Source organism: Diplotaxodon limnothrissa, linkage group LG2 (genome assembly GCF_057381915.1).
Source record: "Diplotaxodon limnothrissa isolate DT_005_m linkage group LG2, D_limnothrissa_male_GT1.1, whole genome shotgun sequence".
NCBI lineage: Eukaryota > Metazoa > Chordata > Actinopteri > Cichliformes > Cichlidae > Diplotaxodon > Diplotaxodon limnothrissa.
This window is the reverse complement of record NC_140597.1, coordinates 24062061-24171549: the sequence shown is the minus strand read 5'-3', so window position 1 is coordinate 24171549 and position 109489 is coordinate 24062061. Positions and strand designations below refer to the sequence as shown.

General features: G+C 41.1%; 6 protein-coding genes across 6 annotated transcripts; 2 read left to right on the top strand and 4 right to left on the bottom strand.

Moving 5' to 3' along the window:
- Positions 1-5522: 5522 nt before the first annotated feature.
- Positions 5523-12445, top strand: LOC146638464 (integral membrane protein 2A-like). The gene is made up of 6 exons (XM_085361514.1): positions 5523-5723; positions 6054-6191; positions 8594-8773; positions 8872-8982; positions 9693-9837; positions 11208-12445. Exons 1-6 carry the CDS (start codon positions 5652-5654, stop codon positions 11300-11302), a joined length of 741 nt encoding a protein of 246 aa, XP_085217640.1. The 5' UTR covers positions 5523-5651; the 3' UTR covers positions 11303-12445.
- Positions 12446-12791: 346 nt separating this feature from the next.
- On the bottom strand, positions 12792-17475 carry gpr174 (G protein-coupled receptor 174). Its single transcript, XM_085368730.1, has 3 exons — positions 17434-17475; positions 14212-14661; positions 12792-13633 (listed from the first exon to the last, which is right to left on the bottom strand). The coding sequence occupies exons 2-3, from the start codon at positions 14509-14511 to the stop codon at positions 12833-12835; spliced, it is 1101 nt and encodes a 366-aa protein (XP_085224856.1). The 5' UTR covers positions 14512-14661; positions 17434-17475; the 3' UTR covers positions 12792-12832.
- Positions 17476-19027: 1552 nt separating this feature from the next.
- p2ry10 (P2Y receptor family member 10) lies at positions 19028-23025 on the bottom strand. Its single transcript, XM_085368727.1, has 4 exons — positions 22809-23025; positions 20417-20656; positions 20158-20338; positions 19028-19876 (listed from the first exon to the last, which is right to left on the bottom strand). Exons 2-4 carry the CDS (start codon positions 20563-20565, stop codon positions 19028-19030), a joined length of 1179 nt encoding a protein of 392 aa, XP_085224853.1. The 5' UTR covers positions 20566-20656; positions 22809-23025.
- Positions 23026-25779: 2754 nt separating this feature from the next.
- lpar4 (lysophosphatidic acid receptor 4) lies at positions 25780-32423 on the bottom strand. The gene is made up of 3 exons (XM_085368716.1): positions 32181-32423; positions 26909-27655; positions 25780-26798 (listed from the first exon to the last, which is right to left on the bottom strand). Exons 2-3 carry the CDS (start codon positions 27482-27484, stop codon positions 26310-26312), a joined length of 1065 nt encoding a protein of 354 aa, XP_085224842.1. The 5' UTR covers positions 27485-27655; positions 32181-32423; the 3' UTR covers positions 25780-26309.
- A 12287-nt stretch (positions 32424-44710) lies between these two features.
- On the bottom strand, positions 44711-46311 carry LOC146638460 (uncharacterized). The gene is made up of 2 exons (XM_085368705.1): positions 46277-46311; positions 44711-45488 (listed from the first exon to the last, which is right to left on the bottom strand). Exons 1-2 carry the CDS (start codon positions 46309-46311, stop codon positions 44711-44713), a joined length of 813 nt encoding a protein of 270 aa, XP_085224831.1.
- Positions 46312-63397: 17086 nt separating this feature from the next.
- Positions 63398-64432, top strand: cysltr1 (cysteinyl leukotriene receptor 1). Its single transcript, XM_085368694.1, has one exon. It carries the CDS (start codon positions 63398-63400, stop codon positions 64430-64432), a length of 1035 nt encoding a protein of 344 aa, XP_085224820.1.
- Positions 64433-109489: the final 45057 nt, after the last annotated feature.

Here is a 109489-nt window from a genome sequence, read left to right as displayed (position 1 = left end):
GTATTTTTACTGACATATAGTGCACATATGTTTTGGGCAAAAACATTTTTGAAAATTAAAATACGAACATTTGTAACAAACAATTGACAAATTAGCCAATGCCAATGCAAAACTTTATCTGCCTGTTAAAAAAAGAAGATAATCTTCTCACAAACTGGTGTTTGATTTTGAAACAGGAAAAAAGTGGGGAAACAACTGAAAAGACTAACATTTGAATGAAACCTGAAAGCAAGTAAATACTTTCTATGCTGCCTTATCGTAAACTTTGGTAATATTGATAAAGAACAACACTGGCTGATGATAAAATACAGTCAGCTGGCATGGTGACACTGCCAGTATTAACCTGCAGGGCTGGACTGGGACAAAAAAATTGGGCATTTTTACTACAGACCGACCCACCAGGTAGTAAAGCCATAAAGACTTTGACTGAAAACAAACCCTGTTGTGACAGTGATGTACAGTCTTGTTGGTATATGTATGATTTCTATACATTTTACGTCAGATAAAAACTTTGGTTGTAAGATTTAGATAATTATTTAATAAAAACTAGGTATTTTAAATGAGAATAAGAAAGAAAAGTATTTCTTTGTGCCCACCTTTCCCTGTTAATGCCCTACCTGGCCCCCTGGCAAAACTTTGCTAGACCCGCCCCTGCACAGTTACCAGCTGTCTGCTACATAAAAAAGGATCCTGGTGTTATTTGTCTCTCAGAAACAGTTCATAACTTCCCTTCAACTCATTCATGTCACCTAAAAGGTAAACCTGTTTCTCCATCACCTGTTCAGCTCTGATGATTCAGTAAGGACATCTCCTGGTTTCATCTTCATGTTTCCCTCTCACCACATATCTAAACAGACATCATGACCAGCAGCTTTACAGCTGTGGCTCCAGCAAACATCAGCTGATACTAGAAATTAATATTAAATACATTCTAACAACAGCCGATCAAGCTTAAACGTGCTGCTGTTGTTTAGCGCTGGTTTCCTCTTTCTGGCGCAAAGTGGGCGATAAACAAACAAGAGAGAAAAGCCGATCAGCTGATCATTGATCAGTTTCATGATTGAAGTAGCAACAGGAGAGGGAGGGGGAGAGAATGAGAGAAGAGGCAGCTGTGCAGCATAAAGACAGAATAAATCCAGCTTTGTGTCTTTTTTCCATTCTAGCTAAAGTTCGGGACAAACTGCGTCTCTTCTCAGCTCAATACGAAACGTGTAATATTTTCTCTGAATGAGGGACCATTCCATTTTTTTAAGGAGCCGTTGGCAACTCTACTAACTAACCTTATGAATAAAATAAAGTTCACTATCAGTAACATCATAGCACCCACCCAGCTGTATATAAACTCCGTCAAGCTGGCTAGAACGCAGTATGAGTTATTGCAACTGACAGTAAAAAGTCAGCAACATGAAAATAAACTCCACCTAAACTTGGTTTATATCTGACCCAGATAGACTGCAGGTCATAACTTCTTACCTGAAGTTCAGTTCACCTGACACTCGGACTGGTGGCTGCTTCGGGTCTCTCCTCCTGCCTCCCCTTCCCTCATCCACCTGTTGCCTCTGTGGAAGCCCCGTCATAGCCACCACCAAACAACGGAGTTATTTCTACACATCGACCTGCATCTGGCCAATCCACCACCTCTCATTGTTCATGCCATTACAAAAAAAATAAAAAATAAGTCACTGGGGATATGCCCGGTATGCCCGATGGCCAGTCCAGCTATGTTAACCTGCAACCAAATCTGCAGCTCCATACAGCAATGTTACGACTTAGATTATATCTTATAACGCATAACTCTTATGTTAGCTGCCCTCAGTAGCATACTGTCTGAAATATTCCACAGCTGCAATAATTCTTTAAGTGTTATTTTTTTCCTTGGTATTCTAATTTCACCGAAGTTTACTAAACTCAACAAACTTGATATTACTTACCGGGACATTTATTCTGTCCTCATTTTCTTTCACCGAAAAATTGTTTCCTGCAGTGACGTCTTTCGCGCTTGGCTCTCCTACCTTTGCTAACGTGATGCGCATAGCGCAGAAGCGATGCTGCATTCACTTACACTCGGATATCTGAGCGTCACCGTGAAAACATAATCGGACATTTGATATTTGATTGAATTTTATTGTTTTGCCTTTGGGGTGGCACCTGGGGTGGCCAGTCTGGTTTGGGGGGTGGCCTGTGCCCCCCCAGGCCACCCCGCTGGACACGCCATTGGGAAGCACTAATGCTTAGCAGTTGATAAAATTAATTTAGTAACATTAAATGTATAATAGCATACGTATTTCACGATAATCCTTCAAAAACAATATACAAGACCTACCTTAAACTGCAAAAAGTTTCGCTAATTTTACATGATTTTAGTTAAATTAGCATATTAGGAATTTAGCTACAAAAAATTGTGAAAAATAAATCGCACAATATTTCCTTGTGTATCCACATAAATATAGCAAAGTTATACCTTTTGTGAAAAGTCAGAAAACCCATGATCCAGTAGTTTTCAAAACCACCTTTAGCAACAGTAACTTCAAGTAACTGTTTTTCAGTAATTGTCTTTTTCTAATTGTACTGCCATGAACTTTAACATTTAACATGCTAACTGACGCCTGTGGAGTTTTTTTTTTGTTTTTTTTTTTGTTGTTTGCTGTTTTTTTGTTTTTTTGCAGTTTCTCTGCACACTGCATGGTCTGACCAAGCAATTGCTTTTATAGAGGGGCTCACTCTTGCTGATGGTCAGTGCATTTGATTAGCAGGTACTTTCTCTGTTGCTATGGAAGCAGTAAGTGTGTACGTAGTTACAGGCATGCAGAGAGTCCTATGAACAGACATGACTGTGTGTTCACACACTTTATTTAGCTCTAAAATGTCTGTAGCTTGTAGCATTACTTCCTCTTTACAGGTTTATGTTTAGCATGGAAGTTGCTACAAATATTTTCTACCTCTCTGTAGCCAGACTATATATAAAGAGTTATTTACATACTGTCTATGGTTTAGAGTGAATGTATATATTTTTTAAAAACTAGTTAAAAGTGCTTAGGAACTTCATAAGGGAGTCACATATAAAACTTAAGAATAGCCAGTGCAACCCAATCCTACCCTATTATCCCCCAACCACCCCAAAAGAACTCCTTCAGCATGAAATTATTACATTTCCCAGAGGTGAGCCAAGCTGAGAGGATGAAGAGCACAAGACAGGCAGTGCTGTGAGGGAGCAAACGCAGCTTTAGAAGCTGATACTCATAGGAAAGACTCATTTGTCACCCTTGTCTCAGATCCACATGTGATTGCGAGAAGTGTGTGTGTGTGTGTGTGTGTGTGTGTGTGTGTGTGTGCGCGCGTGTGTGTGCGTGCGTGCGTGTGTGTGTGTGTGTGTGTGTGGTGGGGCAAGGATCACTCAAAATTTTGGATGCTGTGAAGCAGCATCGCTGCTCATTCCCCGAGAGATCCGCCGCTCTGTTTCTCCATCTTCTTTTGCTCTCCCGTTCTCTTTGACCACTAAATGTTCTCTCACTGGAGGCACATGGTGATTATGGTGGATCCACATGAAGACATGTCAGTCACGTTATGAAGCACCGAGCAGTGTCTAACGTTTTGGGCTCAACAAAACCCTGTGGCCAGCTGTTACCATAGCAGTATTTTAGGGCTGTGTGTTTCTGTCTGCGCCGTGTGTGTGTGTGTGGTGTGTGAACACCGAAAGGGACAAAGTCATTTGTCACTTGTGGTTTCACATGTCTGGTATTGAAATCGATGACAAATCTATGAGGTGTGTGTCTGTATGTGGGTTCATATTTACTGGCACGAGAGCCGGTGATGTCATGCATGAGAATGTCTTTGTGAAACCAGCTATGCCCCTGCAGACTCCCACACTGTGCTGACTTTGCAGGCGCAGGGTGTGCGTGTTGTGTACACATGTGCACGAGTGTAGCCTTATTGCTTTTGTTGGACGCTTGCTGCAGACCACAGGGGAACACTGGCGCTCAGACTCCCATCATACATGCCTGCCATCCAGCATTATGACACTCTCCCACCTATGTGTGCTTGTGCACCAAAAACACGGCTGTCCGATTGTGTTCAGCTGTGTTCAGTTCCAACTAGGAGGCGTGTTAGAAAGTTTGAGATCTAAACTGGATGGACTGCAACCTTAATCCGCCGCTAATCAGCTCCTCGGAAAACTCACTCAAGCATCAGACTCTGTAGATTGCTCTGCCTCTCCCGGCAACTCCTTCTCAGTGTTTTCCCCCCCAGTCATCACTTTACGTTCTACCCGAATCACTCTATTTCACCCCCCACCTGCTTCCATGCCTCTCCCACCCCACCTCACCCCCAGTCATCCTTTGTTTCCCTCCTGGAATGAGAATCCTGCTCTCTCCTCTGTTTTTTCCCCTCTCCTGCTGTTGTGTGTGATGCCGAGAAGCCCTCAGGATTACATATAAGTCTTTTGTTTATCATCTCAGCTATTACTGCTAATGCTGTCTCTCCCTCTCTCTTTTGCAGCGTGTGTGTGGCGTGTCCGTGCTACGCATGTGTGGGCAAGCTCTCAGATCAAACACAGCGTAAGACGAGCCCATAAACAAGCCTTCAGGACCACTTAGGATTTTCAGGCAGAGCCAGTGTTGAGGGGGCGCGCGGAGGGGGAGTAAGGTACAGAAATCAGCTGCTCTGTTTATGTACCTTTCAGTGGTGATTACCGGTCCAATCTGTCTGTTTAACAGAGCAAATATCAGAGCCTTGCAGAGTGTGTGTGTGTGTGTGTGTGATGCATACAGTTGCAGTGCAGAGGGTTGGAGAGATGCCACCGAGTTGCGTGGAGTTAAAGCAGCAGTAGGCTACAGCAGTTAAGTGTTTATTTACTCATACGTACAAACCTAACTGAGAGAGAGGAAGCAGAGGGACCACCGCCGGACTGAGGATATGTGTCAGACATACTGTACGGCCTTGGCAGCGGCCCGTGTTTTGCACGCAGCGCAGTAAAAGCTGTGTACTGTGTGTGCTAATGCGAGTGGGCAGACACGCTGGCAGGTAGTGCCCAGCATGCAGGAGGGAATGTGTTTGCAGAGTGGAACATTCGCAGAGATGAATGAGCTGCATTATACACTCAGATATTATTTTTCATTGCATTACAGTGCAGTTGGTCGCGAGATCGAGTCGTTTGTCATGCAAGAAGTGAATGTAGGCAATGTAGCTGACTGAAAGTGTAAACAGTTGTGTCTTTGGGTGTCAGGTTCAATCTGATGAATGAATGGAAGATCTTACATGGGGAATTGTTTAGGTTCCACCTGCGGCCACTGGATGGCACCAAAACTACACAAACACACCAAGAAACAAATAAAGGCTGTGGAGAGAAACTGCTAATAAATAAATTATGAAAGCGGTAAATGTTAAACCGCTACCTGTAGTTAAACTAAGGTAGGTCATGGCTGCCTGCGTATTCTCAGACTGAAGCATATTCTCCAGCCTGTTGTTTGTTTGTTTTTTTTGATTCCGCCCCCCTGCAGCCACCGGAAACGCTAGATAAAGCCGAGGCTGGAAAGTGCGTCACACAGCTGAGCTGCGGAGAATAAACGGAACCTGCAGTCTAGCGCCGCAAGTCCCCCTCCCCTGTTATTTTTGTTTGCACAAGAAAAACCCAAGCTGACGTCTGTTCTTCCAGCATGGTGAAGATCGCCTTTAACTCGGCTCTGGCGCAGAAGGCGCTGGGCAAAGAGGTGCCAGCCGCTGTTAAGGTGAGCTAACGGGGCACAGCGCTGCGCCTGAGCCCGGTGTCCGACTTTAGCCTGGTAGCAGGCCTGCTGTGCCGGATCGGCCAGCAAAGCGTGTGGACTTCATCCATGTGAGCATTCACAGGGTTGTCGCGCATTGTTGTGCTAAGTGTGATTTGACACGCGGTGATTTTTGCATAGCGCATAGCGCAGGACACGATGGGACCGCCCATCTCCTGCACAGCTGTTTTTGTGCGGAGGACAAAGATGGGGTGGGATTAAGGGATTGTTTAATCAAAGCTGAATGTGAATGTCATGCTAATATGATATGTGCGTGTGTGTGTGTGTGTGTAGGACCCTGAAGTGGCCTCTGCTCCAGTGGGCGCCGAGGGCTCCACAGGTCGCTGCCTGCTCACCTTGTTAGGCATCGCCTTCATCCTCAGTGGGCTCATCGTAGGGGGGGCCTGTCTCTACCGATATTTCACCCCAAAGGTGTGTGCGCGTGCGCTGCAGCTCATTCTTCGTGAATATTCTCTTACACATGTTACCATCTTTTAAAAAGGGGTTGCAAAGAGTGGGAGGGGGTCTTATGAAATCAGAATATTTGATTTTAAAAAAAGCATTTAAAATCTAAAGTCCTCTCAAAGTAAGTACCTGTATATGTATGTGTGTGTGTGTGTATGTATGTATGTGTGTATATATATATATATATATATATATATATATATATATATATATATATATATATATATATATATATATACACACATATATATATACACACATATATATATACACACACACACACACACACACATTAGGCCATGATTGTGGTTTCATAACTGTGCATAACACTTTAATGTTGCAGATCCTTATAGTAGATTCATTTTCTGTCCATCCTTATGCACGTGAGGCACATGCCACCAGCTCTGCAAGCAAGTCACTGAAACGCGTAGAAAGTTAAACTACAACCCAAGACTATTTTACGTTATAACCTTTTCCAAATTGTTTCATTTTCACGTTGCAAATACAGGTCAGTGAAATCACCATGCACATATTGTAAAGGTTGGGGGAGGGGGGGGGGGCATCTGTGGGGCAGACTTTGCAGACTGCCTCTGGGAAATTAAGCAGCTGTATGAATTAATTTGGTTATCCACTGACGTTATCAGATATGTTTTCTTCCTCTCATAAACTGTCACTGTCTAGAAGTGATGAAGAATTATTAACACTGGTTTGTACCGTTAGAAAACAGAGTGCTATTGTTCACTCCTTTTCATGTTTAGAGAAAGTGCAGACTTCACCTTTTTCCCCCCAGTTGTTGTGTTGCCAGCAGGAGGGTCTTAGAGTCAATGAGATGAGGCAACCCCACACCCATGCAAATGAAGCAAAGCGAGGTGGGGGGGAGAGCAGTGTGTGAAACTGTAACTGTCAGTATGTTGCTTGAGAAATTCTGATAAAATTGAGATTTCATCACAAGAATCTGTTGCTCTGAATTTTGTCGTGCTTTTGATCTCAGCTGTTTCCTCACTTCTAAGCTTTGAAACTGTAGTGACACATGATACACAGAAAAAGATAACAATGCAGCAAAACTCAATGGTCCAGTTTGTGGATTTGCACAGCATTGAAGTGAATCTTGGACTAAAGTGGAGAAACCCTTGCAAAAAGAATCCATATCAATAATAGGTGCTGCCCCCTGTTTTGGAGGAAGGAAGGTTCAGGGTTTCAGTAGTCGTCATCATGGGCTCATCCGATTAGAATGAAAATAAGCAGTCATCAATCATGTGCAGGTTTTGTTGTTTTATTGTATATTGTATAACGGGTAAAGGAAAGAAAGACACACATGGACTGCTCTCTTCAGGGCTTAAGCAATCAGCATCATGGGCTCATCCGGTTAGAATAAGAATAAGCAGTCATCTAATTATTCTCAGGGTTTTCCTTTTATTCTCCAAATCAATAAGGCAAAGAAGGAAGGAAGGAAAGAAAGAAAGAAAGAAAGAAAGACACTCATGGACTGCTCTCTCTCAGCTGCCGCCCCATGTGGGAGTGAAGAAAGAGTGAGGGGTAGGTGAGTGCAGTCCTTATATAACGAGTGACAGGTGAGTGCAATTAAGGCCAAGCACCACACCCAATCAAAGGTGAGGAAAAGAAACAAGGTGCATCTGGTGAAGTGAATGTGCTGAAAGGTGAGCCTTTACAACAGCCCCCTCTGTTCATTTCATTCTGTTTGAAAGTATGATTCTTTTGATTGGATGCTCTTTGCAAACAAAAGGTAAGAGCACTGGGTGGGCGGGGCTTCTGACATCTCAGCCAGAGCCAGTGTGCCATAATTATCAGCATAATTATCACAATTTGATTTGCAAGAAAATAAATGCCTCACATATGCCAAAAATGTTACTGGAAATCTTTATTATCAGTGCCATGTGGAGAGTGAGTGTGTAAACATAAGCTTAAAACCTGATATTAAAAGAAACTATGAACAATAGTCATGGAAAAACTGTAGGCTTGTTTGTGTAAACGTAGTCCTGCTATATGCCGTGATGTAACTGTGCTGGAACCAAGCAGAACATGCGTGCTTTGGCTCCCCCTGGCAGCCTGAGCGTCCTCGACAGCTGCGTGATTGTTTTTCAGTAGTTGGTGCAGTGTGTGAAACGTGAACTTTAGACAGGAACAGAACACACAGGTTCACAGCTGATATTGCAGATTCACAGTAATACCAGATGATGCGTCTGTGGTTGTAGAGGCAAATCCCAGCTGCACTGCTGGTTGAAAATAAAATAACTCTATTACGGTGCGTTTTCTTTCTTTTTTTTGTAAAATGTACATAAGCAAAGGTTCCAGTGCCCCCACCTCACTTTACATGTTCTTAAGACTAAATGAGATGCATTCTTCATCAGAGGATGTATCATGGCGCGATGGAGTTCAGAGACGTGTCGTCCGGAGCAGAGAGCCAGCCTTACTACTTGCCGCGAGTGGAGGAGGAGGTGGAGATCTCTGACAACATCGCCGTCATCAGCGTCCCTCCTCCCCGCTTCAGGCCCGGAGACCCCGCTTACATCCTGCACGACTTCAACAGGGTGAGGATTGTGGACTCTGTCACACTTGGCGCAGCTCGGTGGATGATTTCTGCTGCTCTAAATTCTTTCCCGATGATTTCATGTGTGTGTGTGAGCAGAAGCTGACGGCCTATCTGGACCTGACTCTGAGGACCTGCTTTGTGATTCCCCTGAACACCTCAGTAGTTCTCCCCCCTCAGGACCTCATTGACCTGTTCTCACAGCTGATGGTGAGTACGGTCCCTCCTAGCAGCACCTGAAGACACAGATGAAAGTCCAGACTTGGATGACGGACAAACCGAACACATAAGTCTTGTTAAAGCTCATGCACACATAAGAAATTCAGGGATGTGTTGTCATTCCACAAACTGTCTGCTCTTTAATCCTTCTCAAATCTGTAATATCTTTAATTTGTACATATGAAGGTAGGTTTTAAATATTGGCTAAACTGTAAAGTTCCTGTAATTCAGTTTTCTATTATTCACTGGCAGAGACTATGCAATAATATCATCTTAAGTGAAACGTAGGTTCTTGACAGGAAACTAAAGATGATAAATGAGCGACTTCCACCCACAGGCTTGTCCCCTTCTTCCTTTATTCATGCAGTAAACTAGAAGTACGCTGCATTTATACTGCATACTTGTATTCAAAAAGTCTCCATATTCAAATAGGGACTTTTTAAAAATCATTGATGTAGTGTTGGGTAGTTTTAGCATGTGAAGGTGGAAAAAGCTTGGCGGAGTTTAGTTTGCTTAGTGAGGAAATCAGGAAATTTCAACACTTGGTGTAGAGTTGTTTCACAAATCTATGTTTCATCACCTTTTTAAAAAAAATTTTTATTCAGTTTTCACTGATCTGTTTTATCTGGTGGAAGATCAAAAGTATTTTTTTTAATTTAAAAAGGTGCCCTGACAGTCTCATGCTCTGGTCTTTGTTCCAGTCTGACTCTTACCGCAGCTACCTGGTGCACGAGGACCTGGTGGTGACGGAGCGCATTGATGATGTCAAACCCCTGGGCTTTTATATCCGCCGTCTTTGTGATGGAAAAGAAACGTACAGAATGCAGCGCCGTGCCAGCCTGCCAGGTATAGATGTGATGGAAATGTAAAACCTCTGATTAACGTGCAGCTCTGTGGCAACCCCTCGGAAATAGGGTGCAGACCAGAGGAACTTGTGTATATAACATGCATGTCTTTAACTGTATTAAGCTGTAATATATAATCCTCTTTAATCTTTATATTACTTAATTATATTATTTAATCTTTAATTACGACATCACTGCTGTTATGCAAGATTTTTTTTGCTTTACTCAGCAAGTGCAAACTAAAAAGTTTGAGTTTGCAACTTTTCCATCCTGTACTTGTCTCGTATTTTAGAAAGGAAGCTACTTGGCTGACATTAGCTCTTTCATAAATAACCAGAACGTCAAAATCAATGTCTGTATATAAAATATATCTGAAACTGGACTTTGTCTTACAGTTTCAGGATCATTTGCATTCATAGCTATGTGTAGAGCTGTTAAGTCATAAGCTAACATTAGCGGTAGCTAATGGTAATAAATAACCACACAGTCAAAATTAGGTCTTGTATTTAAAAGACGGATGCCCCCAACATGACTGTGCTCCTTAGTTTCAGGACTACAGGTTTGTAGTCATGAGTTAAGCTTTTTGGTAATACCGTGGTGCTGCTTAGTCATAAACTAACATTAGCGGTAGCTAATAGTAAGCCACACGATGAAAATTAGTGCTAGTATTTAAAAGACAGACCCCACCGACATGACTGTGCTCTTTAGTTTCAGGACTATAGATTTGTAGTCATGAGTTAAGCTTTTCAGTAATATTGATGTAGTAGTGTTGTAAAGTAATCAGCTAACATTATCGCTAGCTAAAAAATAGCCAGACCATAAAAATTACTGTACTGTATTTCACACTGGTTATGTATAAAACTGTATGAGCTAGCTTGTTTAGCAGAGTGTTAGTGTAATTTATTATGATTTTATCTTTTGGCTAACAGAAACAGCTTTCAAACAAAATACGCTGACCACAACATAAAGGAAGCAAGCTGTCACATAATGCAGTTACAACTTTAGGCCTTCATACATTTCTGATGGTTGAGTTATATAAACATGTATCCCTGTATAGTTCTTATCAAGGATGAAGTTAGCTGCTGACATTGATAACTTTTTATTTACTAGGTACACATTAATATTGATTTTGGAGTCACTAATCACTATGGCTCAAACAGAAACTGCTGACTTATCAAGTAGATGCAGAAATTATACAGTGTCAAACACACTTTGGTTAGAAACCGAATAAGAAGACGAGTGTAAACAGGCACCAACCATGCTTGACACATCTTCCTAAATGTAGTTGTGTTTGAAATGTGTCAAACGCCCACGGCTGAATATTGAGATGAATACTTAGCACTGCTGCTTATTTGTCTTTTTGTTTGTCAGGTGGAGGCATCCAGAAGCGCTCTGCGGACGAATGTTTCACCATCCATCACTTTGAGAACAAGTTTGTGACTGAGACCCGCATCTGCAAGGCTTAAGCATGAATATAGGTCATAGAGAGCGAGAGAGGGTAGGTGGGAGTGGGCGGTGAAGGGAACAGCAGAAAGTTACTTCTGTACAAAACTCTTTCCAGTTTTTGCCTCCCCTGCTTTTAATCTAGTGTTGAGTGAATTTAAGTTGCAGCATTAGAGCCTAGCCCCCTTCTCCTCTGATGTACTCCCTCGAACCCGTGATAGGTCACAAGTGCGTAAGTATTCATTAGCTAGTCTTGTACTGGTTATTACTTTAAGTCAGTAAGCTAAAGTTAGATATACAAGTTTCATTTATTACGTTGCTTTCTGTTTTGTTGCTGTAGTTTCCTGCAGACAGATCTTATTGATGTTACTATATAACGACACATCCGCCTCATCCAGAGCAGAGCTATTAGTCATCCTACTGAATATTCTAGTGAGATCATATTAGGCGTGTGTTGCGTCAACCTCCTGTCGCCGCTCTGACCCGGGTGCACGGTGCAGGTTCGACCAGGTATTTGTATTCTGTTACAGCGTGATATAGCACAAGTCAGCATGGAGATGTCTGGTACAGTATACGTGTAACATGCTTGTCCATGGATGGTAACGCAACGCTCTCAAGTCACCACTGTTTGTAGATATCCCCCACAGTGCTGCTGTGTGATAACTTTAGTGTTTCTGATGGTCTCATACCTGATGGGAAACAGTCCAGCACCCTTACAATATATGACCAGTTTTTGTGTTTGTGTTTCAAGCTTCATGCGTGATCCTTAACCAGAGTCATGAGCTAACGATGAATTAGCTAAAGGGAAATTTCACTTAATTTGACTTGAAAACAGTCGGTTATCTAATTTGACTATTATGTATCCGTAGTGTTATAACACGAGATGGCTCCCTGTGATCTTTACACACATCGTGTGCTTAAATGGAAAACAGTCGTCCTTGATTTCTGAAGTCTGTCGAGCACATTTTAAGTCATTTTTTAGTAATTTCCTACTTGATGCCTGCACACAGAGACAATCAACAGGAAGTGTGTTTGTAAAGATGGGGTTTCTGTCTCTGCTTTTTAATTGAATACTAGAAGATATTAGGGGGGGAAACGCCCAATGTTGTGTGCAACTACTGAACTGAACTCCACTTTGTTGTTTGAATAAAGTTGCATTTGTTTACCTACTGAACGTCGCAGTGGCTTTGTTATTATAATGGCGGTGAAAGCGGCACCAACACTAACCCTTTTATCATCCTGCGAAGGACATCGGGTTATCAAAACACTGGATCTGGAGGAAAACTGTCGCTGCATTTCGGGGTTTTCCTCTCTTTCACTTGCTGACACTACTCGCCCTTCATCGAGGAAATGCAAATTGAGAGGGGGAAGGGGAAAAAAACATTTATTGAGAAATAAATAGGTTTAAAAAAATAACATTTTAAAACTCTACTTCCATATTTTCACATTCCCGTTTCAGCATAAATGTTATTTCCATAGTTTGCAGGAAGTTGAAGTTTGCATAGTCTTCAGTCTCAGTTAGTGGTTGCGGGGAGGCTGTCGCCACCAGAAGTTTAGTCCTCCTCTTCGTCCTGTTCTCCGGTTATACAGGACAGACGCCGGCTGAGATGTATGCTCTCCGGTATCTCTGGCTTGCTCAGTCGCCTCCAGAATTCATCAGTAGTGAAATAGTACATGATAGGGTCCAGGCTGCAGTTCAGGCTGGCCAGGCAGAGTGTGACTGGGTGACTTCGAAGAACCAGTTTCTGAAAGTCACAGCTGGTAACTTTCTTAGCTTTGACCATAAGGTCGAGAGGCATCGTGGCGTGGTAAGGTACAAAGCACACTAAGAAGACTACAGCACAGCTTAGTATCATCCTCAGCGCTCTCTTTTTCTCCCCTCTGTCAGAAATAGCATTTGCTGTATTTTCCCGAAGGCTCCAAATAGTCATGCACGTGCAGCCTAGCACCAAAACGAGAGGGACGAAGAAGCCGAACAGCTCTAGTAAAATCAAGAGGGCCCACATTGCCAAAGGACCGATATCCTTCCGCAGAGGCAGCTCCGTGAAACACTTATTTGTGTCGTTCCTTTCGGGCAAGGAAGGATCGTGTCTGAGCAGAGGGAATCCGAGGCAGACGGTACAGATGATCAGCCAGATGATCCCACATATTAACACGTCTCCTTTTTGTCGACCCGAGTTGTACAACAGCGGACGCATGATGAGCTCACAGCGACGTATGCTGACGAAAACCAGGAAGTAGATGGAGGCATACATGTTGACGTACTTGAGATAGAAGCAGAACATGCAGAAGAAATACCCAAAGGGCCAGGAGTTATTCAGGTAGTAGTAGATCCGCAGAGGCAGAGAGAGCACCTGAGGAGAGGCCAGAGTGACAAAATTGAAGGCAGAGAACAGCAGGCAAACGCTGATGTACATATTTGCTCTTTGGCGATGATGGTAAGGAGCTCGCTTGGTTATCTAGTAAACAGAAACATTTCTAAATAGATTTTTAAAATAAAATCCTCCCCGTTAGGCAGTTCATTGGAATAAAGAGATGAACTTCTGTAGTTGTTGTGTTCTATAATGGAAGTTTTTTCTTGTGGTTGGAATTCTCCCACAACTCTGCCAACATCTAAGAGTCATTTTGTTTTTTTGACTTCCTAATTTAGTACATGAAAGCAGAACAAAAACTAAAGAGGTCATTACACTAATTTGCTTTATTGCAGTTTTAAAACCGTATTGTAGGATCAGCATTACAACACTAAATGTAACTATTAGAGGCACGAGTAGTGTAACAAGTACTTCTTGCATGCAAACTTCTTCCCTGATTAAAGCTTGACCCCTGAGGACGGCTATGTGGTCACTTAACCACACAACCACATCATGTGATTTCACAGTAATGGTTTAAACTAGAAAGTAAGTGCGAAATACGACTGAAGAGGATTTTTTACCTGCAGTAGGTCGGCCACAGCCAGGTTCATCATGAACACCACGGCCTTCTTGGTCTCTCTGATGTAGGCCCTGAACACCCACAGCGCCAGCACGTTACCCAGCAGGCCCGGTGCTAAGATCACACTGTACACCACGGCATACAAATGGTGCTGGTAGTCTATTATCTCACTGGTATTGGAGCAGTTCATATTAGGAGAACTGACATTCATGTCAGTGTTAAGATGAGCTGCCTTGCAAACCAGCAGGAAGCTTGTATCAGCAGAGCTGCTTGTAGTCCGGTGACGGGTTGGTTTGAGCATCCATGCCGCTGGTTACATCATGCTGCAGCCCGTGCAGCTGGTACTCTCTGCGGCATGTCAGACAGAGGAAGAGTGTCTTTTGTTTTAAGTTTTTGTCCAGCGCTGATGTGTCCTCCAGGCTTCTCTGCGATCCCCAAAGAGTCTGGTGGTCTGGTAGAGGAAAGAAAAGTAAGTTAAGTTAGTGTAGTCGGAGGTGGAAAGCGTTACCAGAAAGAGGAAGAAAAACAACTACAGGTTTCTGTGCTGTCACCTCACACCAAGAGGTTCTGTCTCTGCCTGTGTTTTCTCACACACTGTAGTACAAATCAGCTCTTGACAGCGACGCAGTTGAGTTTTAACTGCTTTATCTTTCGCCTAGTGCAGCCTGGGGATATTAAAGTTACTGTTTTGCATGTTGCATAGATAGCCATCAGAATTGGAGAAGGAACCTTTTTAGATGAGACACAGATGACATTGTGCTCGGCGGCAGCACCTGCCAGCTATAATCTCCCATGTGTTTTTATGAATAACGTAATTAATCAATGATCCTTGATAGCTGTGTTTTTGCAGTGCCCTTTACAGCAAGCGTGCAAACCCGCAGAGAAGTCGGTAAAATCCCCCACGTGCTGCTTCACTGCCGAGCATTATGGTGCCTGCACTGAGTCTGTGTGAAATAACTACGGCGCAAGGCATCAAAGTGAAACTAGCGTGGTTAGCGCAGGCAGACCAGGCAACTGGTTAACAGCCCAGATCAAGGAAAAACCTGTCACTAAAGAGCACTTTGAGATGAGGAGCAGCACCGCGGGTGGTTTTTCGATGTAGGTGACGCCTGTAACGCGCTTCTTTTTTTCCCTCCTTCTTTGTGACACACACACAGAGCAGAAAATGAAAGTAACAGAGATGAAATTTTAAAGCTTTTAGATGACCTTCAACTTAGATTATCTTCAAATGCTTTCGGTTCAAATGGAAATAGTAATGTTAGGGACTGAACAGCCTATAGGTGCACACACCCACAGCTATAAACTTTAGTGCGTATAAACCAGTTTAAAATTATGTTTTTTTACTTACTGTTGTCATCCTCTTTTTGATCAGCTTTTGTTTCTTGTTATCTTATTTCTAATGAGACTTATTAGACCCTAGCAAACCCAGGAACGATGTGGTGTTGTGATCTTCCACATACCTAGTACCCAGACACCTGCTATGCTCAAATAAACACCTCCATGTGTTTATTTCTGGCCTCCATTAGTACATTAATCCTCTATCAGTTTAAAAGGGACAATGTTTATCATGTGGACCCTTAAATCATACACTGTCTTCCTCCCTTCCCCCTCTCTTTAAGCTAGCTTTCTTCTGATTGGCTGCTCCTTGCAACCAAAAGGTTTGAATAGCTGGTGGGTGGAGCTGCTGTGCTAACCGCATTGGGATATTTTTAAGTGACATCATCCAGAGCAAAAAGCAGTGAAAAAAAGAACAGAAACTGTGTTTAGAGTATTCTGAAGCCTGAACTTTGACTCACAGGGATTAGTAATGCATACTCTGATGTCATTATTTGGAACTTTGGCCTTGTTTAGCACTATGAGAACACTATATATGTCTGGCAGAATGTTAGCAAAGCATATTAGACCTACTTTAACCAGTTTCAGGACATCTCAGGATCATTTATGAACCATTTTATCGATGTGAAAATGCAAATCAGCCAGTAAAATATTGTTCATATTTGACAAGAAACTTACTGCCACGTAAACTGTTCAGAAAAGCATTTTTTGTTTTGTTTTTTACACCTACTATACTCAAAACACGCAGCAAAAATTGTGTAGCTATTTTCGTGCGTGAGGGGGAAATGGCACTTGCCAAACACAAGACAAACAGTGGTTAACTAACTGCTCTTAGTTCTCTTTATGGGCTCCCTCAGCAGGTTTTTATACACGATATTCGCGTTCCTGTTGCTTAACTAAAAGAACGCCACATTTCTTTACAGGGAAATGACTAAATATAGTGGCACATTTGACTACATTTGAATGCATACATTTGGCTGCTAGCATTGCACTGCTGTTTCAGCTGCAACAGTAAAAAGATGACACGGTTTGAGTATTGCCTTCTCACCCGTGTGTCTGCCCTCCCCTAAAGAGTCACGAGATAAATTCTGCGTTGGAGTAAAATGATTAATAGGGTGGACCTTTTTAGAAAAAAACAAAAAACCTTTATTTGGGAATATATTTTTACTTTCTTCAATGTTAAAGCTATTTATCTAAGACATTTACACTTTTTTTTGTTAGTTTGTACTCCTTGTTTTTGTAAGCGGTTACAAGCCAAAGAAGTTTAGGCAGCAGTCTTTTGATAATGACCTGTTTAGTAACTTGTACCTTTAGCAGTGTGTAAGTAAATGTAGCGGAGTGTAAACAGCGATCCCTGCCTGGGATGTACCAGTGTAAATGTATAAAGTAGTATTTGGGCCTGAACTTAACTCCTCACAATCATACACAAACAAACAGTAGAATTTTATTTGTAAAAAGGGGGGGTATGCTAAGCTTGGACTGCTTCTCAGCTCCCTGACTGCCTTTTATGCTCAGGCCGAGGCCCCAGTAGACCGTCAGCCCTCGGACTGCCTTTTAACTCAGTGACCGCTGACCTGTGTGTTACTGTTTGAAAAGGATTCTCCACTTATTACTCTCACTTATGCACGTACCATGTGCTTCCTTCCAAGGCTGTGTGTTGATTTGTATGATGTGCAAAAGGCCAATCTGTGACAAGCTCTCGTTTCCTTCTCGCAGTAGAGGCTTTAACATGTATGTACAGGAGTCAAACCGAGACCATCTGTTGTGAAAGTAACATGTTTACGGTAACGAGCGTCGAGATCAAGCTGAAATTTCCATCTAACCGAGAGAAGTGAGCTGTTTTTAAAAAGATAAAGCTAAAAAGAAAAGGCAAGTGCTGCTCCCCTACCTTAGGACTCAGTAGTTTTCATCAGGTCTTGCCAGTGGAAACACATAATCTCATCTGCTGTGATTCACCTCCGTCTGTGGGCTGCTGGCATGTAAGCAGCTTTCTGAAGATCTGACCTCGTGTTTCAGAACCAAAAACGCTGCCGGTGAGCATCGGGGTCCCTCCACGTGTGTGTGCCCTGTTCAGATACACAAGAAAATATGCCGTGATCTCCAGGAAGTCCACTGACACATAAAGACCAGACACCCCAATACTGGCCCTCACACACACACACGCACTTCAACATAACAGGCATTCCACACACTGGAGAAACAGACAAGGTCCCCCATGAGCCATGACTCCACATAGAAAGCATCCACACACAAACCCCCACACACTCGCTACTTTCTCCGAACACTTCTGAACATTATTAGCAATTAATAATCAACCTCTCACCTCTGTCTTTAAAGATGCTGGAGAAACGAAAAGCTGATAAGACCGAGGCGTCAGATGAAAAACTCCATCCTCCTTTCTCCTCCTCTAACACTCTTTAATTTCAGTGTCCCGCCTCTTTCTCTCTCTCTGCCTCTCTCTTTCATTCTACCTCTCTATCTATCTTTCATATCCATTAACTTTTGTCTTCACTCGTACTCTTTCCTGTTTTGATTTCTTATCTATCACTCGTTGCATGTGTGTCGCCCGTCTGTGTGTCTGCTGTTCTGGGGATTTTAGCGCGCACAGACACACACACAGAGGGCTTCCTGTGAGCATAGGGGTGTGGTTTACAAGAATTTTCTTTTGACACTTCTGCTATTACACTCTTAGTTGCCATTTCCTTGTGGACAAAGTCAACACGTCAACACGCACTTTTTTTGTTTTATTGACAGGACATCAAAAAAAATCAATCAAAAATAAATATTTACACCAAAGCCACGACGCAAACTTTCACAAGTTACAATGTGACACTGTCAGAAAGCAAACGCTACACTTTGATGCGTGTGAGAACAGAGAAACAAGAGGCAGGTGCATTTTGGTGGATGATTCATTCTTGGTAGATTTCCTTAGGTGGGCTGCATTTGTGCGTCTGGGGGCTGATGTAGACTCAGAGTTGGCTCAGGCTTGGCCTGTACAGATGGGTGGGTGGGGGGGCGCCTGACAGTTACTGGTTTCAGAGCTGCTGTAACTGCTGCCAACTGCCTTCACCACTTTGCATTCTGAGAGGAAGTGAAGCAAAAATAAGCTGGCACCTGTTTTCACATTTTACCTGAAAGAAAAAAAGTCCAACTCGCAGTGAAGAAACAAACATCAGAGCCAGAGATGAGACTTAAAGCTTTTAATGGGAGTGCATTTCACATACAGCTTTTATTACATAGCTTATATCAAGTTTTATACACACAAACTGAAACATTGGGCAGCGTTTACGATACTGCATGTTGGAGGGTGTTTTCTGCTTGCTTTAGAGGAGGCGGGCTTCACACAACTCAGGTCAATGTCTTTTGGGTTGTTTGTGTTCAGACAGCTGCAACATGTCAGCTGATCATATCCAGCTTGGACCCGGTGTCAGTCGGCTTTAAAGTTCAACAGAATCCTTCATGGACTTTTCCTCTGAGCAATGCTACTCCCTGTATGAGGAGGTGCTCATGAGTCTGCTCTGCAAAGGACACTGGGTCGGTGATGTGGTCGGGGAGGAGATGGAGGACGAGAAGGAGGAGGTGCGCCTTTTGAGGTGCATCCTAAACTCGGCTGTAAGAAAGTAATAAAGGATGGGGTTGAAGCAGCAGCTCAGGCCCGCCATGCACAGAGACACTGGGTGAAACTGGAGCACCACCCTTCTGACGGTGCAGCTGGACACGATACTCTGCTTCACCATCAGGTAGAGCGCGAAGTTGAGGTGGTACGGAGCGAAGCAGAACAAAAAGAGAATGAAGCAGCCCACCACCATCCGCAGAGCACGCCGCTTCTCGCCATTTGTGTGCTTTTCATTCGGTTTCTCCGCCTGGCAGTTGGAGGTGACTGAGTGGAGGCGGCTGCGTGCTGAGGAGTTGAAGGAGTTGTGCTGATCCTGGATCTGCTTCTCCTTGAGTGACCAGAAGATGCGGACGGTGCTGTATGACATGCATGCTAGAGGGATTAGGAAACCACACGCCTCAAGAAAGACCAGCATGGTGATCGTCAACGAGAGAGGAGGTTGGCGCATGGGCAAGTCTTTAAAACAGCCCGCCGAAGTGGCGTTGGAGTCTAAACTCTGTTTGGTGACACCTAAGGGAAACTGGGCATGGGTGCTGTTTAATGCCACTTCATTTTTGCTACTGTTGTTGCTACTCCGCATCAGGATAAAGGGAGAGCAGCTCAGACCAACCACAACCCACACTACAAAGCTGATCAGCAGGTCATAGCGACGCCGCCACCTTCGAGCCGTGAACGGCTTCTGCAGGAACAGACACCTCTGCATGCTGATGCACACCTGAAATCAGAGAGAAATGAAAAGAAGCTACTTTGTTATTTATTCTGAGGCACAGGAAGCAAAGCAGTTCCAAGAAGGAAGACAGAGGCTTTCATTCAAATCACTTTCTGCTTTGGAGTTTAATTTTTAAAACAAAAACAACAACAAAAGTGCTTTGTACTGACATTTGACTGATTTTAAATGTAATGAAAACTAGAAAGATCTCATTTGATTATCCTTGTTCCCTGTGATGAGCATTATCAGGAAATTCAAGGCTTGCTTTCCCTAAACTGCCTGCTTACCAGGAACATTATAGCGGCGTACATGTTGAGATATTTCAGGTAGAAGCAGAACAAGCAGAGACCGCGTCCAAAGGGCCAGGTGTGCGTGAAATAATAATAGATCCTGAGGGGCAGAGAGAGGATGTGGGCCAGGTCTGCGATCGCCAGGTTTATCATGAAGATCACCGCCTTGGTCTTCTTGCTGTTAAACGGCACATACAGAGAGAGTTAGTGAAAACATACCTGAAAATCTAAAGGTGTGAACTTGTATGAGTGTTACCTGATGTATCTGAGGAGGACCCAGAGTGCAGTGGTGTTGAGCAGCAGCCCGGGTATGAAGAGTATCAGGTAGAAGTAGGTGTATATCACGTCCATTTTCTGATTCCAGACCGTTTCGTTGTAGTTGCATTCAGTCATATTGGTGACCATATTTCTTTTTCCCTCACAGTGACACCGATGATATAACCAAGCGTGCCTTTCCTTTGATCATAATTTTTTTTTGCTGAAGTACCTTTGACAGCTGAAAGGCAGAGGAGAACTTGTGAAACATCCGATGCACATACACGTTGCGCTTTATCTTTATTTTCATAATTTGCCCTTAATAAAAATCTTGTAGCCTGCGCGTGGAAAGAAAAAAGCTGAACAGTGCTTCATGTTTCCCGTTATGTTGTTGCGAAAGTTGAAACTAAAAGTTTGCTTTGAAAACTGGAATCAGCAGCTGCCAGAGCAACAGTCAACGGTGAACCTACATTTTCACTTTGGCAGGTGTGAAGCCTCCTGCAGTGTGACACATACTTTGTAGCTTTAAACCCAGTTTAACACAGAAATGCTCCAAAAAACAAGAGCAACTGCAAAAAAACTGCATACTGGTTTAATTCAAATCCAATTCAATTCGATTTTATTTATATAGCGCCAAATCACAACAGCAGTCGCCTCAAGACGCTTTATATTGTACAGTAGATCGTACAATAATAGATACAGAGAAAAACCCAACAATCATATGACCCCTTTAGAGCAAGCACATTGGTGACAGTGGGAAGGAAAAACTCCCTTTTAACAGGAAGAAACCTCCAACAGAACCAGGCTCAGGGAGGGGCGGGGCCATCTGCGGTGACCGGTTGGGGTGAGAGAACTGAATGACTGCAAACGTCTATATGTAAAAAAGTATCAAGTGTATTTAGATGAGATGATGTAATCATTGAGTCTAAAAGTGAATGTTAACAACTCATTAAAGGGGCATTCCATGAATTCAGTTCATCCACTTTCATTCGTTGCTGTTGCTCCTGACATCATCATCCCGATGATGTCATTAGCACTACAGGAAAAAAATTTAAGAGTTTGGCTTTTGCTTGAAAATCAACCGGGGCATTCATTTCATGCTATTTGAATCTGTTAGCCACTTTGCAACCCACCTCAGCGATCCCTTTCATGCTGCAACATCAACACCTGCTCTATCCTATGTGCTACTCCTCGTTTCACCTCAGTGTGCACATGGAAAGGCAGAGGGAGGTGTGTCCTCTTAGATCAGCTAAAAATAAATTGCTACAAGTAGAAATATCAGTCTTCCTTCACTATATTTGTTCCTTACTGATCAGTCAGGATATCCCCACCTTTCTTCTTTGGGGCTTGTTTGTGGGAATTTCTAAACAGATTTTGAAGCAGATGTAGCTGCTCTCTGGAGATAAGTGCCATAAAGTCTATTGGACTGGTAAGCTGCAGACCCAGATAAAAACAAGGTGTCATAAAGCAGCAGCCAGCAAAACACAGAAAAGGCTTGCACTAATGGCATATAGGAAAATTACAACAATTTTCTATATGAAGTAATTTTGGTAATCACAGCCAAGCTAATATGAAAAAAAAAAGATTCAGTTAGATTTTTCTCCCCATTCTTGTGTGATGGTTAATTGTTTAAATTATGTGTTTTTATATGAGAACGCCATGAAAAAGCTGTTAAAGTGAAAATAAATCAAAAACTGCTTAGGACGGCAGCAGGAAGTGACCGGAAGAAAGATCGGGGACTGGCTCTGCTTATCACGGGAGGATCATCCTTCCTCTAACATCATTATAAGTCCGCACCCTTTCCTACACTAGGCCCACGAGGGGAACACAGTAATAGTGGTCGTTTTTTAAACTGCTTCACCAGATTCAGGCCTGTTTAGACTTGTCTGACAGCTGCTGAGACTCTCAGTTTAAAAAAGCTCCCTGATGATGCCTGTACGATAAAGAGTTGTGTGATACTATCTGAGGAGTTGTGCTTAAGGAAATTACAGAAACCGAGAATTCATTTTCATGACACACCATGAAACACGTGTAAAGAGTTTCTTATAGCTGTTAAACGTGCTAACATAAAATATCAAGTTGATATGATTAAATATTGGTGATACAGTAACTGGTGATTCGCTTTAGCCAACATCGAAACAAAAACAACAATAACGATAACTTTTTTTTTTCAGCGTATCAGAAATTTCAAAGTCTTTATATCTTGTGACACAAAAGCTTTCGTATGCACACGGCGACACATGTACATTTCCAGATTTAAGATTAAATCAAAGTGAAAGCACTAATAACAGTCCGTTAACATCAGCAATATTCAAAGCATGACTCTGACCGCAGGGCACAGCAGCATGACGCCCTCACAGACATGTCTACACAAACAAACACTGTGTCAATACCTCGTTTCTTGTGCCTCTAAATCACCCGTATAGGCAGAAGGTAGAGGTCAGAGCCAGGAGCGACCGCGTGGAGCATCGCGCACACCTTCTACAAAGTCCTCGCGCTGTGCAGCAGAAAAAGGAGTCAACAGATGCCGAAAGAAGAATCTGTCAGCGCACTGCAGGTGAAGACAGCATGAAGCTGATGGTGATGTGATATGAGAGTGTTTGCTGGAGGTGGCGGGATCTGGTGTCACTTGTTCTCTGACTCAACTAGCTGCCAGTTTTGAAGGGAAGGGGAAGCTCTGCCCTATTGCGTTTGAGTGTTTTTCTGCAGTTTGCAACGTCGTCACTAGTGCTTAGCAACGCACGTAAGAGCTAAGACGAGCAGAGTTGGACACACATGTGGTTAAACCAAATGGCAGCAGGAAAAGAGGTTACGCTGAAAGAGCACAGGCAGATGCAGACACATGCTTGTTTTTCTTACCTCAGAAATTTCTGAAGATTTTCAAAAGATCTTTTCAAAGGGGATCTGGTCCGCAGACGCAGCAGATCCCGAGGAAATCAGCCCTCTTCTTTAGCTTCTCTTCTTTGCAGTCTGTATTTAAATACATCTACAGTGCAACACTGACGGTGTAAAAGTTGTCTCAGTTCACTGACAGCCGTTGTGACCAAAATAACTGCACTCATCTGCTTCCCCGTTCAGATTCCGTACTTCCGTTTTTAAATCATAGTATTTATTCAGCAAAATGTAGGTTACCTGGCTCCTAGTCCTCTAAAAATTAAAAAGAAAAATTAAATAAAAAAGCTGCATTTGTGTGTCCTCTGACAATGAGCAGTAGCTTTTAGGCTTTGTTCTTGTGGTTATGGTTTTCGTTCACGAGGCCTAGAGAAAAAAAAAGAAGGAAAGCCTTCACGTGCTGTAGAAATGTTTAACCACGCTTCAGCTTTATGACATACACTCGCCATCCTGTTACTTTCACAGCATGAGGCCACACCCAGAGAAAATAACTTGATAACACTTCCCATGCTTGCCCCAGCTGCTTTATGGCTTCTCTGAGACTTCTACAGGGCTGACAAACAGGTGACTATAAAGCCCAAAACAGGAAAATAATCAGCAAACGTGGAACGTGGTCTGTGGTCAGTCTGTCTCAAATTAAAAATTGCTGTTCTTCCAACTTGTTGCCACTAGATGTCAGGACAAGCCACTGGTCATAAATGACTGAGCCATGTGCATTTTTCTCTTCTAGATTTAGGGCAGACTGTTTCTTTAACAGACGTGCTCGAACGGTAAACATCTGACTGTTATCTGTTCAAAAAAATGGAAAAAAAGTGACGCAACACTCTTGGAATGAACCACTCGGGGGTTGAAGCTCATGCATACCTCTACACTCCCACTGTTCTTATTTCCTGGTTTTCTTCTCTCCTCCTGCTACCCTTGACCCCAAATCTGAGAATCCAAAGACTGCTGCCCCTCTGTCGTTCTGCTGCTAAATGCTCCCATCATTCACACAACCAGACGCACCCCCCCCCCAACACCCTTATTTCTCACTGTGCATACCAATGAAGCAGGTATACTCTGTTACACTGCCAACTAAGGCAATGGAAAGCAAAAGTTGTAGTGCTTAGTAAAGGAATAGAAAAAACTAAACTTGTACCTACATTGAGTGTAATGACCCCAAGAGAATTTATTGAGCTTCTCCAGCAGGGGGCTGTAAGTACACAGAGAGAAGCTGCGAGCCTGCTGTCATCCTCGGCTCTACAGTTTATGCTTTAATGACCAAACACGAGGTGGTGCTTCAAGCATGGTGGCATAGGGACTACTTGTTGAACTACTGAAACTCGCTGGGTTGGAAGACGGTAGAGTTCAGCAACACAGCTGGTTGCTCTACACTGTGTTGTTTACTCTCTGGACCGTTTACAATTCCAAGGTTTGAAGATTAAATAAAGCCCTCCAAACAATCCAGCAATCCAACCCAAACTTGTAGCTCGGTTGATAACAGGAAATTTCACCGTTAATTCTGCATCTGCTTGTGTTATTGATTCCTGCCTCACAGCTGACCTCAACTCATGTGTCCTACACGTGTATGAATACTTCTGCGTCAGATCTACATTGTAACTTATGCAACAACCGAAACTTCATTTTAACCTTATGCCGAAATCTTCTAAATAACCTGCTGTGTACATCCAGAGAAATGTAACTAAACGTCAGGTTGATGCATACCACATAAGGCTGAGGTGTGGGGATAAAAGGAGTTTACTGTTACTATGTAGATTTCCCACAGAAGTATAAATCAAGTTTAATGTAGAGCAGTTAAGCTACAGGTGGTTCCTCCATCTTCAGATGCCAAATTTGACCAAAGTTTAACTTGATTCAGAAGCTTCTTCACAGATTCAGCTGCAAAATCGATTTATTTTGCTGTTGCAGATGCTGCTCTGACCGGATTGTGCATCCTCTTCGGACTTTATGATAAAGATTGGACAAATTCTGCACGTTTCTGCATTTTATACATGCAAATTCAGCAACACTCAAACATCCAAATCTGCTGACACACAAGTGTTTTGTGCTCCATGCAGTTTAAATCCATGATTTTGGGTAAACAGCTAAAGGCGTTCATCTGTACTTGGAGTGTTTGCACATTGCTGTGTGTAAGAGACTTTGAGCAGATCTGCAGTCTAAGGCCGGATTAAGACAGAGAGACCTCATTCAGAGGCAAACAATGGACCATTGCTCCAGTCATAATAAGCATTTGGCCTGTGACACAGCACACAGGCCAAGGTCCTCAACTAAATCAGAGCGCTGAGGACAAGCTCACACTGGCTGCTTGGTGAAAAACCAAGAAGCTGGAGTAGAAAAACTCCCGCACAAGTTCAAATGTACAGGCTCGCTGACAAAGAGCAGCTCAGAGCAGGTTTGACTGTGAGGACAATCACAAGACCGGAGCAAAGAAATAATGAATGCAATTCAAAAACAGACATTTACTGGCCTCAGTCTTCAACATGATGAGATACATTTGACTCAGCAGGTCAACACAATGCTGTGTTACACAGTAGCATTACTAGTAACACACCACAGTGATATAATGCACTGTGAAAGCTTGAGCTTTATAACAATAATACTTAAGGAACTGTTGTGTTACACAAGTACTAAACAGCATGTGGATGGACATCATCTTCTTCAGAGTCCAGTGGAAGTGTGCATGTCTTATGTTTGATCAATGACATGTCAGAATCTCTTATAGACCCACTTTGAGTCTCTGGATTATTGCAATAGTCCCAGTGTAGTTGGATCTCTGGTCCCTGTAGCGATCGCTCATAAAAACCACAGATACATTCCTCTGATCCCTGGTGCCGGGTTAATCCATAAAGCCCAGGCCATGCCTCAGGACTTACCTCAGGACTTAACTAATCTGGTGAGTTATGTGTTTTCCATTTTCAGGACCAAACAAGTGATTGTTATATTTGTTAAATTCAGGAGTTGCAGTCAAATCCACCCTGTCCTTCTTCTCCTTCTTTCTTGAGTCACAATTGAATTTCAGTGATCTTTGTCTCTTTTCCGTTGCTGGTCAGAGTGTGGGTGTCGCTTGGGACAGCGGTCGCTGTGTCCTTAGTCTCCGTGTCACTGCGGGGCATGCTCTCAGGTCGAGAACCAGACCCTTTGCCTCCCTTGGTCAGGCTCTTCTGGAAGCTCTCCGAGGTGAAGTAGTACACCACAGGATCCAGGCAGCAGTTGAGACTGGCCAGACATAGAGTGATGGGGTAAAGTGTTCGGACAAAGCGCTCCACAGTGCAGTTAGCCAGGGCCTGGGTTCGCACCAGGGCATACAGGAAGAGGATAGAGTTGTACGGGACGAAGCAGATGATGAAGATGCCAAGATGGACAAGGATCATCCGCAGGACGCGTTTCTTACTGTCACAGCCGTGACCAGCAGTCACGGGGCGACGCAGCGTCCGCAGAACCAGCGAGGAGCATATTAAATTGGCCAAGAGCGGGAGGAGGAAACCAACAATCTGGAAAAATAATAATAATAAAAACATTATGAAAATTACACCTTAATTCTACGTCTTGGTTATCGTAATAAAAAAACAAAGTCATCTGTATGTTGTGCGTCTCGATTCACCTCGATAAAAATGGTGATTTTAGACAGGTAGGTCTTCCAGGTGTTCTTGGAAAAGCCCTCGAAGCATGTGGTGGCTTTGTGTCGGCTGTTGATGGTAGAGAAGAAGGTCACCGAAATGCCTCCTCCCACGATGGTGAGCCACACGGCGGCGCACATCAGTGCCGCGTTCCTCCGCGTCCGGATGCCGCGTGAACGGAACGGATAGACTATCGCCAGGAAGCGGTCCACGCTGATGCAGGTGAGGAAGAGCATGCTGCCATAGATGTTAGTGATGAAGGCTGTTCCCGAAACCTTACACAGTCCATCTCCAAAAGGCCAGTTGCGGTTCACGTTGTAGAAGACCTTGAACGGCAACGTGAAAACAAACACTAAATCAGATAATGCTAAGTTGGTCATAAACATCGTGGTCTCGTTCTGCATCTTCATCCGGAAACAGAACACAAAGAGTGCGGCACAGTTGGTTATCAGGCCCGACACAAAGACCACGCTGTAAACCGCAGAGTACAAGTTGTACTTGAAGGAGTCGTCAATCCCACAGTCCACCATTCCGGTCTCGTTGATCACCAGGCTAGCCATGTTGAGAGCTCAGCCGCAGAGGGGGGGGCTCCAAAAAATATATAATAAAAGGGTGCACAACAGCTCAAAAGCTGTCGGGAAACGGGGGTGTTTTAGAGCGGAAATCTGGGGATCAAAGATGTCAGCAGGGGATCCACCAGTCAAGCCCCCTCGGAGTCATCGTCAGTCCTCCTGTGGAGAAAGAAGGAAAAAGCACTTAGTCACTTCCTCATTACAAAACCACTCTAGTTCTCCAGAAAATGTGGTACAACTGAACATGATGCAGATTTCATTTTAGGAATATGGCTGGTTGAAATGTATTACTCTGTGTTTCTACAACTGAATCTCAAGTGTACAATTCTGAAGAAACTACCAGATAGAGCCAAGTATTTAAAAGAAACAAGATACAAACAAAACTACATGGATTATCCATCCAAAACCATCTATATGTACGTATTGATACAGTCCTAAGATTTGGTCATGTTTGTATGTGACAGGATCGGGAATCATGGAGTCGCTCGTGATCAGGTATCACAATATTTTATATTTTAATTCTGAAAGGCACTTATCCGTGAAACATGCCAAAAAGAAAATAGTAAACCTGAATCTTGAACTGCATGATTATTATATATTGTTATCTGGCACTACTACATTTGTAGCTGATCGAGTAGAGTTAGTAAGGTAGGTTGTGAATTAGGGCTGCCACGATTTGTCGACTAGTCACGATTACGTCGACTATCAAAATCGTCGACGACTGATTTAATAGTCGACGCGTCGTTTGAAGCTTTGTAAGATCACAAAAGACGCAGGAATAAGTGGCAGGATTTAAGAGTGTAATAACGGACTGAAACAGAAGATGGCAGCATTGCATGTACAAGGATGTCAGCTACCGTTAAACCCCGAAGAAGAAGAAGAAGAAGCAGCTGTGTCCCAGAATTCATAGCGCGGCCCAGCGCAGTTTCCAACAATGGCGGCAGCTAGTTAGTTTTAATGTTACTCTTATTATTCTTTCTGGGTCACAAAATAAACGTTTAACATATTTTCAGGCGAGAATGTAGCTGTGTAAACCTCAAATATCTGCTCAGTTTATCAGGACACCACATATTTTCAAAAGCGCTCCAACGTTTTCGGAGACATCTGTTACCCACTAGCTCGTTAGCGAGCCGGGGGCTAGGCTCACTAGCGCTGTGAGAACACCGGACTCCCCGCAAATCGTTTTCAAACCCACCGCCGTCTTTCGCTACTCAGGTTAAATATATATGAGTCACTTAGATAACTTAAAATGTTATTGTTTGGCTTTTTTTTTTAGTATTTTATTTGTTCCTGAGTAAATCAGTTTGTCTGAGATTAAAGTTCTAGTTTTTACACAGCTGAATAAACGTCAAGCAGACAACTGATTATCAGAAGTGTGAGATGCTCCAGAATATACTCCAGTGTCCTGTTATATTTTAGATAGCAAGGAGTTTATTAAACTTCACCAAAACAATCTGCAAATTTCATTAAAATTTAATAAACTATCTTGTCTTTATTTTTAGTTAGCACAGACCTTAAACACTTAAAGCTGTAAGCTAATGATAGTTATATAAGAGCAGATGCTGCTGGTGCAATAAGCTGTAGTTTTACGTCCAATGGATGATGATCTGATTAGTCGACTAATCGCAAAAATAATCGGTGACTAGTCGACTATCAAAATAATCGTTTGTGGCAGCCCTATTGTGAATGTTTCTCTCTAGTTGCTGGTCGACTTTTCTCTGCTTCAGTCAGTTTAGGAGGAAAATAACCTTTTAGACACAAATAACTGTGACGTCTTGTTAAATTCACACTATTGGCTAGCTGATAACATAAAGACATCAATGCTGCTGAAGTGGAACCTCTGCAGAAATTCTTCTCCAGTGCTGTTAATGTCAACTGCAGGTCACAAGTTCAGCCTCTGCCTCCCTGCTGCAGTGCTGTGCGGAGTTGTTTCCACAGGAAGAGGTGAACACGGCACGGTTAGCGTAGTGTCAATAGTGTCAATCGGATGGTAAGTTTCAGTATCGATTAGCATCCGAGTATCAATTTCTCTCATAAATGTAACGCTAATAATGGGTCAATTCAATTAATTCACGGGATTTATATGTAATTATTTGCTATAACAGTTACAAAATTGGGATATACCATTTAAAAGTGCACATATACAGACTGGGAAACTTTACGCCCATAAAAAGAGAGAATATTGAATGAATAACCACGCTACTTTTCATGAAGTCTTGTATGTAATCCCAGTAATCTTTCATATCAAAGATAAGATAAAACAAAAACTGAGGGTGCAGACACATTATGTCAGTATGCTGTGAAACTGCTTCTATCTGAACAGATATTGGCCTTTCACAGCAGTGTCTAATCAGAGGAAGTGAAACAAAATTACTGAATATATAACTATTTCACCATTCTAGCTGCTTTCAGGACTGTGTGAGATAACATAGCTAGAGACCGGAATATGTACTGTAGTGGGATATCTACATATTTCCTTTAAATTCCATTTATGTCCATGAACCAGAGTCAAAGAGTGCAACGTAAAATGAATGTATGGCTGAACTCCAGCTGGAAGAAGTAAATAACCCAGCGTGGTGGAAAGAGCAGCTGAGAGCGGCTCCCACCATCACAGAGCACTGCTGTGGGGTGAAATACAATAGTTTTGTCAAACATTAACAATTACACTGATCTGATATTGTTCCAGACAATGTGTTCCCAAGTTGTTTACTCGATGCTAAATCTGAATGTGTGAGGTCAGAACAGGAAGTAGGCAGATGGAAATGTGTTGGAGAGTGGTAACTATCTTATCTCTGCCACATCCACAACAAATTCATTATTTGGATTGGGGTAATGATTTCCAGTGAATCACAGTGTTCGAGTGGAAGTAAGTTAGAGGAAAGAAGCATTTCCATGTAAAAGAACATGGGCATGAAATTGCTACACAAAATAAGAGTAACTTTCCTTACAAAGTATTACAAATGTGGCAAACTAAACAACGCTTTACACTGAGAAAGAGGTGACGTCACCGAGCAGAACTACAAACCTTTAACTGCTGAGTGATTCAGTTCACGTTAACACATTATTTTAAGTTTCATAAGCAGTGCAGCTGTATGATGTTGGTTTCTAAGGTTTCTAAAGTCAGTTAAAAGCAAACCTCTGTGATGTCATCACACTTTGTGTCCAATTAAAAACAGAAAATTTGGCATTTTAAAGCGATTCCTGCATCCATCATTTTTCAAGCTTCACCTAAAACTCTAATTCTAACTTTCTTTTTTTGGTCTTCCATGGAAATGTACCCATGCTTTCCCACCCAGTTAAATAACCCGACAAGAGCTAAATCTGGGTTATGCAATTACACTAAACAAGCAGTGAGGTGCTCTCAACAGACTCTCCAACGCACGTACAAAGTGATGAGAGTTCAGGCTGTGTTGATAAATAAAGACGAACATATCAAATATGGATTTTCAAGTTCGATGGAGTAAAGCGTACACTAGTCCATCAGCACTGTCCTGTGCCTCCATCAGCCTTTACAATACCCCTACTGTACCCGTCTGCACCAGACGCACGCTTACATATGCACAAGGCTCCACATGTGAACGCACAAACAGGCAAACACTTTAAATGTGCCAGTCCTCCCTCTCTCTCTCCCACACAAACACACTAACACTATGCTTTTCTGTGTGCCGTGGCTCAGGCCCAGGACCCCTGACAGCGTCCCTGATTCACCGTCAGCTGTTGTTGCCTTTAAATGCAGCAGAGCCTATAGAACCGGGAATCTGGCAGCTGAACAGCTTGTTTAAAAGTCAGGAGAACTTCCAAGGTTTGAGCATGTTGTGGATTGCCAGTGGTCCAGCTGAGGGTTCTCAGCCTGGAGTGTGTGATTTCTCGCACAGGTCGTGGACAGCTGCACGGTTACGGGGTCTCCCCCCGTAGCAGCGACAGAAACAGGCCTCTGGAGACTCGCTGATACCAACAGATCGAGTTCAGAGCTCAGCACATATCCAGCTGTTCCTTTCTCTCACATGCTAGAAAGAATGAAAGCACACAGGGCTGAAGGTGGAGGACGAGGAGACGCACAGCGCGGTGTAATAAACGGACATCTTGACTACTTCACAACAGTACATGAAGTCCTCTGGGTGTTACTTAGATCAAAGCAGAAACAGTCAAAAAAAGTCAATATTAGAACTTTTTTATTATTATTAATAAATGTGAACATTTGCTAGTTTTCTTCTTCTATGATCCCAATTCGAGTATTGATTGAGACCTGAGAAAATGTATTGGACCTGTTTATTATTTAACTATTTTATGATAATATATACACAAAATTATTAATCAAATGTTTTAAAAATAAAGAAAACTAAAAGAACAAATATGGTGCTGGACGTAGTGTAATTTAACCAGGCTGTTACATGCACAACAAATACACAAAAATCTACTCATACTATCCATACTGCAAAAAATCTGTAGTAATGAGCATTACAGACAGATGCTAATGGTATTTCTTTCAGCTGCATCACTCCATCCACAGCTTAGGTTTTCTTTGTTAAAGCTGTTAGACATGTTGCTGGTTTCAGAAGCTTCAAACAACCAGAACCCGATAAAAAGGTGTTTTGTTTTTTTCTCCATTAGAGACAAAATCATCGGTTATCATCAGCTATAAAGGGAACTATTGCAGCTTAAAGACAAAGCAGAGCAAACTTACTGACAGCTGAATGGACGGTGACAGCTCACCTCCCGGTCACTGATGTTTGTCGGTGCAGCGGCGCAGCTGTCAAAGGGGGCGAAAAAACCCTCCAGACCTTCTTTTATTTCCCAACTTAAAGGTTTTGCTGCTGCTCCGACTGCAAACTACTTTCCTTAGAGTCTCTCACGAGTTAAACTGTAACCCACCAGCGCAAACCACTGGTTTTTAAGCGAGCCGCAAATCCTGACGACTCGCTCCGTCCGTCCGCTACAAATGTGACCGCATCACAACCCGCCACGCCTGCTGTGCGCGTGCGGAGAGCCGCCCGCACGGTGACAGGAAACGAGACAATAGTACCTCGGCCAGTGAGAAGGAGAGGAGGGGAGGAGGGAGAGAGTGAATAGAGATTTGTGAAGAAGGAGAGGACAAGGAGAGAGGGCCACACAAGAGTGATCCATCACAAAAGTCTTTCTTTTTTATTTTGCTTGGATGAGATAAAGATGGAGAGATTTTATTGGAGGATGTGCGGGTATAAACAGAAGTGCACTAACAAAAAGTTTGTATAACTTCATTGTTCAAGTCAATATTTGGTATGATCATCTATATTCTTCAGTACAGCTTCCTTTTAATTTGCTCAAGTAGTTTTCAGGAATAGTTTTCCAGGTTTGCCAGGGACATTCAAAGCTCATTTTTTTGATGTTGGCTGCCTCTTGTTTTTTGCTCTCTGTCAATATTTTTAATTCCATTTTTTTTATATAACTCCAAATAACAACAACAGTCACCTCATATTTATAGCCCCCTTTATATTGTAAGATGAGAACCCAACAATAATGCAGAGAAAACCACAACAACGATTAACTGGGTCTGGGTCCACATTTGCCTACTCGTTAGAGTTGGACAGATGGCACGGCAAGGTCGGATTCACCGGAAGGAAAAGTTGGAGGCTGGTACCCTAGAGATTGTTCAAAGGGCAAAAAACCAGTAGCAGAGGAGGTAAGTGAGTTATGTGCATACCCAACCCACACCAGTTGAGAGGACCAGGAGGAGGGGTTTGGGGGGGGTTACACAGCAGAGAGCTGTTTTTAGTTCTGGGTTTAGCCTCTCTGATTGACCAACATGTTGAGAATGAAAACCTGAGCTGAACTCCGAGGCTCTGAGTGCTGAACATTAGGTCTTTCATGCCTGGGAGATGAACTGAGTTCCTGGGTTGCTGACTATTTCTGAGGGAATTACATGCTGCCTGAAAACATCATCAGTCAATAATTAGTTTCAAAACAGTGCAAGTTACAGTGCAGAATTATTTCTAATAAGGTAGCACCAATCTATGGTGAAGAAATGTCAAACGGTCTGAAATATTGTTGAAGATGCAGCAATTCATAAACATTCACTAGGAGTAAGTGCTGCCTCATAATAACATCGCAGTTATATTGAAGTAAAAATTTCAACCACAAGATAACTGCTGTAATAATGGAGATAGATATCCCATCTGCCACAGGATGAAAGGCGGGGTGCACCTTGGACTGTTCAATTGTCTGTCACAGGGCTAACACAGAGAGACAAACAAGCACTCACATCCACACCTACGAGCAATTTAGAAACACCAGTTAACCTGATCACACTAACTGTTTGGGAGGAACCCAGAGTACCCAGAGAGAACCAACACAGGCTCAGGGAGAACATGAAAACTCCTCACACTCCCCAGCCTATCTATTTCTTTAGCAGGTCTGTTCCTGCACATCAATCTAGGATGGATTACAAGCCCATTTCAAAACAATCTGAAGTCTATCAGCGATCAAAAAAGAGTTGGCAGTTCGTCCTGTAACCGGAAGGTTGCCGGTTCAAGCCCCGGCTTGGACAGTCTCGGTCGTTGTGTCCTTGGGCAAGACACTTCACCTACGGCCTACTGGTGATGGCCAGAGGGGCCAATGGCGCGATATGGCAGCCTCGCTTCTGTCAGTCCGCCCCGGGGCAGCTGTGGCTACGATCTCCACCAGTGTGTGAATGTGCGAGTGAATGAATAGTGGAATTGTAAAGCGCTTTGAGGGGTCCGAAAAGCGCAATATAAATGCAATCCATTATTATTATCATTCTACTGTGAGAAACATTAGTACATTAAGATGGAACGGCTTGTTTGCAAGGAAAAAGACTCTTCTCTAAAAGGAACATGGTTGCAGCCATTAGGTTTGCTAAAATGCATCTGAACAAACCACAAGACATCTGGAAAAATGCTCTTTGGATAAACAAGACCAAAGTGGAGATGTTTGGCCATAATGCAAAGCGCCGCTATTGGCAAAAACCAAACATAGCATATCAACACAAACACCTCATACCAACTGTCAAGCATGGTGGCAGAGGGGTGATGATTTGTGGTTGTTTTGCAGCTCTGTACCTTGGAGGCAAAGACCCCAGTCACCCATCACATGGACTCTTCACCCTCGTGCCCTCTGGGAGGCGCTACAGGAGCCTCCGGACTAAAATCCCAAGGTACCGGAACAGCTTCTTCCCCACAGCTGTCAGACTCCTGAACTCTGCCTCCTGACATCTGACCCATGTTAACACATGGACTGGACATACACACACACACAACCACCTACACACACAATGGACAACTGTACCCTCATACACACAATAATAACATGGACTGAACCACCACTCACAACCACTAGCACTTTATGTAGCCTCTGTAGAAATTATCCACATATCTTACTTATCTTAACTGCACTACTGTATAGTTCTGTGTAAATAATCATTCTGTACAATACCATAATTTTTAAATCTACAACTGTTTATAACCTGCATAGTTCACATTTCTGTATAGCTGTATATCTCATATTTCTGTATAGTTTTTCATATTTATATCCTGTTCATAGCCTGTACATAGCTTGTACTCACTACAGCCTGTACATACTTATAGTTATAGCATATTCATAACATACTTCATACCGTGTACATTATAACATACCATAATAGACCCATTTCATATACTTACATATCTATATTATTGCTAATATATATTTGTAATATATCTATATCATGGCTAAAGCACTTCTGGATGGATGCAAACTGCATTTCGTTGCCCTGTACCTGTGCATGTGCAATGACAATAAAGTTGAATTCTATTCTATTCTATTTAGTCAACCACAAAGTATTCTAGGGTCAAATGTGTCCAACAGCTGAAGCTTGGCTGAATCTGGGTCACGTAAGTGGACGATGAGCCCAGCAAATCAACAACAGAACGGCTGAAGAAGAAAAAAAAGAGTCCAAATGTTGCAACAGCCCAGTCAAAGTCCATACATCGCCATGATTGAAATGCTGCGGTGGGACCTGAAGAGATCTGTGCATAAACAAACGACCGCAGACCTCGATGAACTGAAGTGTGCCAAAATTCCTCCACAACACTGTGAGAAAACTTCATGTTTTTCTGCTAAAAGTGGTTCTACAAGCTGTTGAATCATGCGGCGTAATTCGTTCTTCACACACTTCTTCTGCTTTACCGCAGCTAACTGTTAAATAACGATCTGAGGTAGTATTTCAATCATTTTGAGACCTGGATTTTAAAAATTATCTCCTGATATGTAAAACCTCAGATCTGACAGAGAGAGTACAGTCTTCCGCCCCCCCCCCCCCCCCCCCCCCCCCCCCCCCCCCTTATTATATATAGTATAAATACAGCACAATAAAAAAAAATGGATGTGACATCTTCGGGGTGCCTGGCAACTTTACGGAGCCAAAACATAACAGTCAGCTCTGGTGAGTGATACCTCAAAATAACAGCGTAGTGCTATTTTGGCTGATCAAAGTCCTGCTATTGTTAAAACACAGCCATAATCTGTTGCAAAAAGAGTTATTTTTAACCAGGTGACAGGGCGGTGTTGGCCAGGTTTTCATTGTGTTCAGGCTGGCATGGGGCGCTACAGTATGTGAGCATGTGTGTGCTTGTGTGTCCGTGTGAACAATGTGTTTTTGTGTGACAGAGACACAGAGAGTGAGGTGCTTGACAGAGGGGAAGTGGTCTTTAGGAGTAGCGTCTGGCAGGCTGACCGCTCCACAATAGCAGCAGGGAGGACAGGACATCCTGCTTAAAGCCTAAACTGAGCTGAGACGCACACACACACACAGACACACAATGCTTTACACACCACCAGATGTCTTTAACCGTCTTAATTGCTGATGTTGAAGAACAAGCACTTAAAGAAGTGTGAGTCACACCGTGTGATAAGAGCATATTTCCTGAATGGTGTTTCACATCTTGACTACTGTAATTGAATCCAGATAGTGAGCCTAAACAAGCTACAGCTTCATGTAATCATCCAGAGGGTATCCCATTAATTTGGCAAGGCCTAATATAAGCCACAGTGGCATGTAAAACAGTGCAAACAATGCCATTTTCACATATATCCTTACAGTGACTTTCATCTGCCACCACCAAATCCACTTTAATTTATTCAGCCATCATCAGAGGGGCTGGATGCTAAAGCAGTATTAATAAAATTAAATGTGTAAATAATCAGAGTATTGGACCTATATTACCTCGACCTAGAGCCCCAAAACGTACCCCAATCACACAAACCCATATGCACTCCTCCCTCCTGCTTCTCTGTGTTTGGTAAGGGTAACTAAGCTGTGCGGCCCTGGCCAGGGCTTTGTGAGTCACACCAACCAGAACAAAGACCCCATTACTGCCACCACCGCCTCCTTCCCTCCCTCCCTGGCCTCTTCTTCTTGGACCCTTCTGTCCAACGCTCCTTTAATGCAATGATGAGTGTATTTCCTTTGCTTTTCTTCCCTTGCTTCTGCCCATCCTCTCATTCACGGGCTCCAGGAGGGTTTAGGGGTAGCCCCGTCATGCCGTACATGCCTCTCCCCTGACAACAAGGCTGGACAAAGGCAGCAAGGCAGTATAACACAGGAGTCTTGAGCTTTGTAGGCTCTTTTTGGACTGATGTTAACAGGAGTACAGTGGGCTTTACTCCTTTACTCCTGTGTGCATGTGTGACCTTAGTCCCTGAGACGGCATTAATCTCTGACCTGATTAGACACTCGATTGGGCAGAGCCCAGATCAATGCCGCTGGCTTTAACTGAGGCCTCCGAGAGCTACTACAGCTTGAGATCGAGGAGGAGTTGTTTACCCCACAGCACTGATAGGTGCAGCATGAGCAGCCATGGGTGAGTGCCCGTTTCTCCAGACTGAGAGGCGAGGCAGACAGGCTGACCAGACTGACCTCAACCTGCTCAGACTGAGCTGTTTGTCTTTGTGATATAATGGGCTGATGTTCCTCATTTCAAGGGAGTAAAAAGTCAGCTCTCAAAGACTGTATCAGCTCTTTTCCAAACATGGTCTTCTTGAAGGGGAAAATTGGCATTGCTCCAGGAGATAATTGAATTTAGTTTAATTTTAACCCTCTTTACTGTGTGATACAATAGATAAAAGCACTGTGTTACCATAGCTGTGTTGAGTGCTGAGCTTAGAAACAGTAAAAATCCATAAATACCTCTAATGATACATGAAAAAAGGACGTCCTTCATCCTAATAGCATAAACAATATAACCAAAGCTTTGTATTTAAAGTTCGGTTGTATATACTGTATATACAGCTGTTCATTAAGCAACCTACATGCATAGCTGTCTCTTAGTTAAAATTATCTCAGTGCAATAAACAGCTTTTTAGGGCCGGAAGGGGTGCCATTAAGAGGGGGCAATGGGGGCACTGGCCACCACCCAAGATTTGCTGCCCCCTCCAGTGGCCCCCCACTGGCAAGCGGAGATGGGCGTCCGATTACTTTTTTCAAGTAACGAGTAGTGTAAGAGATTACTATTGCAAAAAAGTAATTAGATTACTGTTACTTTCCCGTAAGCACGCTGTGTTACTCCGTTACTGCGTTACTGCGTTACTAAACCTTCATGATTTTGTTTGTGAGAGTGTCTCATGACAGTGACGTAAGCATGTGCGACGCTCGTGGCAGCAACAGACGTGTGCAGATCAACAATGGATAATATGGAGTGATGGAGAGAGTACGACCGTGCAGTTTAAAGCATGGCCGTACTTACATTACTTTAAGTTTTAGTCCGTAAAAAGTGACAAATAACATTAGCGTACACTGTACACTCTGCATGGGAAGAAAACTTCTGTCTACAGCGAAAAATCAAACTTCAAATCTGAGCGAGCGCCTAGCACGCCGCCACGGGAACGTGACATTCACAGAGAAACCCCCGGATCCCCCTGCGGACATGACTGCGACACCAGGCAAACCTCCACCTGCTCCACTCCTGCTAAACAGGTGAACATAGATTTAAGAGCGACAGGACTTAGTGCCGCTGAATCTTTGATTTTATTTATTTTCTGCTGTGTTTTACTTGCATCTATTTGAAAGAGTGTAAACAGAATATGCAGAATGTGCAGAAAATAAGTTTAAATGTTAAACAATTTCTTCAAGTCAAAAACTGTTTCATATAGTTAAATCTTTGCTTAATGCGTAAAATTAAAAGATTAAAACTCATAAAACGTTTTCTATTTGATTCAATTTCATATGATGGATTATGAATAAAAAATAGAATTGGGCTGAAAGGTCTGTTGCTTTATTACGTATTCACGTTGTGTATCATGTTTTTTAAAAAATTACTAAGTAACTAATTACTTTTGAAAATGAGTAATCAGTAAAGTAGCGGGATTACTTTTTAAAGAAGTAATCAGTAATTAGTTACTAATTAGTTTTTTCAAGTAACTTTACCAACACTGCTGTCAAGACTGTCCTATGCTGGTATTAATTCTAATAAACGTGAGCAAACGAGAGCGACACCCTACAATGAGTTGAAACATTAACTTCTTATTTATTCCTGCTTAAAACTGATTATTATGAATTTCAAAATCTTATTTGGTTTTCAGTGTTATCATCTTTAACAGCAGGAAATTAACTAGGCATATATTTCTTGTCTCTCTTTTTGACATATTTGTCAAGTAACCTGTATTTGACAACACTATAATAAAACTGGAAATTCTGTATTTGGTGCGACACTCCACATGACCACTGCTATGAAAACATTCTGGAGACGCAACTGCAGCAGAAACTTGAGAAATCTCTGCTGGAAACATGTAACAGTTTATAAATATTTTATTTATACATCAGAATTAAGGAGGAAAAAATACTTTTCCTGTATATTGTGAGTACGTTTGCAGGTAAAAAAAAAAATCAGTTAAATACAGTGAAATGAACGTGTGTCACAGCTCAAGGGATGGACATGCTAACCTGTCTAGAACAGGTCTGCAACCTTTACTATCCTAAAAGCCTTTATGTGCGTTATCTTTCTGATTTCTCATCCACAGGAAGAGATCCATGCCATCACACAGATTCACCAGAATAAATGAGAACAAGGCGTCAGGTGGTAGAAGTAGGCTATGATGAACTTTTTTTGCTGTTGTTTTTTTTTTAATATACATTTATATTCACACTCAGTCTGAGTGTGGTTTTTTTTTCTCCTCCTCTTACCTCATGTTATGTATTTTGTTGTTTTTTTTCCTATCAGCCTACCTTTCTGACATGTCTCCCCAATGTGATGTTTGTGTAAAGTTGGTCAGAAGGTTCCTTTGTGAGTGCGCATGCGCCATTAGCGCGCTGCCTGCTGTAACCCTAATTTCCTTCGGGATTAATAAAGTATTCTGATTCTGATTCTGATTAACAACATGTAAAACTGTAACTTACTGTCAGTTTAATCAGTTGGCGAAAATCTGCACATTAATTGATAGATTTCTTTACAGACATCATAGCTGCAACAGTGTGACAAAGCATGTGGCTTAATGATCTGGACTGATGGATTTTTCTTTCTTTGACACTGGAAAAATGAAACAGCCCAAATGAGGGCGCTGTTGAACTACATGTCAAAACAAGAGGCCATTCTGTACTGTTATATGTTACTGACTGTTTCATTGGTAACAAATGACATGTTTTTGATGAACGTATCACAACCTCATCTTCAAGAAATGTTAGGACAAATAAATCAGGTCCTATCAGGACTGTTGGCAATGAGTGGATACAGGTTTGGTCCATTTGCTAATTAGGAAAAGTCAAACACAGAAAGAGTTTTAAAGTGGCCGACAGGCAGGTTGTTGGTGACTTTCACATGATAGAGTTTTAAGCATAAAAAAAAGAGTAGATAAACTCGAGGAGCATGGCAGCCTTCCTGAGAATCATGGTTAGCAGGATCAGAGAAGAAGTGAAACCCAGGCCACAAGCACGGAGGCAAAACAGCAGACGCATTATTATTACAGATAAAGGCAGTGGGAGAAAACAGGAACAGGAGAAGGAAAATACCCAAGGTATGAAAAATTTCAACTTCAGCCTTATATTTAAAATTGAAAGACAACACATCAAAGATCAAAGCTGAGAGAAGATGAAGTCTAAATGTCAGAGGGCTCATTACAGACATACAAACTTCGGTCCGTAAACCTTTGATGCAAAGGCCCATGTTGATTTGAGGTGAAATGACCCAGTTACCACGGTCTCTCCTTTACAGCCTGTAGTGCAGATGAACCTTGACTCGTTCGAGAGAACAAACAGGACATGTTGTTATTTTTAAAAGTGTAACCTCCCACATTGTTCCCCTGTGAGTGACAGCTGCGATGCCAAAGTAGTCTGCGTAGGGCCACCACTGCCAAACATCACGGGAAGGAAGCGGCCACCGAGGCCCCTCTTTCTTAAGCTGTTCCTCGCTTTTCAGCTTTAATTGATTTCTTCCAGGAACACTTGAGTTTGCAGCTACACACTGATACACACAAACACAGTAGTAAATAGGTTAGCATAGAAGCAGAGTTCCTCGATCCTCTTCAGTCTTTTACACTGTGTCAGGAGCTCCTTGGAGTGGATTATGTAAAGAAGCAGAGCAAGCAGCTCTGTGCTTCCTTCTGCTGGACACACCGCACACTGCAAGAACAAACTCTGGATTCAGTCACAAGTACGTGGAAGCTGCTGCTCACATTAACTTTGAACCATGTAATGTGTTCACCCCTCTCTGTGGTTGGAACTTCCTTAATTTCATCATGTATGGCAGCGACAGAGCACATATTTCTCGGCACTGACTGCTGTGTGTGACGTGGTTATGTCGCAGATTCTATCCAGATGTAAGCACCTGTCGTTATCTTGAATCTCTCATGTGCTTTGTGACAAATGTGAGGAGTTCAGGTATGACTGTGGTGGTTGGTTAGATCATGTCTTGATACAGCCCTGCCTGCCAAGCTGAGTGTTTGTGGCTTTGGTCCTGCCCAAAGTTACCCACATTTCACTAACCATCCATCAAATCGTTTAGGAAAATTATTTTCCAATCAGCGTGTGCGCATTTGTACTATCCACATAGTAACAAATTAAATCAATAGAAGACATTACGGAAATTACACTGAGGCCATTTCCATTCATTAGAGCTTCCTTGTGACCCATCCCAGTTTGTTGTTTTTGTTGTTGTTGTTTTCCGTTTTGCCGCACAAAAGAAATGATGAAAAGCTGCAGTGAACTGGAAACCTTTTAGAAAAGACTGTTATGAGCTCTAGTGTGCGGTTTTACCACGGCAAACCTTTTATTGTGTTGCACTCTGGTATTAACACCATTTCCTGGGCTGGCTGCCAGTTTAAATAAGGGAGAGACAACAAGTGAGCGCGCATTTGCACGTAAAGCTGATCATGTCATATAAGCCTCTCAAAAATCAAGTGTGAAAGCCGTGTGTGTTCAGATTCCCATTTAAAGGATGTTTTGTCCTGTTGCAACACATTTTGTTGTACCAAAAGTATTTGTTTTTTTAGTAATATATGTCAATACATCATTTTAAACTCCAAGCAAATTTCAGGTGTTACTCCAAGTAATGTTAAAAAAAACTAAACTTGCTTTTAGTTTGTGTTTACACATGAAAAGTTGCATTTAAAAGAATTAAACAGTCTTTTTATGTCTGACAGTCAGACGTTCCTCTGCTCAGTTCATAAAACACTGTACATAAAAGATGGGCATTAAATGTGGTTACTGAAAAGTGAAACGGCTTAAATGTGAACTCTTTTTGAATCGTCGTGCCGAGCAGGGTGTGACGACTTTGAATACAAAGAAAAGAAGAATTGTTTAGAAGTTTATGAGAAAATTACACTAATTCATATTTGATATGTGACCTCAGTAAAGAGCTTCCTAATGAGTTAATGGTTATAGTCACATGTTTTAACTCTTACTGAATATAACATTACATTAATTTTGTCAATTATAGTCCCATTAAGACTCAAACAGATGCAGATAAAGCATGTTTTAGTGCATGGCTCCGCCTGTACACAGCAAATTCAAAAGTGTTAAATTTTTTGGTGTTAATAGTCTCCTTGCAAAAGTAGAGTTAATTTTACTCTAAGCAGAGTCACATTCTTTTAATGTAACTCTGAGGTGTAAAATGATAGTAGTTAAAATCGAGTGTTAAAAATGAGTGTTTCTATTTCAAATCTGGAGGTGTTACAATGGAAACATTAACTCCTGACCTCTTAACTCTGAACTCCTACAGGGGCTATGACACCAACAGAGTAAATTCACAGACTCCGCCCCCAGCACGGCTCCAATCGAAGCTGAAGTGAAGCCGTTTCAGAACATTTTGCTCTACATATTTGAGTTGTTTGCCATGCTTGGTAAGTCATTTTTTCAAAGATTGTTTCAATTGTTATTAGCTTTTACTTCTGTGGCTCTTTGGAGTTGAGACAAAGCTGTGTGAAAGGCATTAGCCATGTTGCTCGCTGATAGCATAATATTCTGTTTTAGCTAGCTGAAAGGTATTGTTTGCGGGCAAATACCACAGCCTTGAAAAAAAGCTTGCATGTGAATTTTCAGTCAAACTTTTGGTCAAATACACCTAAAACAATGTCTAGAATGTGAAATGTTGGTATAATGGTGCTACTTGAAGCCTGAAAACGATCGCCCATAAAAATAAAAAAAAACCGAGCAAACAGCAGTAGCAGACGCCCTGACTGGGTTCTACGGTAGCATTTAGATCCCTCCAGAGTTTTGTGCACACGGTTTAGGTAAAAATGAAAAAAGTTGAGGTTTTACATTTAGTTCAGTATTACCTGTTGCCTGTGTCCTTGTCTTTTGGGAAAATACTTTACACAAGTAATGGCTCAAAGAGGATTCCTTTTTTTTTTTTTTTACTGTGCTGCAATTGTTTACTGGATTATTTGTGCCGTTAATTAGTGTCAACTAATTTTTATTCAATCTCCACACAGGATATGCTTGTGAAGATGGAATATGGGGGAGAGCAGAAGTGCGTTGAAGTTCCACAAAGGGATGAATGAAGGACATGCATATTGTATTGAAGAAATAAGTGATGAGAATGCTGTTATTTGCATTTACCATGTCAGACCTTTTGATAAACAAAATTCTAATGAAAGTGAGAACATGTACACTGTTACATCTTTCAGAAAATGTTTTGAAATTGTGGTGCACAGTTCAGAATAAATGTTTTTCAAAAACCATTGCATCTTTTTAGTAAATGTTTATTTCCAAAAGAAATTTCTAGAAGTTCAGAACAGTAAAATTCCCGCTTTTTAGAATGAATTAGAAGATAACTCTTACGTAGTTAAACTAAAATACTCTTTGAGAGTTAATATATAAACTCTTAACACCAAGTGTTAAATTATCAACTCCAGACAGATTTGGTGTTTAACACTAAATCAGAGTTAACGTACCAACTCTCCAAAAAGAGTTAAATTAACACTCTCTGGTGTGGACCCATATAGACACTTTAATAGTGTTGAAATCAAATCCGACAGTGTTAATTTGGACATGCTGGATTTGCTGTGTAACAGATAAAAAACAAAAATTCCGAAGATTAACCCCTCGATGCCTAGTGTACCACATATGATACAAAGAATGTACTGAAAAACCTGAATAAACTCCACAATGCAGCTTTTTCCCCCAAATGCCAGATAAAGCAAATATGATACAAATTAAAAGTCCATCCATTCTCTTTTCCTTGTATCCTTATCAGAGTTGCTGGGATAAGCTGGAGCCTACCTCAGCTGTCATAGGGCGAGAGGTGGACTCAAATTAAAGGTCAAATTAAAGGTCATTTATGGAAATTAAAATGTTATTAATTTTTAAAGCAAATTCCTCAGATCATTCATAAAGCTAATTTTCCTCAATGATGATCTGTTTCTGAAAAATCACTTTCATTTTACTCTGAAGCTCCTGAACTGGATAAGTGGCTATGCAAATGGGAATTCAGATGATGGGTTAGTCACTGATTAGTTGTCTATTTATGACTACTGTAAGTATGAAACACTTGTATTTCCTGTTCCAGCTGAACAGAAGGCCTAGTGTAACTTCTACTTTGCTTTCTGTAGTCAAATTCATGTTTATTAACATTTTAAAGCATTCATTTTTACATTAGTATATTTTTTTTATTGGTTTTATAAATTAAAATCAAATAGTCTGTATGACAGATTATTCGCAGAAAAGCTTACATAGTCTGGCTTGTAAAATAAGTTTTTATAAATAAGATTTTGTTTTTGTATAAATACAACCATTTCTCCTCCTCTTACAAAGGTCTAATGATAAGAACTCTTTTTCCTCTGTGGTTGACCATAGAAGATGGTGTAATGCAGCCATGAATTCACCAGCCATAACATCTTCCTCAGATAACACGAGAAGGTAGGCAGGGAGGGGGGAAGCACGATGCCAGGAGGGGAAATCTGAGCATCCTGAAATGCTGAGGGGTCCTGCAATGTTTTGCAGTGTAGCAAAGACGTGAGTTCCAGCAGCACAAGCATCCAGGCCAGACGGCAGCTGAGCTGCGCCCAGCGAGAAGTCCTGAATCTCCGAGTCTGCTGAGGCCAGCGTGACACCAGCGTGGCCTCGAGTCCCAGCAGACCCAACAGCAGCAGAGAGGCCAGCTGATGTGCATCAAGCAGCTGATGACAGAGCACTTTTGCGGCCTCTCTCCACCAAACCAATTTCCCGTCCTTCATAAAACTCACCTCCTCCTTCCAGCCCGCCTCCTCCATCCACTTGCCCAGGGTCGCTCCCAGCTGAATCGCCCAGTGCAGCAGCACCAGGCTATCTGAGTGAGCCAGTTGGCTCAGGAGGACAGTGGAGGGCTTGGTGGAGATGTGAGGGGAGCGCAGGAGCAACAGAGCACACAGGCTGAATACACAGCCCAGGAGCAGGGGGAGGCCCACCCCATGGGGGAACAGCAGCACCGTCACCAGCTTCAGCAGTAAAAACCTGCGTAGCCATCCTTTGGAGGCCGGGTGCACCCCTTTTGTGACTGAACCAGGAAGGCAGAGGCAGCTTATCTCCCAGATCGACTTTAAAAGTTGATGCGACCTGCAGAGAGTGCAGCACGGGGCGGTTAGCTCAGAATGACATAAAACAGTTTAGACACTAAATAATTCTCTAAATTGTCGCTGCCTCACCACAGACTCACTGCTGACTTATCTCGTCTACATAGATTTCTTAATGCTGTTCTCTATTTTTATGAGTAGGCAGTACTACTCATGAAGGCAGAAACCCAGGCAAGCAAACAAACCACTGATAAATTTCTCAGCTTTACAGGAGTCTTAAGATGACTCATGTTAACTTCATTTAGCCTATAAGTCAAGTTACACTGAAAAATACAGCAGTAAGTTATGCTTTTAATTGGAAAATAAATATAACGTGCAAACTTTTAAAATTTCCTAAGCAAAATAGCTATATACCAGTTTATGTGTATAAAAACTCTCATGATTCACAGTATGTATGTATTCAAACCTTAGCTAAAGCTATCTGGAAAACAATACGTTTGAAACTGCTCTTATTAATTATAAAAGTTAGCTTCATTTAGATCAGGGGTGGGCAACTCCAGGCCTCGAGTGCCGGTGTCCTGCAGGTTTTAGATGTGTCCTTGATCCATCACAGCTGATTCAAATGGCTAAATTACCTCCCCAACATGTCTTGAAGCTCTCCAGAGGCCTGGGAACAAACTAATTATTTGATTCAGGTGTGTTGGCCCAGGGTGAGATCTAAAACCTGCAGGAAACCAGCACTCGAGTCCTGGAGTTGCCTACCCCTGATTTAGATCATTTCCTCAGCTTTGTTAACCTTCGTCTATCGCTTCTGATATCTAAGGAACTCACCTGTGTATAGACAGGAAGTCGCGACTGAAGGTCATTGCCCTGTTTCACCTCTTGTGCGTTGATCTCTTCTTTTAAAAAAATCACATTTTAGCCCCTCATCCCAGCCCGGCTGCCGGCGTGGGCAAATGGAAAACAGTGAGTGTGAGGAGCCCCAGCTCTCTTCTCCTTATTAGTGCCGGTTGCTTCAGCTCAGTTGGCTCATTCTCACTCTGTGGTGTCATGTCTGTGAGCAAAGCTGAATCTGACTCACAAGGGCAGAGGATCTGTGCCCAAGAGTTATCTTTTCACAGCGGACATCAGCCTAACCTGTATGTTTTTCAATGTGGCACAGAGACAAAAAGGAGTTTCCTCAAAGAGCCTTTTATACAGACTAATATCAAACCAGTAACTAATACAGCTTCATATAATTTTGTCTTTTTTCTTTTTAGATGTATGATTGAAGAGTTGACTAAACAGCCAGCATGTGCTGTCAACATCTCATGTATTGCTGTAGGGCAGGTAGAGACATGCACACAACAAGGATATGATCACTACAACTGCTGCCAGCTAAGAATGACTCATGACTTGACTCACTTTGACATTAGTTGTATTCAGTTCAAGTTTGTTTATACAGCACCTAGTTACAACAGCAGCCACCCAAAGTCACTTTGTTCTGCAAGCTAACAACCGCACGAAAACCCCAACAATCAGATGATTCCCTATGAATGAACTCTATGCAGCAGTGGGAGGGGAAAACTCTTGTAAGAGGAAGAAACTTCTGGCAGAACCAGCTATGGGTTGGGGGCGATGGGAAAGACTGGACGTGTAGCAGTGGGGAGAAAAAAGAGGTGACTGGAGAAGAAACCAGCGGATCACACAAAGTCCGGGAGTCTGAGCCTATAGCGGCGTAACTAAGGGACGGTTCAGGGTCACCACATCCGACACAAAGACTAATCTTAAAAGTAGAGAGGGTGTCTAACTGGCCCAAATGGACACAAACGGTCTAATGGCTGAAGGCTGTTAGGACGTTTTTGTATGAGGAGAAAGCTTTTAAATTAAACTCTGTGATTAAGAGGAGGTAATGAAGAGAAGCTAGTACAGGAGAAAAATGCTCTATCTTTCTGCTCTGTTGCAGTACTGTCACTGCAGCTTTTTGGATTAACTGCACAGCCTGATAATAATGAATTACAGTAGCCCAGCCTAGAAGTAATGAATGCACAGACTAAGACGGGATGTTTCTGCGATATTGGGCAGATGAATGAAAGGCTGTCCTAGATATTTGTTAATGTGTGGATTGAAGGGCATATGCTGTTTAAAAACAACTCTTGGGTTCCCCACAGTGTTACTGGAGACCAAGGTACTGCCATCCAGAGTAAGACATGCCTAGTTTAACTAGATGATTTGTGCCCCCTGGCTTCACAGATAAATAAAGCTTGGTATCATTTGCAAAGCAGTAAAATTATATACTGTGTTTTCTAATAATACTGCCAGGGGAAACACGTATAACGTAAATAGCGTTGCTCCCAGCAAAGAACCCTGAAGTCCACGATTAACTTTTGCATGTGAAGAAAAGCCATTTACATCCAAAAATCTGAGTTTATCAGATGTGATTGAAACCACTGCTGCACATTTCCTTTAATACCAATCCTATTATTGGAAATATTAAAGATAATAAAGGAAAATGCCAATTTTATTTAACCTCCTAGGACCTGGTGTACACATATGTGGACATCACATTCTGGGTTGTCTAGACCAGCGGTCCCCACGGACCGATTTATGTCTGACAATATTTTCACGGACCGGCTTTAAGGTGTTGTGGATAAATACAACAAAATAAAACCAGTAACGGTACAAAAACAGAAAATTTATTCATAGCACACAGGAAAAGATCCAGGGAAACCGAGTTAACGATAAAAAAATAACGATAAAAACTGATAAAAACCCTGAAAACCATAAATTTCACACCCGAGCCTCAACTCTCGCAGCCCAGTACCAAACAACTCCCTGGGATTGGGGACCGCTGGTCTAGACCACAATACTTAATTTTGCTCTATAAGGGCCTAATATCTCTTACGAGAACATTACACTGCCACTGGTCTATCGAAATTTAAAACGAATGTTCTCATATGTGGATATCAGACCCTTATAGAGAAAAATCAGGTAAAAAGATAATTCTTTGATTTTACATTCATCAGCTCAAGTAGCAAAGCGAAGTTAAAAATGCATGCCATGAAAGAGTTCAGGTCTTAGGAGGTTAAGGTAACAAACTGTATCAAATGATGCACTGAAGTCTCCCAGGACAAGCACAAAGATGAGCCCATGGTCAGAGGCCATGAGAAGGTCATTAGTAACGTTCACTACTGCTGTTTCTGTGCTCTGAATCCGGACTGAAATTTCCTCAAGTAGATAAGTCCTTTGCAAAGTTAGATTAGTTAGTTGTTTCACAGCTACTCTTTGAAGAAGTTTTCAATAAGAGAAAGGTTGGAAAAGCTCAATGATTAGATGAGACATTAGATAAGGCTTGGCACGTGGTGCCTAGGGACAGCATGTTGCTGCTCTGGATGAAGTAGTTATTGGAGAGAGTTTGCAGAGGCTGATGGGAAGGCAACTGTCTAGATAAACATCAGTAAACAATAAGGTAGCTATAATTAATGAGGTACTTGTCTGAAGGTCGTAAATATTTTTTCCTCGAATGCTTACAATGTTGTTATTATGAAAAACAAAACAAAACATAAAGTTTGATGGAATTCTTGGGTAAAAGAGCTCCAAGGCGAATAGGTTTACTGCAGAAAAGGAACCTCGTGTTGTTCCTCTTTCTTTTATCAGTGAGAAACAGTAAGAAGTCTGCGATTTGTGAAGGTGTTTTTTCATACAGCAACAAATTATTTATCCAGGCTGATTGAGAATTATAGCAGCAAGGCAAACTTGTCTAATTTGTCCCTTTCTTTTCGAGAGAAGCCACGCTGTCCAGTATTGCATGAAGTGAGGCATGCGTCGCTCCTAACAGGAGCAATAATGCAATATTGCTCCTAACAGGAGCAATAATGCAATATTTGCCAAAAATGCCACAAACTTTGCATATTGGATTGCTTCATGTATTTGTTGCTGTGCTTATCGCTCATAACAGGTGCAAATTTATTCTGTCTCTAAGCTGGTAAACACTTGTCTGCTGGCTGGACTGAGAACAGCCGTTTTTACTTTTAGTCTGGTGCATTTTGCATGCAGTGTTTACACAGTGAATAAATCAGACGAGTATGTTTGTATCAGACTAGACATGACAGTTCGTTTGTGAGTTCTCATACGCATGACTTTGCCAAAACTAACAAAATTATGTTTATTAGTTTCGATGCTTATATGAAAAGAGAACGGATTTATGGTAGTGGCAAGAGGTGGAGGGATGAGATTCTAAACTAGCCTGTTATAAAGAAAGTAATGTTTCAGAAAATAATGAAACAATAACAAGGAACAAAAAGGAACGAATACTTGCAAGTAATATTACAGTGGCTCTAACATGATTTATCCAGGAAAACATTGGGTGTTAAGATTTAAACACAAGATATAAAATATTTTTTCCCATCACTTCCTCTGTCAGCTTCATTGTCCAGGATGCAAAACATATTCAGTTCAATTCAATTTTATTTATTACAGCGCCAAATCACAACAACAGTCGCCTCAAGGCGCTTTATATTTTAAGGCAGACCCTACAATAATACATTCAGAGAAAAAAACCAACAATCATATGACCCCCTATGAGCAAGCACTTTGGCGACAGTGGGAAGGAAAAACTCCCTTTTAACAGGAAGAAACCTCCGGCAGAACCTGGCTCAGGGAGGGGCGGGGCCATCTGCTGTGACCGGTTGGGGTGAGAGAAGAAGGACAGGATAAAGACATGCTGTGGAAGAGAGAGAGAGATTAACAAGTGTGATTCAATGCAGAGAGGTCTATTAACACATGTTGAGTGAGAAAGGTGACTGAAAAGGAAATACTCAATGCATCATGGGCATCCCCCAGCAGTCTACACCTATAGCAGCATAACTAAGGGAGGATTCAGGGTCACCTAAACAAATATAGAAAACATTTTACAATACATGCTGAGGCTAAGCATGGAAAATGATTGTCATTGTGACATATCAGCATGTCATCACACTGCCAGCTCATGAACCGTCTATCTATCATCAGCAAGGAATCCGATCTTTAAGTGATGACATATGAACCCTGCTTCGGGGTCAAAACTACTCTGCGTTTATTAAGGCTGTTGTGTGTTTAACATGTTTTAATGCTTTTTATCTTGTTCTATTTAATCTGAACAAGCCTCTAAAAAAGTCAGTGATCACTGTCGGCCTCGCTCAATTTTATTACCACTGTTTATTTTAAAGCTTCGTTTTTAAAACCTTATTGTTACTCCCCTCGAGTCGTAATAAAGCTCAACTTGTTCTTTGCGTTTTAACTGACATTTATTTCGGACAGGAGGATTCTTCGACATGCTTTAACATGTAATGATGTCCAACCACAGCCGATACAATGCCGTCAGAACTAAAAAGAAATACAAACTTAAATGAATATTCTTAATAAAGCCCTTAAGCATTCTATATAACAAAACATTCCAACAAAACAATCAATAAAATACACATTACACCTCACACTGCGGTAATTGCACTCAAATATCACGCAACACTAGCGTATTTACATACAACGATAATAAACAAAAGAAAACATTTACCTCATTGGCCTCACTCAAAGGGAATAAAACTTTAATCCTTATGTCGTGGGGAGGTCCAAAAAAGGCACTCTTTTATTTATCTTACTGTAGACGTGCAAACCTTGTGGCTCATCTCTCAATTAGCTTGCTGAGTGTGACAGCCAAAAAAATACCCTCTTAGCAATAACAGACGGAACTATAGAAACGGTTCCTATCTAATTGCACAATTAGCACAAATAACACATTTAAACATATAAATCTAAAGAACAAAACATGAATTACTATTTATTTATTTATTTATTATTTCTTAATATTTCAACTACTAATTGTTTCAGTCTTACATATCTAATAAAATGAACTTAAATGCGAGAGTTGCCTATGACGGCAGCTCACTTATGATGTAACTACAGCCCAGCTCACGCAGCATTAATGACTAACCTCGTATTGTGGATGGATTATCTCAGTTATTCTCCTGACTGAAGTTTGGTCTGTTTACAGCATCCTGCCATGCGACTGTATTTGTCCCTAACCATCGGGAACCCTCACATTAACTTTTATTGAGTGGAAAAAGTTAGCGTTCCTCCTCCAGCTTCACTGTGTTTATGTTATGCTAACTTAGCTGTGTATCTAGCAATCATGTAGCACATCATTATATACCAGCTAGCCCAACTTGAGTAACCCTACAAACGTCACTGCTGTTTAGTTTTCTGTCTTCATTTATGTTGGAAGTGATAGCAGAGCTGCACGTCTTAATTTGTCTCAGAAATCTCTCAGTCAGAATATGCTATATTATATTTAGATGGAAACTAGCGAGCTAACTTCCTGCTAACTTCTAACTCTGTTAAATTTAATAAATTCTGTTTTCATGGATGCCTGGATGTTAAACTTAATTGTTACACCTGGTAGAGCAGCAACGCTGATCATTTTATTAAAAATGACAGACTTTAGATAGTTTTCAACTCTCAGTAATGCCGCAGTGATCGTTTGACTTTGGGACCTGTTTGCGCCCAGACAAAGCTAATGACTTCAGACAAAATAGGTTATAAACAGTTCACCAAATGAATGCCCTCTGTTCCACATCAAAACCGTTATATATAATCTCAAATGAATAAGGATCCTTCATCTGTCAGTCTGTCTATTTTTGAGAAATGTTCTTCTAATGCACCTCTAGTTGGTGACTCTTTGGCCCAAGCTGGAAATGGTTAGGATAACCAGTGTGTGTGGGGTGGTGGTGGTATTGGGGGTGCCCACGTACACTGAGCCACATTTCTTTCTTGTAATTTCTTTAAGCAGCCTCCAGGAATAGTTCACTCTTAAAAAAAAGTTTTCAAACAGCTATTTGAAAGGGTCTAAAATGCTCTTCAGACTGGGTCTTGCTACAAAAAATGTTTCCAGTTAATTTAACTGTCTCTGTTTTCCTGTGACAAATGACATCAGTCACTCACATATGCTGTATGATGAGTGGCTGTTGAGAAAGTCTGAAACCCACAGTCTGCATGTTCTGCACAGTCACATTTTGAGCAATCGCACACACACGTCCTTCTAGCTGTCTTCATTTCAAAATGAACTTTACAGTGGCCCTGAGAGGCCAAACGGACTGCAACTTCAGAAAACACTTGCAAAAAAAAAAAATGCTGCAAAAAGAAAAATGCTGCAAAAAGAAAAACACTTGCAAAAAGAAAAACGCTGCAAAAAGAAAAACGCCTGCAAAAAGAAAAACGCCTGCAAAAAGAAAAACACCTGCAAAAAGAAAAATGCTGCAAAAAGAAAAACGCCTGCAAAAAGAAAAACGCAGCAAAAAAAAAAAATGCTGCAAAAAGAAAAACACCTGCAAAAAGAAAAACGCTGCAAAAAGAAAAATGCCTGCAAAAAGAAAAACACCTGCAAAAAGAAAAACGCAGCAAAAAGAAAAATGCTGCAAAAAGACATCCAGGCATCCATGAAAACGGAATTTAAATTCAAATTCAAATTCAAATTTTATTTGTCACGTACACAGTCATACACAGTACGATATGTAGTGAAATGCTTGGACAACTGCTCGTGACCTAAAGAAAACAAAAAAGGAAAAGGCTATGAATAAGATAGGAAATAAATATGAAAAATTAAAAAGGGTAAATTTAACTAGGAAGGAATAAAATATAAATTAAGGTTAAAAATGAAATAACTGTACAACACAAATTAGAATGAAGGGTAAATTTAACTGGGAAAGAATAAGATAAAATATATAAATTAAAGTTGAAAATAAAATAACTGTACAACAAAATACACAATATAGAACTATATAAGAATGTATGAAGAAATCTAAATATAAATAAATATATACACAATAACAGCAGCTGTACAAGTATTAACCGGAAATGAAGAATATAGTGACCAGTGTTGTGCAAAACCAAAGTCCAGAAAGTCCAGTGTGTGTGTAAGAACTGTATGTGTGGGTCAGTACTGTGTGGTGGTGTGATTGAGAGACCGTATCGCCTGTGGGAAGAAGCTCCTCCTCAGTCTCTCTGTGTTGGTCTTCAGGGAGCGGAATCGCTTTATGACATTTATGACATTTAACGGAGTTAGAAGTTAGCAGGGAGTTAGCTCGGTAGCTTCTATCTAAATACAATATAGCATGTCCTGACTGCGGGGTTTTGGAAACAAATTAAAACGTACAGCTTTCTTATCACTTCCAGCATAAATGAAGACAGAAAACTAAACAGCAGTGACGTTTGTAGGGTTACTGAAGTTGGGCTAGCTGGTATATAATGATGTGCTACGTGACCACTAGCGACACAGCTATGTTAGCATAATATAAACAAGCTAACTTTTTTTCCACTCGATAAAAGTTAACGTGAGTTTTCTCGGTGGTCAGAAACAAATGTAATCGCATGGCAGGATGCTGTAAAAGGACCAAACTTCAGCCAGGAGAACAACTGAGATAATCCATCCACAATACGAAGTTAGTCATTCATATACTGCTGCATGGGCTGGGCTGTAGTTACATCCTAAGGTTTTAAAAACTGAGCTTAAATAAATGATTAGCGGTAATAAAAGCCGAGGGAGGTCAACAGGGATCACTGACTGTTTTAGGAGCTTTTTGAGATCAAATAGAAGAAAATACATAACATTAAACATGTTAACAACACAAAAGCCATATTAAACACAGACTACTTTAGACCCGGAAGTAGGATTCGTCGCGTCATCACTGAACAACCGGATTCAGGGTCTGCAGCCTTAAAGTACGCAGCCTTAACGGTCCTCAAGGGCCGCGTACTCAAAGACAGCTGAGGCCGGAAGTGCGAGGCTTGTAGGCTTGTGAAATGGGACGGTCTAGCCTCCGTCACGCTGCCCAGGTTGCCTAGCAACCATGATACTAACAGCTGGAAACGTTTCACACAGCTTTGTTTGACAGAAATGAAGGAGAACATATTTTGTACATTTGTTTCTATATGAGCTTTGTGTGATTTGATAAGTATCTGAGGCTGAGACCACAGGGCTGTAAAACATGATTGTTGGGCTTCATTTCTGTATTGAACAGTCATTTAAGATTAACTAGTAAATAACAATTAGCTAATGTTGTTCATGAGACTAAAGTCATCTCACTTTGGTAATGTAAATATAATATGGCCAATATTATAGTTATTATATTAATCATTATTAGTTATTACAGCAGTGAGTTTGAACTCCGTGTCAAATACTGAGCTTCAGTAAAGATTCAAGTTGCATTTATTTATATTTCCTATCACCTTAAATCTTTACTCAAAGACAAGTATCTTTGACAGTATATATATAGATGTATTATATATGAGACAAATATTGTTCTTTTAATATGTTGGCATTACTAAATTTGGCTCATATGTGTAAAAAGAAAATGTACGAGCTGTGATAACTGTTTCTGATAGAATGAAGAGTAGACTGATATATTAAATATTCCTTTATTGGGTGAGAAAATCAGACCATGTCATAACTGCTTTAAGTCACACAGAATAGATATCAGAGCCTCAAACAGGCTGACTTCTGCTAAATGGGTCAAACTGGGCAGAAAGTATACAAACACATAACATCCTTATAGAATATGATGTAACACTATAGATCAACTTACCTCAGAATATATAAAGCATATAAACAATTACAGCAATATGATGCAACAAACACAGCAGCACTACTAATCCTCATACTCAATACTCAAAGCTTCATAGAACTGAAACAAACATTTCTTTTTAGCTCCATTCTGCTGCTGATACATACTTTAGGTTTCTGAATATTACACTTGTTGCTGCCTTTCATAGTGTGTAACTTGAAGGCCCTGAGTACTTTCTCCCACACTGAAAACACTGGAATGATAAAATTATTTGAACATTACCTAATAAGACTAATTCAGGACAGACAATTAGTTATTCTAAACTTTTCTAGCAGTCCTTCACAAACAGGGAACAGTCTGTCTATTCTCTCCATCTGTCAGCTGCTGCTGGCTCTTCCTCCTCCTCTTCCTCACACACTGCTGAGTAGGGATGGGTATCGTTTAGGTTTTATCTGATACCGGTGCCAAATCGGTACTTTTGAAACGGTGCCGGTGCTCAAGCGGTGCTCAAACCGGTGCTTAAAGAATGGAGAACACAAAATTGGTCCAAAAACCTCTCATATTCAGCTGGTTTTTTGTAAAAAGATAACAATGTGTGCCTTTTCTGCAGCTATGGGGCATATATGGTATCACTCTTAGCCGGAAGCAGTGCTTAAACAATGGAAAAAATACAAACTTTGTCCAAAAACCTCTCATGTTTAGCTGTTTCCCTCTTTTTCTTTGGTCATTTTAGCCTTTTTGGCCAGGGTGAAGGGAGTATCTGCCATCAAACAAGAAGACAGCCGCATGTAGCTATGATGATGTTTGCTAGTTCACCTTACATGCATTAATGTAACAACGTGGTTAGCCTACTCAACGTAAATTACACACGAACAACATTAAGCTACTCACGCAGAGAAGAACGGCTGCTGCTGCCATCAAATACGGCACATTTCTCAGCTTTTAAAAAATAAAAGCTATGCGTCGCCAGGTGTTTCATCGGATTCGAGGTGTTACCTCCTTTGACAGTATCACAGTATCAGCTTAAAGCACTTGTTGCAGGCTGCTGAGTTTGCATATTTTGCTGTGAAGTACAGCCAGACTTTTGACCGCTTCGCCTTGGGCATTTTTAATCTGTAGCTCTGCATAAAAGAACGTACGTACCTGGCCCTGCCTACTATCCTCGGAAACGTAAAATGATTGGCTAGAAGTTTATCACAGCTCAGGAAAAAAAAGCACCAAAATAAAGCACCGAAATGTGCGCTGCTTTTCGGTCTGGTTACTACCGTTTATGTCAGAACCAGTGCCATCATGGCACCGGACACCGGTACCCATCCCTACTGCTGAGTTTGTCCTGGTGAATCATCAGGGGTGCAAAGCCTCACAGATGATGTGCAGCAGTGGGTCCCTCAGTCTGTCCTCATTCTGGACACTTGCAGTTGTCACACATGGAACTCAAATGTGTGATAAGCTGCAGGATTCAAACACAAGTGTAACTTGTAAGAAACAGAGAGAGAGTGCAGGACAGACAGGTGACAGTCTCAGGTGTATACACTGCTACAAAACAGCACCAGAGAAGGAGGATTTAGTGTTTGTGTTATTACGAGTGCTAAACAAGAAGGGTTCCCAGATGGTACAGTGGACACATGTGTGATTCCTGTGATTAAGGCATCTTTCTTTCAGCTTAACGAGTGAACCGTCAGCTCGTTCAAACACACGTTAAAGTCCGTTTGGCTCGACACCACCGAACAGAGGCAGCAATATAGCATGGCTAACATTAACAGTGCAGTGAATCCTGCTTGTGCCGTGATATTCAGGACTGCAAACCGAGCAGCATCACTGACTTTCAGCTTGTTGTGTTTGTGGATATATGACTGACTTTAATTATCCATAAAATCATCAGATTCTCTGTAAGATTAAGGTCGACTATCGAACGGCATATAAAGTAAAGGCTTTAAAACCAAGTAAACGCTGAAAAAACAAACATCGCTAATGTCACATAACTTTGCCGGCATGTGGCCAACAGTAATGTTTTAATGTTCTTCATTATTAAACATTTGCACATAAATAAGTGACATCATATTCAGTACTTACTTTTGAAAGTTTACTCTTTGGCCGCCCCGCTTCCACTTCTTTGAAGTGTCTCCCAGTCCCAGTGCACTTGTTGGCATGTTTTGGTTCGTGCAACTGGTCCGTTGGGTTATTTTCTCCCCAGAAACATTTCCGTTGTGTCTTGTGTGCTTTTGCAGCGGTTTTCTTTTTGCAGCGTTTTTCTTTTTGCAGCTGTTTTTCTTTTTGAAGTGTTTTTCTTTTTGCAGCGTTTTTCTTTTTGCAAGTGTTTTCTGAAGTTGCAGTCCGTTTGGCCTCTCAGGGCCACCGTACAATTTATAATTTACGATAATCTGTTAGTAGAAGATGCAAAACACTAGACTGAAAGAACACTTGGCTAGTCTACACAATGAGCAGATTTACTAGTAAAACTCTTGAAAATGTGCCTCTTGGTTGGCTGATTTATTTGAATAAATGAAATGTTAGTGAAGATGAAGAAACCCAGGATATATGAGCCGTCTACAGTGTAACAGTAGTTACATCTGACTGATAAATATCTGATAAATAATATCAGTGATGATCTAATCAATGATTTGATTGGAATCTGCATGACCATTTAGGTTAACATGCTCACGATGAGACTCACATACTTAAAGGACACTTGACTTAATACAATTCTAAAAACATCAGGATGTTAGAACAAAGGACTCTCACGAGTCACGACTGATGAGCATCTGGAATCCTCTTGAGCAGCTGGTGTCCTCAGTTTCTAGATGTTTACTGACCGCTGTCAAAGAAGGGGAATGCTACACATAGGTAAACATGACTGAGCTGTGTTTTTTTCCTAAAACAGTTCATTGTCTCAGTTGAAACACTTGATATGTGCTCTCTTGTGAATAAAATATAAGGTTATTACATTTGGAAATCTGTGCATTCTGATGTATTTTGATTTTAAACAACATTTTAACTTTGTTTTTTACAATCGTGGTTGTAAAAATGTTGACACAGATGTAGACTAGATACACTTTCACACAAAGTGTGTCCTCATATCTTTACGTCCACTGAAAGTGGCCTGTAAGTTGTTCTGCTTTTGCAGGATGCTACAAACAGCGCTTACACAATGTTAACAGCTCAGATAAACAACAGTTTCCCCATGAATATTTCTTTTGTATGATTTTGGTTTTATTGCTTTTTATACACTATTAGATTTATCTGTTTGTTTGTTTTTTCATTTGTTTGTATTCACTAAACTAGTCTGGTTTCGTCTTTGTTTGAGAGGTGTTATGTGGTAAATGTGGTAAAAATATGAAACAACAATGCTGAGTGTCATATAACCCTACATACTCTGCATGAGGACTATAACGACTAGCAGGGGGTCATCTGAACGGACCGTATTCTTACATATGTGCAGCATACACTCTGGCTTAAATTCTTTATCATGATGTGTAAAATGAAGCTGTACCATTCAAAGATGTGTCACTATTTCCACTGACCCAAAGCATCCCGGATGTTTGAAATAATATCTCTAGATCAGCTAACAAGAACTCTGTATACATGCACAATGTCAGCGACTAGAAAACCACAAAGCTTGTTGTTTGTTTCCTATGAGTGTTCTGGCAGGGTTCTGTCTCAGAGGTAATTGCTGAGGTAAGTGGTAATTTCAGAGATAAAGTGACCTACATAAACATCTGCAGGATAGCACCGGCTCTGCAAAAACCCACAGAATGGACCATTTTTAAAGTCAGATATCACATCAATCATATGAAGATGTTCTTTCTCATATGATTTGAAACAGATTTGAGTTTCAGGGGATCACACATATATTTAACAGTGATTTGAACCTCAACAAATCTCTCTTTAATCTATAACAGCTATATTTTGCAAATTATGGAGGTGAATAATGACAGACTCAACAGTGTAACACTGGTTTAAAATGATTTAATTAAATGGCGGCTGCTCTCATTTCCATGAAAGGATTGGAGCTGTTGTGAAGTCAGAAGTGTTGTTGGGCCCATTTCAAGTATGTAGGGTGGCTACATCCAATAAACAGAAGTTGACAGGAGTAATACCTAAATCTGTGACTACTTCCAAAAGAAGTCATGGATTCCTCTAGCATTAATGGTTATCACAAAAGAGGTCTGTGTTCCAGTTTACAATGCAGCGACTGCTTTAAACACGCTTTTATGTTTGGTGTTTTTTTTTTTAAATGTGAGCATTAACCCACAGATAAGTCAGCTCTGTCAGCGCTTTCTCTTTTTTAGTGGGTTATTTTTTTCCCCAATCATTGCTAACCCAGTGTAAGCCACATACCAAGCATCAAACCTAGCAACTAGCTAGTGAATGTCCATCTGTTCATGTCCATCCATCTATTTTCTTCCACTTATCCAATTCAGGGTCATAGGTGGGTGGCTAATGGAGACGGATTTGTCGCAAAGCCCTGCCACGCGGGACAAACGCTAGGAAGAAGAAGAGGTGGGTGGCTAACACAGAGAGGCAGACAACTGCTCATACTAAAAGTAAGTGTTGGGGAGTAACGGAATACATGTACCGGCACTACGTGTTTAAAGTTGATTTATTCTGTTACAGTTACCATTTAAAAGGGTAGTATCCAGAATGCAGTTACTTTGTTGAAACAAAGGGATTACATGGTGGTCTTTTCCTGTTTCACATGTTGGGCCATGCTCCCTCAATTTTTGGTAATTCCACGCCGCTGGAAACCCAAACAAAACACGCATTAAGACGCTCTAATGCCTGTGTCTCAATCTCGCGGCCCATGTCACCCCTACTTGCGGCCTGCATATTGACGTAATGAAATATTTTTTTGAATTATTGTTCAAAAAATTATTTAATATGAAGGCAATAGGCAGAGTGTTACAGGCATAGAGAATGTAGCCTCATGGGCAGTGTAGCCCAGTTGTAAGTAAGCTATTAAGACTTGACTGTACACTGTGTTCGTGTAAAAAGTAAAGCCCGACACGGAACCCGACGTATTAGCGATGTATTAGCCAGACGTCCCTTTACTACGGTTCAGAGCCGCGGATCTGTTTTATATACACGCGGAATAGTTTTCTATATGACATCGCTGCAAAAAGTGCAGCCTTACCTAATGTCCACCCTACTGTTACTCATCTATATTAAGATTTAAAAATCTAGTTGGTATTGGTATGGCAAGTAACCCTCAGTGATAGTAATAAATCACACAGCAATAGGACATTCATGTGGTTGTAAAAAGCATGATAATATATTAAGTAATCCAGAGTATTCAGAATACGTTACTCTGAGTAACGTAATGGAATACGTTACAAAATACATTTTGGGGCATGTATTCTGTAATCTGTAGTGGAATACATTTCAAAAGTAACCTTCCCAACACTGCTAATATTCACACTGAAAGCCAATTTAGAATCATCAGCTAGCCTAGCATGCCTATAGATGTGCATATAGCATGCATAGCCTTGCAAGCACATTGACGTTCTTGTGCTGAGGCAGCAGAGCTAACCACTGTGTTGCCCTATGACCGTCGCAGAGAATTTAGCAAGGAAGATAAACTAAAACTAATATGCTGTTAGCGCTCAAACACAGGCTAAAAAGTCGGATCTATCTAACTTGTGTAGCTAATAAAGCTTAATTTAATCCATCTATCTGTAGCTATTCATATATTTAACTGTGGATTTAGCATGGAGGGCTTGATCTTATCCCAGCTGAAAATGGGTAATAAACAGAATACCTGCCGCTCAGGTCATGGTCACACCCACAGCCAATTTAGAAATACCAAGTAAACTGTTACACATGTCTTTGGGTCACTGTAGCAAGCCAGAACACCTGGAGAGAACTCACACAGGCGCAGGAAGAACATAGCAATTAGCAGTTACACAGCTGTGGCAGCCGTGGTATTGGGGGAAACAAGGCTCGTCTTTTTTGGCTTTTCCAAAGAGCTACAAGTTAGCTGGAAATGCTGAGGCGAGACAGCAAAAGAGCTCTGTGTAAATGAGCAGTCAGTAAAATTCTGAGTAAATGAGGTAAATCTGGGATGATGCACTCAACATGTTAAGCGTCTCCACTTCCCGCTCACATTGGACTGTTTTATTGCATTTTGTAGATCAATACAATTATGATCCACAAAGAAACCACAGTTCAGAATCCACAAAGTGCACTCGAGTTCATCACCAGTTAACAGTTTTCAAGTGCACGCTCACAGATGCAAACAGATAACGCTAATCTGTCGAGCAAGTGTTTTTAAGTCTGCCAATGCGCCATTAAGTTTTGCGATGGCGGAGGAAAGCATTTGTTGCCAACATTAAGACTCAAATCTCATTGAGGTCACACAAAGAACGGCTACATGTGGTAAACGCTAAACACTTTGTACGTTTTTCAGTTTCTGGCGCTTGTATTTCGTGGAATGTAATGACTCAGAAAAACAAACAAACACACAAATATCCTCTCAACATCTTTCAACGTCTCAAAAGACCTGCCCCCACCTACCCGTCATTACTCCCTGCGTTTGGCGCTAATGCATTTTCAAGCTAATACATAATGTAACAGACGCCTTTGTTTTTTTATGCTTGTGCTGAACCACTAAATAGATTATAGATGAATTATCTTGCCCTTCCATCCCAAAGGCCGTTCAACTGTGAGAATGAGTTTGCCCATTTCCACTGCAGCATCCGCACTCCATTAACTTAGTGTAAACCACGCTCATTGGCAATATACAAAGGAAATGCAGCACAACAGCTGTTGATGATGTTGTTGTGTTTTCCTTCTTTGGGTTAACTAACTATCTCTGCATCTCCTTTCTTTATAGCTAATCGTCATCATCACCCGTGTCAACCCGAGTTCCAACTTGTTGTCAACATGTTCAGACAAAACAGCTGCGCTAAACTCTCCAGTTTACTCGACAGCTGCATAGTAAACGACGTGTTCATTACAAAGCGACTAGACATAAGCTGTCACCTAAAGCAAAGACTTTAAATGTTCCTATTTCCCAACACTTTTCATGCAGTGCCCAGTGACATTAGACACTATGTACACAATATGTTGTTAGAAATTGCTGTGTCAACAAGGTGTCAGACTCGAACAGGTCAGGCAGGCTGATACAGTCATCTGAGGGGGAAATATGAGAAAATAAATAAAGAACAGATGGTGTTTGCATTGCACCAGGAAAGTGTGAAGTGAGTGGAAAAGATGGTTTAGGGTGTGTGTTCAGCAGAAGCAGATACTGGCCTATCAGGATAAATCAGTAAGTGGCAGTAAAAAAAATATTAGTAACAAATTTTGGCAAATGAAAGCACAATATTGCCTACAGCGAAGAAGTAAAAAAAGATCACCTTTACAGTTGTTTCCCCCCATGAGCTAAAGTGTTTGTGATGTCACTGAGTTTGATGTGACTGTGCTGCGTAGTTAAAGGGAAAGACCAGCCCCACTTCAACTTGCTTTCAAAGTGAGCCTCTGAAGACGCAGCATCATTCCATTACTGTGGCAACATCTGGTAGATGAAGCAGGCAGTCGGTCTGAGGCAGCATTGTGATTGCGGACGTCAGGCGGGAGTGAAGATTGACATACCATTTTTGAAAACAAGAATTCACCGGTAAGGAGAACATGCCTTAGCTGGAGTTGAATTTGCTGGAATGTGGGTTTTATTTTTGTGATGTTTATACTTTTGCTAACAGCTGTGGGTGACAGAGAAAGCGCTCAGCAGCGTGTAGGCTTATTGTTAGAAGTTACCACTCATTGTCTGAGCGGTGCAAATAATCTATTTGTTAATTTAAAGAGTGCTTTGAGAATGTCTTTCAATCAAAAGTGAAAGAGCAACAGAAAGTCTGTTAACTGAAACTGAATCAACGAGTTTTTAGCTTCACAGTAGTGAATGTGCATTACAGTTACGCTCAGGTGCATGGTGAGTTATGTAACACATATGCACGCTCCTTAATAATTTATCGCCTGCACAATGCTAAATGAAACGATTTGCCCCGTAGTGAAGTGGAGTCTGACAGAATGTGATCCATCTGTTAATAATGAGTCTGTGACAAGTGCTCACAATGAACAGTGTCTCAACATTTCACAAGAACTGCATCTAAAAGAGACATTAGCTTATGAAACCAAAAACAGAAGCTTTACCATGTGACAGGATGGAGGTTGAAAGTGCTTATCTGTTTTCGGTGTTTCTTCCAGAATTGCACGACAGGCTCACAGACTATCTGAGAAATAATCTACCACATTGGGGTTACAGCACTTTACACAGCTCTGCGTTTTTGCTTTCTCATATGCATATTTTTTGGGGGCCTGAACCACTTTCATTTACACATTTTTATGCACGCTCATAATGCGCTTTCCCTCTGTCTCAGCAGCTACACAAATGGAGAATGTGACAGGTGGTTTGCAGGACAACTCCAGTCAGTGCGAGTCCATCGATGACTTCCGTAACCAGGTCTACTCAACAGCATACTCCCTCATCACAGTTCTAGGCCTGGTTGGGAATGGCTTTGCCCTGGTGGTGCTTATCAGAACGTATCGCCAGAGCTCACCCTTTCACGTCTACATGCTGAACCTGGCTGTGTCTGATCTGCTGTGCGTTATGACGCTGCCGCTGCGAGTTCTCTACTATGTCAGAAAGGGAGACTGGCACGAGGGGGACTTTCTCTGTCGTATCAGCTCTTACGCCCTCTATGTAAACCTCTACTGTAGTATTTACTTCATGGCAGCTATGTCTTTCACGCGTTTCTTGGCTATTGTTTTCCCTGTGCAGAACCTGCGGCTGGTGACAGAGAACCGTGCACGCCTTGTTTGTGGTGCTATCTGGGTAGTGATCTGTCTTTTATCTTCACCCTTCCTGATATCTGGCCAGAAGTTTGATCCGATAACGAATAAAACCAAATGCTTCGAGCCACCTCCACCCGGGAAAAGCTTGAAAAAACTAATTGCGCTGAACTATGTGTCGCTGATGGTGGGCTTTGTCCTGCCCTTTCTGGTCATCATACTTTGCTACGCTGGCATAGTCCGAACCCTGCTTTCCCGCACCCATGCTGCCCGCCGTCAGCGGGGCACAGGCACCAGAGCCATCCGGATGATTGTCATTGTCCTGCTGACCTTTCTGGTCAGCTTCATGCCTTACCACGTGCAGCGCACCGTGCACCTGAACTTTCTGTCTCGGGGAGACACTACCCACTGCGAGAATGTTTCCATGCAGAAGTTGGTGGTGGTGACGCTGTGCCTGGCTGCTGCCAACTCCTGTTTTGATCCGCTGCTTTACTTCTTCTCTGGGGAGGGTTTCCGCAGCCGGCTGTCCTCGCTGCGCCAATCCATGAAGGCAAGCACCATGCAACGCACAGACAGGCGAAAGCCCATCACAGCTTCAGAGTCAGGGGAAAACCAACAGCTGAAGACCGGTTAAATGGCATCATGAAGACAAGTTGTCAACAAGAACATTTTATCAGGCTTAGAGTGAGTAGCGCTCTCACGCCAACAAAAGACAGAAGTTTAAAAATGTTGACAGTTTTAAGTATTTAAACAGACTGTCTCCAGAGGATCATCCTCACGTAAGTTGATATTTATCATCTCAAAGTATTTGTTAAATATTTAAGTGATGTTATGTATTTTCAGTATAATGTAGCCTGTCGTGATCTAAAGGTTGTGGTGTAAATGCAAATATATATGTTATGTCACTGCATGAATGTATTTATATGATGGTGTAGTAGGCTATGACTTTTTATTGAAGGTTCAAGAAGGTCAAGGTTCGAACTTTGTAACTTGCATATGAAGGGTTAATCTCTGCCTCATGGTGAATACTGTAGAAAGAGCAGTGTGGTAAAGACTGTGGGTATTTATTTTCCTTTATAATTATTCTACTCTATGCTGTCGCTTTTATTTTTCACATTTCTTTGTGGAAACATTACTTTGATTTCTGTTTTTTCAGTACGAGTTATCATCATTTCCTGTCTTAGTTTATGTGTTTTGGTTTACTCTGAGATTTCTACACATTTTAGACATTATTTTTCTTTTCTTTTTTTTTAATGTATGAATAGTAATAAATATTTCACATTTTTACAGGAAGGTTTGTGGATTTAGAGGGTACCTCTAAAGCAATAGTTGACATTTTGGGAGATTGGGGAGAACGTACCCATGTGAAACTGAAGCCACATGACTGGAAGAGGGACTAAATAGCTTGCATGTTGCTCTCCACAGGTAACACATCCACCTACAGGTGTCTGTAAGGCTCACTACTCAGTGCACATATTTAATCCCTCGAATGTTTACAGCTTTGGCTTTATGCTGAATTAAACCTCACTTTCACAAAGCAACATGAGAATGGTGCCACTCTTTTTACTACCTGACATTAGCAAAAATAAGCAACATTTATTACCCAAAATGTCGAACTATTCCTTTAAACACATGGAAATATGTTGCTGTATTCAAGCAAATTTTCAAGCCATGTATAATAACTGCATTAATAAAAGATTCTGTCATAAAAGTCTATTAAATTCCCAGAGCCCTTAGGAGCAGCTACACCCTCTGGCCACTGGGGGTCAACACCAGTACAAATATTGTTAGTTCTTGCGTACAGCTCATTGTCTCCCTTGCCATACTATGTTTTTAGAAAAACAATGAGCCACTGTTTTCATGTCTAGAAACTGTGGAGGTCTTTCACAAATTGAATTTGTGAGAAACATATAAGTCATATGATCATATGTATGGTATGTGAGCATACAACCCCAGTTCCCAAAATAGGTGGGACGCTGGATGATCATCTGGTTTGTGTCCTCTTTTATCGACATTTCTGTTTTTTTGTTTTGTTGATTTTTTTGTGGCTTGTTTGTTTGTTTTGCTGTTGTTGGGTTGTTTTTGTGTGGTTTTGTGTGTGTTTTGTTGGGATTTTTTGGTTTTTTGGAGTGATTTTCAGGGTAAGTAAAGGTTAAGAGCATATTTCATCCTTCCATAAACCCACAACAGCCATAAATGAATTATGCTTCGGGGGTAATTTAGAAATACAAAACAGTGAGAGAAGATGAGACTGATGAGGCTGACCCTGCTGATTAGAACATAGAAGGCCACTGTATTACCGCTTCATACACAGATAATATCAAGCACATGATCGGCTCCCCCCGCCATTGGCACAAAAAGCTGTTTGTCTCAGTCTGGAAAACAGGAGCTATCTATCCCATAACAGTATTAGTGTACCTCACAGCAAGGATGCTAGCTATACAGGAAGCAGAGAAAGTCCCTGCTTGATTCTTACTTGCTTCTAAAGAGGGTATAGATAATTGTGCACTATTCATTGCAGGAAGTCACTCACATAGCTTTATTCAATTCATGCTGCAGATTCATTCCTATTTAATTAATTTAGCTTCATTTATGTATCATACTTATTTCTTGCTCTGCATTGTTTTTCTGGGACAATCATTTCATTCATTAAACTAAGGCTATTTGAGGCCCACCTTACTAAAGACAGTCTTGTCTATGATTGGCCAGCATCTGGAAGCACGGTGAGGGGCAGAAATTGGGGCTTGTAAAAACTGTTTTATTGTTGGAAAGGTTCGAAACCTGTAAACCTGCTAAGTAACATGATTTTCTATTAATATTTTAATTATAATTAATATTTTTCCAGGTTGGACACGCTTAAAAAAAAATCTTGACAGATTTCATCTGTTAAATGTAACAAATATTCCTCTTATTTTTAAGTACATGAAATTGCAATAAAATTAAGACTTTTATTTTAAAAGCGAACAAAAATTAATAATGATAAAGACCTAAAATAGAATTAACTGTACTTTTAAATAAACATAAAAAAAAATTTTCAAGATAAAATTATATAATATTAAAATACAATTACAAATTTAACATAATATCAGAAAAGGCTATTTTTTAAATAGAAAAAACGGAAAGTATAGTTTGCCATAAATACTTTTTTAAAACTAATTTTACAGATGTTATTCAACCAAAAGAATAAAATTCTGGAAAAGTATCAATAATAGAAAAGTCATGGATCATTTTAAAGATTTGTTTTTAATAAATACACGGATTTGATGACTTTGAGCAATAAATGCCTGTGGAATCATCCATCTTTGATCATTAAAAATATACTAAATCTAAAAGATGACTTTAGAGATAACTCATTAATCTTCTATGATTAAAATATTAATTATTATGTAACACTAAAAATATCTAAATATTTTGTAATTTCTTGGTCTTTTTGTAAAAAAAAAAATTTAATCAGGAGCATTCGGGAACAATCACATTTTGTATTTAAACTTTGAACAGAAACACAGTGTGTAGAGAGACTCTTCAGTTTTATTTATATATGCTAAAACACAGCAAAAGTTGCCTCAGCATGCTTTATATTGTAAGGTAAAGATCCTACAATAACACACAGATATATCAACAGAAGTTAAATTTCAGAGGACGCAGGAAATGAACTGACCTGACATGTTGAGGCAGTTAAAGATTCGTGGACATTTACAGAGCGACACTGTGGAATTTTAAACTTTTTGCAGCTAATGAAGAAAATGGGCCGTTCAAAGCCAGCAATGAGCACGATGCATCTGCAACTCAAGCTCCAGCCTGGCAGTAAATATCCATGAGCAATCACACTGTCTATTGTTTACATATACTTAAGGCGTCAGCTAACCATTAAAGTAATGAAACCATTGCTTTTCTTTCATGATGTTTATATAAAAGTAGAATATGGTGGCGTAGTGGTCAGCATTTAGCACTATGCAGTTAGTGGGGTTAGGCTAATTGAGGGTGATTTGCCCATAGGTGGGCGTCTGTTTCGATAACAAATTTTACCATTCTTGAATTCAAGAATTGCAAGAACTGCTCTTTGACATCACCTTGGAGAAATCTTGTCCCATTCTTCTTTGCACACTTGTTTTAATTCAGCAACACTGGAAAACTTAAGCATGAACAGCCTGTTTAAGGTCATTAGAGAGCATCTCGATCAAGTCTGAGTTTGGACTTCAAACTCAAAACCTCCAAAACCTTCATTTGTTTTTATTTGTTTACTTAGTTTGTTTTTTTCTAATCCACTTTCACTGTGTGGGGTTTTGTGTTTTGTTTTTTAAGGGGAAACAGACTTACTTTTACAACATGTGTAAACACTCACTCTGCTAGATGAGAAACACTTGGAGGAGCTTCCTGGGAGAGCTGTTTCTGTGTCAGGCATTTAGCCTTTCAGTCATATTTTCAAATGAAGTAACCTAATCAAAAAAGCTTGCTAAAATTGTTCTGAGGGATTTTTGTATTTGCCTTAGACAAAGAGATCACACTGATGAATACCACGAGCGGAACAGGCCTTGAATATGTAGTTGTCCATGGTGTTTTATTATTCTGTGTTTGAGAGGCCGATCGAGTTTAGGGTTTTTATGGAGCTGATCAAAAACAGAATGGCCCAAAGTGATACAGAATTACCCCACAGATGTTTATTTATTCACTAATATCTAATTCATGGGCGTTCAACATGGAGAAGTAGAACAAGTTTTCAGGCACCGTCATTTTATATCATCACAATCAGTTACTGAGTTTTTGAGCGGTCCTTTTGTTGCTGTTGTTTTTATGCCTGGGACTTTGCAATGAAGTATTATTAGCAGAAATTAGAGTCGAGTACTCTTTTCCTTCGCACATGCAGCTATAATTTTTGAAATTTTTGTCAGCTGATTTGAAATCTTCGAAAAATGTTTTTCCATAGCGTCTTTCCTGCCTGGTAAACAGTCGTATCCTGTCAAACTAGTGTGTAACAAAAGCTTTCTGTTGAAACTCTGAACTCTCTAAACACAAGCTGATATTTTTCTTAGACTGGAGAAAGCACATCAAGAGCCAAAGGCCATACGTATGCAACATGTTTTCATCCCCGGGCATCACATCCCGGCATTCTGTGAAATCCTGCTTGCGTCACAGAGACAAGGTGTCCTTTGGCTCTCATGCCTTGAGACAGTGTCTGCATTGATATTAAACGCAGGGAGAGAACAGCCTCTTTTTAGGAACCAAAAACGTAGCAGCAGGCTGAAGCAGTGATGGTGGAGTGCCTTGAAGGGCTGGTCAGCTACAAGATTACAGTTCATGACCTGTGTGGGAGGTTTACACTTTGTTTTCCTCACTTTTTACTTTCACTTTCACTCACTGCTTGATTTGGCTTGGCCACCACATTTTTTGTATTGCTGCCTCTGTATGCAACCACAGTCAAGGTGTGATTGACGTGTCAGTCAAGTCTACAATCAAGAGAAGCCTTCACAAATGGAAATATAAAAGGTTTATGGTACAAACAATGGGTTACACTCAACAACAGGAAGATCAGACTAGACTTTGCCAGAAAATATTTAAAAACAAATCTCCTGCACAGTTCTGTAAAAACTGATTTGGACAGATGATCAGGATGTCCTAAAACTCCTTGAAAAGTCTTTAGTTGATCCAAATTGCTGCAGCAAGAGTCCTGACAGAGACTAGGAAAACAGAGCATAATTCTTCTTCATTGGCTCCCTGTTAAATCTGTATCCTACTCATCAGCTACTTGAATAATGTCTTGAATAATCAGGCCCCATCTTATCTTAATGATCTTATAATACCGTATCACCCCATTACAGCTCTTTGCTCTCAGACTGCAGGCTTGCTTGTGGTTCCTATAATATTTTAAAGTCGAATGGGAGGCTCCCAGTTTGGATTCAGGAGACAGACGCCCTCTCTACTATTACCATTAGGTTTAAAACTTTACTTTTTGATAAAGTATATAGTTATATAGGCTGGATCAGGGATTCCCATGATGCATTAAGTGATTCTTCTTCACTCACCTTTTTCACTCACTATGTGTTAATGCACCTCTTTGCATTTAATTATTTGTTATTATTGATCTCTGGCTCTCTTTCCAAGCATATCTTCTGTTCTGTCTTCATCCACTGATCCCCAGTCGTTTGCAGAAGGCAGCCGCCCCTCCCTGAGCCTGGTTCTACTGGAGGTTTCTTCCTGTTAAAAGGGAGTTTTTCCTTCCCACTCTCGCCAAAGTGTTTGTTCATAGGGGGTCTTATGATTGTTGAGGCTTTCTTTGTTTTCTTTGTGTTAATCGGGGCTCAAGAGTTGGCAGAGTCCGACAGTCTGGTCGTTGTGTCCTTGGGCAAGACACTTCACCTGTTGCCTACTGGTGGTGGTCAGAGGGCCCGGTGGCACCAGTGTCCGGCAGCCTCGCCTCTGTCAGTGTGCCCCAGGATGGCTGTGGCTACAATGTAGTTTGCTGTCACCTGTGTGTGAATGGGTGGATGACTGAAAGTAGTGTAAAGCGCTTTGGGGTCTATAGGGACTAAGTAAAGCACTATACAAATACAGGCCAGTTACCATTTAATGTGGGGTCTTGAGGGAACTGTTGTTGTGATTTGACACTCTATAAATATAGAGTAAATATAATTGAATTGAATTGAAATGTCAAGACACAGAAGCTCCACACAATGCATTGAGGTCTCCATCCAAAGTCCATCACCCCAAGACTCTATGAGCAACAGAAAGAGGTAGGGTGAGGATTAAGAGTGCCAGAGACACAATCCAGGAAGAAACACGGAGCATCTGTGAACAGATCAGGAAGATTGCACCCCGGAGAGGAAGCTCTAAGAAGTGGCTGACATCAAGAAATCATACCCGTGTCTAGAAAAGCCTGGCTTACAGGACAACAGACGCTCTGATCATGGAGGCACAGGAACAGGCCCTAAGCAACAGATCCATAAAGGCAGAAGTCTACCACAGCTAACAGGGCCCAAGTTGCAGACTCTACAAAGATGACCTGAGACTATCTAACACATAGTAGCAGGATATTTGTTGGGACTGTCTACACTGAGAGGCTAATTAAGTGACTGAGACAGTACACAGGAACATCTGTGCCGCATATGGACTAGAAGTCCCCAACTCCCGATGGGAGACACCACCAGTGGTGTTTGGGAACAACAGGGCAAAGGTCCCGTGGGATTTCAAGTTCCAGACAAGCAGCTGCTGGTCAACCAACCGGACATAGTGGTGGTTGAAAAGGGGGAGAAGACCACAGTTGTGACAGATGTGGCAGTGCTAGCAGACAGCAACATCAGGAAGGAGGAGAAAATAGAAAAGTACCAGATGCTGAAGGCACAACTAGAGAAGGTAAAGTCTAAAGTAGTAACAGGAGCATTAAGAGCTGAAAGAGTGGTTCCAACAGATCTCTGACCAGGAGAGCGCAGTCCTGAGAACCGCCTCTGGAGGAGGACCTGAGCTTCAGGATCTATATGTTACATACAGCATGTTTGGCCTTGTGGTTTTTAAATAACTAATTGAATTTGGAGAAGAGATCCTTGAATCTAAATAACTACTGGACTCAAGTTATATCAAGTAATTAGCCAAACTTCTTCCAATCAGAGAAGACCGCTACACTAAAAAAAAAACCAGACAGTCACATTTGCTGTACTAACCCTCCAGACGAGGCCCCACCTGCTCTAACAGGAAACTTGTGAAGAGTGCAGCAGTGTCAATGACAGTAATTGTGTATCATATTGAAAATATTTTTAGCCAGCAGTGTATTTTTGTCCACACTGTGACGCACGCAGAGAGAAAGGCCCCTTCAGTCTGCATGACTTTGAAAATGTTATCATCCCATCACTTCTCTAAATCACATAAAGCCTTGTGGCATTTGTTTTCCACAAAACAAATGAAAACGAGGGTCGCTTTTAAAATAGATTGGGAACTGTTGGGATGTTACAGTGTTGGTGTTGTGTACGTTCTTGTTTTTATCCTGCACTTATAGACCTGACGAGAACTTGTCGGACATCAAGTCCTTGAAGTAGGAAGTGCTAAAGGAATTAGGATCTTGACAGTGTTTCTCATGACTTTGTGCAATATTTCATATTAATTAAAATTGGCAAAAGCCATAGTTTCACTGCTCTCTGTCCGGCCAGCTTACCTCTCCAATAAACAGAATGAATAAGATTCCTAAAACTCTCCAATTCTCAAACTCCAAGAAGCCTAAATCTTGTTCAATCTGTGTGAGCACCAATGACCAAATGAGTCACAGACTTGCTGATCTTCTACCATGAAATTCTCACATAATCTGAATCAGATCAGTCTGAGCAGAACTTCACAGCTGAGTCCACACTATGAGAGCACTTTAATGGCAAAAGCTGCAAATGAACGTTTGGCAGAAAACTTAACTTTGGGAAGATTATTCAAACAGAAAGCTCATTGTTCGGGGGGAGGTCAAAAGAAGCAGTCCCTTTTGAAAATTTCAGTTTGACTCTTTGAGGCGGAAAACTGCTTTGTTAGTCAATGAGGGAAGAAAGAGAGGATTTGGAGCTTTGGTAAGGAGAAGACAGTCGTGATGCAAAATTCACTGAAAAGCTGCAGCATGTCCAGACGCAGTGAAACTGGGTCATCCTGCTGATATCCCAGTTAGACCTCGTCTGTTTTGGTGCCTTATGCACGTCACTGCCTGAACATTAGCAACACATACTGGCCTGTTTGAAAGCTTCAAGACAAACTGGTTAGGAGTACTGGGACAGTTTGTGAGCAGCCTGTACAAGTTCATCTGAACCAAAGAGAGCACTTCACAGAGCAGATCTTGAGCAAATAAAAAAATGTAAACACAATTTGTTCCCTATGAATACTAAAAAGTTATCAGGTATCATCATTTATAAGCATGCAATGCTTAGGTCATGCAATTTAAGACAACAAGAGGGCTTTTAACTCGTTTTAATTCTTCAACTGAAAACTTCATCAGAAACAAAAGACTAGCTTTACAAGGAACTACAAAAGCACAGGAATTGCAGTCCTCTATAACACAAGGGCATAAAAGAAACTGTTTTAATAAAGAGCAAACGTGTGAATTTGAATCCGGCTTATTACAAACTCATCGATGCAGGAAAACGTTAGATTCATCAAAGATGTTACTTTTTGGCTCATATCTCGTGTTTCCTGCCATCGGAATGACCTTTTCAATCAAAACCGAGCGTAATAGCAAAATATTTTGACACTTGGAAATAACTGCCAGGTCCTTTGAGGTGTCGGAAGAAACTCAAATGATTTAGCAAGACTGAAGATTTTGTGTGTTATATAAATAAAAATAAAATACAACAGTTTGAAAAAAAAAAACATTAAAAAACATTGCATGAAAACATGACAAATCTGAAAAAGGGAAACATGCTCATTTTGATTTTGATTCCATCAACATGTTTCATGGAAGTTCAGCTCAGTCTGGAAAAGTGCAGGAGGACATCTTCTGGAAACGACTGCTGGGAATTCAGCCGGAATTCTTTTTAGAAATGATCAGCACACACTGCAACATCCATGGGGGGCATTACTGAACATGGCCTGGGTTATTCACAGTGAAGGTTTCATTAATGCTGATTACACTGGGCAAAAGCACAACCCCTAATTTCCTTATATTTTAATTAGAAAGACACAGATCTTATTGTATTTGTGTTTTTTAGTGTTCTTGAGAAACAGTTCTCCAGGCTTTCTGGAGTTCTTTCAGCTTTTCTTTAGACATTTGGCTGCTTTTTCACCATTTTCAATCCCGTCTTTGTAAGAGACCATTTTCAGAGGAATGTTTTTAGTTTGTTTGTTTCTTGAACCACTTAACGCTGACTTGTGGATAATTCAGTTAAAAAAGGCACCTAACTCAAGGAATGCACCAGTGTGGTGTCTACACAAAACACAAAACTTAACTTAACTTTACTTGGAATCTGTTAAAAACACATCATTTGTTTCCATTTCTTTTGTTTCATGTACAGAAAATGACAATGCTAATATAGTTCAAAAGGCATAAAACAATGTTTTTGCATCCAACAAGATAACTTCAAAGGAAATATTGGCTAAAAACTTAGAATATCTCAGTATTGTGTGCACTGTCATTAAAAAGGTTTTAGGAAACTGGAGAATTGGAGGTCAAAAGAAGAAGAGGCAGGTCTAAAAAACTAGTGTTGAAGTACGCCGACTTCACGGATTCTTTTTGATGGTAGCGACTAGGCGGAGACTCTTACTTCGAAAATCAGACGTCTTTATTTGCGCTTTACAATAAAAGACAGATGCAACCTAGCTAACTAGCCTACTTCCGCTATGTCTAGCGAGGTCTGGCTCACAACCGGGAGTCAACACACAATCTTATGGGTTCAGTGTCCCACCCATTGTATTGCCCCCTTCAACTGTCCTGCCTCCGGTCTTCCTCACCTCAGCAATCTAAATAGAATCACCTAAGTTTAAGCATAGCTCTCTAATCCTCTCTACCTACAATGAAAATAGGAAACCAAGAGTACATAATCACATTCTCCCCAAGCACCTCTTCCCACACTAACTAAAGCAGTTGAACAGCGTTTCATGTCCCTGACACAGGACCTGAGAGATGCATCTGGCCCTTCAGTTTATCTCACTACTCATCACTGAAGCCTCGGTGGAAGGTTGTCTGTCAAGAAGCCATTCTTAAAGAAGGGAAACAGGAGTTAACGGATGAGGTATGTCAAATTACACAAGAACTGCAACTTTGTTGAAGCAGTGTGGGATCATCTTGACAGAGAACAGAACAAAAGGCAGAAACATCCAAAGAAGAGTTTTGAATGCCCTGCAAGAAGCCTGGAGAACTACTCTTAAAGACTATTTAAAGAAATAACAAAGAAGCTGCCTGAGAGAGTTCAGACTGTGCTGAAGAATAAAAGTGGTCATTAAAAATATTCACATTTAAGCTCATTAAAATTGTACCATGTTCTTGTTTTATGTACTGCACTAACTTCCCATTTTCCAAGCCATTTTTTGGCAACAAGCCTCTACTACTGCATGCTTTGGTTTAATTTAATTCAGTCGTTGCTTATTGAGCAGCTCAAGGCAGACAAGAAACCACCACGTATATATAGTATGACATAATGACTTGAAATACTTTCAGGTTAAAATCATCAATAATAAATTATAATTGACTGGCAAAAGACGCTGGTGCATGAGCTAAGCAGTAAAGCAACTATTCCCGCTGTGTTTAAGACAGATAGGATTTATGGCTTCTGGAATAAACCCAACTATTTTCTCCTCATGCTGGGCTTCTTTTGCTCTCTTTTTCTGGAAACATCACAGGAAAACCTGACAGCGTGATGAGCTGACATGACACAAAACAGAATCATCACTCACTCTCGTCTATGACTATCACTGCAGCCACAAAGCAAGTGAGTTATCTGACCACTGACCACATTCATCTTTAAACTTAAAAGGTCATTTTGAATTTGATGGTAGCAACACGTCTCAAAAACACTAGGACAGGGTCGTTTTTACCGCTGTATGGCATTCCCTCATCTTTGAACACCCTCTGTAAACATCTGGGGACTGAGGAGACCAGCTGCTGGACCTTTGGGAGAGTCATGTTGTGTCTTTCTTGTCTGATACAGGATTCAGGCTTCTCAACAGTGCTGGTTCTTTGTTGGATCCTTCGTTTATGATTTGGCACATGAAAAGTCTGAACTGCGGGCAGAACAGTTCAAATTCTTCTATGTGGTTTAACATTGTGTTGCTGAAATATGCAAGACCTTAGTTTAAAAAGACGTCATCTAGATGGATGTTGTTCTAAAACCTTTATATACCTTTCAGTATTGATGGTGGCTTTCCAGATGTGCAAGCTGTCAGCTTTATAGGCACTAATTCAGCCCATTAGCATCATAGACAGGCTTTTAAACTGAGCACTAATAACAAGCTGGATGGTCCCTATCCACTTTAGGTCATCTCCACACTAATACATTTTCGTTTGACAACACATCGTTTTCTCTTCATTTTGGCCTCCCGTCCACACTGAGACGGCGTTTTTAGTCAAGGAAAACTGAGCTTTTTGGAAACGCTCTCCAAAGCGGATGCATTTGAAAACGCAGCTTTTCGCGTCACAGTGCAGACTGCGTAAATGGAGCCTTTCGAAAACCATGACGCATTTTAGTCATATGATGCAGTCATGTAACCAATTCAACTAAGATAGTGGAGGTTATTGTACAGCAGTTGTTTTGTTTGCTCTCCATTTTGACAACCCTGTTAAAGATTAATATCAGTCTGTACATGCTCCAGATAGCTTTTCTTCAAATCCTTTAACTCTCACTCGCTTTTGCAACTTTGTACTTTTGTGTTACTCACAGCAACAACTCTCTCTCATTGTTAGTCCATTTAAAAAACTCGGTGCTTTTCCTCGATATTTTGCTGCAACGTTTCAAAGAGCCAGAAAGTAAATAAACAGCAGACAGAAATGAGGCACGTTGAATTGTCTTACATTTCACGTATGCACAGTACAGGAACGTAACCGTTTTCAGTCGTTTCAGTGTGGATGAACAACTGTTTGGAAACGATTGAAAACGTTAGTGTAGACCGGGAGTGTTTTTAGACGAAAATACCGTTTTCACATTAGTGAAAGTACCGGCTCTAGATTAGTGTAGACGTGGCCTTAGACTGCAGGGTGCACTTTGATGTTTTGCAAAAAGAATAATAATGGATTTGATTTATATAGCGCTTTTCAATGCCACTATTCATTCACTCTTGCATTCACACACTGGTGGAGGCAAGCTAGGGTTGTAGCCACAGCGAGGCTGGCATATCGCTCCATCGGCCCCTCTGGCCAACACCAGTAGGCGGTAGGGTAAAGTCTCTTGCCCAAGGACACAACGACTAGGACAGAGAGCCCGGGGATCGAACCTTACAGATGCACTTCCCAACCCCCTGAGCCAAGGTCGCCAATGTAAAAGTTTGATTCGTCTGACCAGAGAACAGTCTTCCACTTTGTCTCGGTCTGTTTTAACTGAGCTTTGGCTCAGAGAAGATGATAGCACTTTAACAGTTTTGGTTTTTTATAGTAAAAAATATAGGATTATGAGATATGCAAATCACTGTACTCCGTTTTAATTAAGATTTTACCTATTGTCCCAACTTTTCCAGGATTGTGTTTGTAAAATATGAAATTAAATAGTAGCTCTGCGCACTTAAACAACTATGACGTGCGATGAGTCTAATTACAATTAAACTGGATAGCATGACTAGATCTAAATTTTCTGTTTTTCACACAATCTTGCGAGATTTTCCATGTATCTGTTATGTCACACATACAGGCCCAAGCCCTCTGTGAGGTGAGCGAGAGGAAACAGCTGCTTTTGAAGTTGTAGCTGAAGTGCCCTGGTGTGGAGGAGACTCACAACAACCTGAAAATTGTGGGTATAATTAAAGGAGGCTGAGGAATAACATAACAAGCCAGCTGCTGAGCCTGAGATATCAGCAGAGTCAGAGGACACAAAGAAACCAGGAAGGGAGAGGTGGAAAAGGGGAACCCAGGAAAAGCTGCTGGCTTGAGCAGAACCAGCAGGTTTGTTTACAGAGGAGTGCTTTTGCCTTGTATGTTACAGGATGCAAAGTAGCAACACTTCTTTACTGTACTTAAGTAGAATTTTTAGGTCTCTGTACTTTTCTTGAGTAATTTTAAGTTAGGAGCCTGTGAGTTATTATATCACATCATTGCAAACATTCAAACATTAACAGTAACACATGAAATCCTGTTGCCTGTTAACCAGATAGATGAGATAAAAGAGGCAAAACTGTGTGCCAAAGTCAGGGGCTAAAGTGGGTTGTGTTTCGATTTATCGTTATTTAACAACTGCAGTTGTCCGCAAGTTGCGGTTGTGGTACTTTAGCATCTAGCTAGCTCCACTGAAGAGGTGCAAGCATAACGGGAGTGACTTTTAAGTGTCAGCTAATTTCAAATGCGGCGTTTCTATCAGCTCAACAAAGCAAACACACAAACTTATTTCAAAGGGAGAGAAAAGAAAGAGAGCTAACTTCACCCAGAGATGGAGAAAGATAAGAAAGACAGGAGAGGAAGAAGAGAAGAAGCTGTGGGTACCGACAAAAAGAATTAGATCACAGATACAAGAGGTGGAAATGGGCTTCCTCCAAAGGGCGGCTGGCCTCTCCCTTAGAGATAGGGAGAGAAGTTCGGCCATCCAGGAGGGGCTCAGAGTAGAGCTGCTGCTCCTCCACATCGAAAGGAGCCAGCTGAGGTGGTGACAAGGATGCCTCCTGGGTGAGGTGTTCCGGGCATGTCCTACAGGGAGGAGGCCCCGGGGCAGACCCAGGACACGTTGGAGAGATTATATCTCTCGGCTGGCCTGGGAACGCCTCGGTGTTCCCCCGGATAAGCTGGAGCCGGTGGCTGGGGAGAGGGAGGTCTTGGCTTCTCTGCTTGGACTGCTGCCCCTATGACCCGGCCCGGATAAGCGGAAGAACATGGATGGATGGATGGATGGATGGATGGATGGATGGATGGATGTCTTCATGCTTTTAAATCAGATATTGGGACTGTACAGGCGACATTAGGTTTTTTCATATTGCTGAAAAAAAGCTGAGGTAGAGTAACTGTTTTATTTAAAGGTGTCACGTTATGTGTAATTCTGGTTTAAATTATATTCTTTGACTTGTTGTTATTCACAGTTATCCACAGCGTCATACACAACAAAAGGTTGCATGAAAAGGTTAATGCAGGATAAACAGGTTAGCTTGTTGTTCTGTGTTGGATTTAAAGGTTCTCCTGCCTGTTGAATCCATTTTAACCTCTCCTCTCTTTTTTGAATATTCCTTCTTTTTCTGTTCTCATGTTCTACTTAACTGATTAAAGCTGACTACTTTCATTAGAATTAACATTTAAACTGAAGTAGAGTTTTTAATGTCATTTATTCGTGCTATTTCATTATTGCATTAATATAACACAAGGCTCAGTTAGCTTTGCTCTAAAATAGCTGGTAGTAGCGTCCTCCAAAGAGCTGCGTTTTACTGTTTTACTTTGAGTACATTTTAGAGCCAGTACTTTTTTACTTTTACTTGAGTAAAGAAGCTGAATCAATAACTGTCTTCAACTTTTACTGGAGTATTTATTAATTACTTTATCACGTCTGAAGCATTGTCTATACAATTTTAAACTAAAAGGCAGTCGCTATGGAAATAATCTACATGCAGGCTAATTAAATGAATTGATTTTCTCATTAATTTATATTTATATATATGCTTCCAGACTAATCAGACTATTAGGGAAAAAAGCAACAAGCAATTTGCAAAAATTTGCAATTTGTGAATAATGACATGTACACTATAAAAAATTACATGATTTATTTAACCACAAGAAGTCATATTGGATAGTGTTTAACAGTAATTATAGACTTCCAGTCCTCCTCTGGCATTAACATTGGGGAAAAACTGTGGGCCGGAGCTTCATGGTATGGTTTTCCATGAGCGAGCAGCTGCATGCAGGCCAGGCACAATGCCAGGCATTGGCTGGAGCCACCACTGGACTCTGGAGCTGTGGAAATGTTTTCTATTGAGTGATCAAACACACTTCTCTGTTTGCAAAGTATGATGGACAAGTCTGAGTTAACAAGAATATTACCTGCCTGGCTGCACTGTGCAGGGAAATCCTTGAAGGGAATGAAGGGAAATCAAAATCCTTCAGCTCACTGAGACATTTTGGACAATTGCATGTTTCCAGCTTTGCGGGAACAGTTTGAGGAAGGCCCTTTCTGTTTCAGCATGACTGTGCACCAGTGCACAAAGCATGGTCCATGAAGGCATGGGTTGTATGCGTTTGGTGTGAAAGAACTTGACTGAACCACAAAAAGCCCTGACCTCATGCTCTTCTGGATGAATGGGCAAAAATTCCAACAGACACATTCCAAAATCTTGTAACAAGCCTTCCCAGAAGAGTGGAAATTGTTGTGGCTGCAAAGGGGGGCACCAATCCATACAGAACCAATTTAGATGTTTTACATCTACTTGTAAGGCTGTGAGACTAGACCCTGGCCCCTGGTAACACAAAGAGCTCAGCCCAGAGTCTACAAAAGAGCTTGTTCACACCTTTAGCTTATTTACTCTACTTAAAATCTGCTGACGAGCCAGTAAACTTGTACTATACTTTGGTTTCTTTTCATGCAGAAAAATTCCATTCGAACACCACAACAAACCACACGAGAACAGTCAGTCCATTCTTTGACAAAAATAAGTAATAATTTACAGCACAGATTTGCTTTTATAGATAGTTGCTATAGTTTGTGTAATCTCCATGTGTACTCTGCTGTATCAAAGCATACATACTTGCAGTGTACACCTGGTAGTTGAGTCTGAGAGAGGCTGGATCATCTTGATGTAATTACCATATACACATATGCATGACTGAAAAAAAAAACATATGCATGACTGTGGGCACCCTAAAATATTTTAGAATGGGTTTCTTGGATTTCATTAAACGTGACTGTCATTGTTGGTATATGAGAATGTGGGCGGGACTTAATTGACTCATCTGACTTCCAGTTCAATTCAATTAGGCCAGCGGTCCCCAACCCCTGGGCCACAGAGTCATTTGGTACCGGGCCGCGAGAGTTGAGGCTCGGGTGTAAAATTTATGGTTTTCAGGGTTTTTATTGTTAACTGGGTTTCCCTGGGCCTTTTCCCGTGTTGCAGTTGTGCGTCTTATTTTGAAAGAAATATTTACGTGTTACCATAGCGACGAGAGCATTAAGGGGCAGAGAGGAGGATGTTACTCTGAATGTTGTTGGCGCATTTCAGCGGGACGCTGCTAAAGTTACACAATCACACAGTAAATTGGCTTTTATTGTTATATTTACAAAATACCACAGTTTTTGTGTTGATTGTATGATTTTCTTTTGTTGTATTTATCCGCGACACCTTAAAGGCTGGTTCGTGAAAATATTGTCTGACATTAAACCGGTCCGTGGCACAAAAAAGTTGGGGACTGCTGAATTAGGCTCATTTACATGGCATCAAATCACAGCAACAGTTGCTTCAAGGTGCTTTATACTGTAAGTTAAAGGCCCTACAGTATTAGTTAAAGTTGGAAGGAAAAACCCATTTTTAACAGGACCAGGCCGTCTGCACTGCAGGCCTGAAGTGGTGCCGTGTTATACTGCTCCAGATCCACAGAGCAGACGTGTACCTCTGTCGGTGGGTGAGGCAGTTGCTACAGTAGGAGAAGACAGCATGCAGGGTTAAGGTTGTTTACTTTCTTTTTCAAGTGGCCATTGTGTTTACTTCCACCCATCACATGGCACCTGGTCACAGTCTCCTCATCAGGGCTGAGCTCGACCCTCAACATCTACCATCACAAAAACACACACGCACAATCACACACTCAGATGCACACAATGGGCTGCTTGTTATCTCCAGTGAGTGTACAGGAAGCCTCTCCTGCAGATTTCAGGGTCAAAGTCATGATGTCGGCATGGTCCTGCATGTGCCACTTGCTCATGACGCAACCTCATCAATGCAGCCTATTGATGCGGCAGCCATTTCCTCCAGTTAACTGAAGACAGCACCTCTTATCCTACGGCCAGTTAACACTGAAAGCCACTGAAATATGAGAACATGGCGATTTCACATCTGAATAATCAGCGGTTTATGTGTAGTCAGCTGAAGCTGCTGCTGCTATTACATGGGACACCAGCTTACGTAGGCTGTTGCAAAGCTTGTAATTAGCAATGTACCCAGCACGCCCTGCTCCCTGACACTGCGGCCATGATAAAAAAAAACAAATCTGTTTTCACCAAACAGTTCTCTTTGGTAGAAACCTTTTGGCCGGTTTTATGGAGCTCACATGCTCATGTTAAGCATTTGTCAATATTTGTGGAGACAGGAAGTCTGAAAGTTTGAAGACCTACCATATTTACTGTTTCATAAAAGTCATAGAGCAGTGATGTGTTTTTGAAGTTAGTTCTGCTTAGTGTTGCCACTGCAAGCTCAAGGGGGAACTCGTGGAATTGTTCATGAAATGAAGAAAAGTTTGCATGTTCTTCAACGAATTTATATCTTACATTCAAGGCATGAGGGAAGTAATAAACTTTAAAATTAAAAAAAAAAGGTTTAATGTCTTCCTGCTCTTCCACCCACGGTGATGGCAATGACGCTTCATGCTGTTTTCAGAAAATTCAAGTCAGTGGACCAGAGGAAAGAGAAAAAAATGTAAAGCAGATGTCCAGCTGGGTTTGTAAGCACAGCCAAACCCCCTCCACAGCACCCATGTTGAGGAAAGAACATAAATTCTGATGAGATGCTGTACTAGAAGCCAAAACAGGTTAGAGATTTCAAAATTTTTATTCTACTGGCTTTCGCTGACCTAAAAATCCCATCAGGCTGCTCTGAGACCAGCGCACCTAAACATGCAGCACAAACAGATGCAAAAAAGCTGGAGCTATGGAAGAGATTTCACAAGCCCCGAGCTGTTTGGAATCAGAGTGTGCAAATATAATGGTGTGTGTGTCTGTGTGTAGCCTCTGGGTAAATGTGCAATAATGTAAAACAGGATTTGGATCACCCTCAGCTGTGAGCAGGTGTGAGGTTTTTTTTCCCAGCTAATCAACTTCCTCTCTTGTCCTCTTCTGTCCACTGACCTCGTTTTTAGCAGTCTAAGAAAATCAGCCACTGCGAAAGGACTTTGCCGCAGATTCACAACATACATTTATTGGGCCGAAAAACAACTGGCAGCTTTGTGTCCCCAATTACACTGTTTGCCAGCCGGTAATGGGATGCATGAGAGCTTCATTAGAGGCGGTGAGCCCCTCTCTGTCGTCAGTGACCTCGAGATTTGCATTCGTACACAAACACACCGCAAATGAAAGAGTACAGGAGGCGGCCAAAGACTCGACATTCCTCGCTGGTGGCCGCAAACACATTTACACACACCAGGGTGGCCTGGCCTTCAGTGCTGCCATCATTCAACCAGAAGACAAAAGAGCTGAAAGCATCTGTGCTTCGATTCTTCTGCTGAAAATGGGTTTGAAAAAGAGCCACCTTATTGCTACATGTTTTTATTTTGTGCAGTTCTTCATTAAACATAACATTAACTGTTTAATGACACATAACATGTTTAAAATAAAGGACTGGTGGTACAAGTTATTTTGACTTGAATTTAGTCAGTCTGCCTAACAGAGTGTTTTATCATGTGGGTCAGCTCTTGCACAAGCACATGACGACTAGGGCTGCCACGATTAGTCGACTATCAGAATCGTCGACGACTGATTTAATAGTCGACGCATCGTTTGAAGCTTTGTAAGATCACAAAAGATGCAGGAATAATTAGTAGGATTTAAGAGTGTAATAATGGACTGAAACAGAAGATGGCAGCACTGCATGTACAAGGATGCCAGCTGCCGTTAAACCCCGAAGAAGAAGAAGAAGTAGCTCTGTCCCAGAATTCATAGCACAGCCCTGCTCAGTTTACAACAATGGCGGCAGCTAGTTAGTTTTAATATTACTCTTATTATTCTTTCTGGGTCACAAAATAAACGTTTAACATATTGTCAGGAGAGAATGTAGCTGTGTAAACCTCAAATATCTGCTCAGTTTATCAAGACACCACATATTTTCAAAAGCGCTCTGACATTTTCGAAGATGTCTGTTACCCACTAGCTCGATAGCTAGCTGGGGGCAAGGCTCACTAGAGCCCGTGAGAACACCGGACACCCTGCAAATCGTTTTCAAACCCACCGCCATCTTTCGCTACTCAGGTTAAACATGATATACAAGTCACTTAGATAACTTTAAAATGTTATTGTTTGGCTTTTTTCAGTATTTTATTTGTTCCTGAGTAAATTGGTTTGGATTAGATTGAAGTTATAGTTTTTACACAGCTGAATAAACGTCAAGTAGACAACTGATTATCAGAAGTGTGAGATGCTCGAGAATATACTCTGGTGTCCTGTTATATTTTAGATAGCAAGGAGTTTATTAAACTTCACTGAAACAATCTGCAAATTTCATTAAAATTTAATAAACTATCATCTTGTCTTTATTTTTAGTTAGCACAGACCTTAAACACTTCAAGCTGTAAGCTAATGATAGTTATATAAGAGCAGATGCTGCTGGTGCAATAATCTGTACGTTTTACGTCCAATGGATGATGATCTGATTAGTCGACTAATCGCAAAAATAATTGGTGACTGTATATTAGGTAAAACATTGATAAATCAACTTATGTATGCAGATGACCTGGTTGTTTTTAGTCCAAGCAGTGCTGGGTTACAGGATCTTCTTAATGTCTGTACTGAATATGGTGTGCAATATGACATTGAGTACAATGCTGCTAAAAGTGCTGTTTTGATATGTAGAACCAAGCAGGATAAACAGCTAAATTTCCCTTTGTTTAAACTGGCACAAAAAACTCTTGAAGTTCATAAAAAGGTGAAATACCTCAGTCACTTTATTACTGAACAAATGCATGATGATGATGACATATACAGACAACGATGTAAGCTCTATGTGCAGGCAAATACTATTGCACGCAAATTCAGCTTTTGTTCACTTCCAGTTAAAGTGGCTTTGTTTAAAGCGTATTGCACACCGCTATATACTGCCCCCTTGTGGTCATCCTACAAACATGCAGAAGCTGCATGTTGCATATAATGATGTGATGAGAATCCTATGCAGGATACCTAGAAGTGGTAGTGCCAGCCAGATGTTTGTAGCTGTGGGTGTTTGGACTTTTAAAGCACTTTTAAGAAAGCTAATGTTCAATTTTAGAGAACGACTGGATGGTTCGAGTAACAGTATAATTGTAGCACTTACAGATCCGACACTGAGTGGTTCCCGTTACTCATCCAGTCTCAGAAAGCACTGGTTAAAGTGTTTGTGTATTTATTGATTTATTTTAAGTAATTGTGTTTTATGTATATTATGGTTTTATATTTTTACAAATGCTTTAGATACTTATTTATATACATATATATATTTAATGGTTTATACCTTGTGTTGGGCGGGGGGGGGGGGGGGGGGGGTTGTGTGTGGTTTTTTTTGTCTTGTTTTTATGGACATGAAGTCTGCCAATAAAGATTGAATTGAATTGACTATCAAAATAATCGTTTGTGGCAGCCCTAATGACGACTGTAGAAAAGTAAGTGTGATGGTGATTGTGTTACAGTCCAACTGCAGCACAAACAAAATAGCTGCAAATGTGTGCCATGAACTGAAATGGCTGCTTTAAAGATGGGGACCAGGTCTGACACCACTCACAGTCCATCTTCAAATACTCTGGCGCAATGTGATGGTGACAAGGTGGCAATAAAACAGTGTCTGTCTGCTATCGGTTTGCTGCCAGTTTGTGATTGAATGGGGTTAAGTTGGCAACTACATGCAAACTCTGCATGTAAAACTCATGCAATTAACTGATGAATCAGCAAAGACTGCAAATCTGCTGTTGTCTACATACACATAGATTCCAATTACTCATATTTGGTGTTTATAACTAGGGTAGTAATTAGTTGCAAACCATCAGTCTGTCTGAGAGGGATTGCAGTCAGTCTGAGTTGCCTATCTGGCAACCTGAGCAACTGCCTTGTTCCTGAGCCATTATCCAGTAGATACGGTGAGGACAAACTATGACGGACACAAACAATGGTGGTACAGACAGACCAACTAACAAAGATTCTTCTTCTACTGTTTTATAGCAGAGCGCATGGCCTGTTGTTGACGTTCTCATGCTGTTTCTGAGTTACTACAGACATGTCATCATCTGATGAGCAACATAGCTATGGGCTCAAAATGTGGTCATAAATATTTTGTACTTGTAAATCGGTTTTGTACTTGTAAAAAAGATTTGTATGTGTAAAAAAGATTTGTGTGTGGACTTGGCCAAAAAAAACCCTGCAAGCTACAACTACGAATTTTGACCCTATTTCTCTTCCTTTCATCTGATTGGTGAATGTCATGTCAATCACAAATGTAACAATCCAATCAGAGAACAGATGGGTTTGGCTGTCGGAGGGGCGCTTTTTTTGAACTGCAGGTCTTTGAAGGGAATAAATGCCCTTTTACATGCCAACCCAGCGTTTTCCTTCATCACCACGAAGGAAAACAGCCTGTGGTCGTCCGAGTTTGGTGATTTTTGTGTCACAGGACTACGTGTTTAATACAGGGACTTCCACAGCCTTTTCAACAGCACTGCGGACGCAGAGGGGGGGGGGCAGTGTTTTGGAAATGACAGTCTTCATTACAAAGCTTTCTTCGTTATGAATTAGCATACATGTTTTTATTGAACATTTGAAGAACTAGCAAAAAAACCAGAAACTCTTGTAGTTCACATAAAGTCAGAGATAAAAACGACAAGGAGCAGGTGCAACTAGTACAGGTAGAGCTGCTGCAGAAACCCACAGAGCCCAGCAGCCAGCAACAAATTCTGGATCCTTTGCTTTTAGTTAGCAATTAGCATTGGCAGCACATCCTGCGTCCGATGTGAAAGGACTTTTATGCTGCTCGCTGTGACTCACAACAATGGTCCCGGGTCAGCCCTGACGTTGTGTTAAACTAATCCTAAAGTAATAATGGTATTTCTAACCACTGACATACCACAACTTTATCCTTTCAACAACTGCTGAAAGTTAGGGGACCTAACTGCTATCGGATATTTATATAGAGATTACCCTTCAAGGACCTGCAGTTCAAAAAAGTGCCCCTCCGACAGCCAAACCCATCTGTTCTCTGATTGGATTGTTACATTTGTGATTGACATGACATTCACCAATCAGATGAAAGGAAGAAAAATAGGGTCAAAATTCGTAGTTGTAACTTGCAGGGTTTTTTTGGCTAAGTCCACACACAAATCTTTTTTACGCACGCACAAATTTTTTTTACACATACAAATCTTTTTTACAAGCACAAAATATTTATGACCACATTTTGAGCCCATACATAGCCAACTGACATATACAGTATGTTTAATTTCCCTAAATTAAACAGAAGAAAAGGCTGAAGCTGGCTGGACAAAGTTAGTATTCTTCTGTAGATACTACATATATACAAAGTGTTACATACTTGTTATCACTGCACATTATTAGGACCGTTGATGGTTGTCTAACCAAACAGTTGGGTAGTTTGTTAGCAATCTGAGACCCCTTTGTCTAGTCTGTTGACATAGCCTCTGGGCACATTGGGCAACATTTTAGTGTTTCCGATGTAGCTAAAGTCTAAAAACTTCCTGTTTTCCGGGTCATTGTTCACAAAAGCTGATGAATTTTAAAACGCTAATACAAAGCTAAATTGTCATCAGACAACAGCCGGTGTTTTTGAATTTCTGCAAATACGTTCTTTCGTCTGCACTTCAGAAGGATTGTTTACCTGCATGAAGCCAAAGGCTGCACAAGCCTGATTGAACAATGCTATCTGCCCTGAAAGCAGACTGCAAACGGCAACCAAATACTGAGACACACTATATGGACAAAGTAGACGGGCCACAACTCTTAATATTTAGATTCAAGAGTTTTCAGTCCCGTTGTCACAGGTGTATAAATTTTACAAACATTGGTGAAACAATGGTCATTCTAATCAGCTCACTGAATTGAGCATTGTAGGGGACACAGCCCCTGCTCTAACCACTTGGCACCCTAGGCCAGATTTTAGGTGGCGCCCCCACCCTTGCATTGCAGTAAATTCCACTTCCTATTTACATATACTCCTGAAAGGAACTGAATGGCGTTGTCTTTGACATTTTCTATACTGTACAAGTGTTATATACAGTGCTTTGTTCTGAATAAGCAAATGTTTCTACTTAGATTCAAATGTATTGTCATTACAGTGAATTATTGATTAAATTTAGTATTAACATTCACGGTGTGCACTTCAACACTGATTTAGAGTTTAATACTATAACCAGATAGCAACAAAAATGTAGAAAATGTAACACCTGCTGAATAGATCAAATCTTTAAAAAATAAAATTTCACTGAGGAGTTTAAGGTGGACAAAGTAATCTATAATACTATAGGTGACTCCTAATCCTGAAGCTACAGTGGCCCTGAGAGGTCAAACAGACTGCAACTTAAGAAAACACCAGCAATAAGAAAAACGCTGCAAGCACATAAAACACAACGGAAACAGGAAAAAAGAAAACAGAAATACAAAAAAATAACATATTTCCAAAAGCACAAGGGAAATGTTTCTGGGGCGACAATAACCCGACGGACCAGTTGCGGAAACCATAAGCTAAGAATTGTGCTGGCAGACACTTACAAGAAGTGGAGAATCTATCAGTTTTGCGAGGAAAGAAAAGATGAGAGGTAAGTGTGTTAGCCTAACTATTAGCCTAAAAATCTATCATCAGTATTATATGAATCATGAGATTAAAACACACTTACCTAGCATGTTTTGATCCTGCAACTTGTCCGTCGAGTTATTGTCTCCCCAGAAACATTTCCCTTGTGCTTTTGGAAATATGTTTTTTCTTATTTCCGTTTTCTTTTGTCCTATTTCCGTTGTGTTTTGTGTGCTTTTGCAACGTTTTTCTTAATGCTGGTATTTTCTTAAGTTGCAGTCCGTTTGGCTTTCAAGGCCACAGTATAAAGCACTTTAACTGATGTTAAAACTAGCTATTTATTGATTAGCAAACCATGCTAGGCTAAAGGCTACTAGCATTCAACAGCAAATTAGCAGGTTAACACTACGTTCTGCTAGATAATTAAAGCAAACAAATATTATCATATTATATTTACTGTACCTCTGTCTCTGCTACTTTTTCCTCTTGAACGATCAGATGTAACTGATTCTACTGTAAGATGGAGTCAAATAGGAACCACACCAAAGAAGCCACAAAGTGGCAAACCACATAAAGATACAGAGCTAGGCACTGAGTGCTGAGGCCCATAGTTCTCAAAAGTTGCCAGCGCTTTGGTGATTCAGTAACTGCAGGGTTCCAAACCTCCTGTGGTTTTAACATCAGCACAAACAGTGCACACCAGGGCCCGTATCCCTAAAGATTCTGAGAATCCTCTCAGAGAGCTCCTAACTTAACCTAAAAATTCCTTGCCAGGAGTTTTAGCTTAGAAGTGATTCCAGAACATTTTCAGTGAACTCTGAGCAAGGAATGGATGGAAAATCCTATCTTAGTGAGGAGGTGTGGTTGACCCCGTTGCTAGGTATGAGTCATCATTTCAAAAGCCGTGATTGGTTGATCCTACAAGTTTGATGGAAATGAGCTTTTGGTGATAATGAGCAAAGGATGTACCCTCAAATCAATAAACATATTATATACTCTAATCTTATGCTGACTGTAATTGTAAATAATATTTCACATTCAAGAAAAATATCTGGAAAATGAATAGTAAGCTGTAGGGGTTATAGCCATTAGAATCTAAAATATGTGAAAACTTAAACTCATTACACCCTGTTCAAATAATGATTCGTGTCTTATTTGCTCATATTAATATCCTAGCTGGCATATTTTGTACTTTCACTCCCATATGGACCCTGTTGAAAACAAGATGGCCTATCTCAAGGGGCTGTCCTTAATGAAGTAGAAATCACAACGTTACAAGTCCAGTGTGGTCTTAACGAGGGTAACACGGCTCAGCTTTTAGCAATGTCTGTGATTGCAGACCCAAGTCATCACTGCTGCATTGTTGCATTTTCCCGGTTGCCAAATACCTCAGGGTTGTGATTACTTTCGTCTCCGGTGTAATAGTGTTGTGGCGTCGAGTTGGTGAAGTAATTGCATCTCTGAGGAGATCCACCACAAACATGATTCCTGCACGATCCAATCTGTAGCGTCTCAATAATTCCCTGTCATCCAGTGTTTGCAGGACATCTCTCCTGCCTCTTCTGTTGGCCATTTTGTGCAGCTGCTTAGGGGAACTCCTAAGCCACTAAAAGTCCTCTTCCCTGCTCTTAGCAGATCTCGCCTTAGGAGCCCTTTTAAGCGCTAGGAATCTTGAGGAATAGCTTTTATATTAACTGGGATAGTCGTGTCACTTTTAGGGGAAATTCTAAGAAAACGTCACGACTCCGAGAATTTTCTTAGAATTTGGCCGCTAGGAGCCACTTTTTGCACAAAGATTCTTTAGGGATACGGGCCCAGGAGTTTAACAGCATAGCTTTACATGGCCGAGCCTTTCATCACCAAGCACAAAGCCAAGAATTGGATGGAGTAGTGTAAACATTTTACTAAACCTGCTTGTGACAAAGTGGGTGAGAAGACCATTTGTCTACATTCTTAGTTAACATTCTTGTTTTGATTTAACCATATTTCACATGTAATCTGCAATAGGCAAACATCTACTATCCCGGGTTTGTTTATGTTCTGCACTTTTACAGATTATATAATATAACATCTTGGTTTAAATCAATTCATGCAAGTTTGTTAAGTTAACATGTTATTTATTTCAACTGTTAATTTGTATTGTTTGAACTTACCTTTACCTACCTGTCTTCCAGAAGCAAAAGGAGGAAATGTAGTTCTACTTCCTGCTTTATACCTTCTGGGTTCATCTGAGGTCACAGGAAGGGACCAAGTGCAGGAGGGGAAGAATTCTTATAATTTAATAAAGTTGATTTTAAAGGGTTTATAAAGAAATAGATTTAATGTTGTGATATGTATTGATTACACCAGAGTTTATGTTGCCAGTCAAGAGGAGTAGTAGAGGATGAATATAATCATGTTCATCTCACCTACCTACTGAATGGAATAGTCCAGAGGAGAAAGTGTTTGATTAAGGGGACTATTTAAGCAGACGAACTCAGGTGTTTCAGAAGAAGGGTTCAGGTCAGTGTAGCTGTGTGCAGTTTGACCTTAATTTCCGTTGATTTAAGTTCAGTTATGTTTATTTGAATTGAGTTTCTTATTTGTTTCTTTGTAAATATTCTTGGGCCACAGAATGGTGAATAAATCACTTGCTACACTGGACAGCATCAGTCTCCTGCACTTCTTTGACCGCTTAAGTCGAGTCCTACCACATTTGGTGGCAGCAGCAGTGGGATTCCAGGCCAATTAAGGAGTGGAGAAGATGTCTACCCGAGCAAAGAGAGGGCATGTTCCAGAATGTGAAGCAGATGATTTACAAGATGGCAGCGACCAACAAGGGGCAATAAGTGGCCATATTTCTGGACAAGAGAATGTGGCTGAATTGTCCAAACTTTTGCAAACTCTGATGCAACAGCAGGCTGAACGCGATGCTAAACTGGAGCAAGAGCACAAGCGCCAGGATGATAGATGGAGGCAAATCCGGCATCAGTTTGCCCAGCTTCAACAGCAGATGCAGCATGGCAATCTAGAGCATCAGTTACTTGAAGTACAAGCATCTACATCGGCTTCTTCGAGAGCACCTACTCCAGAACCATCTGCCAGCACACAAGAATCAAATAGGCTTGACTTGGAGCCGGTACATCAACGCAGTGAGGCACAGCTTTCAACACTGGTGAGACATTCAGGCGGGAAGGGGCCAAAAATGCAACCTTACAATGAAGGTGAGGACATTGAACATTATTTAATCACCTTTGAAAGAATTGCTCATGCTTGCCAGTGGCCGCGAGATGAGTGGGCTCTTCACCTAGCACCACTGCTAGCTGGTAAAGCACGTTCCGCTTATGTAGCCATGGATATTGATGACACTATGGACTATGCAAAAGTAAAGTGTGCTGTCTTGCAGAAGTATGAAATAAGTGTTGACACCTATCGGATGAGGTTTCGTTCTAGTACCTTTGGAGCAGAGGAAACACCAAGGGAGCTGCAGGTCCGCCTAAAGGAGTTGTACATCAAGTGGATGAATCCTGAAACAAAGACAAAGGATCAAATCGGAGATGCCATCATCATGGAACAGTTTCTCAAGGTTCTGAATCCTGATCTTCGGACGTGGGGTTAAGGAACGTAACCCAAAGACTTCCAAGGAAGCAGCAGAACTGGCTGAAGCTTTCTTAGCAGCTCGTCGACCATCAAAAGACTTCACACCAGTTAAGTCAAATTCCAACGTGCCATTCAACAAGTTAGGTGGTGGCCCTGACTTGAAAGTTAAGCACACAAGACAGAACTGGTATAACTCAGATCCTGCCAGATCTGAGACAAAAAATAAAACCAATAAAGCATGTCATTTGTGTGGTCAGATAGGTCATCTTAAAGCTCAGTGTACAAAGATGTCTGTTAGTAAAAATTACATGTGTTCTGCTAGACAAACTGAAGTCAGTGAGAATCACAAAAATTAAATTGAATGTCAGCAACGTGAGCCATCAATTGGGGTATTTGTTGAAGACAAACCCTGTGTAGCTCTGTTAGATTCAGGAAGTAATCGCTCTCTGGTTAGACAAGACAGTCTTCCCAGGGATGTGATCTTTTCAGGAGCAACAGTGGATGTGTGCTGTATTCATGGTGATAAGGTATCATACCCAGTTGCTGAAGTTGCAATTGAAGTAGAAGGCCAGTGTTACACTCTTTCAGTGGGAGTGCTGCAAACGCTGCCTTATCAAGTGGTGTTGGGCCGTGATCTCCCAATACTCACAGAGCTAATAGCCAAGCGTCCCTGTCAGACTGAAACCGTTGAAAGTTTATTAGCGGTCACAAGGTCAAAAGCTAAGGAGCTACAGGTTAATGCTTTGGGTTGGGATGAATTACCTTTTGCAAATGAGGATGTACCATTGGACGAGTCTAGCACTCGTTCTAAACCAAAAAAGAGCAAGAGACAGAGAAGACATGAAAAGGTGAAGGGAACAAGAGTAGCTGAACACATTTTAGATCCTTTAAAGACTGAGTCTCTCCCCAGTGCTAGTCAGGTTGCTAGGCTTCAGAAAGAGGATCTAACACTTAAACCATTGTTCTCTAAATGTGTTCCAGAGTCAACTACAGTTGAGGGAAGGCAGGAAGTGTTTGTGGTTAAGGGAGATTTGTTGCATCGCCGTAGCAAGATTGGTGACCAGTTGGTGATCCCCCAGAGTTTGAGATCTACCATTTTGAAAATGAGTCATTCCATTCCCTGGGCAGGACATTTGGGACAATCTAAAACATTTCTAGAATGATTCCCAGATTTTACTGGCCCCAACAGTTCAGTGATACGGTACAATACTGTAAAGCTTGCCCACAGTGCCAGTTAACAGCTCCAGGCAGGAAAGCAGATAGAGCTCCGCTTATCAGTATGCCCATCATTGATACACCCTTTTCACGCATTGCCATGGACATTGTTGGCCCACTAGAACAGAGTAAAGCAGGTCATAAGTACATACTTGTAGTTTGTGACTATGCCACAAAATATCCTGAAGCCTTCCCCCTGAAGAAAATAAAGGCTCGTCAGATTGTTAACTGCCTGATTCAGTTGTTTTCCAGAGTAGGTATCCCAAAAGAAATCATCACAGATCAGGGGACCAATTTCACTTCTAAGATGCTTAAAGAAGTATATAGTTTGTTAGGGATCCAGGGTGTCAAGACCAGTCCCTATCACCCACAGACTGATGGCCTTGTGGAGCGATTTAACAAGACCTTAAAATCAATGCTCAGGAAATTTGTGAATGAAACAGGGTCAGATTGGGACCAATGGCTCCCATTTTTGTTATTTGCCTACCGAGAGGTTCCACAAAGTTCTACTGGGTTTTCACCATTCCAGCTACTTTATGGGCATCCTGTCAGAGGTCCAATGGATGTTCTGAAAGAAGCTTGGGAGGGTTTGATGTCAGAGCGGAGGTTTAGTGAACTCTCACATGTCCTCAAAATGAGAGACAAGCTAGAACATTTCCAAGAACTTGCTAATAACAATCTGGCCCATGCGCAACAGCGGCAAAAACAAAGATATGATAAAGTGTCAAGAAGACGAGTCTTCCGTGAGGGACAGAAAGTTCTTCTACTTTTGCCAACTTCTGAGAGCAGTCTTCTTGCAAAGTGGCAGGGGCCATATGAAATCACAAAGAAGACAGGCCCAGTCACATATGAGCTTCATTTACCAAACCGTCGAAAGAATCATCAAGTGTTCCACGTCAATCTTTTGAAAGAGTGGACTGACCAGCCACAGGACTCAACATCCATGTGGGCACGTACAGTTGTGGATGAGGAAGAGCCTCAGGAGCAGTACTTCCCTTCTTCAGCTGTCAAAACTGTGTTTCCAGATTTAAACCATTTGCCTTTGGAAAGACGTCAGGAGGTGCAATCACTTATGACCAAAGAACTCTTCAGTCTAAAGCCAGGTCGTACACACCTCATTGAACACAAAATCACTTTGCATTCTCCAGACCAACGGCCAATTAGAGATACCACTTGCCGTATCCCAGCTAAGCTATTGCCTGAGTTGAAAAGTGAGCTGGAGGAGATGCTGGCTGCAGGAATCATTGAGCCATCGCACAGTGAGTGGTGTAGCCCTGTTGTGCTTGTACCAAAGAAAGATGATCCTAAGCTTAGATTTTGTGTAAACTTTTCCAAGTTAAATTCTGTGTCTGCTTTTGATCCTTATCCAATGCCGAGGGTTGATGAACTAATTGATCGTTTGGGAAATGCTAAATTTCTGACTACCCTTGACCTCTGTAAAGGTTATTGGCAGGTTCCCTTGACAGACTCATCTAAGGACTTAACAACATTCAGAGTGCCGAGTGGACTGTTTAGATTCACAGTGATGCCCTTTGGTTTGCATGGAGCACCGGCTACATTCCAAAGGTTGGTGGATCGAGTGTTGAAGGGTGCAGAACAATATGCAGCTGCCTACATTGATGACATTGTTGTTTATAGTGGTACATGGGAAGATCATCTGAAACATCTTGCTGACGTGTTTCGACGTATCACCAATGCTGGACTTGTCATAAATGCCAAGAAATGTCACATCGCCAAGCCCGAGGTGCAGTACCTGGGTTATGTAATAGGGGGTGGAGGCATTCGCCCTCAGGTTGGAAAAGTGGATGCAGTTGCTGCAGCACTCTTGCCAAACACAAAGAAAAGGTTGATCATTTTTGGGATTAGTAGGTTGGTATCGTCGACTAATTCCAAATTTTTCCTCAAGAGCAGCTTTATTGACTGACATGACAAGAAAATCTAGTCCTACAAGGATCAGGGGGACGAAAGATGCTGAGGATGCATTTAATGATTTGAAAGACTGTTTGTGTCAGAAACCTGTTTTGCAGTGTCCAGATTTTAACCTTCCATTCACAGTACAAACAGATGCCTCTGAGGTGGGTCTGGGAGCTGTTTTACTGCAAGGAGAGGAAGGGCAGCAGTTGCCTGTCCAGTACATCAGTCGAAAACTTTTTCCAAGGGAAATGAGGTATTCAACCATTGAAAAGGAGGCATTGGCGATTAAATGGGCTCTAGACACCTTGCGATATTATCTTGTTGGGAAAGAGTTTGTTCTTGAGACTGATCATCGTGCTTTGCAATGGATTCATAATATGAAAGACACTAATGCCAGGATAACAAGATGGTATTTATCTCTCCAGCCTTTTCGTTTCCAGGTCCAGTATAGACCTGGACATAAGAATGTCATTGCTGATTTCCTGTCCCGTGACTCAGAGGAGTAACGGTCTTAAGGGGGGGGGAGTGTGACAAAGTGGGTGAGAAGACCATTTGTCTACATTCTTAGTTAACATTCTTGTTTTGATTTAACCATATTTCACATGTAATCTGCAATAGGCAAACATCTACTATCCCGGGTTTGTTTATGTTTTGCACTTTTACAGATTATATAATATAACATCTTGGTTTAAATCAATTCATGCAAGTTTGTTAAGTTAACATGTTATTTATTTCAACTGTTAATTTGTATTGTTTGAACTTACCTTTACCTACCTGTCTTCCAGAAGCAAAAGGAGGAAATGTAGTTCTACTTCCTGCTTTATACCTTCTGGGTTCATCTGAGGTCACAGGAAGGGACCAAGTGCAGGAGGGGAAGAATTCTTATAATTTAATAAAGTTGATTTTAAAGGGTTTATAAAGAAATAGATTTAATGTTGTGATATGTATTGATTACACCAGAGTTTGTTGCCAGTCAAGAGGAGTAGTAGAGGATGAATATAATCATGTTCATCTCACCTACCTACTGAATGGAATAGTCCAGAGGAGAAAGTGTTTGATTAAGGGGACTATTTAAGCAGACGAACTCAGGTGTTTCAGAAGAAGGGTTCAGGTCAGTGTAGCTGTGTGCAGTTTGACCTTAATTTCCGTTGATTTAAGTTCAGTTATGTTTATTTGAATTGAGTTTATTATAGAGTTGAGTTTCTTATTTGTTTCTTTGTAAATATTCTTGGGCCACAGAATGGTGAATAAATCACTTGCTACACTGGACAGCATCAGTCTCCTGCACTTCTTTGACCGCTTAAGTCGAGTCCTACCACACTGCTATGGAGGTGGCAAGTGCAGGATGAGCACTTGTCAGAATGTTTTTTCTAAAATGCTTCTTTTTAGTGAAGAAACCAGCAATTGCTTTTTAGGAATGTGGGATGTTATTCCCCCAGTAACCATCTGGAATCAAATCTACAAAATAAAATTATGGCGTCAAACATCTAAGACAGTGTGTGCAATTCAGAGGTCAGTTTGGTAGAGTCCTTAGCACTTCAGGAATTTAGAAATGGACAAAAATATACTACACTACCATGCAAATAGTCTGGAATTTTGCTAGGAAAATGGGAAAAAGATGGAGTGATTTATTGAAAAGTTCTCCTTTGGATGTTGGCTGTCTGTTATTCTGTTCTCTATCAAAATGATCCCACACTACTTCAATAATGTTGCAATCTGGGCTCTGTGCAGGCCTTGGATAGTGATCCATAGTGTGTGTCTTTCTATCCAGGTATGTTTTTACAAAGTGTTTGGGATCACTGTCGTGCTGAAAAATGCAGCTCTTGTCAATCAGATTCCTTCCAGATTGTACTGTACATGATAGTGCCTCCACCGTGTTTTACTGTACCCATCTCCTGACCTCCTCCATACATACTGATCATTATTTGAACCAAAGCTTTAACATTTGGACTGATCCATCCATAACACTGCCGCTGATTTTCAGTCTAGTTCATGTATAATTTGGCATATATCAGTTTTTTCTCCCTGTTTTCATTTCTTAAGAATGGCTTCTTGATAGCCAACCCTCCACTGAGAGCAGTTCTGATAAGGTGAACAGAAGATGAATCATCTCGCAGTTCCTTTGTCAGTTCTTTTTTTAAGGATATGACTTTCAGATCCTGCTCATCTGCTGTAGATAGGTTTTCAGGTCTGACATTTATACCTTTTTCCTCCACCAGTCCAGTTTCCTCAAAGGAAACACTGGACACCACGCCAAGTTTCCAGCTGATAGCTCTTTGCCAATCACCTTGTTAGTGTAAAAATATTATTTCATGTCTGTCAAACTGTGTTATTCTTGGCCTTTTTCATATATTCAGCTAAAGAAATGAAAGCAAAATGTGTTTTTGTGACAGGCTGTTAGTAACAAAGTGCCTAAAGATAACATTTTAAATTCAGTTCTTTACTAAGTTTTCTGTAGACACAGCGTTGTGTCCTCCTTTGAGTTAGGTGCCTTTTTGTGCTTGAATTCACTGGTCAGTGTTAAATGGTTTAACAGAAAAACAGCAAAAGAAAAAAATCATTTGAAAATGGTCAGGCACAAGGACTGGACTGAAGATGCCGTTTAAAAATGGCACAGTCTGATACCATGAAGGCCAAATAGAAAGAAATAAGGAGTGGCTAAAGACTTGCACAGTGCTGCAGATTTTATTTTTAATTACTATTCAGATGTTTATTATCTCCAAACTCTCCAAAGATAATTTTATGTAGTTTCAATCAATGTTCACTGGAGAAAACCATCAGGTTTTCAGTACATGTGATGCTAGATCTCTTGAGTGTAACACGATTTGTTTTGGTTTTGGCATACCAGAATTACACTTGTAAAAAAATACTCAAATGAAAACCATTTTAGGATGTTCTAACAATCCCAGATTTCAATCAGCGCCCTGTACTACTCAGTGTTTCATACAGATGGAACAGCAGACTTGTTATACGTGCATCTCTGCACACACAGGGTGATGAGAGACACTATTTTACAGTCCAGACCTGAAGGAAGCACCAAATGGTTGTTACCATCATTCACATGGTAGTAAAGAACTGCCTGTCTTATTGTAATCTGCATTCAGGGAGCTGTTTTCAGGTGAACGGGTAAAACAATATTAAGTAGTTCTATCTGTCTGGTTCTTTATTCCTTTCTGAACTTTTATAGTTTGTTTAGTAAAGTTTCATGTGTGTGAAATGGCTAATAATAAAAGGTTAATAAGATCCTAGCTAAAGTAACAGTTACAGCCTCTGTATTTAAAATAAATACTTGTGTTTAGAGCTAGCAGGGAATATGTCTTGTCCTTGATAATATAAGTACCCAAATGCTTGACTATTGAGCAGAACAACAGTCCCTATATTTACTCTTATATTTTTTCTCTGTCCTTTTTACTGCACAGGGTCCACAAACAGTGGGAACAATCCATGATAGCTTCCTGAACTAAAGCCAAACTTCCCAAATTTCAGAATGACTTCAGACCCACGGCCTTGACCTCTTTATTAATAAAATCATGAGAAAAAATATTTAAAACAGCAGTGAGCTTTGCTTCTAGAACTGAGAAGGGACTCAGGATCTTCGCCTTAAGAGTTCGACTGAAAATGCAGAATTGTTTGGGGACTTCAGCGCCACACAGCCAGACATGCAATTGCATAAGCTCGCTATCAGAGTTAAATGTCAGTCCTCTTTTTCCTTTTGTACTCATGGACTCTACAAAAATGAGACATTGATCAGACTTAGATAAGTTAGCATAACCCATCCACCCAAAACCAAAAAAAGATTGTTTTTGTGCATGCATGGCTTTCTATATTGTGTGCTTCTAAATTCCTGATTTAGTGTTACATTCATGTGTCTATGTGTGCTAAATGGGTTACCCACTGGTTATGGTGTATCCCACTGCAGTATGACTAACAGCCCCATAGGGACAAATAAAATCAGTGATTTATTTATGGTCAGATTTTCCAGAACTCCTGAAAACCACAAGAAACCCACAGCAGAGGGTGATAAAATAAGAGAGATGACAGCAAAGGCCTCCCTGTAGCGTGACATTCAGCCTGCTTACGTTGTATTTGGGGGGGGGGGACAGGTGTTAGAGGAGAACCAGGCAGTACACCGAAGCTCTAAACCAATGAACATATGGTATGTTTTTGAGCTTTACTGGGGCTGGAAACCACATTTAAACCACATGAGAATGATCTGTCTGGATATTTTTTCTCCCCTCAATACAGATGTCCTCTATGAAAACTAGGGAGGAGAGAAATAGTAAATGATTATGTTTTATATGTGTTAACATCATTCAGACATCTACCAGTCAGGTATTGTACTAAAGATGTATTAAAGCTTCATGAACAGCCAAGCATCGATAAGTGAGTGGAAGATGCCACTGGTTCAACCTTCACATAGTAATGGTGTAGTACAATGGTCCCTCGTTTACCGCGGGAGTCACGTTCTAAAAATAAATTGCAATAGGTGAAATCTGCAAAGCAGCCAGCTTTATTTTTTACAATTATTATAGGTGTTTTAAGGCTGTAAAACCTCTCAACCTCAGACAGGCATGAACTTCCATGTTTTTCAAGTTCAAAATCATCATTGTCAAGCAGTTCCTTTTCCTGAGGTAAAAAGAGTTTTAACGAACTCTGAAAAGGCAAAAGTGCTCAGAGACACGACCAAGGTAAGGCAGGCTGAAACCCAACCATCAAGACTGGACCAAGAAACATCTGAAAACAGATTTTTCAAAGATTTTATAGACTGATGACATGAGAGTGACTCTTCATGGGCCAGATAGACGGGACTGTGGCTAGACCAGAAACATGCACTGAGCTCCACCTCAAATCAGATGCCAGCAAGGTGGAGGTGGGGTTAGATTTAGAATCTGTTGGGGATTTTTTTTATTACTCTCACTTGTTCTATTCTTCTAGGAAAGCCAAAACCTCACTTTTGCTTTCATAGACATTCAGGTTTGACTTTAGCATTTTGGATTTAGCATTTTACTTGATCAATAGTAAAAATGAATCCTCAAAAATATACTTTGGCTAATAATTGTTCACAAGGTTCAGAGCTACTTAGTAACCAAACCTGTTGTCAATAAATGTTGTTAGCTGACCAGTTTTGACTGGGAAGACATTGTTGCTGTTTTAACCATGTTTGCAGGGATAAAAGTCACATGCTGGGGATTTTTTGCAGAAGATCTATCCCAAATCTTTCCCATAAAATTAGTCCAATAAGGGAACCAAGCTTATCAGGGAAGGTCAGATTTATTAAGTTCACATGCCAGCTTATTGAGGTTTTCAGTTACAGAACTTCTAAATCTGTCATGCACGTTTAAATTATTCTGCAAGCTATTGTTCCAAACTGAGAACTACTGAACAAGAAACATTCAAGCCCTTGAAGTTATCAGCATCCCTGATGCTGTCTTTGTGTATCAGATGTTTCCTGCACAGGGCCTTAGCGGAAAGGAAGTACCCACCTATCCTGACTCTGACACTAGCTATCTCGTACTGTTATGTTGTTGCTAAATAGACCCTTTGCCCCGAAGCCAGCACTGCAAACGTTGCTTATTCAATAATAAATCGGATGCGTGCAGCAGGTTTCCTAGATGTTGATGTCATCTGGAAGTCACTGTTCCTGTTCCCAAGGGTAGAACCAGCCAGGGGCTGGTGGGAATTGTTCACGTACTGAGGGAGGGTTACAACATGTGTGCATAGTGTGGCTTTGGGGTTATCACTGAGCTACTAATTGGAAAGGCTTCAAAAATTAAAAAAAGAAGAAGAAACTTTGTACAGTGTAAGGTACCTTTTCCCATTTCTCACATCATCAATCAAATTTGTACACGTTTCTGAAAATTACAGCAGACGGGTGTGGACAGAGCAGGGAGGGGGGATTTTCATAATAGCCCTGTGATAACCCTCTCGTCAGTGCTAATGCACACATGCCTAGGCCCAGCTATACACTAAACGTAATACAGAGCTGCAAAACAGATTGCTACCAGATGTGCTTTTCCTCTGCACCAACTATATGACAATTTCCAACCTTACTCAAATATTTACCGGAAAACTGCAGTTATCATAAAACGTAATTTTCTGGTAAATATTTGGCACAGAGATCTCATCATCCAACACTCTAAGAAATTCATGACAAATCGTTCAGGTTGTATCCCTGGGAAAATCACCTATTGAGTAATGCTGCAATTTTCTCAGTCTTCCGTACATTTGATATCCAGCGGTATTTTCTTTATTCGTAAGAGAGAAAACAAAATCACAGAGCTGGTTTGGATTTCATTAAAGAATAAATTCCAAGCTCAATTAAGAGATTTCTCTCTAATATATTGCCTACTGTTCTTCTCTCTCCTGCCAAGTGGTATCGTGCTACAGAAGCAGCAGCGTGCAGAAGAGAAACTATTAGAGTGTTAATGGTGCTGTCTTTGGCAGGACCATGTGCACCTTCTGCTCAACTCATCCCCTGATCCTGTCAGTCTAAAGCTGTATTTTTAGGATTATTTCAGAGCCAAAGCTCATCTTTAAGTCCAACGGCAAACTGATCAGTCAATCCATCTCACAATTTGTCTTAGGATTTATCACCTTCATCCTTCGCCATCGCTGAATTATACTGCTATAGGCCTTGGCTCTTCCCAAGGTAGAACAGTTTCTGTATTTAAATATCGAGAATCTTTAAACAGCTGGTGCCAATTTCAATGGCAGATTGTTGTTGTTGTTCTTTTTTCTGGGGGGGGGTTGGGGTTTTTTGTGTGTGTGTGTGTGTGTGGGGGGGGGGGGGGGGGGGGGGGTTCTCTTCATAGTTTTGCTTGTAATTGAGTACTTTTGCTCAAATATCAACTGGCTACTCCAGAAGCCCTGAAAACAGACCAGACAATGTGTTTCCAGATAGTCCACAAAGCACTGAGCACCTTTTCTCTCATTTTCCCTTCATGCCTTTTAATCCCACTATGCATTTATGTTGTCTTCTGAGGGTAATGTACCATTTGTTGTTGTAGTGTCCACTATTATGTCAAAATGATGGACAAAATAAGGAAAATTATGCAATTCTTGTCATAGGTCTGTTCTACAAGAAATCTGAAAAATGCTTTAGGATTTATGCTGCCACCCTAAAAGGGGACTCATGGGTAATTTCCTATATGAATGGATCCTCCCTTTATTTATTTTTTTCAAACCAAAATGTTTAAAAACAGTCAAAACCAGAGTAACTGTAAATCCAACTCATCTCTCAGTTGTACACAGCGTCCATTGTTCCATCTTCAGGATGATTTGTACTTATATTGGAAAACCAGTACTTCCATAAAACAGACAGGTCCTTCTGCACCACAGCACTGTTGAACAAAGGATAACTTGGACTTGATGCAAGGGCAGGAATATGCAATCCTGAGACAGTGGACCAACACGAGTTCTTTGCAGCTTTAGCAACAGCGATGAGTGAAGTCTGGCGAGGAGGCCTAACAATGCTGTTTAATTTCCAGCATCCTAATGTGGCAATCTTCCTGTGGAATCCAAACTCCACCTATTCAACTTCATCACTCATATACAGTTCTAGCTCCATCAAGCCAAAGCAAAAATGGCTATTGTCCCCTGAGATTTAAGTCTGTCTGGTCACTGAAAGATTGAGTTCAGCTGTGCTCTAAATCTTTGTTTCCCCTCACAAATATCCAATCCATCCGGAGCTAGCTCAGCTGAATAGAGTAAACAATGAACCATTATTTTGTCAGCACTATAGCAGTACCAACTGTACCCTGTTCACACATTTGGAGAACATGGAGAGTATTATGCATCCAAATATTCACTATTCTTTGAGCATGATGTTCTCCCTCATTTCCTGTCACCACTCCAGTGGCAAACAGCTAAACTCTGCAGAACAGAGATGTTTTGGGGTTTTAGCATCATTTTAGTGAAAGATACCAAGAAAAGAAAATAGATTTTTTGGAATCTCTGGACCTTAGGAGAAGAACCACAGAAATTGGATCTTTCTGTAAAAGTTACCAAAAATCATCAGATTGAGCTACTTTGTCTAGAAACAAAAGGAATGAGACACTTTATCTGATAACTTTCTTCCTTATAACTTACAGCCTTTTTTGTGCCACAGACCCGTTTATGTCCGACATTATTTTCACAGACGCCTTTAAGGTGTCGCGGATAAATACAACAAAATAAAACCAGTACCGGTACCAAAAAAACTGGAGGTTTATTCATAACACACGGGAAAAGACCCAGGGAAACCGACTTAACGATAAACGACGATAAAAAAAATAACAATAAAAACTGATAAAACCCCCGAAACCATAAATTTCACACCTGAGCCTCAACTCTCGCGGCCCGGTACCAAACGACTCACCCGGGGGTTGGGCACCGCTGACTTACAGCACATAGTGTAGTCTGACCACTAGTTCAAGGAACTTTCCTCTTAGCCTTTCCTCTTTATTTCAATCTACCTTCAAAAAGGCACCCCCTCCTTAAAAATGATTAGCGTGTAAAACAGAACTTTTAATACTCACCACTGAAAAAATATCTCTCCATTAACACCTGAATGATACAACAGCAAGAGCCAGAGGGATGCATTTTAAGGTTGCAATGTTCCACATCACAGCAGCACACCAATAGAGGACGGCTCGATGTTGTAAAAAGAGCAGTTCTGGCATTTGGCAGTACTTTATGTTCTTATTATCAGTGAAAGCTGACGGTAGCAAGTGAGCTGAAACAGGACAAGCAAAACTGCATGCAATCCCCTGATGATTTTGTCCTGCAGGCTATTCTCACGGTTGCAAAAACTGTATATAAGGTGTAAACGTCACAATAAGATGCAAACAGAATGAGATGTTTGCCTTTTTGGTTAGCGTTGTCACCTCACAGCAGGACTTCTTCTAATCCAAACCTCCTGGTTGACTGGAGCCTTTTTGTGTTGGGTTTGCATGTTCTCCCTGTGGGTTTCCTTTGGGAGATCACGCTGCCCCTCATAATTCAGAGTCATGCATGCTGGGTTAAGTGTTATAAATTGGCCATGTGAATGTTATTTGTCTCCAGCAGTGGATTTGGGATTTTGGGATCCTTGTTCTGTTGGAACATATAATTGTGTCCAACTTTCAACCATCTAGCTGTTGATTTAAGGTGAAGTTGAAGAATGTCTTCATTATTTCATTCACCTTGTTCAATGCAGCATTAGCACTGGCTGCAAGAAAGCTCCAGAGCATGATGGTACCACCAGCATGCTTGATAGTTGGTACAGTTTCTTAGGTTTGAAAACCTTTACTACTGTGAACACAAGTAAAGAAGAGACATGCTATATAAAAACCAGCTCAACCATTCATTGTGACCAGCTAGCGTAATCTTTGTCTTGTCTGACCATAGCTTGTCCATGTGAGCCATTTGAGCTTGAAGGTGTTGATTTTCGAGTGGGTGCTTCTTTCTTAATCAGCCTCTTTGAGTGTTTGGCGATGTTTTACTTCACTGTGGGCAGTGAGACTGGTGTTTCAGGAGTTCATATTTCATGGTGGTTCCTGTGTTGTTTCTGAGCATCCTAACCAATTTCCTGTCATCTGAAGGTGATGGTTCTTCCAGCATTTGTGTGTTGACGTATCAAGTGTTGACGTATCAGAATAACTTGTACTTATATCTATGTACAGTTGTGCTATGTTTCCCTGTTGAGCAGAGGATGGATGGTATTGGTTTGGGAAGTTTCTTTTTGCTGGTGTATGCATGTATATTGCCACTAAAACCTGATTTTACTGTCTTCATATTTTCTGTTTTAAAATCAGATCAAAATAAAATATATTGTAAGTTTTCATAAGCACATAATAAGTTTTAGTTTAGCGAAAAGAAACATTTAGCCTCCATTTGTCTTCACATTTAGAAGAAGATGGTGCATTCACTGTTCGTGCTGCTTGGCCTCTCTAGATTTATGTCAAAAGTCATGTTTCCACGAGCCTACACGAAGAGATTAATTTGAGCTGCTGGTGCTGGCCAGTATTGTTAACCAGTAAATTTTACATATTCTCCCATTATGCAAATTGTCAGGTTAGCTACACCCTAGAAAGACTTCTCTTTCAGATATTCACATCAACAAAAATGTAATCAGTCATCAAGTTCATTCCATTTTTCTGCCAGTGCAGGATTTCATATTGCAGTGCTCATCATTCATTTTTATCAGATACAAAGCCAAAATTTGACACAAAGAATCTCCAGAGTCTTCTTGAGTTTTTGATGTTATTTGAGGTGGTGCCAGAAGCCTTGACTAGCAACCTTTCCAATTTGCACCCCACCTTTTCCCAAAGGTAAACTGGGATAACCTCCAGCCCCACCACAGTCAAGATCGGATAAGCGGTAAAGGGAAAAAAAGAGATGGTGCCAGGTTAAAACAGTCCTGTCTGCTGGATAAACTCGTCATGTTTCATCAGGTTAGATCCAGCACCCCTTAAGTTTTTTAACCATATGAACTCGGTGATATCAATTGTTAAAAACTAATGTTGCGTGACCAAGCATTGTTCAAACCCACAGATATTTGTTTTCAGTTAACATAACTCATTACAAAAAGACGTCAAACATCTCTGAGTTTGCGGGAAGACCTTATTTACAAAGTGATGGAGTAATGGTGCTGTGGCATTATGAAGAAGTGTGGCTTTATTTTCAAAGTTTAAAAAACTCCAGAGTTCAAGAGGTTGAGCAGGCATAAATGAAAGATACAAGAACGATTCTTTTTGTGCTTTTTCTGGAAGCGGAACATGATGTGTTGAAATTGGATTTATCACATTACAGCTGAAGAAAGAAGAATGAACTGTGCACTTGTGTGCCTTCAGGAAAAAAATAGCTCAGATGGGTGAAAAGAAATTAAGCGGCAGAAAAACTTCAGCAATGATGTGAGGGGTTTGTTTGTTTGTTTTTTTAAAGAGTCTTAATAAGTTTGGGGATGAGTTTTGCCCCAGGAGGCTTATTGTGCAGCAAGAAACATCATATCCAACAAATGCTCATCAGGTTCCTCCCACTGGACATCAGCCTGAAGGTAGAGCCATGGAAACTTAACTCACACATGAAGATCAATCATTGTCTTCCTCTATTGTCTTTTTGCAACCTCTGTTCTTTCTTGAGTAGAAAACAAAATAGACTCCAACTTGAAGAGCTGTCGTATTTGCTGCTTTCCAATTTCAGAGTTTGGTGGCTTCCTGTGGTAGAGGAGGAGGAAGAAGGAAGAGCTTTAAAAAGTGCCTGTGTGCATCTGCCAAGGCCAAATTCTCTAGAAGCACAACAACACATCCTCTCTTCGGTTCCTCCGTCTCCTCAAGCACACACAGGTGCAGAGCAATGCTGCATTAAGGAGTGTGTAATGGTGATAATGTCTGTTAATGGTTTAATAATTTGAGGCTGTGGTAATGACAATAATGATGCACCAGGAATAGTCGCGTCCCAAAATAGAGCAGGGGATGGGTGCCATTAAACAGACTCCACAGAAAGGTCCTTTGTTTTGTGTGTGTGTGTGTGTGTGTGTGTGTGTGTGTGTGTGTGTGTGTGTGTGTGTGTGTGTGTGTGTGTGTTGTGAAGGATTCACACATGCAGAGGGTAAGTGTGCAAGCATGCATTTGTTACAAAGAGAAATGATTTTATTGTTATTGTATGTTTTGAATTGTTAAACTCTAAGATTGTTAAAAAATGAAAGCACACAGTGTGTTTGTGTTTGTTTGATAATGCATGTGTTGCACCTTTTGAATACCTAAACAGCACTTAGTCATCAAACAACAAAGCATGCAATAAAAACAAGTGTTAAGTTCACACCTGCAGGTTAGAGTAACAGCAGAAGGCAGATGTGAAACCCTCTGATCCTGCAGCCTGTAAAGATGTTTCCATATTAGAGTCATGCATGCAGTCATATCATAAACATAGGATACATTTTTGTAACAGCATATGTGTCACTGTTGCAACTGCCCACCCTCAATAGCCGAGTTCAGTTACAACGCTAACTTCCTCCATTTGAATAAATCATGTGAATATTTTCATTTTGTGTGTAATCATCTTTCAGTCATGTGGGCAGTAAGATAAATAATACGTTCTTTATTTGACCCATTTTGGGGGAAATGATCATATTACAGCAGTTAAAGTAATGATAAAAGATTTCACGGGGGCAGCTGTGGCGAAAGGTTGGTGGTTAAGTCCCTGGTTCCTCTAGCCTGCATGTGGAAGAAAGGCAAGTTTCCCCTGATACAACCATTGGAGTGTGAGTGTGTGGATGAATGTTATCTTTAAAAAAAAATAAATCAGTGTGTTTTTGAATGGATGAATGAGGCTTCCCATAGGTGGTCCAGGTGAATCAGTGTTTTAATAACTGAGATATATTTGGTGCAACCCACCTCAGTTTTCCCCTGGAGATGGAGTCGATGATTCTGAAGAGGCTCATCAGTGGAGAACGGCTGAAGGCAAAAAAGATTCCCATAAAACAAGCAAACAGCAAAGGAAAGGTCATATATTACACATTTATTATTTTGCGGGAACAATCCGATAGGCTTTTCATCTGCAGTATTGAAAAGATGTATTTCTAAAGTCTTCCTGCATTCATCCTGACAACACAATGGAAAGGATGGCTGTGTCTGATTGGCTGCTTTCGCAACCTCCCGGCTTGGGTATTTAACCCCCTCGACTTGTCGGGAGGCTGCTCAGAGCGCAGGCGGAGCAGAGAGGGGAGGTTTTACGCACAGCTCTGAACGCCAGGAACTCACACAAACAGCTTCGGGCCAATCAGAGGAATATTGATCTAAAACGTTGAGTTTGAGCACATCATAACAGCGCGGTCCGGTAAGTCGAGTGAAGCTGGTATTAATTTAATAATTAACATTTGATTCAATTTAAATATGGAGAGGCAACAACAAATGTATGTTATACTAGACTACAATCTATCTATCTATCTATCTATCTATCTATCTATCTATCTATCTATCTATCTATCTGCAGTTTTGTGTATATATTAACTGCTCTTGTGCGTCTGCTACTGCATTCTCCGGGCTTTTTGAAGTTTGCACTTTGCATGCCAAATATGTTTTGTTGCCATGTCATAGAGTTTTATATTTACTGCTTTGAACCCCATTCAGTCCTTTGTGCCGGACTTGATGAATGCTTTAACCTACTTTCAGCCTGCCCTCTGATGCTCCTGCATGATCGTGTAGTTTTCGGACAGCTGCAGAGCTGAAAACGAGCGGCTTGTGCGCCGCATCACCAGCTGATCTCAGGCTGCGACCTTTGTCGCTTCCAGAACCTGCAAGCGCGCAGGCTTTGTCTTTAAAATGTGTGGCATGAATGCATCACAACACCATCAAAAGAGTAAAGCTTTGAAGAGCTTTTCCTTCTTGCTAGAGAGGATTTATCGGATCTTTTCACCCTGGAGATCCTGCAGGGCACTGTCGGAGAAACATTTAACACTTTAATAGGGATTTTTTTTTTTTAAAGGAGGCTGTTTAACTATTACCTAAATTCAGGTTCGGTGGATTTGGAAACATTTGGAAGCATTGGTTTTTATCCCCTCACAGCCATGTAAAACGGCACTGTGATGATGTGCACATGATTTTAGACATTGCGCTTCTAAACAGCAGTGACAACGTGACGATGTTCAACAAATATTCCCATAAACTTTACTTATGCGGGATTTGTTTGCTCGGATATACAAGCTCCCAAGCTTTTTGTCTAAAAATACAGTTTTCAGGTTTATGCGCACTGTGTTCTCACTTTTAAAAAAAAATACATAACTTTCAGCGGCTGTATTCTGCCGCAGGGAATCATTTCAGTCATAAAGGCATGCGAAGCTTTATCTGATTGTTGCACTTTTATTGCCAACTAATTATCTAGCCAGCGCTATAAAATTAATGATAAAATGAAGCCACCTCCTTTCCACAGCTTGGGATGAAAACCACATGTTGCTTTCAACAGTCACATTTATTGTGTGCTGCTCGGATAATTCAGAATGTGAAGATCCAAGAAAATTAAGACAGTTTGATGTCATTTCCTCACATCATGGACATCCTGGAAATTTATGCTGAGGATAAATGCTTCCTAAAATCTTCCTGCCATCTCTTACTTTGAGGTCACTCTCATGACTTCTGCCCTCTTCTTCATTGTAGCTCAGATACCCCCCTCCTTCATTCTGGCTCTCCCTTTCCTGTGCATTCCTCCCTATTTTATTGTCCTTCCAAATTGTACGGTAGATCAAGTTGTCAGTTTTCTCCTGTCCTGGCCTCTTGTGTCTTCCTGCATTTCATTGTTTTTAAAAACACAGTTTTCAACACTTCTCTGCGCTCCCACCTTCAGCCCCCACGCACAGGCATACACTATCTGACCACCGCAATATCCCTTCCACTGCTGCTCAGCTGGTTGCCAACATTCCCCCTCCCTCTCTCTCAACCTCTTCAGATGTGGAGCCAGCAGAGCTAAAGGTTGGAGATGGTCTCTAAAGCCAAATCTATTAGATTAAGAGGATCGGGCCAGTTAAAACTCAGGTTTCCAATTAAATCAGACAATTCTGCTCTAACATAGCCTAATGAGCTGCCATGTTACACAACACAAAGGCATCATTCACATGACCGAGACATACGTTTGGACGATGGCCACATTTTTCAAAACTGATTTCTTGTGATATGTGTGTGAGTTGACCCATGTGATTTTCTGTCTTTGTGTGTGAGAACAGAACCAACTAGTGTTTTTCAGTCAAATGCATTTATGAATAGCAGTTGTCTTTGAGCGAGTGTGT

Bases quoted from the DNA above. Each gene is read 5' to 3' on its own strand.
- cysltr1 (XM_085368694.1), top strand. From the start codon at position 63,398: ATGGAGAATGTGACAGGTGGTTTGCAGGACAACTCCAGTCAGTGCGAG.
- LOC146638460 (XM_085368705.1), bottom strand. From the start codon at position 46,311: ATGACCTTCAGTCGCGACTTCCTGTCTATACACAG. The intron at 45,489-46,276 runs GTGAGTTCCTTA...CACTCTCTGCAG, and splicing joins GACTTCCTGTCTATACACAG to GTCGCATCAACTTTTAAAGT.
- LOC146638464 (XM_085361514.1), top strand. From the start codon at position 5,652: ATGGTGAAGATCGCCTTTAACTCGGCTCTGGCGCAGAAGGCGCTGGGC. The intron at 5,724-6,053 runs GTGAGCTAACGG...GTGTGTGTGTAG, and splicing joins AGGTGCCAGCCGCTGTTAAG to GACCCTGAAGTGGCCTCTGC. The intron at 8,983-9,692 runs GTGAGTACGGTC...TCTTTGTTCCAG, and splicing joins ACCTGTTCTCACAGCTGATG to TCTGACTCTTACCGCAGCTA.
- p2ry10 (XM_085368727.1), bottom strand. From the start codon at position 20,565: ATGGTCACCAATATGACTGAATGCAACTACAACGAAACGGTCTGGAAT. The intron at 20,339-20,416 runs GTAACACTCATA...GCCGTTTAACAG, and splicing joins GTCCTCCTCAGATACATCAG to CAAGAAGACCAAGGCGGTGA. The intron at 19,877-20,157 runs GTAAGCAGGCAG...CTCTGATTTCAG, and splicing joins ACGCCGCTATAATGTTCCTG to GTGTGCATCAGCATGCAGAG.
- gpr174 (XM_085368730.1), bottom strand. From the start codon at position 14,511: ATGCTCAAACCAACCCGTCACCGGACTACAAGCAGCTCTGCTGATACA. The intron at 13,634-14,211 runs GTAAAAAATCCT...GCCTCTCCTCAG, and splicing joins CTGTGGCCGACCTACTGCAG to GTGCTCTCTCTGCCTCTGCG.
- lpar4 (XM_085368716.1), bottom strand. From the start codon at position 27,484: ATGGCTAGCCTGGTGATCAACGAGACCGGAATGGTGGACTGTGGGATT. The intron at 26,799-26,908 runs GTGAATCGAGAC...TTATTTTTCCAG, and splicing joins AAATCACCATTTTTATCGAG to ATTGTTGGTTTCCTCCTCCC.